The sequence below is a fragment of the Spinacia oleracea genome, chromosome 6 (assembly GCF_020520425.1).
Source record: "Spinacia oleracea cultivar Varoflay chromosome 6, BTI_SOV_V1, whole genome shotgun sequence".
NCBI lineage: Eukaryota > Viridiplantae > Streptophyta > Magnoliopsida > Caryophyllales > Amaranthaceae > Spinacia > Spinacia oleracea.
This window is the reverse complement of record NC_079492.1, coordinates 149,699,584-149,840,883: the sequence shown is the minus strand read 5'-3', so window position 1 is coordinate 149,840,883 and position 141,300 is coordinate 149,699,584. Positions and strand designations below refer to the sequence as shown.

Below are 141,300 nucleotides of genomic sequence, written 5' to 3'. Positions count from 1 at the left end.
TATAAAATTATAAAAAAGGAAATAAGACATTTTATAATTTAATAAATATTTTTTATTTAAAAAAAAGGAGTAAAAAGAGAGAATCCCAAGTTGCTTGCCATCTGCTGGGGTGTCTCCTGGATTAGGCTCATCTAATTATGGTTAGACTTTAATTACTGCTATTCTGGTCACACTTTAATGAAGGAATTAAATAACTATTAAGATTTTTTATGCTTATTAGGGAATATTAAATTGCTAATTTAGATAACTTTTTTCAAATAAAGGTTAGAGAAATATTTTCACTTCCATAAAAATAAGAGTGTGACACCACTGATTAGCAATTGATTTTACTGCTAATTTGATAAAGTTATGCCAGCTCTTGGCTAGCCATTTTCTTAGGTGTACACGGAAATTTTACTTTTTTTTTTTTTTTAAATGAGTCACTAGGGTAATATATAAATTATAAATGGGGACGAGAAGATTTGAATCTGAGACCTATTGTACATAGACCCTCAGCCTTAATCACTAGGCCAAAACATTATTGGTAAATTTTACGGAGTACTACTTTATCAATACATACAATACTTTTCTTTTGGGGTTTTTCTACATTGTACCCCGTAATTCATTGATTTTTACGTTGTACCTAAACGTTTTAAATTTTACAGATTGTACCCTTGTATTTGCAAAAGTTATTCATTTTTATCCTTACCACCAACCCAATGTTAAAAAGTATTTTTCAAAATAAGATTTTTCTACATTAGCGTTGGTTTAACAACAATCATAAGGTTGGCTATAATATAGAAAAACCTTAGTTTGTTCAAAAAGTCAAGGAATTTTTAACATTGGATCAACAGCAATGATAAGGTTGACTATAGTTTACAAGTACATGGGTACAATGTGGAAGATTTTAAATACATGTGTACAACGTAGAAATCAAATAAATACAAGGATATATACAACGTAAAAAAAGCCCCTTTCTTTTGGAAAAATTTATTCTAAAAATACAACTTTTAAGCGATCTGCTTAAAAATGGCTGACTTTTCGTTTAACTAAGAATAATACAACCTTTTATACCTGTCTTACTTTAAAGGGCTCCCCTCATAAAATGACTTGCTATAATAGGTAATATGAAACCAACCTCTCACAAATTAAACATTTTTTCTTTATATAATTAACAAGAAGATTAAAAAATATTGTAGCATATTACCTATTTTAGCAAGTTATTATATAGGGAAGCCTTTTAAAAGAAAATAGGTCCAAGAGGTTGAGTTATTCTTAGATAAAAATACAGTCGGTCATTTTTAAGCAGATCACTTAAAGGTTATATTTTTAGAATCAATTTTTCCTTTTTTTTTATCGCTTCTAAATATTTACAATTTTAGTGATTTTCATTGATTAAAATTTGATACTTACATCTGAAATTGATATTCCGTACTCATTTATTCCTTGAATTGATTTCAGTAATTGTTGAAGAAATAGTTCGTATTAGTTAAAGGTTGAAACTCAATTAGAAATTAAAAAATTGATAGTTTATGTGTAGTATTAGGACAAAAGTGTAATAAACCAATAATGTTATCCCTTTGGATCAAATTAATTTAATTGGTGTGTTGGTTATCCATTTGTCTCATTCTCTTGCAATTGGCATGGCATGTCAAGAATCCATGTTTACAAAATGTTATCCTTTCCTATCTACTCTCTCTTGAATTCGAGTACTAGATACATTATTTACCTATTTTGTATGTGAGGGCCATTATTTATGTCAGTTTCTCATTGTATACAAGTTTAAATTTTGAATCCTAATATGTTTTGCCACTTATAAGGTCATATTATATTAATTAGATACATTCGGATACAGTATTGAGATAAAACTATCATAATTTATGTCTACTCGACTAAGGTTATGTTATGTTCAATTTATTTTGACTTATTTCAGACAAAATAAGTTCAGATAAGTTCATATAAGTTCAGATAATATAAGTTCAGCAAAACACAAGTCCAATAGAACGGAGCATATGATAGTTAATGAATATTGTCAAATATAAAACGAGTTTTGTGTTTTAGCATCTCAAAACGTTTACGCAAATACACTACTCTGATATTAGGTGTTATTTGAAGCCTTGAACACAAAAAAAAAAAAAAATTATTCCGATAAATATTTGGTGTGTCAAAATCATTCCCCTTCGACTAGGTATATACTTCATCAAAGAATCTAGTTTATCGACAATAACTAAACAGAGAAGAATCATATGATACAAAATTACAAATTTCTAAAAATTAAAAAGAATTCTATAAGAAGGTTTAGATTCCACACTTGTGACTTTATTTCGTATTCATACATAAAAACGAAATTAGAATAAATGATAATAATGTTACCGACACTTTCACAATCACACTGTAAATTTAAAGCCTCACTTTATTCCTTGCTTTGGCTCTGTCCTGAATCATCATTTACATTTACAGTTATAAAAAGAGCTTAACTTTTAGCATAATTAACAAGATTCTTGTTAATTTTCTAATTACTACTGTATTTTGATCAATGTACTCCACCAGATCCTTTTTATACCGAGTACTCGTATAATATAAAGATAAATGGCCTTGTTTGCGCTTCGATGAGTATTTTAATAATATTATTGTACACTTTTATAATTTTAGTACTTTGATCTGTATATAATAGTTAAGGATGAGTAAAAAGTCAAGGTATCCTGATTCGAAACTAAAACATGTTGGTGTTCCGGTTCCGGATAATTGAAAACTTGTTGCAACATGTTCTGGTCGGTTCGGTTCACATCTTTTTGGAACGTGTATGTTGTTGGGGACCTTGTACACACCAGTTCTTATACAAGTACCCAAAATCAGGGACCCGTACTACATAAAAATATTCTATGTGCCCAAAATATAAAACAATCTAAGCTAATTTTTTGAAAATATAAATACAGAATTACAATTTAAGCTTAAACTATATAAAAAGGCAAAGCCCAAACCATAAATTTGTTTTTTAAAAAAAATAAATTAGCAATAATTTATTTAAAATTTTAAAATGACATGATATCCTTTGCAACAAGTTTCGGTTCTGGTTTTGGTTCTCATTTTCAGGAAACTGTTGAAACATGGTCTGGTTGCAGTTCCCATTTTCAAGAACCTGTTGCAACAAGTTATGGTTTCAGTTCCATTTTCAAGAACCTATTGCAACATGTTCCGATTTTTGAAATACCTTGTTGTGTTCACTCCTCGTATGTAGTAAGAAGCGTGGTACTTACTCCATTTCAATATAATGGTTACACTTTAACTTAAACAAGTCTGTCAACAATGTAAGTGTTTGAATATCAATATATCTAAATTTGAATTAATAAAAAAATTTATAAAAAAAAGTTGATATTCAGAAAGTAAATATATCAAGACGGTTAAAACAAGATCTTACATGGAATTCTTCCGTCCTTACGCATATTCACAAATAATAGTCAAATTAAAACTTATAAATAACATCCAAAGTCAAAGCGTATCCATTAATATAAAAAGGGAAAAATGTATAACTAGAAATATTGCTACACAAAACATGTATTGGCAAAATATACAAAAATAAAATGGGAAGTATTTTTAGGATTCAACTGTATTAAAAAATTTAACTATCCCTTCGATATCACATTGATTGGAGTTCTGTAATGGTATTGATATTTTGTCAGTTGCAAGTGTGATCGAGGTGCCTACGAATGTGTGAACCCTTTCTAAATATTTATGAAAGTCATGATATGATATATACGTAGTAGTGTAGTACTTGTTTTATGAGTTTACATTTTTGCATATTATTTTTGTTGTAGGTTATCTTATCTGGTTGTTTCGAGATATTTCCCCGATATTAGCTGCGCAATTTAGAAGGTGGACCATGGTACACAGTGAGCATGGTACACCTTAAGAACACCAGTATATAATCAAAAGAACATCTGGATACGTGAAAAGAATATAAATATATTTTTTATTTATATTTTTAATAAATAGTGAAAATAATATAATATTCTTTATAACAAAAAAGTGAATTATTATAACGCATGTTCTTTTCATGTAATGTTATGTTTTTTTTCTTATACACATATGTTCTTTTGGTGCACCATGTTTAATGTGCACCAAGGTTCATAGTCCACGGATTAGGTTATGACCTATTTTCAATCGAATTTGGTCGATTTTGGCTCACAAAAACAATGAAGACCAAGCACGTAACCTTTTCGGGACCCTTATTCTCTTCACCTGATTTTTCTAGGTTATGATCTGGTTTGGATTGAATGTCTTATGAAAGTGTTTTTTATTTTTTCTGTTCTAATTTGATCAAATTTGATCAGCTGTGATCTAATAAGATATAAGAATAAGTTGAACTCAATAAAATCTAAATCGGTGATGATTTGAGGTCATTCTTAACGAATGCAGAAAACACGTACGTACATTAATTCATTCATACTACATTACTACGTATGGGTCAAGTGTTCTAAATGTTACCACCGACAACTCAAGTGACATTCCACCTCTTAAACCAATCGAATGTTATTCTTTGTATTTGGGGTTTGCTCTTCATGTGAGACAACATGGGTTAGCTTTTGGGAGAAAATATATTGAAAATTCTAGCCTTTTTAAAATTTAATAATTTATGAAAAACAATGGTCCCTAAATAGTAAAAGATTTTATTGATTTAATGTACCTTTTAAATTTAGTAAATCCGAGAGAAATTCCTCTTTTTAAAATTAAATTAAACTAAGGCTCTATTTAGGCTTCGTTATTCGTATGAACAAGGTGAACTTCTATTACGTCTAGTACTCTAATAACACTTTTTAATAACCTAGAAGTAGAATATAATAACACTCTTACAATACTTATACTAGCTAGTGAAGAGGTCATACTTTATATTATTTAATTTCGTAATCAAGGAAATAGTAGATAGTTGGTATTTTAATGATATTATTTCTGTTAAAGGTTCTTTTTTTTGACAGTTTCTATTAAAGGTTTAGGCTTTGTTCTATTCATCTGATTTGGTGTGATTTTTTTAGTTTTTAGTCTGGTATATATGAATGTTTTCTATTAATGTATTTTATTTTTCTGATACGTCTGCTATAATCTGGTCTTATTTTCTGTCTAATAAGCAATATGAGTAAAGTAAAGAGAATAAATTTTTACTTATGAGTTTCTTATGTAAAGGGAGAATTTTATCACAAATTTTAATGAGGGATGATAAAGTTCGCAAGTTGCAACAACTTTTAGTTGTAATAATCTTATGTGTCGAAGTTTAATTGGTACATATAGGCGCCACATATGCTATGCGTCATCAAAATACTTTTACTATTGATGTAATATTTTTACTATGAAAATATGTAAATAAGGTAGTCGATATAATAAATTAGAATATTAAGATTTTCTTACCTTTTTTGTAACATGTATAATAGGTTATATATTTTATTTTTCCAATTTAAACTATGACACATAAGCATGTCATGTCATCATTATGACACGACTTAAAAGTTGCATGTTGCGACCTTTATCATTTCCGAATTTTAAATTACAACGGGTGTTTAATAAAGAGCTATAAAAATTTAGGTAAAAAGTTACTACAATGTAAAATATAAATTGTGGAGCGCTAAAAGCCGCCCTACATTACTCAAAACCGCCCCAATATTTCTCACTTTTTCCCCTTAATACCCTTACTTAATCCAATTTACCAAATCTGATTTTTAATTTTCACCTCATCCATTTTGGAGAGAGAAAATCCAACCACCACCACAAACTTTCCTTCACTCAACGCCGACCACCAGATGGCGGGGTCGCAGCACTGTGGCCGGCGAAGGTGGTCGGAAAAACGACACAAGTTTATTGCCCCGCCGACCACCACCGTTTCTGTTGCATCTTCGTTCCCCTTTCCGGTTTCGCGCTGCCAACCACCACCGTCTCCCGCTGGAACCTCGTTCCCCTTTCCTGTTACCCTTTTTCTCGCAGGCTCGCAACAGCACAACAACCCAGCCACCTTGCTCGTTGAACAACCCGACCAACTTTCCCGTTGAACAACCTAGCCACCTTGCCCAGCGACGACGACGGGGCAAGAATCAGTACATTACGGCCGCCTCTCCTTTGGATCTAGCACCAACAGCACCGGTGGAATCACATGACGGTAGCCGAAATCATCCTGCGAAGGTAACAAAAGAATCGTCGGCGACGAGAGCCAAGCAACCGGCGGCGAAGGGAGTTAAAAAACCGGCGAGGAAAACGTTTTTTGTCAATTAGATGCCGCCAATTTTCTGGGTTTTTGAGTTCAATTAGATGTTAAAATGAAAGTTCATGTATTCCAATTTGCTAGATTTAATTTTCTGGTTTTTTTTGGTTTTCAATTTTCTATTAAATTTCCTGTTTTGGGATGATATTGTGATTTATTCGTTTGTTCAATTAGTTCGATTTTAATGACGAAGAGAAAATCAGATTGGGTTGAATTGTGTGGTTTATTTATTAAATTTGTTTGTTGAATTGTGTGGAAGTTCAATCAGAAATCGAATTTGAGTTTAGGAAACATAGACTCATGCGAATTGAGCCTAGTCCATGGTCTAGACTTATGCAAATTAAGCCTCATCCATGGTAGGATCTTTAAACTCAAAAGTCCCTTCCATGGATGGAGCCTAAAATGCATAAGTCTCTAAATTTTTTTTAACAAATTGAATAGACATGGACTTATGCAATTTAAGCTTTGTCCATGGTTTAGACTTATGCAGATTAAGCTCGAGCCATGGAACGAGCTTAAAATTTATAAGTCTCTTCCATGGATGGAGCCTAAAATGCATAAGTCTCTAACTTTTTTTTAACAAATTAAATAGACATGGACTTATGCGATTTACGCTTCGTCCACGGTTTAGACTTATGCATATTAAGCTCGAGCCATGGAACAAGCTTAAAATTCATAAGTCTATTCCATGGATGGAGCCTAAAATGCATAAGTCAACAACTTTTTTTAAAAAATAAAATCGACATAGACTTATTAGTTGTAGGCTATTTTTTATGAAAGAAAAACCCAACTTTTTTTCCATGTTTATTAATTATAATTATTATGTTTATTAATTATAATTATTACGTTTTAAATTTGTATTGTTAAGTAATTATAAACATAATTTTTAAAGATGACTATATATATTAAATAAAATTACTAAAGAATTTATTTAAATGAAACAAAATTGAAAAAGCTACCGAATAGTAGAAAAAATGTATTCAATTTTTTTCATAACTATAAGCACGCTCGTACCATGAAAAAACTAGCTTAAATAGTAGAAAAAATGTTAAGAAATAATCATATTAATAAATACCTAAGTTTGAGTTTACTAAATATTAGGCATTTGTTATGAGTAGTGAAATAATATTCAAAATTGATAGTGTTATTACGCTCCATTGATGCTAATAAAAATTACTTGTTATGAGACTAAAAAAAAATATACTCATAGTTATAAATTATTTTGATGGTAATTAATTATTGATTTTCAAATATATAGCAAAAAGTTGGGGAATCTTCCTCCGTGTATCTCACTAGCGATGTTGACTCTGGTGCTCGACATACTCGAGATCGATGTATTGATGCTTCAGTTAGGAGAGAGAAGCAGGTTGCACGAGTGATTCAACCGGTGCATGAAAGTCAGTCTTCTCGTCCGTTTGATGATGAGGATGGGGGTGATGGCTTTGAGCAGGAGCTGGAGGCCGAGTTGGCTTTGGAGGATGAGGATGTTAATGTGCATAGGGATGATGTGGCTAGGGATGATGTGGCTAAGGACGATGATTCTGAACCCGATGTTGTTTCGATTGTGAAGGGTGAAGGAGGGAAGTTTGTTAGATCTGAGTCGAGCACTGCGAGGATGAGTAAACGACAGAAGCAATTGGCAAACGAGTCTTGGATAGTTAGGTCTCATATCTCGGGTGGCCCGGTTGATTGTAGCGTCATTCCTAGTTTTGGGGGGCATGTCGCCCGACAGATTTGGGATGGGGAAGAGCGAAAAGTGTTGTTGTGCCAGAATAGAAGTCATGTTGTTGTGCCAAATTTCTTCCTTTGCCTCTATTTCTTTCACCGCGGTTACATCTCAAGTACAATTCTCCTCGTTTCCATGAGGACTTCACAAGCTTAAAACCATTGCTAATAGCAATGTTTCTAGCCCACTCAACAGCAGCATCATCACTCGAAAATATTTCAGAAGTTACGAATTTTGGATTATAATTAATACCATCGCTTCCAAAATCTAGCAACGGAACCTGCCCATTTTATATAAAAAAAAATTATTTAAACAAAGTAATTTTTATAATCAATATATAAGAAAAATACTAATTTTATTTTTATGACACAAACTTATGCAGTTTAAGCTCAAACCATGGTAGGGACTTATGCATTTTAAGCTCACACCATGGTGTAGACTTATGCAGTTTAAGCTCCTGCCATGGTATGAGCTTAAAACACATAAGTCTGTCCCATGGTACAAACTTAAAATTCATAAGTCTGTACCATGGTGTAGACTTATGAATTGTAAGCCCCTGCCATGGTACGAGCTTAAAATTCATAAGTCTGTACCATGGTACAAACTTAAAATGCATAAGTCACTAATGTTTTTTTCGGAAAAATTTAACCAAATTAAACAACAAATAAAAAACTTAGAATTTAACGGACATATGAATTTCTAGTTCCATCCATGGTATAGACTTATGAAGTTTTAGCTCAGTCCATGGTTGGAGCTAGAATTGCATAAGTCTGTACCATAGTTGGAGCTAGAATTGCATAAGTCTGTACCATGGTACAGACTTAAAACTCATAAGTCTGTACCATGGTCGGAGCTAGAATTGCATAAGTCCATTAAATTTTTTTCCGGAAAAAAAAAATACCTCTTGTGAATTTGAAGTTCCTCCGGTAGTCTCGGCCATGTAAAAGTGGTTGGCATTGTGGTGGTCGGCGTGGTGTTGGAAGTGGGTTCCGGCGGCGGTGCTCCGGGCTGCAGTCACCGGCGGTGGTGCTCCGGCGGCGGCGGTGGTGCTCCGGTGGCGGCGCTCCGGCAGCGGTGCTCCGGCGGTGGTGCTCCGGCAGTGATGTGGGAAGAAGCGGTAAAAAAAGAAATGGTAATGATAAATGTTAAAAATAAAGGGGTAAATAAAGAGGGTTATATAGGTAAAATATTAGGGCGGTTTTGAGTAATGTGGGGCGGTAAATAGTAAGCCCCTATAAATTTGTTGTATAATACCAAATATGTGGAAGACTTATTGAAATTTTATTGGGGTTGTTGAAAAACATCAGTAGCTTTGGACTAAAGAACTGCGAGTGCTAATTGTTCCAACCGCACATATTTTCCCTACACGTACAAAATAGGGTAGCCGGGAAATTCTGATTGTTTTTGACCAAAAAAACAGTCAATAAAACAGAATAATTAAATATGGGTTTTGACCTAAAATTACTCCTATGAAAAAGACATTGTTGCTTACCAATGCAAGTTACCTTGCCACTACGTAAAGTTTAAGCACTTAATTCTCATTTCCCAACCATAATTAACACTTAAAACATCAATTAATTACCGCATCAATTCTAACGTTGTACTATGTACGCAGTATCAATGTGGTCTTCATCAAGTGTTTTAAAAACTTAGACCGGAAGGTTTGTGTGTACGATAAGTTGCATGTTCGAATTTCACTTAACCATTTTTGTATCTCATTCACACAAAAACAAAAAATAATAATGTGTAGTATTACGTATTTTATCATTTTTTTTTGAAAGGGTAAGATGAAGGATGACCCTACCGGGGAAGTGATTAATCCAAGGAAAATTGTACCTCTTCCAAGGAAATCCACATTTTTTTAAAGTTGATTTCTTTGGAAGAAATGAAATTCTTCCTTGGATTTATCAGTTGCAATCTACCAAGCTGAAACCTCTGTTGGGTAACCCAATCCAAGTTAGCGAGATAAAGTCTTTGAGAGGAGGGGGAGAAACCGAGGAAATATAAGTGAAATCCTTCTCCAAAGCGCCCTTATGAAGGATTAAACCCCAACTTTTCGATTAAAAAGTGAAATTATTTTCACTGCACCAAGCTTTGTAACTACGTACTCCGTACTTGATTACTTTCGTTGTATGCGGTTGTTATAAAATATATGATGATCATTATTTTTTTATTTTTTGGTGTTACTACCCGGTTCATCCTTAGAGATAATCCGAATTCGGGGTTAGTTTTGAGTGGATAGGTTTCAGTCCCTTCTCAATTGTAGTTGTGAACGATCGAACACGCGATCCTCCTTACCAAGTTCAGCCCCAATCACCACTTAATCAACATATCTATAATTATACGTCTTGTATGTTGACACTTGGACTTCCTTTTTCTTTCTATAATTAAGAGTTGGTTTTGTTTTTGTGAATACTACATACAGACGTATCACCAAACATTTCGTGCACCAAGTCACCAACACACATTGACACAATAATGTTTCTCTAATATTAATTATGGTGGTAGTATTATACTCATAATACTCCGTAGATCCTTTCCCAATATTTAAAATATAGATTGAAGCTAATTAATCAAGATGACTTAATCCTTAAGAGTCCTATGATTACCACTTTATATATTAATTAGTGGTAGTGAATATCCTTAATTATTTACACATTTTAGAGTACTTCCTTTATCCATATATAAAATATTGTTGTCCAAATTGACATTAGTATTTCACAAAATTATTAAGTCACACAATATATAGATGGAACAAGGGAGCATAAGACTAGCGGCTTTGACTAATTAGGAGTTGGAAGATCGAGTTAGATTCGGTTGATTCTTAATTTTATCATTCATGCACCATTTATTATTTACACTATTCAAACTACGATTTTGGCCATATTTTGTGAGGAAAATGTTTTGTTGACCCTAAGGGTTGGCAACCCCTAAGATACATATAACATAAAATAATACATAAACATAATTAATTAGAGAGAGAAAGTGTTGTATGTAAAGTTTCAATGCATTTGTAACCAATCAAAACTCAATATTGAAAGGGTTACCAACCCTTAGGGTTACTCTATCATTCTCCATTTTGTGATTCGTACGTAAGAAAATTTTAGTCGTGTGGAGTCATGTTAGATTCGCATGGATATATATATTTTCTAAATATTATTTTTTTTATAATTTTTACCTGCACATGATTTGAGATATTAACAGTCAAAATAACGGTTAGAGAAGTAAAAGTCAACAATGGTGCGATATTTCCGGAACGGAGAAAATATATACTTTTATCTTTGACTCATTTACTTTTGAATAGCCAGTTATCTATCATACATCCGAGTGTACTTATCTTAAAGTAAACCCTAAACACGTCTCCTAAATGAGTAACAACTAACAACAATGTTCATCTTACAAGAGAAATGGGTTTGTATATCAATCATTTGTTTTTGTTATTATAAAAAAAAAAAAGTCAACTTTGGCAGCTCACAATTTCTCGAGGCTAGTATGTTTGAATTCATAAGATTAATCGATTCACCATAAAATAACAAAGCACATGGAAATCCCATACCCTTTTGGTTTTGGTAGGGTGGAAAGGACCCGCTACATGTGACTTAATTCCATTAATCAAATAGGTCCGTTCCATATAAATCAAATGGATTCACTAATCACTTTCTATAATTAATTAAGACATAGACTATATGTCTATGGTCTAAAATATCGAGAGATCCACCAATGATAACAATTGTACTAGCTAGACTCCTAGGGACTTGTTCTCTTCATTTTGTCTGTCTGGTTTTTCTATTTTTTGTTTGGTCTGATTTAATTCTTCCTGATATGATTTGAATGTTTTCTGTTAGTGTTTTTTGATTTTTCTAGCCTGTTATGATTTTTCTGACGTGTTCTGATAACCAATAAAAATAAGTCGAAGAAAGCAGAGATTAGAGTATAGATAATTGCATCGGAAATCTTATAATCAAATAGGGGTGATGATAGCAAGTTGCAACAACATTTAGTTGTCGCAATCTTACGTGTCAGAGTTTAATTGGTACACATAGGCGTCACGTATGCTATGCGTCATCAGAATATTTTTACTATCAATGCAATATTTTTACTATGAAAATATGTAAATAAGGTAATCGATACAAAGAATGAAACAAATTAGAATTTTAAGATTTTCCTACATTTTTTTTGAAACATGTATAATAGGTTATATAAGTCAAATATTTTATTTTCCAATTTAAATCATGACACGTAAGCATGCCACATCATCATTGCAACACGGCTTAAAAGTCGCATGTTACGACCTTTATAATTTTCGATCAAGTAGACAATTGAGATAAAACAATTTGAACACCGGGCACATACTCACTACTCAGGCCACCATTGTACTCGTCCTTAATGAACAAGTATACGTACAATCCAAAAATAATAACGGATGTATCCCATCAAAATAAAAATAATAAAATAATAATAATAACGGATGTATCATGTATGTATAGATTAAGGACATAGATGTCGATAAGTTCTGATTCTATTTATATTTTACTCTCTACTATATTATTTTACTCTTTACTATATTAAGCTAGTTGATATCCATATCGCAGGTGGAGTACTATTTATCAATCATTTCCCATCCACGATGAAAAAAAATATATTGCCTTTAAATTTTACATTTTTTATTATTCACGCGATTCAACGACTAATCATTTGGATAAAGATTCATGCATTTTTGTTTTATTTAAACAATATAAATTACGTTAATTAATAGTACTACGTAAATTTTTTACATTTATCTGAAATTTAACATTAAATAAGTGTGAGATTTAATATCCAATGGGAAATGTGTGAGATTTAATGTTCCAATGAATATGATAGATAAAAATAATCAACAAACATGGTTTTTGAAAGATTTTTTTTTTTTTTTGAAGGAATATTAAGGACATTTATGTTAAAATATACAAGGTAAAAGTAAATATTCCAACATAAAGATAAAAAATAAACTCCCAGAACGAAATACGTATAAAAAGGGAAAGATGGTCGTGGCCCGGCTAGGGTCCCCACGTCAAATCCGTCTCTAACGTGACGGGGCTGAAATTTTCGAAAATGTGACCCAGGCACGACCTGACCTCTTATGTCGGTTTATCATACCTAAGCCTAATTTTGTACTTTGTCGTGCTAGCCCGGGTTTTGCCGTGCCTTATTGTGCATTTTCCAAAAAATGTTTCTCATGCACGGCTCACAACTTTGTGCCTACATCGGGTCGATCTTTTTTCATACCAGCCCAGCCCAGCCCGACCCTCCACGACCATCTTTACTTCTTTAGAGAGTGTAGGAGGAAAGAGAAAACGACAAATGCATGGCGTTGCCGTCATAGTAGAGGCGTAGTTGTAAAGAAAGTGATGTTTAATTACGGAGTATTTATATAAAATAAAATAAATAAATAAATGGTGTCGGTGTTTTCAAATTGATTAACCAAACAAGTGGGGATAGGAAAGGGAATCCACATGACTTTTATCGTACTATAGTAACTATACCAATAAAACAGCCAAAACAATCCATGTTCATTTGTGACTCAAAAACTAAAGATTGGATTTTGGACAAATAATTTAATCAATTTATTGTATTAATTTTCCCGTCAATTTTGGAGCATTATTTTTGCCGACGCCTTTGATGTTTTTTGTTTGCTACAACCAATATAATGTCCCCCTACATTTTTAGTTTTGTGTAGTTGAGTGGATTGTCTATCGAGAAAGACCTCAATTAGACGCAATCACACAATACATTAAATAAGTGTGTATATGTAATTAATAAATATAATAATAATAATAATAAAGTGTTAGGCGAAAATCTTATACTCTATAGAGTGCATTCGAGATTATCCAGAATAATGCTTTTAAGATGGAAACTCGCGTAATTTGTAGAACATGGAGGATGTCATGCTTGAAGACGGCTATAATAGGTACTCTTAGATATATGTGATAATTCGTAAAGCAAAGTTTATGTAGCTTTAAACATTTGAGTGTTTATGACAAGAACATAACAGTTTTAGTGATTCGAACTAAATCAGAAGAAACCTTTTTTCGATCACGAAATGTATTAAATCTCGCAAAAAATGTTTAATTTGGTCGTAAGATAAGTACTCCCTCCATTCTTAAATATTAGTCATTTTTTGATTTTTCAACTCAATATTTAAGCGTAAATATCTCCAAATACGTATGTTAAAAAAATAAAAATTTGATATTGTTAAACTACACATTAAGACGAACAAAATAAAATCTCACATGAATATGTTTTGAAGTACGTATTGAAAACAAATTATAAGATTATTTTCAATTGTGAACAGTGTCAAGATTATAAATGAGACTAATATTCGAGAACAAAGAAAGTACAACTTTAACGAGAAGATTATAAGCTTTTATACACTACTACACTAGTATCCTCTCCTTTGTTTTAAGTTCAATGGTTTAATTTTTGTGTAAGATTAACGTAGTCACTCTTAGGATCGTTGTAAGAAGATAGCTTATGCAAAATGGCCCAGTTGGTTCACAATGAGCAATGGGCCAATGGTGGGATACTGCCTACTGGGCTACTGGGCTGGTTAGGATGCACTTTAACAAAAAGTAATTGGCCCATGATGAGACCAGCCCAGTCCATGAGTCAATCGAAAATGAGAGATGGGTCAGTATATGTGTTACAGTTTTGTCATTCTTTTAGTTGCAATTGAGTTATAACTTATAAGGGCAATATAAATTATAAATGAGGGTTGGAGAATTCGAACCTGAGACCTATCGTACACATGTCATCGGTTTTAACCATTAAGCCACGACCCTATTGGTATTTTTTGTTAGATATAACTAGTTGTTTACCTCGTATGAGTAGTATGTTGCCCATGTACCGGCATATCGCATAGAAGATAACTTCTATCGGAATTCCCCCAATAAACTAAATGTACGTTAAAACAAAATAAATATCGAGATACAATAAACCATTTTCCCTTTTTTTTTCCGCCATTATTAAGTTCTTTTTCAAAAGTAAAAACTTTTCCTCGTGGCAGCGTGTTGGAATGATTTTACTCTTATAAAGTGCTTATCTTGACCAATACATTTTTTGAGTCGAATTCGTGTCGGATTAGCAGGGTAGATGTTTTCGGGGTGGCGAAGAGCGATGGATAAGGAATCCGACGATTCTCAGCCTTAAAGTCCTCACAATAGGAATCAAATCAACAAAAGGAAGAATTCGTAGTAAAATAAGAGTTATAACCGAATAGGAAATGAAATTGAATTTTCGTTAGACTTTTATAACCGAATGTTCTAATTTTCCCTAGACGTCTAGACCCATCTTTATTTTTTCAGATTGTGACACTTCTAATTTCCCATTTTGCATCACAAAATTTCTTTGGACCTTAAAATTTCCAATTTTTTTAGCCAAAATTTATCCTTCACCAAAATCAGTACTCCCTCCGTCCCTTAATACTTGCACCGCTTTCCTTTTCGAGTCGTCCCTTAATACTTGCACCGCTTTTATAAATGGAAATTTATCCCAATATTATATTATTTCTCACACTTACTTACTAACCCCACCTACACCCATATTCCCTACAAAAAAATCATTTAAAAATTCACAATCCCACTCACCACTCTCCACATATTACCCATTTCCCACTAACTATATTAAAAAAATCAAAAGGTCTTGTGCGCACAAGGTGTACAATAAATTTATTGTACACCAAGATAACTTTAACAATTTTTTTGTAACTTTAACCTAGTTTTGATTACCTTTTATATTAGTAAAAAAAAAATTAATAGATAAATATTTTAAAGGGTTAAATGATTAATTTTATACATTATTAGTTATTTTGAAGAAATAAGTTTTACTAAAATGAAAAAATTTATAACTGAAAAATGGATAACTTTCACTCATATATGCTTAACTTTTAAGCATTTTGAGTTAACTTTTACTCCGATGTACAATATTTATTGTACACCCATTGTAAATAAGAATTTGTGTAAAAAAATACTCCACTATCAACTAACACCCATTAAATTAATAAGTCAATTTAAATGTCTTAATCTCCATACCGGTCAAACCGGTGCGAGTATTAAGGGAAGGAGGGAGTATTATTTACCGAAAAAGTAGGGAAGATCAAAAAATTCTGCGTGGCTCAGTTTTTTGTGCTCTCCACACGTCCCCCTCTCTACTGTTGTTTCTTCATCTTCCTCGATTCTTCTGTAAGATATTCTCTCCTTTTATTTCGCCTGGAATTTCTTTGTTTTGTTTTCTATTTCGATCTTTTATTTTCCCTCTATTGATTATTATTTAGCGTTTCCATAATTCCATGTAATTTATTGTGTTTATGAGAATTGGTTGCTGATTACTTTCATAATTGATTTGAGATCATAATTAGCTGTAATTTCTCAGTTTCTCTGCGAAATTTATGATTTTTTGGGGTAATTTCAAATGGGGTTCTGCCAAATTTTCTGAGAATTTTGGAATTTTATGTTTTTAATACCCTAGGCACATTGCTTATGTTGGGTTTTGGAACATTGCTTGAACACAACGATCATGAAAAAGTATAATCTTAAAATGAAGATTAAAGAAGGGTTTTAGTACTCAAAAAGCTCACATTTCATAATCCCAGAGTCCCGTTTATGAGACGAACATTCAAATTTAAAATTGCTTTTCCAATATACTCCGTATTAGTTATATACATCTATATACTTTAAGGTTTTTGCAAAGAATCTTACTAAGTTGATGGCTAATAAGAAAATACATTTGCACAATCTTCTGCTTGCCTGTCTTTTCTAAAGAAATTTTAGCATGAATAAAGCGTTATTTATAGGTGAAACTTTGTCTCCAATGCTTCTTTCTACTGCTGATAGCAATTATGTTATCTGATTCCTTGTATTTATACTGATAGATTTTTTAGTGTTATTTGGTTTCCTGGTAAGAAAAGTACTCATAATTGAGACACTTATGAGTACTTTTCTTACCAGGAAGGGAGTTGAAGCATCCATCATAATTGAGACACTTAACATCCTTAATGGAAGAAATTTTGATCTCTTGATGAAGTGTGCTATTTATCATTTACTTGCAGAAAATATTCATCGCTTGATAAAATTTCCTAGTGTAGGAATATGAAGTTGTGTCGATTCCATCTTGGTCTACGACTCTACGGAGATTTAAGTGGAGTAGTTAGAACTTATGGACTGATTTTTACAATAAACCACTGATAATTCAAAGGATTTGTGTTTGTGTTTCTGCAAACTCTTATCCAGAGTCCTGCTAGATGTCCTATATTTTGACTGATAATTTGATACGTTCACTGTACTAAATTACTAATGCAGTGCAAATGACATGGCCTTTCCGTTGTTTCATAAACTTTTTGTTGTTTGGTGGCTTCTTCAGACTTGTTTCCTTTTGTTGCTGCAAATATATGATATTCAACTTAGCTACTCCATATCTATTTACTGAAATTCCTGACCGTTTTTTAGCAGGACAGTTAAACCGCCTTAAACCTAAACTTGAACAATAATAATCACATACAATTATCTCTCTTCTCGCAGGCTAAAGCCACAAAAGGTTTTGATGGACTTCTTCCTTAACAAAATGAAGGCATCCACATCTGAATGCCCCTTTGATGAACAAGATATTCAGCAATGTCCATTCTTGAGGAACATAAGCAAACCCACAAACTTGTCATTCTCACCCGCGAGTCTTCCAGTTCCAGTGAGTGCCTTCTTCTAGTCTATCTTATATTCTTTTCTATGGGTTACTGGTCTGGAACTTTTAACAGGTCCTTCTTACAATTCTAAGTGCTTGTTTGGTTCACTTGGGTAGTAACTTTCCATGGAATTTGGTTGATCGTGGGAAGTAGAACTTCCTAGGAAGAAGTTTTTCCCACGTATAAGTATTTCCTAGGAAGTGGGTGATATTGTTTGGTTAAACATGGGAAGTAAATTCCCATGGGAAGTTCCACTTACCTAGGGGAACCTAGGTAAGCAACTTCATCCATTTTGTAGGAAGTAGAGCTTCCTAGGAAGTGTGACTTCCCATGTTTTTGTCAACCAAACAACACTCTAATCTTCCACTTCCTAGGAACTCATACTTCCTATGGTTTTTCATGTCAACCAAACATCACCTAATAGGAAGTTAATTCCCTTGTTAATTTCCTAGGAAATAGTTTGATTATGTTTGATTGAACTTGAGAATTCATAATTGATGGGAATTGACATGGGAAGTATGACTTACCAAGGGGAGGGTAGGTAAGCCACTTCCCATGTTCAAAGGAATTTCAAGTTCCGAAGGAAGTTCTAATTTCCCCGTTACTCCCATTTGATGTCAACCAAACAAGTAGCTAGGTATACACTTCCTAGGAACTCACACTTCCCCCTCTATTTACATGCAACCAAACATCCCCTAAGTACTGCTTGGTGTTATTAGTCTGCTTATTTTTTATAGCCATGTCAATTCACTTCATTGGTCCAGGAAATTATAACGGCTCATCTACTACACTGTAGGTTGCTGGATTCAAAGGTCCAATCTTTGAAGATGGTCCAAACTTCGATTTGGCTTTTAACCTTTTCCATGGAAAGGATGGGGTTGTCCCACTTTCCAGGAAGTCAAGTTTTCAAGCTGATGATGATCATTTGGAACCCCAATCTGCTCCGATGTTTAACCCGTTAGCTGCAAAAGCAGCTACAATTAGTTTGTCAGCATTTGGACTCGGGGGGCCATTTGGTTTCAATTTCTTTGCTGATAAGTGGAAGAAGCAGAAGCAAAAGCAGAAGTCAGAGTCATCCGGGAAAAAGGATAATTTTGCTAAGGTATGTTATCATGATATTCTTGAAATATTAAGTTGTGGTGTAATATGAGTTCCATGAGAACTTTTTGGTGTGCTATAGTGTGCTCTATTCACCTGGTTTTCACTTATTTTTCCTAAACTTATCTTATCTGAACTTATTTTAGTGATAAATTGTACTTGGCCAACCCTTATTTTTCCTGAACTTATCTTATCTGACTTAACTGAACGTATCTGAACTTATTTTTCCTTAAATAAGTGGAAATAAGGTGAACAGAATAGAGCCTTTACCTTTCAGGAAAACCATGAAAAACTAAATATGTGACAATCATTTGTCACTTCTTTTGAATTTTGATGTATACTTCGTACATGATAATCCTAGAAAACCCAATTTACATATGGTTTTCTCATGTTCAGGAAGGAAATCCATCAGGACATGAGGCTCTCAGCAACGAGTGGCTTCAAACCGGAAACTGCCCAATCGCAAAGTCTTATCGGGCTGTAAATCATGTGCTTCCCTTAGTTGCCAAACATCTTCAACCGCCATCGGGTGTCAAACTCCATTGCCCGCCTGCTATAGTGGCTGCCAGGGCGGCTCTTGCTCGAACCGCCTTTGTGAAAAACCTCCGCCCTCAACCTCTACCAGCAAAAATGCTTTGCATTGCTGCATTAGGCATGGCATCTAACATACCTCTGGGTATATGGAGAGAACACACTCAGAAATTCTCATTATCATGGTTCATTGCAGTTCATGCTGCTGTACCCTTTATAGCCATGCTTAGAAAAGCTGTTTTAATGCCCAAAACTGCCATGGCATTAACAGTTGGTGCATCTATATTAGGTCAGGTAATTGGGTCAAGAGCAGAGCGGATTCGGCTGAAAAAAGCTACTGAAAAGCAATTTGTAGCTCCAGAAAAAGCTGTTTATCATCCAGAAAAAGCTGTTTACCATGATTTTGCAGGCTATAGTTCAGAATCAGATCATGTTGAGGGTATTACTAACTCTTGTTGTGGAAACCATAAAATGATGTTAGAGACACTTCACAGCAAGGGTGATAATGCAGGATCATCTGGAACTAGTGTTTGTTTCTGAAACTGGGTGAGCATATTGATTTGGAAATAAGGCAATAGTGAACTAATTGTGTTAGTAATCTGATTAGGGTTTGCTGTATAGGTGATGTTGGTAATAATCTGTGAGGTAATTTGTATGTTTATGCCAACATATTCTTGAAACAACAATGTGACTAAGCATGTGAAAATTCAGGGATATTATCGCGTTTTTATTGATTTTTTTTTTGTCTGTCTATTGATCAAATACAATAAAATCCATTAATGTTGCTGCTAATTCAGGAACCTACGGAAATCTTCTTGGGAGAGATGGGCAAGGACTCTTTTCCTTCCCACAAAACCGAGATATTGTTCTGAAAAATCTATACTAATATATTAAAAAGCATTTCTAATAAATCTAACACTAGACTTGTCACTAATATTTTACATGTTACACAACACAGTATGATATTCAAAGTAGTAACTCCGGGCATCGCCCGGGCCAAAAATTAGTTAATAATTCATGGTCATCGATGAAATTTCAAGAAAAATATGGATGTCAAGTGAAAAGTGCACCAATGAAAATTTCCCTAATATATAAAGTATAAACGACCAAATCTAACAAGGGAAAGTTACATACATAGTACACAGAAAAAGTAGAAACTACTAACTTACATAAACTAAAATCCATTGATAAATCAAGCCAAACTAATTAATGAAAGAAAAAAAAAACCCTCTTACTTATGCTACAAAAGGGTAGAACATTGACAACACACGTCCACGCCATAGCAAACACCAGTGCATGGTGCCGATAATCTCCTTAAGCGCGGATGGCAAAGTGTCGGGTTTATTAAGATCACAAAATCCGGCGCCAAACTTATGTACAAACTTCTTCCAATTCCTTAAAATTTAGAAACCTCCAACGTGTTGTCTTTGACCGCCACCAAATCTACCAGGACCTAAATTACTACTACCATAAGCTGGAGGAACAGCACTTAATCCAGGACAATCCCTTGCAAAATGCCCTAACTTTTGGCATTTGTAACACTGTACCTGTCCAGAATTAGTGTTACCAGCATTTACTGTTTGATTATTTCCAAAGTTTCCTTGACTGTTAATAATACTAGGACAATTTCCTGCATTATGACCAACACCACCACAACTACTACAGGTCATAAGTGTTCCAGAAGCAGTAACACCACCACCATAGCCACCACCACCACCACCACCATAGCCGCCACCACCACTATACTGGTTTCCTGATTGGCTTATGTTGTTGTTAGTATAACTCACACCAGAAACAGTATTAGTAGTGACATTCTCAGATTTGACAGCAGCATCACCTAATTTGATTTTCTCCATTAATCCCAAAAGATACCTGCATTCAGCAGCAAAGTCAACCCGTTCTGCCTTCACCACAGTTGACTTAACTCGTTGCTCGTCACTGAAAGTCTCCTCCTTTACTTTCAACTTAAATATGTATTTATTGAAAACAGCTGCGCGGGTAATTTCTGTAAACTTATCATCATCTTGTTCCTCGTTTTTCAAATAGTACAAGTTTTTAGCAGAGATTCCCATAATCTCTTCACCAATTTCCTGAAATGCTGTTGCCCAAGTTAGGCTAGTATGATCCTGTATTTGAAGCTGGAGAACATACCTATACTCACATTCATCAACAGATTGATCACATCTATCACACCGCCATTTCCCATCTCCGTTATTTGTTACCTTTTTGCTACATTGACGTTCCCCAATCAGGATCGGACATGCTGTATAGCAGAAATTGTCTGTTTTAACAAATGATACGGTACCGTGGACTGTAATCCAATCAGGTTTTTCGGAGGTCCCCAACTTCTCATCCTTAATTTGTGACAAAGTTTTGCGTGCATCCGTCTTACCCAAACTTGCAGTCACTCTTGAAATGGAAATAGAAGGCGTGTTCCTTCCTTCCCTATCAAACCATTCCCTCAGTTTCTGAGCCTCTGGGAAATCTGGTTCTATAAAAAACTGACTAGAGGAAAGAGTTCCAACACACTTCCCATTGAACTCGGATACTCTAGCTGTTTTGACAGCTACAACAGGGTTATTTCCGGAATCACACATATTTTGCAAGGTCTGACCTTCTGCATTAACAAAATTACCCCACAAGGTCAATTCAACACTTTTTCCAGACATATCCTTCAATTGAAGACTCCTTTTCAGAGTTTCAGTTCCATTCTTCCTCATTATTGAGGATGATGGACTGATTGAAGAAACAACACCGATCAAGTCAACAATACCATTGCTCTCTATTCCCTCGATGTCACTGATGGGCCGGAAATGGAACTGCTGCCTAGGAATTTTATTGTCATCTTCAACACAAAGTTGAACTTGAGATGTGATGTCTAAAGAGATCTCATAATCATTTTTAAGATGATTGAAATTCTTCTGAGCAGGTTTCAACGTCCCTTTTGATATCAAGTATACTTTGCCTTCCTCAATTAGGTTATGGAACTGATCAACCACATTATTAAAGCAAGTAACCCGAATTTCTCCACCTTCAGAATCTAAAAGATCAAAGGAAAATACTTTCCCATCTCCACGCGTATTGTTATAGTGCCGAAGTTCACCCTTTGATGTTACTCTTGCCTTGATTGTCCATCGACCTTGGTAGGGATTTAAGGCAGCAATTGGAACCACTCTAGGGATCACCTCATTCCTTGTAACAGGACCCCTATTCATGTACACTGAAGAGGCCTGCTGCTGCTGCTGCTGAAAGGCAGGTTGCTGATTGCGTGCATAAGCAGCATTTGGAGGAGCACGTGAGAACTCTGTTTTGGCTCCATATGTACCAGAAATGGCAGTGTTTGTAGAATTTCCAGCAGCAAATACTGGTTTAGGGTTCAAAGAAGATCCATTATTTGTAGAATAAGAACTGCTAACAGGGCCGCCATAAGACTGCATTTGAGCTGTCCGTGGTTCCAGCTTCGGCTGCTGTACAACACCATCCCCTGCTCCATTAGGTCTAGCAGTGGAGCTATTGACTGATGGATGAAGATTTGAATGCTGAACATTCCCGGGAATCATCCCAGTTTGACCACCCACAGGAGAGGGCACTTGTGCAGTGGGTCTAGCACCACCACTCACATAATGAGTTGGTTCTCCAATTGCCGGGCACACTACTTGTATCACTTCAAGCTCAATGATAATTATAATTCTGCATGAAAAATTACCGTTTAAGAGCCAAGTCAGCATACCAACCAAGACTTACTTTTTAACATTCTTCAAGAAAACAAGGATAGGTAAACTCAAGCAAGTAGAAAAGAGCATTAAACACAACAAACATCCAAGAATGCTACTTCCTCCGTTCTTATTTACATGACACGATGGATTTTGGCACAGATATTGAGGAGAGTTAAAAGAGAAAGATAAAGGACAAAAGTGCACTTAACAACAACAACCAACCATCACTTTCACCTCTTTAAAAGTGAAGGCAAAGATGACAATTCACCACTTAAAACTTTCCCACAATACAATTGTGTCAACTAAAAAGAAATTTCCCTAAAAGGACATTGTGTCATGTAAATAAAGAACGGAAGGAAGTATATGCTAACAACCAACAAACTAAAATAAACAAGGTGCCAAGACTGAAAAAGATGTGTAACACATGGAGTTCAAATGACTAACAACATAGTTACTATTTCCTGTTTCCTTAAAATACTAGACTCTCCCTTCAGATCACATATCACAAATTGCATGAACCATACCACTACAGCAAGTCTGGACTTGAAGATTAAATACATTCCATCTGACAATCTAGAATATCAGAAGTATATATAAGTAGTTGGCTAGTTGTATAGATGTTTGAAGACATGGCCTCTTTGCTTCCACAGGTTTCAATAACAGGAAAGAAACAGCCACTCACTCTAAATAGTATGTGTGTATACATTGCATACACATTTATAGTAATCACTGGCTCACTGCGAATGAGAAAGTCAATTAAAACTATCATATAGAACTACGGAGTATAATTTGTACTCATGAAGTGATTAAGCGAGTTTCATGCCTCTGAAGGCGCTAGCTTTTTACAAGGGGAACAACCAGTCCTAAATCCTAAGCACTTTGCCAGTTTAGAAGTAGAACTATCGACAATTCTGTTTATTGCTTATTATAAACATATCCTCTTGCAATTCCACCTAACTAAAACTCTTATCTTCTTCAATATAAAAAAATGATCATCAAACACACCAAAAAAACATCTTTCAACCATGAGCAACAAACTAAAGACCCAAAGCTAAGCAAAAAGAAGAAAGATCCGTCAAAACAAGAAAAGAAAAAAAAACCAATGGTCTCATGGAAAACAGCACAAATCAGATGAACAAATAAATTAACAATATTAATCCCCTGCATAAACAAAACCCCAATTCGAAGAACTCCTCCTATTACTCACAATCCCAATTTGATATAAAGACAATACACCCTAAAATTTATAAAACCTCAAAACTTCACCTTAATTTTTAATACCCACAACCCCAATCTACACTTACTATACGAACCACAGATACTCACTGAACCCATCCAATTGAATCTGCTAAAACCAAAATTAAAGCATCAATAAAATAGAAATTAAAATCATTATATAACCCCATGCACTCAAGCTATAATCTTTCGCCCATTAAAACCTGTCTTAAACCCTAATCAACCATCAATCTTCCAAAACCAATTTTCTTTAAAAAGCATCAAAATTCGAGCAGCAATCGACATCAATTGTAAATCAAGAACCAGAAAAAAAAGAAAGCTGAAATACTAACGTCCGATTCTGAATGACATTACAAACGGCTTGCATAAGCCGAATAACCGAACCCTTCTGCAACGCCCCAGTTTTAACGAGTTCATTCCGCTGCGTAGCGAGCATCCCTTGCTGCAAATGCACACCATCGGACAACAAAAGCCGGTACCGCTCTGTAGCACTGTTCTGGTTTTGAGTATTTACGAGACGAATATCGGCGACTTGTAGCAGGGGTTTAATTTCAGTGTCGCCATTACACATCGCTTCGATTGCGCCTTCGGTAAGATTAACCGCCATTGGGAAGTGGGATCTGAAACCCTAGGAGAGAGAAAATTGGGGAAATTTGTAAGAGCTTTTGAGGAAGAAGCCCTAATTTTTGGGGGATTTTTAAGTTGAAATGGAGAAATGCGCCATATAAGAGACGATGAGCGCCAAAGTGAATTTTGTTAAGAGGTTTTTTGTTTTTTTTTTTTGCTTAGAGGGGTCTGTGATTTGAGGTATTTACGAAAATGGGGCTTTATGAAGTGATGAGTATTAAGCTTACAGGGCACGCTTTAAGAGGAGGAGAAACGGCGCAAAGCCAAACCGTCATCTTTCCGTTTTGGCTTTAAATTTCACACGTGTGCAAGGGACCAAGGTAATGGAGTGCAACTTTGTGTTGTCGGACGGACCATAAGTTGTGTTGTTGTCAAAATAAACCCGATTAAAAGACGGGTCGAGTCGAGTTGGACCGGACCAATATCTACAAGAGTCGGGCTGGGTCACCTTTGGGACGATTTTGTGTGCCCAAAATCCGCTATTTCGCTAAAAAATATAGGGATTTTCGATATGTTTAGGCTAACCCAATCTTGTAACTATAATTGTAGTTTTAGTTGCTCGAAACCCACCCAAAAAATTGAAATCGGGTCGGATTAGACTGGCCCCGAAAAAGAGCCTAAACATTCGGCCCAAAACCTGCTATTTTTCGGGTCGTGTTCAAGTTGATCAGGTTTAGGTCGAAATTTTAGGCTTGGTAATAGGCCGTCTTAGTATCGGAGTAATTGTGTTTTGATATTAGTTGTGTTAATGTCAGCCCAACTATGTTTTGGGCTTGGTACTAGGTCGTGTTAGTATCGAGCTAATTCTGTTTTAGACTGGATAAAGACTACTAATGATCTAGTGATGTCTTGTTCTATTGATTAACACTTAACACTAACGACTTGTGTCAATAAGTATTAGGTTCGAAATCCTCTTCCCCTATCGAGGAATGAATAGGACCGATCTTCAATCATGATCAAATAACAATTCCATGATGATTGATGCATCCTCAACCTGTATACTTACACCACAATCTTAGTTCAAAAGGTCAAAACCATAGTATTAGTTAGTCATTAAGAAGCAATTAACAAATGTTGCAACTCTATATATCTTCACAAGTGTACAATAATTGTCTAGGAGTACTAGCTATGATTACCTCCCATAGATAATGTGATGATCCTAAATCATGAATCATGTACGTAGTATTTTTATATTTTCATTCGTTAATTAAAATTGGTCTCGGATTGGTAAGTTTGACCAGTAATAAATGTTGCAACTCTATATATCTTCACAAGTGTACAATTGTCTAGGATTACTTGAACTACCTCTTGTAGATAACGTGATGGTCCTAAATCATGTACGTACTTTTATACTTCGTTCGTTACTCAATTAAAATTGGTATCGGATTGGTAAGTTTGGCCAGTACACCAATCAACTGGTGCAACATTGTAAGCAACAACAACATTCCCATCTTCATTTTGGAGCTTGAAAGAGAGACATTGCCCTCCTAACTTGGAGAATGCTTGGAAAGAAGCTCCCCAATTCCGACTCATACTAATCCAATCAGTTTCAGTACCTTTTACCCACATTTCGGATACATCTCCGTTTCCGCCCACGTTCAACACAGATACCAATAACCAGTCTGGATTCCCTTCAAATTTAAATCTAATCCCTCCTGTCCTCGCACACGACACCCTGCACATATATATAGCAATTTTCAATCACATGACAGTCTATCATGATGCTTATTTATATATAGACGAGTTTCATTCTCATGAAAATTTAGTTTACGATTTTATATATAGACGAGTTTCATTCTCATGACAATGCAATTAACATTAGCATAACATGAAATCAAGGAGTGGGTGTTAACTAATCATGGAGGATGTGAATTTTTAAATAATTTTTGTAAAGAATAGGGGGTGTAGGTGGGGTAGTAGGTAAGTGTGAGAAATAATATAATATTGATAAAAAATTTCATTTATAGAAGCGCTACAAGTATTAAGCGACGGCCCGAAAAAGAAAGCCGTGCGAGTATTAAGGGACGGAGGGAGTATAAAAGAACTTCTAATACGAAATAAGTATAATTTTATATCCCACAATTGTTTACCACTTATTTTTATTGTTTAATGTTTGTAGCCACTTTTATTTTCATTATCAAAAATTCTTATTACCATCCAATAAAAAAGTGACATACATGAATTGTGGGACAGAAGATTCAGACTCCTAATTACATACCTTCTATAGTTGACGGGGACAATACCAGCCGTCCAATCAGCGATCTTCATGAATATGGGCTTAGACAAGTCAAAATGGGAGCGAGGCGGGTTGCACCACCCGCCTGCATCGGCGGACTGCTCCCAGTTCGGAGGGCAGAGGTTTGTGACAGTGATCTTAATAGAAGGCACATTATTATAACACCATTTTGAGTCGACACACATTATCTCATAACAACTACCACAAGCTTTCCCATTGTTAAACATCACCGTGCTAAGTGCTGTTGTTTCGAACCCATACCCACTATCGGACCCGTACCCACAAGCTCCCCCTGTTTTAATTGTTATAACGGAATCAAGAAAAATTATAAATAATAAAGAACACAGATATTTAACGCAATTCACTAACAATATATTAGCTACATCTACAGGCTAAGGAGAAGAAAGTTTTATTGATTTTGATTTTTGAGTAGTACAGATTACAAAATACAATTAGGAGATCTATCTCCGTGCTAGGGCGTTGTAGTAAAGAGCTTGACCGATTCAAGGCATATTCTAACATTAATTTATTGAATTTAATCAAGGTGAATATAACTCAATGTATAGTAGGTACAAAATGGCAAAGCAAATTTGAAGTTAAATGGTGAACATAATGTTGTAATGTTGTAACGACTCATTGATAATTTGAGATATTAGTGATTGGAATACTGCATTGAGAAGAAAGATGTTGTAACTTGTTTGTGACTTTTGTTCGATTGTTGTTATAGTTTACTTATAATGCTTCCCATTACTGGCGACATGAGTTATCAGACTAACCAGTAATGGGAAGCACTATAAATAATCTAAAACAACGATTGAGCAAAAGAGACCAACAAATTATAACACAACTAAATAAAAACGGAGGAAGCATATATAATATAACTAACCCATGGTCTCAGAGGCAGTTTCATCTCCGTAAAACGTAGCATGGGCTGATTGCCATGGTGACGAGGGCGTGTAGGAGGATGACGGCGTGTATGAACTTTGACCGTTGTAGTTGTCATAACCATCCACCACCGTCATCGTCGCTAATAACACCACCACCACCACCACCACCACGACGGGGTTGTAGCTTCCAAAATTTACTCTCATCATCGTTTGACGACTCATTCTTCTTTTCTGAAATTTAATACGTGCTAGCTTAGCTATATAAATAAGGTCCTGTAAGTAATTAATTTATTATTTATACATTGCATGTTTAACATCATGGACATACATATATGTAAAGAGCTTGCCAAGTCCTAAATGTCGACAGAGATTATATATACGTGAGCTTCACAACTTTGGAATTTAATTTTAATGTTCTTTCTAGCTAGTCATCACAAAGTTACACGTTGCAACTCTACATTGGCAAAGCTAGAAATGTATGATTCCAGCTTAAGGAGTTAAGAGCTGGAAAAATCTGACACGACATAATTAAACACGGAAATTAAAAAGTGGGTTAAATTTAAGGGTTTACGACACGTTTAATTTAACGGGTTAGTATTCCCGATACGACACGTTTAATTAAATTGATTGAGTTAGTGTTAATTTTTCCAACAAGAGCCTGTCACAACTTGACCCGACTAAAGAAAAACAATCATTAATTAAATGTAGTTGGTAATAAATTTTAGAATGGTACCAAATTTATTTTGAACAAATACGAGATGAACCATACATGAAAAAAATGGATTATAATTAGTGTCAAGGATTTTTGATACGTTTAATTAAATATTTAAATTGGTAAATAAGATACAACATGTTTAATTAAACAGGTTGGATTACTATTGAGATTTTCCAGCCAATTTATACGACTCGAACACACCATGTTTAATTAAACGGGTTGGGTACTTGGGTTAGTATTTAATTCGACCTTTTGTATTATTGCAATATGAAAATTTACGAATGGGCGTCTGAAATATATGTACTACTAGTATATTCTAGGGAAGTTTCAATCAACCGGCCGTTTGCCAATCTAATGAAGAGGCCAATGACCTCAACTTATTTCTACGTGCAGGGAGGTCATATTTAATTGTTAGAACTTGTATATGAATTTGTAGGTCAACTAATTAACTTAATATATTATTAATTAACTTTAATTAGTAACTTATACCAAATATTTATGGCTAATGAAGGTCCAATCTTAATGCAATGTTGGTCGAAATTGTAGATCGTAGCTAGGATTACTTCAAAGCACCCAAACACAAATGTAATTATGTAAAAAATGTTTTTGGATTTCTTACTAATATGATTAGTTACACTATTCATCCAATACTGTTGTTGTGCATCGACAAAGGTGAAAATCAAGTTGTTGTGATGCATAGACAAAGGTGAAAATCAAGTTGTTGAGCTGCATCGACAAACGTGAAAATCAGATTGTTGAGCTGCATCGACAAATTAACGTGAAAATCAAGTTGTGCTGCATCGACAAACGTGAAAGTCAAATTGTTGTACACTGACAAACATGAAAATCAAATTGTTACAAGGGAATTGAATAATTTGTATAATTAATAATGCAAAGATTTATGAATAAAAAGGGTTAAATTTCCATTGTTTGGATTCCATAAAAAAAGAATTATATTATGAGTAGCTTGCTTTTAACTACAAAGGGGAAAGAATGGGATAATCATGCATCTCCCAATTCATCATAATCATTCATCATGGTCAAAATCACAACTCCATGATGATTGATAACATCCTCCTCCTCTATACTTAAGTTACACGTACCATAACAAATTTCAGTTCAAAATTAAGGGCATGCAAAAACATAGTATTAATTAGTATAAGAACCAATTGACAAACAATTGTTACAACTCTATACGATCCTCACAAGTACGTGTACAATTGTCCAGGACTATCCCCGTAAATAACGTGACAGTCCTAAATCGCGCATTTTTTTTAGTATCTCATTTTAATGAATTAATAAAAATTGTTATCGGCCTGGTAAGTTTGACCGGTTGACCAATAAGCGGGTGCAACATTGTAAGATATAACAATCTTCCCATCTGGATTTTGGAGTTTGAAAGAGAGACATTGGCCTCCTAATTTTGCAAATGCTTGAAAAGAAGCACCCCAATTTCGACTCATGCTAAACCATTCATCAGTTTCAGTTCCTTTCACCCACATTGCGGCTAGATCTCCACTTCCTCCTACGTTCAAGACAGATACTAGTAGCCAGTATGGGTTCCCTTGGAATTGAAATCTAATCCCTCCTTGCCTTGCACACGGCACCCTGCGAAATTGTTAAAATGTACCGATTAGTATACAGTTATTTAGGATGAGCAAAAAGGTACCCTGAATCGGAACTGAAACTTATTAGAAATCTGTGGTTATGAAACTGGAACCTGATGTTCAGGTTCCGGTTTCATGTGTGACTCAATTTCAGGTCTTGGATCATCTCCAAATAGTGGCTTAAAAGGAGAAAAAATGTTATTAAAGAAGAGTCGTTATTGGACGAGTTAACAAAAACGGCAACAATTCTCATTTTTTGTCAAAGGGTTTTTTATCTTCTATAAAGAAAAGTTTGTGAAAAAAAAATTCTAAAAATATATTCCTTTGCTAATAAATGAAAATTAATTTTAAGAGATTTATCATTGGATGTTTGATTTTAAAAAGTAAGGACTCGCTAGTGGCTAAAGAAGCAACTATGAAATGTTTAGCAAGATGAACGGTAGTCTGAGCTATAGTTTTATTGAGTATTAATTTAAGACCTTCCATTTAAGTGGAAGAGTATGAAAAAAGTCCGAGTAAGAGTCTTGGAATTTCAAGACTCTACTTAAGACGTTTAAACAGTACATTCAATCTTAATTATTATTATTTTTTCTTTTTTATTTTATTATTTTCATAAGTTTGAGGAGTCTTGAATGAGTACGAGGGGTGAAGTGGAAAAATTAAGTAACTCTGAAAGGGTCTCAACAAAAATCTGATTAATTAAAAATAAATAAAAATTAATAAAAAGATGACGTGGAAGTCTTAGCTTATATAGTCTCAAATAAAGGATCACCTATAGTGATGCTCTTCTGTATTTACTAGACCGTCAAAAAAAAAAAAAAAAAAAAAAAAACGCGTCTGTAACTTAGTTGGTTGAAGTTTTGAGAGGCGCTAACTAACTTGTTAATCATTTAATTACACATATTAACATTTGAGCAAGTCAAATAGAAAAACTATTATATTATTATTATAGTAGAATGATGGAGGAATACTTACTTTCTGTAGCTGACGGGGACAATTCCGGCGGTCCATTCAGCAATCTTCATGAACATGGGCTTAGACAAATCGAAATGGCAGCGGGGCGGGTTGCACCACCCGCCCGCATCATTGGATTGGTACCAGTTAGGAGGGCAGAGGTTGGTAGCCGTGATCTTAATAGGAGGCGCGTCAGCAAAGCACCATTTTGACTCGACACATTTGATCTCGTAACACGACCCACAAGCATTCCCGTTGTTGAACATCACCGAGCTAAGTGCTGCTGTTTCGAACCCGTAGCCACTGTCGTGCAAGTTTCCGTACCCACACGCCCCTCCTGTTTATCATCGAGTAACAACCTTTTAATTTATGTTCATACAAATATATGCCTGTACATGTAAGGTGTATCTGGGTGTATCAAATATACGCCAAAATTCTTAAAATATAATTACTATTTTTTTTTTTTGACATAAGCTTAAAGGAACATAATTACTATCGGTGGTCGCTAATGCATCGTGCATTCTTAATTTATATCAATGTCTTTTTTACAAAATGATATCATGTTAAGCTATGTTTGACAACACTAAATGAAATTGAGATGTATCCTTGCACAGTTGCGCATTCACACAATCGTGCTTTATTATGTTTCTAGCATTTTAGTATGCGATATATATATGATATATTCTTGGTGAATATGATTGTAGAACTTTTAACAAATATTGCCATGCTAGTTATGAGGATTTGAAAAACCAATCCAAATATTACCTAGTAGAAAATGATAAGGCTAAATTGTTGATTAAGTAGTATATTATTTCCATTTCTAAATAGTTGTACCATAATTTTGTATCAATAAATCAAACCAAATTTTATTATGAAAAGTGTTATTGAGCTTGTCTCAATATGTATTTTCAATATGTTTTATAATTTTTAAGAATACATAATTATAATATATAAGCATCGACGGTCAAAAGTTATGCGTTAGCATTCGTGACATCAAAATGTTGTAACTATTTTGAAACAGACGAAGTGTGAAAGCTCGTGAAAATATAGAAACAAAACTAACCCATGGTCTCAGAGCCAGTTTCATCCCCATAAAACGTAGCATGGGCTGATTGCCATGGTAACGAATCTACCGTTGGCGTGTAGGAGGTTGTGGGCGTGTAGGAGGTTGACGGTGCGTACGCACCGTAACGTTTGAAATTACCATACTTGGCATCCACGACCGCCGATCTCACCATCATCGTCGCTAAGAACACTACCACGACAAGGTTGAAGCTTCCAATATTTACTCTCATCATCATTTCACGACCCATTTTTTTTTTTTTGGGTTTAATTTTCTTCTCTCAATTTAGTGTTATTCTTAGTTATACATGTTAAATATAATGGACTCACATATATATAAGGAACTTTTCGTCTCCAATTATTCGACGAGTTTATTATACCTTATACGTGAGCTTCACAACTATCTTTTTTGGTAGCTATAGTAAGACAAAATTACACGTTGCATTTCTTCATTGACTAATTAAGCTAGAAGTGAAATTAATTAATTTATCTTGCTTATAAATTACTTATTTCCGAACTTTAAAAGTCCCGGGACTCGTTCGATATCACTGCCCGGTAAACTTATATGGATGATGATAAAGGTCGCAAGTTGCGACAACATTTAGTTGTCACAATCTTACGTGTCGGAGTTTAATTGGTACATATAAGCGCCACGTAAACTATGAGTCATCATAATATTTTTACTATCAGTGCAAAAAATTTACTATGAAAATATGTAAATAAGGTAATCGATATAAAGAAAAAAACAAATTAGAATATTAAGATTTTCCTACCATTATTTTAAACATGTATAGTAGGATATATAAGTTTAATATTTTAGATTCCAATTTAAATCATGACACATAAGCATGCCATGTCATCATTGTGACACGGCTTAAAGGTCGCATGTTGCGACCTTTATCATTTTCGAACTTATATATCTTGTTCAAAAATTACCAAAACTATGGGGTAACCGGGTAATCATCTAAAAATATCTTAGGGCTCGTTCGATATCACTGCTAGTTTTTAATTTTTTATTTTTTTTATTTTGTAATTCTTATAATTTAAATTGAATCATAAACTTTTATAGGAATCATGTTGATTTTGAATACCGGTAACAAAAAACTGGGAACTGTTTTGTAGTATTTTCATATTTTAGTTTTATGAAAAAAGAAGAAAACGGAAAAAGGAAATGATTGGATTTTGTTGTTGTTGTTGTTGTTGTTGTAGTAGTTGTTACGAATGATCGAGTCCATTACAAACGGTTGAGGGAGGATCCGATTGCAGACCTATTGTACACATATACCCTCAGTTTTAACCACAAGGTCAAGACTTTGTTGATTGAAGTCTTGATTAAACAAACCGATTGTTGAAAACATATAAAAAGTTAATTATTTTTATAGTATTTTACATTATTAGGGTTGATTAGTGCCTTTATTAGGGTATTTTTTAATTATAATGGCAAAGTCGACAAAAATTTAATTACTCTATGAATATTTTTAGAGTATATTATTACTATATTTAGATACAATTAGATTCAATGAGTTTATGAGCACCCACTACAATTCTACCATTGATATTGTTGCATTTGAAAAAATAAAAATATTTTGGCCGTCTAAAATGCAGTGCATATATTGGAGGAGATTTTCAACCAAGCGGCTATTGCCCATCTAGACAACGACCACAACTAATGTCTACGTGCTAGGAGGTCATATATTTAAGTGTTTGAACTTGTATATACGAATGGCTATGTCAACTAATTAACTTAATATTTTATAGAAAATATTAATTTAATAACTTAATTGTACGAAGTATTACGTATGTAGTATGAACGACCGATGATCAATTGTTATACTGATGTGTTCTATTCACCTGATTTTCACTTATTTTTTCAAAACTTATCTTATCTGAATTTATGGGAACTTATGTGAACTTATGTGAACTTATCTGAACTTATTAAAGCTTATCAAAACTTATTTTAGTTATAAGTTGTACTTGGTCAACCTTTTTTTTTTCCTGAACTTATCTTATCTGAACTTAACTGAACTTATCTGAACTTATTTTTTCCGAAATAAGTGGAAATAAGGTGAGCAGAACATATTTAATTAGTTATTATATAATTGACTTATTGTATTACATACGAAGTATGAAAGATGATCAATTGTTATACTTCATATTTAGTTATTATAGAGATCTAATTCTACGAGATTTTTTATCAAAGGTAAAGGTCCTTAATAAAATTTCACTCGAGATTTGTAGATTTTATTTGGGATTGTATCTAATTAATTTTTTAATAAATTTAAGGTGGCTAGTGTAATTTCATTCATTGAGTTTAGTTCATGTTTAGTTCTCATTCAATTAATCATGTTAAAATTAAATATAAATCCACAATTGGGCGTGTAAGAAATAGTTATCCCACACTCCAACATTGAAGAAATAGAGTAAAATTTCCTAATATGTAAGATTTGCGAGCTACTCTACCTAGCTATTTCCTATTGATTTAAGGACGGGACATAGCTAAATTTAGTCCCGAATTTTTTGATTTAGAAGGAAAGAGAACTTTTTAAATTTACATATGTTGTCTTTGGTTCAATTCCTTTCGTCATTTCAGTTCTTTTCATTTTTCAAATTAGGAGAGACATCTTGAGAAACATGGTCATAGTATTTTGTACGTAGTATATGTAAACACAAATTAAAGTGCCTAATCATTTTTGAGGCAAAAATGTTGAATTATTAGCTATGTTCCTCATTCTCATTCATCATCAAGAATAAATTACAAACAAACGATGAATCTTCCTCCTATACAACCCTTAAAATTACATTTGAGTTTGATCGTTTATAATCGGAGGAAAGAAAACATGCAATCAACAACGTAACATGCATAATCCATAATTGGTACATTAATTAGTACAAATTGTTAATTAAGGATCATAGATGACGTGATGATCCCAAACCACGTTGGTCCGTGGTTAATAAAAATTAATCCTTCCCTGATAAGTTTGACCCGCGGACCAATAAAAAGGGGCAACATTGTAATCTACAAGGGTATGTCCAGCTCCATTCTTGACCTTGAAAGATAAAGCTTGACCACCCAATTCGGAGAATACTTGAAAGGAAGCTCCCCAGTTACGACTCATACTTATCCATACAGTACTTTTAGACCCTTTCACCCACATTTTTACTACATCTCCGCTTCCTCCCACGTTCATCACGTACACTAGTAACCAGTGTGGGTTTCCTTGGAACTGGAATCGGATTCCTCCTGTTCTTACACACGGGACCCTGTAAAATAGACGAGATTTGATTTCAGATTATAACTTTTGAGAAAGTCAATCAAAAAGAATAGTTAGTGTGAAAACCAGGAAATTAGTATACTTGCTACGTTTTCTTTTAGTTGTTCATCCCAATATTTGCAATGCAAGTAGATAAGTATGGAGTAGTAATGTACATTGATTCCCCCCATTTTCAGATATAATTATGTGAAGATGTGGGTTATTGAATATGAATGAGGGTAGTTTGGTAAAGTCAAATGGTTAAGTGGACAAAAATAGACATGTTGTAATCCTACTATTCCTGAATACGTACTTGCAACAGTTTGACTGATATATTTATCAATGCACTAGTTTGACCATAATTATGTGTAATTACATACTCCCTCCGTGTTTAAATATGAGATATACTTGGCCGGGAACGTGTATTAAGGAAGAATAGTTGAATGAAATAAAATAATAAAGCAAGTGGGTTGGAGTAAATATTTTAATTAATCAAGTAAATAAGTGGGAACCATAAATTTTGGAGGTATGTGGGGTGAGGGTTTATGAAATTAATTGTTTAATGTGGTAGTGGGTTATAGGGTAAATTAGAAGTATATTATTTAATTAGATGATGGAGTTGAAAAATTACTAAAAATGACAAGTGTGTCTCCTATTTAAGTACGGCCGGAAATGGTAAGTGTATTTCCTATTTAAATACAGATGGAGTATTACTTAATAAAAGCTTAAAAAAATGATATTTGAAAAATGCACACTAAGACAAATCCACAACATATTATATTACACACTAACATTTGACTTTATATATTAGTAAAAAAAATTGGTCAAATTTAATGTATGAATAGCGTAAAAGTTAACTGTAGCAAATATTTAGGAACCGAGGGAGTAAGTAAAAATAAATGCTTCAAAACAGAATATTGCAATTAAAAAAGAACGGAAGGAGAATACATATATAATCACGGTTGCTATACGCAACCTTCAATTACTTTGGCGCACCCCTGTAAAAAACCAGAAATACCCTTTTTAATTCTTTGGTTTCTGTATGAAATAGTTAACTATATTTTGTTCAATCTGTATGAAATAGTTAACTCAATTTTGTTCAATCTGTACGAAATAGTTAGTTCCACTATGTTCAATCTATACGAAATAGCTAATTCTGTTTTGTTCAATCTGTACAAAATGGAAGTGTATATTTCATATAAGTTACAAGAAGTGACTCGAAAAAAACAGAAAAAAACGGATATTACCTAAATTCCAAGGTTTTCCAAGTCAAAAAAAATCGTCTATGTCAATCCAAATGCGTATTCTAATTTTATCACGTACACGTTACACTAAAAAAATTCAAGTTTACGTGAACAAAAATAATAGGGGAAAAGGTTGAGAGAAAACAATAAAAGTGGGTGTTAGGTTTTTTTTTCAGAATGAAACAAATGAAAGAAAAAAGGGTTACGTCAAGTAAAATCATGCTGCATTTAGCAACCCCTATATAATACCTTCTATAGTTGACGGGTACAATGCCGGCCGTCCACACAGCAATTTTCATGAACATAAGCTTAGACAAGTCAAAATGGGCCCGGGGCGGGTTGCACCACCCGCCTGCATCGGCGGACTGGTACCAGTTCGGAGGGCAGTAGTTTGTGGCCGTGATCTTAATGGAGGGCGCGTAATTGTAGCACCATTTTGAGTAGACACACTTGATCTCGTAACAAGCTCCACAAGCTTCCCCATTGTTGAACAACACCGTGCTAAGCGCTGCTGTTGATATTCCATACCCGCTATCATACAAGTTCCCATACCCGCACGCTCCTCCTGTTAATTATTGATGATTAATTATCTTATTATTGTTTCGTTTCAAACTCCAAACTATCATATACTACAAAGTTAACCAGAGTACTAATGAGGTATTGGTCTAATGGGTAAGACTGAGGACACGTGTATGATAAGTTTCAGGTTCAAATTTCTCACCCCCGTAAGTAATTTATATTGCCCTTGTGACTCTTTCGCACCAAAAAAGACAAAGCTAACTAGAGTAACCACAATTTAAGCTAATAGCCTAATACCACCGTTTTTTCTAAGTATAATATTATTTTGGTGTGAGCTACACATAGGGTGAGATAACAAATGGTGTAGACAGGATCAATCATAGATTTTGGATATCACTCACTCAATACTTTACCAACTAAGCTAGTTGACATCCATTTAAATATAATATTATTATGAACCACAATATATAGTTCCTTTGTTACTTTATATTTTCCTTTAAAATCTTGAATTTCATGAACCTTTAACCATACATTCTTTAGGAATGTGGCCGTGGTGCTACTCTTTAGGTTCATCCACCGGGTACGCGCCTAATGTATCAAAATCTATTCACTTTTTTCCGGTGGAAATGAGTCACAAGGCCACAAGGGCAATAATAAATTACAAACGCGTAAAGAAATTTGAGTCTAACACATATCTTACACAAATCTTCGATCTTAACCATTAAACCAAGACTTCATTAAACTAATTAAATCAATAAGAATCAGATAGTTCTTGTATGTGTTTAATTAATTGAATGACAAGTTGAAGGGTTTATATATTCCTTAAGAATAAAGACTTAAATTGTGCATGACAATTGTTGTCAAAAACTATAAATAGAAGCAAAACTAACCCATGGTCTCAGAGACAGTTTCATCCCCGTAAAACGTAGCATGTGCAAAATTCCAAGCCGTCGATGGGTTGTAGATAGGTGCACCGGGCGGCGCGTTGTACGTGTTGTACCCGTAATAGCCATCCACGGCCGTTGATCTCATCACAACCACCGTCATCAACACCACCAAGAGGTTGAAGCTTCCAAAACTTGATAATCTCCATATTATTTCACGACCCATTTAATTATTTTTATCTTGTAGAGTTACTCACGCAAAGTAGTAAAATATTTTTTAAGTTTATGAACACAATTACGTACATCGGATATATATAAAGATCTTCTTAGCTCTAAAAAGTCAGCTGAAGTACAATACGTGAGCTTCACAACTTCGAATTACACTTTTTTTTTATTTTTTTTAATTAGTCAAAGACAACCAAAACAAATTAGGGTTTCATCCTAAAACGGAATGGTGATAGGTGGAATAGTCCAATAATCAGGAATCGAGAGCCTGACTGTAAGCTTGATAAGGTTCCATTCTAAAATCAATTGATGATATGTGGAGTAATAGCAGGCCAATAACAGAACGGAATTAATACTCCGAAAATGATAAAGGTCGCAACATGCGACCTTTAAGCCGTGTCACAATGATGACATGGCATGTTTATGTGTTATGATTTAAACTGGAAACTAAAATATTTAATTTATATATCCTATTTTAAATGTTTCAAAAAAAGCTAGAAAAATCTTAATATTCTAATTTGTTTCCTTATTTATACTGACTACCTTATTTACATATTTTCATAGTAAATATATTGCATTGATAGTAAAAATATTATGATGACTCTTAGCCTACGTGTCGCCTATATGTACCAATTAAACTGCAACACGAAAGATTGCGACAACTAAGTGTTGTCGCAACTTGCGACCTTTATCATCATCCTACTTAATACTCTATTAAAGCTTTGTTCTCTTTATCTTATTCTTATTGCTTATATATTGCTTTTAGTTATCTATTTTATTTATTAAATTATACTAAAACATACACCAAAAAATGACACACAGTTTTCCCGTCAAAGATAAATTTCCTAAAAAATTCTACTCCCTCAGTTCTCGAATATTAGTCCATGTTGGAATTTTGACACTATTCACAATTGAAAAGAATGTTCTATTTTCTTTCCAATACGTACTTCAAACATATTCATGTGAGATATTATTTTGTTCGTCTTAATGTGTAGCTTAACAATATAAATTTTTTATGTTTTTCAAACATACGTATTTGGAGATATTTACGTTTAAATATTAAGTTGAAACGAGTTGAAAAGTCAAAACAAGACTAATATTTAAGAAATGAGTGAGTACTTTATTTATTTTAATATTTTCTTTCCTTTTTAATTAAATGTTTATGTATGAAAAAAATATATTTGTTTATAGATTATGGAAATCATATATGTCAAATAATAATAATTTGATAAAAATAGTTTTTGATAATATTTTAGCCAAATTGTTACGTTAATAATGGAAAATATATTTACTCAATATTTTGTTCAAATCAGCATATTATAATTAGTATATCAAATATTTGAGTCAAACTAGCATATCAAGCATATAAAATATGTAATACGTAGTATAACGAGAATTGCATAATCCGTATTAGATAATTAAATGAGTATGTGAAAGATTGATTAATTATGCAGTAATTTTAGGAATAGAAACATTTCTGTCAAACATGTTACGGAGTATAATGTTTGTCAAATAATTTTAGAATATATGTGCATGCACGAGATCTAATCTAGTTTTTATACTAAAACAGACACCAGGAGCAAAAAATTCCTACCAAAAACTTTTTCTATAGAAATTTTAATTTATTTATTTTTTAATTGTCTATCCTTTTCTTATTAAATATTTACGTATGGGAAAAAAATCGTTTATAGAAATAATAGATGTCACATACATAGTACGTAATATTAATTTCTTATTTTTGGTGTTATTTTAGTTACATCAATATATTTATAATGAAAATTATATTTACTCAATATTTTGGTCAAATTAGCATATTAATATATTGCATATTTTGGTCAAATGAAAGTATTATATATTAGTAAGTCGGTTTTAATTTTATATTAGTACTTTAAAACACTTGAAACCTATTGCAATCATGTTTGTAATATATGTCATTTGTAATATTTCTCTATTAGAAAATTAATATTTTTTATATTTTTATTTTTAAATTAAGAATATGTTCTTCAATTATTTTTTTATTTGTTCAGTGTTTATTCAATAAATAGAAAGAAATCAACATAATAAACTATTTATCTAACATTAATAAAAAAAAACGAAGTATTTAATAAAATTATGCCAATATTCTTAATAGTTACTTTACGTATTAAAAATAACAACTCCAAAAAAACCAATTCAACCAGCTAGTCAAACTATCTAATACAAATAATAAATAGCATCTAGTGAAACCAACTAATATTTACTCCATAATAGCCAGGGGCGAATCTACATGGCTTTGTACGGCCATTGTTTTTCAAAACCTATTACAGAGTAAAAGTTTTGCGTGAGAGAACTAATAATGCATTAACGTGTGAAACGCAGTTGTTGTTGTAGCCCCCAATCTGAACATTCAAACAAAACACCAAAGCTAAACGGGACATTGAAGTCAAACAGTATTGTTTCTTAATCTGTGGTGTCTTTCTCATCTCCAGAATATACAGCATTTAACAAATTGTTATTGCTGCACATGTCTATAGGAAACAATACACAAGCTGCATGCTATTGTACCGAACTTTCCTCCTCTTCATCTTCCCCCAAAATGCTTATTCGCGGTAAAATAATTACCGGACAACGTAAAAACAAATACGACAATGATGTAAATTTTCATGTAATTCAAACTTTATGAATATACCTTTTTAGTCGTGTACTTGTGTGTATATGGTAAATACATTACTAAGATATTTACTTGACGTAAATTTAGATAATTTAAATTTATCATCATTGGTCTTCATTTAATCATTTATAGTTTTACTTCAGATTTCTAGTATTCATGTAATCATTTATTAGTTTTTATCTCGTATTTGGTTTCATTTAACAAAATATTTTTTAATTGTAAATAATTTTATGCAATCAACAATTTATTTTAGTATCCCGTAAATAATTTCATGTAACTTATTTCTTGTAAATTAATACTCTGTAAACAATTCATATAATATTTACCAATTTTAAAAAGGTTTAATGGATTATTTCTAAATTATTACTCTGTAAACGATCCATATGGTCTTTAAAAAAAAATAAGTTAAATGTTTATTTATTTATTTGGGGTTTGCTCAATTCCAAATAATTTTTACATGATATGTATGCTTTTTTTCTTTAACTGTTTTTGTTGGCTGTTTTTTGGTTTTTTTTTTTTTCTTTTTCTGGATAACATGAGTTTTTTTTAATGTGTGCTTTGTATTATTTGTTTTATTCATTTTTAGGCTCTTTTTGTCGTTTTGGCAGAGAAACAAGTGGAGATATTGCCTCCAATGATGGAAGTAGGGGACCTTAAGAGATCGACCTATGGAAATGTCATATTCCCTTTACTTCATTAGGTTAATCAATTACATAATTGAGTCAGGATAATATTTTAATTTGATGATACATCATGACTAATGAGGTGGTGGAACATAATTGTTTGTGTTATGAAAATCTTGAATTGTGGGCTTCAATTATTGACCCATCAATTCAAATTTTAAACTTTTCTATCCAAAATCATGTTTCAATATAATAGGTTGAATACAGATACTAGTTATCTTGTCTGACATTGCTTGGTGTTGTAATATTGTAGACAACACAATAGAATAAATACATCATTATAAAACAGGTTTATCTTACACCGGATTGCAGCTCATGTAACATATTCCTGTTAATGAGTTTACTACACTGATTGTAGGAGGCATGTGATTACCTATTGTTTACTTTGTTGCTCTCTTATTAGATGTGCCAACAAAGCAGCCGTGAGTATGTATACTTTATAGCTTCATTATAGTTAAGGTTAATATACAGAAGATAATCTTAAGTTTGTAATAGTACATTTATCTCTCCTAATATGATCCTCTCTCATACAATATGTATACATTTTTACAAGGTATCAAACCTATGATTACATATTATTAATCGGTAGCTTTGGCGGAATGTAGTGGTACGATTAAATTTGAAATATGAGCATATCAATTTTGAGTGTATGTTCGTCCAATACTTAAAGTTGTAGGAGTTCTTCAAGTTCTGTTTGATTAATGATCTTCTTGTTGTTGGTTGATTGTCTTGAGTTGAGTTCTTCATCATTTTCTGTGTTTTCTGTGTGATTTCTTCACTTTCAACCAGTTTCAATTTGTTTGCAAGTTTACAAATCATAAATTCTTGCTGCAAACTTGTTAAATTCCTCATCAGAAATTCCTCAGTCATCTTTTATACTTTGTTAACTTGTTAGATTCCTAATCAGAAATTTCTCAATCATCTTTTCTACTTTGTTATACTTAGAGATGGCTGATGAGACCAACACACGTCGTTAAATACTAAGACTTGATCACACAAGTAATACAATTTAGTCCACTTGACTCAATCATATAACACTACAACGAGTATAGTAGACAAGAGGTAAGTAAGGGCCGAAATCTCAGGAATCAAGCGTTTTCTACGCTAACAAAGCACATGTAATCACTAACACTCTTTACTTCAAACACAATCAATGAGTGGGTTGTTTGCACAACTTGTCATGAATTGCATAAACGGGGCAAACTATACTGAATGATAGGATTAGGGAAAAGAGATTTCACATGGTATAGTTATGGCAAGCCAAAGTATCTCTTACTTTACTCAAGCATGAACATATGTTGAATTACAAGTTAGTTTTGGGAGCATTGCGCACTACTACACATCATTTCCACCCGATGGTTACGATATGATGTAACTAAACATATACTCCCTCCGTCGTGGAATACTCGCAACGGTTTGACTGGACACGCTTGTCAATGCACAACTTAGACCATCAATATCTTCAATTATATATTATAAAAACTTGTAAAATATTACTCCCTCCGTCCCATAATATAGTGCCCGTTTGACCAAAATCACGGTTATTAAGGTAAAGGATACCATTGATTATCAAAACAATAATTATTTGTACTTTCAAGATAAAGTACATGTTAGTTGGCTTTTATGGAGAGAGAAATTAGAGATTAAAGATAGGTACATAATAATAGGCTTAAAAAAGACAAAAATCAAGCACATGGGTTGAATAAAAGTCATAAAGTATTTTCAAAGTAAAAATTCTGACTTTTTTAGGATAATATTGGAATTACAATTAGTACATGTCTACATGAGGGTATTATAGGTAAAAATTAATGGTTTAAAATAGAAATAGGTACATCATTTAGGGACTATATTATGGGACGGAGGGAGTAATATTTTGAAAATATATATTAAGATGAAGCCAACAATATATTATATGCTAACACTTATTTTCATATACTATAAATAAAATAGGATCAAAGTGAATTATGTTAATAGTGCAAAAAGTCAAAACGTTGCGAGTATTCCGGGACGGAGGGAGTAATTGATTAACTATGATATAATTAGTAACTAATTAGTCGAAATGTAAACTAAGATAGTAATTAACAACAATAACTATACACACGCATAGTAACTATTACTCCGTAATTGACATTTTCAAAAAAAAAAAAAAAAAAAAAAAAGACAAAAAAAAAAAAAAAACGCGCATTTTTTTTAACACCCGCACTTCCACACTAACGACTGACCAAACCGAAAAGAAAGTCGTCAGAAAACAAACCGACGGAAGAATCTCCGGTTGATGGATTCACCGTCACCATCGCCCTCATCCTCATCTTCATCCTCATCGCCACCATCACCGTCATCATCGCCACCACCATCACCACCATCATCACCACGGTCAACATCATCATCAAATGAATCGAGAGCAAAAGCGTCACATAAAATGGTGCTACTACGATGTTCGTTGGCGTTAGGGTTGACGTTCATATCCATATTATCTATCTCCTATGCATTCGGCTTCTTCGCTTTACTCTTCGCCACTTTCTCAATTCCGCCTCCTATTTCTGTCCCTTCTCAGTGCAAAATCGTATCCACCAGTATGTTTTTACTTTTCTCTCTCTTCTGTTTCTCTAATTTAGGGTTCTCGTTTATGTTTTTTTTAGTAATTTTAACTTCAGTTGGGTCAATAATGTGTGTAATTAGTGGCTTTGGGTTTGTTGTGAATTGCTGAATTTTGAAATTTCAGTGATTTTAGCTTTAAAATTGGGCAATTTTGTGCATTATTCATCCTCAATTTCGTAATTTTTGTGTTATAACTAGGTCAATGTGTACTAAGTAGAGCTTGGATTTCTAGTGAATTGATGAAATTAGGTTGACTATGTTATTTGAAATTGTGATTGGGTGGATTGTAGCTGTTGAAGAGGTTCAAAATGGTTGTTAAGGCCATATATTTTCACATTGCAATTGAAGTTTGATAAGTTGAGTTCAGGATTAATAAGTTGGATTAGTGTGAGATAATTAGTTCCTCAATTCAGCAGAAATTGACTCATTACCCTAGTTGTTTGAAGCATAAGCTTCATTTGGGTCAATAATGTGAAATTGAACTAGTAGTAACAAACTGACAAAGAGAGATGGAGCGAAAACTGAAAAGGAGTTTGTTATAACTTATACGAAGTATGAGTTGCGCAGGATAATAGCGCGAATGTTGTGTCTTTAGCTGTACATTTTGTTAACTATATTTATGAAACAATGTAGATGTGAAAAGTTAGGTGATAAAGTTGATAATGTGTTTAAATGTCTAAATCTGATGCACATAATATGTGTTTGCAATTGCTTTGAAAATGTCATTAGATTGATGCCTTAATTGTGTTTGCAGGTGTTGACTTGAGATCATCAAAGATATGTGAACTTGGGCTACTTAATTATAAGGCCAAGCGTGTTTTTTACCCATCTGAAAGAAGGAAATTTCGCTGTCGTTATGATTACTACTGGGCTTCTATTTTTAAGGTTGTATTACTTTCTGAACCCTTTTGTAAATTGCGGTTTCTAGAATTCTGAATTTTGGCATCTCATTCTTTTTGTGGCTGATATATTCTTCTTGAACCTTCTGTGCCTTTAACTTCATCCAAATTATTGTTCTACAAGTCATCAGTGATTTGTCTAAAGAAAATGAATTGTGAATGTTCCATGTTTTACCCATGTGGAACACATAGGTGTGATCCTGCCAAATTAGTAGAAAAATTTAGTAAAAACTACACATATCCGTGTTTGGGCGGAGCTCCGAGTCGGATACTTTTGGTGAATCCAACTAACATAACTTCCAGTGTGAGAATGAATAAGTTCTTGCATATTAACAAGGTATTTTATCACCATGTGGATATCAATTGTTAGGAGTAGTTTGAGGCATTCAAACTATCCAACCTTGACTTTTAAAACCACTGCTTGCTTGCTTTTTGCAGCAGTTCCAGAGTTGACTCTTCAAGTTTTGACATGAATCCTAAATCAACTGCTTGCTTGCCTTTCCTACTAATTCGTAAGGTGATTCTCCAAAGTTTGGTAGTTCTGCCAAAACTGCTCCGTGTTTATGCTTTATATGTGCTACTGTGCTGTGTGAGCTTTGACCACTCCAGTGCCACTGCTATTTGGAAGTGGGGACATAGTCGCATAGATGACTTCGAGTGGATCATCATTTTTTGCACTTTTTTCGGAATTGGGGAAGAATGACAGTTGATTGTAATCTTTGCGACTAAATCATGAAATTGGGATACAATCCTAGACATTCTAGTGGCTGAACACTCCCAAAACAAAGCTAAACAAAACAAATAACCTTCAGCACCATATTTACAGTCTTCTCTCTCACTGATCTCTCTTTATAGCATTTTTTAAGTCTACTGACTTACTTCTTCTCCAAGCTAATTCTAACAACTAAGTATGCATAGCCTCAGCTCCACTACCCCTCCCCCGTGGGCTAGCTCATTACAGAATTGAATCAGGATAACATTTAAAGTTGCTTATACATCATACGTTTGGTGTTACATAATTGTATGTGTTCTGAAATTCATTTTAACCGTAAGAAAAGCCACTCCTTTTGAATTGCGGGATATTTTTTTAGTGAAATTCACTTCAATTATTGACTAATAAGTAGTATTTCCGCAATTCAACTTTTGTACTTCTCTATCCATAATCCTGTTTCAATTTATAGGTGGAGTACAGAGACCAGTTCTCAGGTCACACATTGCTTGGTCTGGCAGAAGCTCCACGAGAAGCTCTTCCTAGCGATTGCCGGCCTAATTTTTCTACTGCGTGGTCGACTAAACATATGCTGAAGGTAATTGCTATTCTTCTCTGGTTCAGCCATGTTTTCTCTGGTTCAGCCATGTTTTTTATATGCCTATCTCTCCTCCAACTATTTTTTCGATGTTAGAACTTATGTTTCTGCCTATGTAATTCATATTTGGCTTACTGGAGACAGTCTTCTTTCATCTGGTTAGTTCGTCTCATAAAACAACAGTCGTTTTCTCTTATTGTTGACTAAAACTGTTGGAAAGAACATGATATTTGTTAGCAAATGATCACCTAGGTGGTAGGGACTAGGGAGGTGTTTTGGCCTTTTGGGTTTTCCACTATTTGCCTTATTGCACACATGAAGAGGATTATTATGATGTGTCATGTAACACTTCTAAAAGTTCTCCATAATGACTACTTCATTTTTTTTAAATCCATTTATATTACACATCGATCTTGTGATAAAATTCTATTCTTATGTGATGGATTAGGTGAATGAGACCTATGATTGCTGGTATACCTCTGGGCGATCAAAAGTTGAGATATTTCAAGACAGTTACTTTGGCTGCCAAGCAAAGGATCCATCTTTGTCTGAGATGATGAGAAGATACTCCATATTGTGAGTGTATTTCTTGATATCCTTAATCTAACTTTGTTAGTTTGTTTTAGACCTGATCAACGATCCTGCTTCTACTTTATATTTATCCTACGAGTTTCAGCAATGATTTTACTAGTTGACTAAAGTTTCATCAATGATTTTGACATGACGTTCGGATTTCATGAGCCCTTAATTTCATATTATTTTCTTACTGATCACTGACAAGAATATCACATAATTGTTTTGTTTGAACTTAGGTAACATTTGGTTGACCATAGGAAGTAAAAGTTTATAGGAAGAATATTTTCCCTTGTATTAACATTTCCTACGAGGTAGGAAATGTTGTTTGGTTGAACATGGAATGTAACTTCCCAGGAAGTTCCACTTACCTAAGGGGGCATAGGTAAGCAACTTCCTTCATTTTATGGGAAATAGAAGTTCCTAGGAAGTGTAACTTCCCATGTTTTTGCAACCAACCGAACAACACTAGAACCTTCCACTTCCTAGGAAGTTACAATTCCCATTGTTTTTCATGTCAACCAAACAACACCTTAGTTTTCAGTGAGAAACCGTGAATCACTGTCTCATCTGCCACGTCTCTCTTGTTACTGCAGGTTCACAAAGATGATGCAGTCTTGGCTATCTGGTCAACTAAAACCTCAGCGAATGAGATGGGAATGGATACTAGGTGTCATTGGTGGTATTCTCACCTCCATGATTTCCCTTACCATGTTAACAATCTGCTGTCAACTGTTAAAATCCATTCCTAAAGCTGCTGCTGCAATGGTAACCTCACTATTTCATCAGGTGATTTTTTCTCGGGTAATTTTCCTTGTAGCATACTTTTCGATTGTCATCTGGTTAGCAATTCAGTATGGTAAAAGGCTTGGCCTTTATGAACTCTTCATAGATTAATTACTACTCCCTCTGGCCCTTAAAGATTGCCCCATACCATATTTTTCACTTTAATAAGATAGAATGCAAAATGAAAGCACGTGAGTTGGTAGTTTTGTCATTTTGCTAATTTAAATAATAGAATGTGAGAGAAATATGTGAGAACCACATATTAGAAATGATATGGGGCAAACTCAAAGGGACTGACCAAAAAGGAAATCGGGGCGATCTTTTAGGGACGGAGGGAGTAACATTCAACAACGGATATTTGAAGTGATGTCTTCCTCGGGTGTAGAAATCAAAATTGCCGTCTAACAAGTGTATCTCGCAAGATCATGACAAAGTGTATATTATTAGCTTGTACTCCGTGATATTTCAAACAAGCCATCTAAGAAAGAGTAGAGTACAACTAGGGGCGGAGGGTATAGTGGTTGGCAGTGGTCATGGCCTCTCGAGTGATGTGGTTAAAAGTTAAATATGCATATAAATGCACATGTTTACCATACCTCGGGTGGTAATTTTTCCTAGAAAGTTAGGAGTTGTTGGGTGGTACATGGTTGTTTAGTATTGTTATAAAAAATTGTATGTTAAATTTTGGCCCCCAAATGTATAATTTCTGGTTTCGCCCCTGAGTACAGCGGGAAAGTGCATCTGGTGTTTATTTCTGTAACAAATGTACTTATATCCTCAGTCTGTTTATGACATGTATATTCTTGAGATTGTTTAATCTTCGGAAATAGTATATGATTAGATTTTGTTTCCGAAAAGTAAATCACAGTATTAGTTAGAGATTCAGGGTCATGACTTTGTTGTTATCACTTATCAGTGTAGATTTACACGATTTAATCAGCACGAATTCGACGCAATACTATGAGTCTATGACCGGATTGAGCTCGTATAATGCTGGACACGAATAGTGGCATATTTAAGATTTTTCGGGTGTTGTATCACCATCATCACAACGCACAACATATTAAAAAAAGTAAAAGTAAAGTTCGTCCCAAAAGTAATAAATATTCATATTGCAATAATAAAACCTACAACATTAACTAAAATTAACTCAATTTAAGAGACGAGGTGTTCAAATAACCGATCTTAGATTTTAAATTAAATTTTAAAGATGTGGGGGTCTCTTATTCAAAACGTTGACAGTTACCGGGTATACCAGGTCTCTTAGGTTGCGTTCTGTCCACCTGATTTTCACTTGTTTTTTCTGAACTTAGCTTATCTGAACTTAACTGAACTTCCTGGTCTAGCTTCACTAACTGTATTCACCAACTTTTCAAAACTTATTTTAGTTATAAATTGTATTTGGTCAACCCTTATTTTTCCTAAACTTAACTGACCTTATTTGAACTTATTTTTCCTGAAATAATGTGAACAGAACAAGATCCGATCGCAGACGCCACTGAACACGATACGTATTCAACTATTCATCCTTTCCGGTGAGTCCAATTGACAAATCCGTTTAGTATGAGATGGAGTGATATGAGTTAATCCCTTTTTAACAGGGTTTGCTAAAAAAAATCAAGCGTCAATGTCATTGGTTAGGACTTAGGAGGTAATAATGATAATTAGAAAACGATAATCTGTTAGTAATTTAGTTTCAACACTATTCTTGTTAGAATAAACTCCTAGCATTGTATGAAAGTCTAATACTTCCTTCGTTACTTAAACACTGCACCGTAGTTGACTTTACGCTTTCTAACGCGTATTTTGATCGGCCTCTTAATATCTCAAATGATGTATAAGTAAAAAATTTAAAAATTTATATTTAGAAAATATATATTGATACGAGAATCTAACTAGATCTCACATGCCTACAAATCACAAAAAAAATTAACAAAGGTCTAGTGCATGTGAATTGTGTACTCCCTCCGTCCCGGAATACTTGACCTGTTTTCCTTATCGGGCCGTCCCTTAATACTTGACCTGTTTCTAAAAATGGAAATATTCTAACAATATTATATTATTTCTCACTCCACCCCTATTAACCCATCTACCCCCTACTCCATACAAAAAATAATTAAAAATTCAACCCCTACTCTCCCCAACCCCACCCTTTACACATTTCTCACTAACTACATTAAAATAATACCCAACTATCAACTACTACCTATTAAATTAAATAAGTCAATTCAAGTCCCTTAAACTCTGTGCCGGTCAAACCGGGTCGAGTATTCCGGGACGGAGGGAGTAAAAAACAAGATGTGTAATATTTCATGGAACGAACAAATTACAAATATTAAAAAAAATCAGAAAACTCTAATATGTGTAGTGTAGTTAAGGTTTGCTACTAGAAGTCTTAAAAAACTTAAAACTCTTATTAATGCTACATGTACATGGTTGAACATGCAAATATTTTTTTTAATTTCTCAACAAAATCCAAAACAAAACAATATTGCCAGTAGAATGGTAGTTTTGAACCTGAGTCCGAATCCAGTTACCAAGATAATGATTAGGAATTAATCTTAGATAATTTAACAATAGCAAAACCATATTTATCATTCATACGATCATGAACAACTCCGTTAGGGTTTGACGGCATAATTGTCGGAATTCGAAAGCTCCAAACTTGAACTTTATCACCCTTCTCAAGAATACCTTTGCCATTCTTGGTCTTTACAAAATCAGAATACCAGTTTTTGTTAAAGACGTAAGAGTCATTGTACTTACCAAACATGACGTTAACTATGTCAAGGTTATTCTTATCATCTTGTTTAATGACCTTCACATTGACGCCTTTTCCCACACTGCTAAGGTCTACTTCGTTGCATTGTCTTATTGGCATTGACATACGGGACTGATCACGGCTCACGTCTGAATTAGTCAGAGGCTTTGCGATCACCAAACTCGTGTCGTATCCATTCATATATCGTATCTTCTGCACGTATTCATCTGGAAGAGGTTCTTCAAGTTGTGGGCCTCGTGGATGTGAAACTCGTGGTTGTGGGCTTTGTTGTTGAGGAACCCGTGGTTGTGGGACTTGTGGTTGTGGGCCTCGTGGTTGTGGAACTCGTGGTTGTGGGCCTTGTGGGCCTCGTGGTTGTGGACCTTGTGATTGGGGTTGATAAGAAAGGTGGTCGGCCGGGATACGATGGCGGTTGGTGGAGGTTTGAGATTGGTGAGGAACAAAAGGATGGGGTCGTTGTTGGCTCATAACCATGCTAGATGTGGTGTTAGTACATGGTTTATTTTTTTGCTCGTTTTCTAATTTTTCAGAGGCTTTCTCAACAGCTATACACAACCAATCTAGTGGATCCGCCTTCTCCAGTTTGCTTAAATCACGATCTTTAAAATCTTCTATCGTTAAATAACTGTTAGAGTCCTCCATCTTACTCTTTCTCTACAAAACTTAAAATCTCTAAATTTCAGAGGGTTTAATATGAAGATCGGTGAAGAAATTGAGAAGGAGAGATGAATATATAGAGTTCAACGAGTGGAAAACTAATTATAATTAGAGATACTAAAGTATGTAGAAGTACGGTAGGATTTGTAATTCACATAAAATAAGGATGGACTTTTTTGGGGGTAATAATTAGTTAAAAACATGATTTAGGAATAGTTTAATCTGAAGATCGATGAAGAAAGTGAGAAGGAGAGATGAATATATAGAGTTAATCAAATAGAAACCTAAACAAATTAAGACTAGAGATACTAAAGTACGTATAAGTGCCGTGGGATTTCTAATTCAAATAAAATAGGAAAAATTAATATTTATTAATCCTAACTATGAGTGATCTTCTAATATTAATCCCAACTAAATATTATTCCGAATTAATCTCAATTATGTATTTACTCTTCTTTAAACAGTCTCACTAATTTTAGAACCCATTACCACCGGTAACTTCAATAATTAGGGGGTCCACCCCTTTGTTCTTCTTCTTTCTTGTTACGTACTGTATTATAACAACGATAGCTTCTTCCTTCATTGAAGCTTCTCTCTTATTCTTCCTTTTTTATTTTTCTTCCCTTCTTCTTCCTTCTCCATTTTTGGAGTTAAGCTCTTTTAAATGTTCATCATATTCAAGGTTTTAGTTGGTGATGAAAATGGGTCAACTCTAATTTCGGATGAGGTTGAAGATTTTGACGATGGGACGATGTGACTGTGTGAGAGTTTCAGAGCACCAAATGGCAAACAAGGGCAGTGAAGTTTGATTCTAATGTTAAAACTGCGTGTTCTTTTATGAGGGTTAAGTTTAGTGTTGAATGTACGCATTTACTGAAGGATTAAGAAAGGAGGTAAAATTTGGTAACCGGTTTTAAAAGTTGCCGGTTAACCTAGACTGTTTAGGGAAGGGAAAGCACAAAGTTAGGATTAATCTGGAATAATGTCTAGTTGGGATTAATAACGTTAAATTTTCCAATAAAATATGGATAAACTTTTCTTTTGGGTAAATAATTAGTTAAAAGGATGATTTATATAGGAATTGTTTCCTAATTGTGTAGAGTTGTGATAGTATACTAAATTAATTAGTTTTACTATACTAGCTTAGTTGGAGTTCTATCGTAACTTGGTACTCAAGTTAAGAGAGTGTTTTTGTCCTTTCCTATTTGTAAGTGTTGTTAGTGAGGATAATTTAAAACCAATCGAACCGAACTGGAGTATATGCAATATTTATCTCCCTTAATTTTGACATGTAAAAATATCTCAACACAAAGAAAATAAAGAAATAAACGTGATTTAAAGAAAGCCCAACGATAATTATTGTCTCCTAAATTGGAATCCAAATCAGAAAAATAATAGATATCTTTTACGAAGTAAGAGTTTAAACTTGATTAGAGTTTATACGCTGAAAGAATTTGTGTTCATGTAAGAAACAAATAATAAGGATAGTAGTAATAGTACCACTCTCAAACGTTTTCATAGTTGGCAACTTAGCAAAGTATTGCAGTCCTACAACGTATCAAATACAAAATACCCCTCTTTGTCAAAAAAAAGAAAAAAACAAAGTACTCAACGGAAAATTATTTATCACGTAGTACTTCGTATTACAATAATACTCCATGTGTGATAACTCTGGGAAGGGTTTGGAGGAGAAGGAATTAAAGAAAAAAAAAATACTTTTAAGTTTTAACGACTGCTCCCGGACTTGCAATTAAACTATTAAAGATGATTGTGGGCCAAGCGACCCAACCCGGCCCAGCATGAAAAAATCCCGGCTAGGCATGGGCACGAAAAGGAACAACACGACTCAACCTGACATAACAAAACGCGCTAAATTTAGTAAAATTGGGTTTATACACAACATTCCAACCCGGCTTGGTACGAAGACACGTGGCTTGTGCTAAGCATGTGCCGTATTTTGAAGTTTTCAGGCCGACACGACACGGCCCTGGACTGGACCCATTTAGACATGGGCCATGGGCTCGTCCAAAACTTGGCCCGATCCGACCCACGACCATCTTTACTTACAACTTCTCGTGAACAATCTTTTGTTTCTTTACATCCTAAACGGTAGTGTGGTGTTGTAAACTTTTTTTTTTCTTTGAATCCAAACTGCAGTGTGTTGTAAACTGTATACTTCCTCCGTTCCAATATCGCACCATGGTTGACTTTTACTCCTCTAACCATTACTTTGACTCTTAATATCTCAAATCATGTGCAAACAAAAATTATAAAAAAAATAATATTTAGAAAATATATATTGATATGAATCTAACATTACCCCATATGGCTAAAATTTCCTTATGTATGAATCACAAAAAATCGCTAAAGTTGTTGTGCAAATAGTGTAAAAAACAAATAGTGCGATATTTCAGGAACGAACTATAATCAATTCATTACTCCTAGTATTATATAATCACGTAACTCAAACTGTCAAAGTTAATGCTTTAAAATAAAATTCATACTACATTACTACTATCAAAGAACCAGTTTGTCACATAAGTAGTCCTATTAAAAAACAAACGACTCATATCTGCATATGTGCCCTCGTGTTTGAATGCAAGGATTTCATTACTAATTTGAGCAACTTCGGTTTACTTATTAATAAGGTCATTAATAAACATATTCAACCTGAATATAACTTCAAAATAATCTGATTATATCCACACTTTATACTGTGACATCAAAATTAACTACAAAACCGAGCTTAATAATACTAATGAAGATCCTCTATAATATCCTAAAATAACTCTACCAAAATGCATAATACAAGGCATAATTAGCTTCACTAATACCAATCTAAATATGAAACTTCAAGCTTTATACCCCTTCTCTTCTGACTGCCTTTCTGAACATCTTTAAGTTTTATGCAAATGGTATAGCAAGAAGATGTGCCATCGAGCTTCACCGAAGAGCTCAATACTACTAAGCCTTTATCGAGTTTCTTTTTTCAATTTCGTAATCTCAAATGAGGATTAACGATTTGGATCATCTTCAAAATCATTCATCATCAGAATCAGCAAATGTTATCTTTGTAGATTTAGGAGCATCGGCTGTGATCTCTCTGAAATGAGCACCATAGAGCTTGGATTCCTACAAGATAGAGAACCAATATAAACTTGAGCAAGGGAAAAACAGTACAAATTCACCGACAAAAACCTATTTTTTAAGTTAAAAGGAAAAATTCATTCTAATAATCCAACCTTTGAGCGATTTTCTTTTAATAATCCAACATATCGATTATTATCTAATAATCCAACCTTTATACCTCATCCACTTTTATTGCACCCAACAGGAAAAACACATGTACCAGGTTATACGTCCACATGGCACACTGCTATTAGTCCATTATAATTATTTTAAAAAAAAATTCCTTCTAATTTTTACCTTTTTAAATTTGTTCTTTTAATTGTTGAATTTAGTCATGAAATTACAGGGGCTCAATAATTTTTTTCTTTTCTTAATCAAGGTGAGAGGGTGTGACCTTGTTAGCCGGTAATCGGTCATTCTGGTGCAATAAAAGCGAATGGGGTAAAGGTTGGATTATTGGATAATAATCGATAGTTTGGATTATTAAAAGTAAATGGCCCAAAGGTTGGATTATTAGAATTAATTTTTCCTAAGCTATTGACCAAATTTTCCAACTTAGAGATGATTACCTTCTTTTTAACATGAGTGCCGAATTTGACAAGATCAGGAGGTATAATCTGGTTAGCTTCTCGGAGAACATTCACCAGCTCCCCAGCAAGACCCTGTAGATCGGCGTAAACTTCAATGTAACGGTGAAATTTGAAAAGGAAAGCAGTAAAACAGTTAAAACTAGAAGCAAGTCTCACCTTGTTCTCTTTGGTAAAAAATGTGTGAGCAACACCCTTTTTACCAGCTCGTCCAGTTCTCCCTATCCTGTGGACATAATCTTCTGTAGTGAGGGGAAAACTGTAGTTGATGACTACTTCAACATCCGGAATATCCAATCCACGTGCAGCCACATCAGTTGCTATCTGTAAATTCCATTGTCCCAAATTTAACTCCAAAACAAATTTATCTGTATATTTTGAGTTGTCCTAAATATAAGTGAAGAGAAAATACTCGCTCCGTTTCTATAAATAACATACTTACTAATATTATATCATTTTTCTCACTAAACCCTGGACCCACTTATAGATCGTACTTTCTCTTAATACTCCCTCTGTCCCTTAATACTCGCCCCACTTTCCTTATAAAGCCGTCCCTTAATAGTTAGTACTCACTCCGTTTCTATAAATGACATACTTTTACTAATATTATACTTCGTATCATTTTTCTCACTTAAACATACTTTGTAGATATGTATGACATATTAAATTAAAAAATTAAAAAACGTACCAATAGTGGACATGTTCCAGTCTTGAACATGGCCAGAGATTTAGTCCGTGTAGATTGCGGTTTACCAGCATGTATAGCAACAACATTCAAGCCCCTAAAAGCACAAAACAATAGGAAACAACTTCATGCATGTCCAGAAGCAGGACAGAACCAATACTGGAAGAAAACTATGGGCTTAAAGCTAATCACCTTCCTTGCAGCATCCTCTCCACCCGATCTCCTTCTTTCTGATACAAGACAAATACTATTACTCTATTCCTGCACAAGGAATTATAAAAAGCTTGTCAGAAGATGCATCACCACCAAAAGAAAACCGGCCACAAATTTAAACATCACAAAAAAAATAAAAAATGAAGGCACCTATACCATACATACGATCAGGGAAGAAAGCAGATAGACAGAGTGCTACCTAAACGGTTTAAAAAACAAACACTAGTAGATGTTTTCCCAGACGCAGAGTCCTCAACTCACACACCCCATACCATCTTAGGAACTTTTCGAGATTTTTGGATCCCTATTTTAGAAGGCTTTGATTTTTATTAATTTTGTCAATCTAAACTCAAAACATGTCATATTTCCTAAAAATAGCCTACTTTTCCCTTCCCATTTTCAACCAAGAAGAAAAGGATCCGGAGCTCCCGAACAGGCAAGTTTTAAACTATGGATTACAATGGGCTACTAACGTCTAGTTAATCTGTCCCCTTTGCCGGAATGAGATCTAGGCATCTACCCCATCATCTTCCATGCTTTTCAGAGCCTTGTTTGAGGTTTCAGGGTCAAGTTACATTTGTGTGCTTCTCTCATCAACTATTTGGTACCATTCTATTCCATTAATTAAATTTTCATTTCATTTTTAATTAGCATCAGCGATTTAAAAGCTAAGCACAAAAGATATTAACTGAGAGACAAACTGTTAAATCCTAAGACAAAGAAAATACCTCTGTGCTTCATGGTATTTATCCAGGAGGGCCACAAGGCGTCTATCACGTGTATTCTCTTCCAAGACCTATAACCAAGAAAAATTAAGAGCCGACTGCAATAGAGCGTTTTTTTAAATCTAACAGAACCAGAAGCCAAACCTCTACTATCTGCATGACATCGTGATTGGCAGCCAAATCCTCTGAACCGACCACTACCTGAAAAGCAGCAAACAAATTAGAAATACAAACATAATACCCATTAAACAACAATATTATCGATACGTTCTTAGACTTCTTACCTTGATAGGGTTTGGATCCATAAATTCGTTTGCCAGTTGATGAACCTCCATAGGCCAAGTAGCACTGAACATCACCATTTGCCGATCTGAATTCAATATAATGGCACAAAGAAAGCAAGATGATCACAATTCAATTTCTATCAACAAGATCATCTTTGATTGGGAAAAAAAAAGTAGCTTAAACTATGACAAAAAGATGGAAGGACAAACTAGACTTCAAGAAGGTTGGATAACAATTCTTTCACAAAGGCAGCTATGAAAATGCTAAAGCCCATTAGAGAGCATATACATTTCAGGGGTTGCAAATATACCAAAAGATAGAATGAAGAGATAATGAGAAAAGGCCAGCCAATATTGCACGATTCAGATGGTCACCGATGGGTTTGAAGATCCTTCCTTACATAGAAGGAAAAAGGACCAAATTTAGACCATATCAAAGAAGTAAATTACCAAGGAAGCTAACTATGTTGCAGGGAGGGGGTGGAAGCCGGAAAGGCCATCTCAAGCAAATTATTACAGGAGTGCCGGCAATCAGTCATCAATAGATGCCCCTGGATGATTCTAACCATAATCATTGATCTTCTTACCCTGCACTCTCCCGAACCAAACTTGGGAATTCAATGGGCAAAAAGAACGAAGAGAGATTGAACAGAAAAGAAGATAGACAGTTATCTAGACACGTAAAGCTGAAAGATACATCCAAATTTTGGAAATGTAAGAAAATCGTTTTCGCCATAAGATTTTGGTATGGGTAAAAACAATGCTTATATACTTCTCCTTTCTTTCCATTTCTTTAATTCTTTTACCTCTGTTTTACAGGGTTCTAGCAAATTAATAGACGTGTCAACAAGAAGCTAAAATTCAAGGAAGAGATGAAACCAAAATCAAATCATAACATACCAGAGTTTGTTTGGCTCAATATAGAACGGACATCTTGTTCAAATCCCATGTCAAGCATACGGTCTGCTTCATCCAACACCTACAGAGAAGACATAATTCATATGGAAAACTAAGATAAGAACTTCAAGAATTTACGACCACAGGCATGCAATGGAGGTGTAATTAATTAAAACTGTCAGCCAGGAGTAAACATAGGAAACATGTACCAATTGGACCTAATTAAGGATACAGTGTAAGAGCTGAATGTAAGAAGTGAAAGATGCAGTATAAATCACATACTAAACTGGTATTGGAATCAACACATTGTCTAATAGGAGAAAATTGAGCATGATTCTAATAAGAGAAAATTAACGAGGAAATTGAGCATGATTCTAACAGGAGATAATTGTAAGATAATAATATGTCTGCCTTTAAATAATGATGACTACCTGCAACCCTCTAACCAAGAAAAATACATGAACAAAATTTGAAGGGCCTTTACTAATTGGGGGGGGGGGGGGGGGGGGGGGGGGGGTCCGTACTTAACAAGAAATTATTAGTACATTATGTCATGCTTACCACAAAGGATACATCTTGCAGATGGCATTTACCCATTTCAATCAAATCCTTCAAACGCCCTGGGGTCGCAATGACTAAATCCTGAAGTTACAAGAAATGGATAAACTATATATAAGGAGGTTCAGTCAAAAGAAAAGAAATGTTATAATTTTAAAGTCTTAATAGATGATGAGAACAACATAAACAAATAAACACAGCCATACAGCAAGAGAAAAGACATCATGTAAGAAAAGATGTAAAACGACAACTAAAAGTATCTGAATCATTATATATGGTTCTCTCACATAAGTAAAATATGTGTGGTAAACTAGTAAACCAAACCGTCTAAGATACTTAAGTCTACATCTTAAACAGAAACCGCTCCACGAATAAAAAAACAAATATTAAAGTTAAGGAACAGAAAGAAAGAGGAGACATCCCGATAATCACAAATCAAGTTCAAGCTTTCCAGAAAATTGTGCTTTCCTGACCATTTTTCAGTCCCTTGTGTTTATAATTTGTACTATTGGGAGGAGGTTCAGCAATGAGTAATAAACTTACAATACCAGACCTCAAAGCAGACAATTGAGGTCCTTTCGAGGTTCCTCCATAAAAGCAAGCAGATTTTACGCCACAAGACTTCCCGGCATCACAAAGGACATCTGCAATCTACAAACACGAGACACATTTTAGTACATAAACCCACGATGACATAGTTCCTTTCTCGCAAACATAATGCACTCAGCCAAATTAAGAATACATACTTGTTGTGCAAGCTCCCTTGTAGGTGACAAGAAAAGGCAAATTGGGTTCACTCTTCTAGAATTATCACCTTTCCTTTTGCCCAAAACATGCATTATTGCAGGAATTCCAAACGCTAAAGTCTTACCTGATCACATCATTAACACTATAATCAAGTACAAATCGAAATGATTCTTTGATTGAGATCATACCACACTAGCTTACACTAATCCACCATAAAAAAAAATTATGACTATAATCAAGTACAAAAAAATTAACACTATAATCAAGTACAAATCGTCACATCATTAACACTAATCAAGTGCAAATCGAAACGAGTCATCGAGTATTCGAGTGAGATCATATCATACTAGCTTACACTAATCCACCATAAAAAATTAAGACACCGAACAACCTAAAGAATCAAATGCACCAATTCAACAACCAATAGAGTAACATATACCTGATCACATCATTAAACACTATAATCAAATACAAATTGAAATGATTGTTCGAGTGAGATCATATCACACTAGCTTACACTAATTAACCATAAAAATAATAAAAATTAAGACACCAAACTACCTACAGAATCAAATAAACCAATTCAAAAACCAATAGAGTAACATATACCTGACCCAGTTTGAGCAATCCCTATAAAATCGCGGTTATCCAAAAGGAAAGGCCAGGCATGAGCTTGAATAGGAGAAGGCTTGTCAAACCCTTTGCAGCATTCAAGAACATTATCAGGAAGCTTAGAATCAGCAAATGAATTCAAAGGCGCATACTTTGAATCGCCGGAATTCTTCCCAGAAACCACCACACCGCCATAACTCTTCTTCTCTTCTCCACCCTTATCACCATCGCTCTCCTTCTTCTTCTTCTTCTTCTCCTCGCCAACCCCTTCACTCAATTCAGCCCCATTTTTCAATTCTTGCTCAGAACCCAACTGGGTAGCACCCTCTTCCTTCCCATTTTTCTTGTCCTTCTTTTTCTTCTTCTTTTCTAACTTTTTAGAAGCTGAAACATCTGGGGTTTCTTCCACTTCGCCATTGATTTGAGCTTCTTCTTCTTCAAGCTTTCTCTTACGCTTGATTTTTCGATCTTCCTCGCCGCCTGAGCTCGTTACATCCTTGATTTTACGACCCATGATCAATTGAATTGAATATTAGGAATGAAACTACAAGGAATTTAGGCGAAGTTGAAAGAGAAGAAAGGCGGAGTTTAGGGTTTAAGGAGGGGATATCGTATTTGGGGGCGACTACACTTTCGGTTTTCGTCCAAACCTTTCTGTTAGGTTTTCGGCGGTTAAATGCTTCCCGATATTTTCCACGAGTATTATTCTTTTTTTTTTTCCTTGGAAGAAAAATTGGCAATATTTAGATACTCGATTTTTACTTTACAAGTTACAAATTTACGATCGAGGTTTTTGTTACTTTCTATTTGGTCAAATGGAAGATTCAAATAAGAAAATGAGTAAAGAAAATAATTTTAAAGGTAAACTTATAAGGTACAACCGGTTGTACATAGAAAATTGGCATAATCACATAGTGATTTCATTGTTTAGATGTTGATATAGTGGAGAACAAATACACTTTTTTTTATATTTCTCTTATGGACAAGTCAAGGTGGGATATTTAAACAGGGTGTTACAAAAATATCATACAAAGAAGATTCGAGTGTAATCCTCAAACGTCATAAGCTAACCTTTTACGGTTTTACCTATTTTTTACTCAATTAAAACTATCTTAATGATAAAAAAATCATTTTAATTTAATAAAGATTCGATAAAGAGAACGTAAGCCCTTTTGCATATGTATTCAAATACTCCTTATTGAGCACATTCCAATATTTAATGTTAACAGTGAATTTTGATCAAATGAATTATAATTTATCACTTGGACAAATGGTTAGATACAGATAATATTGAGTTAATTTCCATCTCACATGAGAATGAGAATGGACATTCCATAAGCAAAAATATTTGAGGATTTTGTTAAATGTCTATTATCGTATAGCGGTTTTTTAAGTGCAATTGTTAAAAGGTTTAAGTCATTTTCATGCAATGCAATGTGTGAGTCCGTAACAATAGTTATGTGAGTTCTCCTTTTCACCAAAATCAAATTTTACCAAAGACGAGTAGTAAGGTTTTTATCTTATGTCTTGGAGGTCATGGATTAGAAGTTCCCCGAAGGCACATTAGAGGTAAAAATGGATGTTGATCGAGTTGGATTTTCGGCTGAGCACACAGGCCGTGGGCAATGAGCACGGTCCATGCCAATCCCACTCTGCATCGGGTCGTGTCAGGTCAGACCAAAATTTTCAAAATAGGGCATAGGCCCACTTGTAGGGTCTGGTCAGGTTGTTGTGCCAAGCCTAATTTTCCTAAATTTAGTATGCTTTGTCATGCTAGGTCAAATAATGTCGTACCTTTTCATGCTTTTTTCAAAAGAATGTGGCTCATGTGTGGCCTACAACTTCGTGCTTGAGCCAAGCCAGTCTGGCCAGCCTGGCCCACAACCATCTTTCATTAGGGGTAGAGATTTCATTACAGCCTTACCCATCATCATGCTCCCAACTTCCCCAAGAGGCATGTTCCACCGACGGGTTAAGTCCTGCTCCGTCTTAGTCCAAAGAGGATAAAAAGAAAAGCATACATGAGTTGCTCTATCAAATTGGTCGCCTGTAACTATTTTTGTCCATACTTTTCAGTTTCCACAGTTTGCTACTACTGTACTTAATCACAGGAGAAAATGTTAGTAACAATACCATAAAGTAAAGTATGAACCTGTAAACACAATACCATAAAGTTAAGTATGAACCTGTAAACACAATACCATAAAGTAAAGTATGAACCTGTAAACACAATGCATTTGGGGTAACCCAGAAATATGGACACAGGAATTCTAAAAGGTTGTTACAACTCTCATGTTGAACCTCATTTCTCATCCAGCTCAGTAATATGCTATCAAGAAGAAGCCCTCGCAGAGTAAAAGAAACTACAATAGCTGTCAGTTAAAAATCTCATTTAAATCATAGCACTTGCAAACATCTAGTGCACAAACCAAAACAACGGGAAGAATATTCATATTCGATTTTACAGACTAAGCAACTTTAAGGACGAGTTTATAAAATGAATCAAGGGGTATGGACAGCCCTTAACATTTTTACATGGTATGCACAAACTACAACTAGGTTTGTCTATTTGAATAGCACACACGCCCAAGAAAAAAAATTCGAACTCTCTTTGCAGGGCTGGAAGGGTACGGAAGGTTATAATACAAACCAAATGAAGCTCTTGTATACTAGGAGAAATCTATTTGTGCCCCCTGAAATACATGTAAATTTTCTGCAAAATAGCAAATACAATAGATTAGAAAAAAATTGAATCAAAAAAATAGATTAGAAAAAAGCTGATGCATATACACTATGTTACCCGGACTCGGATACCCATGTCAGACACGGGTATGTGTCCAAGTGTCCAACAAGGCTATTTTGTGAAAAGTTGCATGATTTTGATCCAAATTGAGGTGTCCAAGTGTCCATACCCATGTCCGGGAATTGAGGACCAGACACGGGTATTTTAGATAAATGAACAGTCCGGGTAACAGAGCACATCCTAATAAAGACGCAACAGTAACTAATAGTCTAATACAGAGTCCGTATATCTAAAAGTTAAATATAATATGACCAGAAACGTACGAGACCTTAGAGAGTGTCAGTCAGTGGCAGATAAGCGGGGCAATCTAGGATAGGCTTTCGTTACGTGAGATCTCAACTATTGGATACTCAAACTTAGCGGCCCATTACACTTTTTATCGACCTCGCAAACGGAGTAAGAATAAAAGTTCCATTAGAACAACTTTTAGTAGCATTTCATACCATCATCCAATGCCTCTAACAGCTCGTTTAGTAGCCAGCCATAAGTGGTGTCAATGGGAATGAATTTGTACGTAAATTTGTAACGAAAATAAATATCCATTCCCATGATAATGCTACTTCACCCAAAATTATCTCTATTTCTTCACCAATTTCCATTACAACTCATTACCATTACCACTCATGCAAATTTATGAAGAAAAACACCAAGTTTGAGAATAACTTTCATTACCATAGACATTATGATGTTATTTTTCTTGCCAAATAACACTTAGGGGGCGTTTGGTTGGGGGTATTCAGTAAAGGGAAAGGGAATGAACAAGAATGAATCCCTTTGTTATTGTTTGTTGTGCCATTTCTATCATTCCCTTTACCTCCCTCATTACCCCAAAATCCTCTATGTTGATACCCTACCCCCCCATGGTATTTCCATTCCCTTTCCCCCCATCACCAACACATAACCAGACCCACCAACTCCTCGTCAGCACCGCCTATACGACTACCCTACTAGCACCACCAACGTTTTCGGAACCTCCACCACGACCACCCAACCAACACCTACATCGCTGCCTTACCACCACCACCCCCACCCACGAAACCATATCTTGCCCACTTGAACCCATCCCCAGCCACCAGCGACACCAGCCCCAAAAACGACCTCCATCACCAAAAACCTAACCTGGCCATTCGAAACCCCAACGAAACCCACCAGAAAAAGACAGTCACGAAATTCCGGCCACACACCATTCGAAAACCACCTCCATAAACCCTCAAATCCCAGAATTTTGAAAGTATTTTACCTTGGAAATACATCTCTTGTCATGATTATGATTTTAGATGGTCAAATTCGAACATGAAAACTCTAGATCTAGAGTTTTCAAGGTCGAATTTGACCTTTAAAACCTTAAACTTGAATTTAATGGTGGTGGTGAGACCTAGAGAAGAAGAGTGAGAACAGAGATGGCCGGCAGCGAAAAGGGGGGTGGGTGGATTTGCGGCGGAGAAATTAAGGTGTAGCGGCGGCGAAGGCGGAGAAATTACGATGGAGCGGTGGCGGAATCAGGGGTAGCGGCGGGGAAATCAGGGGGAGCAGCGGCGGAATCATGGGGAACGGCGGAGGAGGTCCATGGATGGCAGAGTGTGGTGTAGTTAAGGAGAGAGAAGGAAGAAATAAAAATCACAATTTTACCCAAACAACAAACTTTATCAAAGGGATATCCATTCTTTTCCACCTCATTCCCTTTGTTGATTCCATTCCCTTTACCCCATTCGAACCAAACACCCCCTTAGATTTATTCCATTCCCATCATTTTATTACCGGCTACCAAACAAGCCGTAAGTCTCTATCAGGGTTCTCGAGTAGGAGTGGGGTGGAGGGTGTCCGTTGTATGCAGTTTCCGTTCCAGTACACAATGCAAAGAGGTTATTTTAGCCAAGCCCCACAATTCTAAAGAGGGGGTTTCCCTATAACCCCTAGATTTGTACAAAAAGAAGCATATTACATAAAGCCATGTCCCATTGTAGCCAGAATTGAAAAAATTTCCGGCTAGTGTTTTTCATTTTAATCTTTTCTTTGGGTAACTGAAGTATAAATTGTAGTCTCTAACTAATAGGCCACGTTTCCATTTTGAATTATCCCAAATTAATAGTCCGCTTTAAAAACTCAGTAAATTATACTTTCAGCTTGTCCATGTTAGTCATATTACCCTTTAACCATAACTACAAGGAAAAACTACATTGTAGCATGGTAAAGATGTACAAGTTTACAGAAAATAAGACAATTGAAGTATTTCATCCCTAACTTCAAATATGAACTCTAATTAAATGTGGCCTATTATTTAGGGACAGAGGGAGTACATATAAGAATCATAAAGCGTATGAAGCTACAACTGAAGTCACAGAAATGGGGGATGGAGATAGTAACTAGTAAGGCAGAAACTATAGGATATTGAGAGTGACCCTTCCTAGAGTTGGCACATAATACTGAAGGACAAACAAATGCAAGCAGTATCATTCTCACCTGAAGAACCCACAAGCTCAGGAGTGATTCCAAACAAAAGAACCCGAATCCAATCAGGAAAAAAATCTGCACACGCAATAAAATCAAATAAAACCAATTGAAGTCCAACACTTCAAAGATAGAAGGACTAACACTGGAAAAAACAAAAAACAAATACATGTTTATACCAGCCCAAGCTGGAAATGAAGATAATAAACTTTCATGATTTGCACAATTTAAAATTGCATCACTTACTGTGCTAGACCAGAGAAATTAACTGAATTCCCGAGGTCCATAAAGATTAGATTTACTTATCGATTCCATCTTATAAAACAGAAATGAAAACATTAAGGATATTGAAAGTCGATAACTGGAAGACAGAATGTGATACTCCGTAATTTTAGGAAAAAAACATATTTTGCATAACATCTAAGACCAACATGACATTTCAGATCAAATACACCAAGGGATCACATGATTAGAACTTTAAGAAATCTCTTCTAAATGATGTGATGTACTGTGTTACTTGTTGACTTAAGAAATACTGAAAAACTAATTTCCTGAAATTACCTAAACTTGGCCCATAAAAGATATAAATATGTAAGCAAACTTACCCCAACAAGAACACTTTGAGGAAATACATCAATTGCTGCAAGGATTCCCCTGGAAATTCAAATATAAAGATGTAAATTAGATTTAAATACACAAAATAAAACCACCACAAAAGGAGTGTTCCACAAAAATAATTATCAGAAATGGCATCTATACTATCTTTTAAAAGACATGGTGTTTTACGAACTCCTCCACCTCGGTAATAACGTATCATTTACAGGCACCTAATCATGACTTTGGCACGAGTAGTCCCATAATGGAAAGGAGTGACGTCAACCAAAACTAACAAGACAGCAAATCTGACAACAATATGATGTCATAGCAGATGAAGACGCTGGATGATACATGACCTTGTTAACTTTTATGATTTACTATGCATGAAGAATGAGTTAAAATGTTGACCAAGAATAAACTTCATGTTTTGTGATGCATCACCAGTGAGCCAAGCCCAAGCCCAACAACAGATATCCCTAACAAACCTTACCCCGCACATTCCTCCAAGCTTCTCACCCTCTCCCCAGCCGCCCCGGGGAGGGGGGGGGGGGGTATAAAAATTTAAACAATTGAAAAGGGGGTGAAAATAAGAAATAACTCAAAATACATGACAACATAGCAGAAAGCAAGAAACCTTGACAACTTAGCAAGTAGCATTACCTTCCTACAGGCCACAGCGGCAAACCACAAATCCCATAAGTTAGTTGCCCAAATTTTCATTTCATTTAGTTTTGCGGATTTGGCAAACAGTTACTCATAAATTACTATTTTTCCTACTTAATGCTGTAATTAACCTACTGTTACATAAGGTATACAGTGTCCTCTGAAGCCACAAAGACGCTTAGTTACATCTCTAAAATAACATCCTTGCATCAATAGAGTAACAGTTCATATATTATAAGACCTTTTAAATATATTGGTATAAACCGTATAATCACAATTCACAAAGCCACAACACTACAACAGTCATCACGGTTATAATGGGACGGCATTAATATTTCCTCTCTCTCTCTATCTCTCTCTCTCTGAAATTTTCTGGCGAGCCTCTCTATGAAATTGCGCCAAGATGACACACAACATAGTATTCAATGTCAAACAGGAACGAGGAACTTACGTGAGAGACCGCCCATGAAACACAATTGGAGGAGCAATTGCAGCAAAGACACAAAAAAGGATATGGATCTGCATGAGAATAATAATATTAAATCAGGACCCCAAACGAGGAAGGAGGGGGGTGAATTGCAGACATATTGGGTGTAAGCTCACCATGTAGAGCAAGAAAAACCAGCCAAACTTGAGGGCACTATCTGTCCTGGAAGAGAAAACAAGGGCAATTAACATCAATTTGAAATAGCTCCTCCAGCTCACATCATAAAGTTCCCAAAAGCAGTTAAGTTTGACCACTTTTACCATCCAAGAGGGAAGCAGCACTACCAAACAAGACAATATCAAAATCTATTGGAAGCCTAAATCAATTCTGGCAGTCAGCAAACAATCATGATATCAAGAATACTGCTTCAGGAGAGAAAAGTACCCTAATACAAAAGATACAGAAGCAACAGAAAGAAGTGCCACAGATATCAAGAATACTGCTTCAGAAGAGAAAGGTACCCATTCCAGAGATGGTTACCTGACACCTGAAATTAGCAAAAATAATACCTGTACCAGCGGTATCAGAAAGTTTCATGTATGGATACCCGTAAGTTTAGTGGCCGCACTTTAAATATTAGTTTTTTCAATATGTATATCTAAGTTATGTTTTGATCTTTTCCATGACAACTGCTGCAAACATTAAAGAAATGTTTCTAGAGTTTGAGATTTTAGAGGAAATATGGAAACATGTTTACTTCTGTCATTTGGTAATTCTCTATCTCAACAGAATTAGTTGCAAGTGTTTACGAAAAAGAGAATCCAATTGAATGTAATAAGAAGATCTAATTGTTTCAGATTAGGATAACCAAACTTTAAAAACTTATGCCGGAAATATGTTTATGGCTCTTTCATTTGAAAATTCTTCATCTTAATAGCATTTAGTTGGACTATTTACGAAAAACATAAATGATCCAATTGCATTTAAAAAGAAAATCTAGTTTGAGACAAGGCATATTCAACTACCTCATTGCACGATAAAGTGGTCGATACCACAGTACATATGACAGCGGAACACCAAGTAAAGCATATATTGACGCAAGGAAGAAAATTTTGACACCTGGAATACAAAACTTCGTCAGATTTTTGAATGAAACAACATAGCATAAGACCGTTGATTCTTACAATGGAACAAGTTAAGTCCTTACCTCCTCCCTTAATCCAACAGACGATTACAGCAATTATATTGAATACAAGACAAAGAATGAGACCTGTAGAGATAAAACAAAGTTGACAATTAGACCAAGATAGAGGACATTTTTTTCAATCAACAAAATGCAACCTAAACAGGGTCAACGGAAAAAAGACGGCATGTGTGTGACACCTGAAAGAAAGAAAAATGAGGCAAGGCCTAAAAGAGAGAATATTATGGACTCAACCTTTTTCATTCCCCATAAAAAATGACATGAACTACCAAACCAAATATTACGGCAAGTTTTGGATCGAATAATGAACACAAATCTGGACAAACTTTGAACAAATTTAACTACGTTGAAAGAGACATAATGTAATTGTAACCCCTGATGAATTGTTAGTGCACCATGCCAATAAAAGAGAGTTCTTGGTGATGCTTATTCATGTCATCTTGGATTATCTCTATAGAATTGACTTACACCAGGTAGATGATGTTTCAAATGTCATACTTGCCATACTTTCACTCTATGTGCCATATTTACACAGTCAAACTATTAGACTTAATTGCTAATAGAAAAAATTAAATACAGTGACTTCTATCCCTTTAGATAGATGGATAGAGAGAGAGAGAGAAGCAAGCGGTAACATCCAAGGAATTAAAGGAGAAAACACATACCTAGCCAACTTGCAAATGCCATATACTGCAACTTCTGAGCATGAACAGGTATCTCATTGGCTATGTCATGGTGTATCATTGGGAAGAAAGGTGGCCAATTTCTATCATCTACAACGACAGCAACTGCATTGAAATGCTGATTAGTTAGCAATGGAGTGGGGGAAAAAATTGAAGAAACAATTGACTAGACGCTTCAAGCATAACTGAGGATAGTGATGATGATCGTCAAATTATAAAAAAGGAAGAAACAAAAACATTCAAGATTACGCTCTCATTCGACAAACCTCCAGAAACAGCATCTTCTCTACGCTTTATGTCCTGCGACAGGAAAATTGCAAATGATTCAATCAAAGACCAAAATGAGAAGATCAATATTTTGCCTCATCGCGATAAAATCATAGTAGTATGAACTAAAATAGTTTGAGAAAGAAATATGGATCACTTCATCTCCACTTAAAGAATGGTAAAACTAACCAACTCTTTTCTTCTGAGATCTGCCTCCCAATCAGCAAGTTCTCTCTCTTTGTTAGGATCCTGCACCAATTCAAAGAAGAATGCCTGTGACAACCTCCCAAACATAATGCAAAAGCAATCAGTTAAGCCTTAAAAAGTTTCCGTACATTCCTGGTCTCCAATGGTACATCATCAGTGGCATCATGTTTCTGACCGAACCCAAAGTTAGGGAGGCGGAACTTTGAACCAGCAGCACCTGAACCGTTCTGTGAAAAATGACACAACAATTACCAATGAGGAAAAAAGGAATTTCTCAATAACAAATAACTTTAAGTCAAAAGAACTCAAATTCAGACACGCATAAACCAGGAAAAACTAATTGAAATCATCTTTGCGTCTATGTTCTACCACTTTGAAATCTAAACTAGGTTCATTATGTTTAAAACAACGTTCAGTGTGTCTCACACTCTCATCTTTAAACTTGACAATTTTAACCAGAACACCAGTTAACAACTACACAGTATATCCTAAAACAAAGATTATTCAAAACTAAGTAAAAAATGTCCAAACAAAATCATCAAACATTAACACATTATGCATAGATATTTAGGGGTTTTTCTTCAATCTATATTACTATGAAGTTCAATTCTTCTCGAAGAAAAGTCTTTACACAATAACTCCAAACCTGAGTACTCTGAATTTAATACCAAATGTGAGCATCTAAAGGGCATTCATGGAAATTGACTAACATAAAATCAAATGAAATATTCTTTTATCAATCAACAGAAAATATATCCCTATAACGGAAAAGATAGCTCACACTGCATACAATGCCTAAGTACCCTAACCGAAGGAATCGCTTATACAATAATTTGTTTCACCCGGTCACCCTTGAGTTTGAAATTAGAATGATACCTCTTAATCTATAAAATAACACCACTAGACCAAAGAAAGTGCGTCCAAATCTCAAAATTCTATTAGCATATGGTGATCAAAGAAATTGATTAAAAAATCAAGACGGCCACTCCACTCCCATGAACTATGAGTCAATTGAGCAAAAACAATAGTCAACATTTCCAAAAACATCAGCTTTATTATAGTGAAACATATTTGATGGTCTCTGACCGAAAGAGTTTTGATGCATAATGCTTAATGTTATGAGCGGCTATCAATTCAGAAAACTTGACAGAACATCCCATCTGAAAGACTTCTGGTTTCATCATAGTTTACAATAAAAAAATAAAAGCATTTTCACAATCTTCCTAGAACACCCTGTGTAATAAACGTTCCCTCAATATCAACAATATACTCCTGCGTCACTTTGAGACATTCCTACAACAATGTCATTTTTGTCTAAATAGAATAAATACATTTGTGATATTCCCACGCTATTAGTTGATCCCATTTTCCTACGCCAAGCAACCAGTACTTTTGAGTCGATGACACACACTTACTCAAGCAAAGAACAACGGAAATTTTGATACTCCCATAGATCAAAGTAGGTCATTCTTGATTTTTAGTGATCAAACCTTGCCAACATGGATCATTAATTAATAATTTCTTTCATTATCATGTAAAAAAATAGAAACTAGTAATTTTCCAAAAACATTTCTTAAGACGAAGTGACTAACATAAAAATTTAATTCACGTCAAAACTCCAAATCAAATTTTGACAAATCTATAGCTCAACGTAGTGTTCTATGACAACTGAACTCGTATTTGGAATATGATTCTCAGACAAAGGTAGTATGACTTATGTATTTCCTTTAATCACGAAATTACTATAGTTGTGTTCGTTTTAGGAAGATTATCATCTTTTTCCTAAATATTAGCTTGTTGTTGGTTGCGAGATTCGGAAATTAATAACTATAAATCAAAATTGACGCTTAACAAGCTCTAACATATTCCAATATTTAGCTCCAGAATTCGCACAAAACTAAGAGTTAGGGTTTCAGATCCAGATCAAGCAATTACAACCAAAATCAAACACGGTTACCAAAAAAACATGATTAAATTAAAATCTACATTGTTCGTACAATTTATAACAAGAAAAGGATGAAACTAGAGGCGGAAAAAAAGGAGGAATAGATCTAAATATAGAAATTAAGCAATATTTAAGCAAAATTTTAAAAAAGAGTATACGAGAGAAATTAGGGAGAAATTTACAGCGAATGGATTGACGTTATCCGGCTGAGAACTCATTGTTTGCTTGGCGATTTCGATTGAATTCGAAGCGAAAAGACTGCGAAGAAATTGGGAGCTTGAAAATGAAAAATGCAGACGATTTTGAGTGAGAGTGAAGACAGAGTGACGGAGTGTGAAGAGAGAGAAGGAGCGAAATCCGGAAATAGAAAAATGTATAGATGTCTTTCACGGAGATACGCGGGATGTCGAATTAGCATGAAACGGTGCTGTGCTTTGGCTTAGATGGGATCAAAATTCGGGTCGGGTTAAGTCGGGCTTCACAAAAAAACATGAATCCCATAAATTTGATGCGGGCTTTTCGGGTCGAAACGGATTTTTTGGGCCGGGTTCGGATTTTGGTCTAAACATGCGTATTTGAGGTTGCTTGAACTCGTACTTTTTCGGGTCGGGATATAGATGATCAGGTTTACTTTGACCTTACAATTCCTCGTAACTACTCGTCTGTCATTCAGCGTAGCCCTGGACCGTGGTTGTTGCTATATCGAACGGGTTGAGTTGGTTCAGATCGGTGCGAGTCAATATGTGGTTTGTGGTCGAGCCAATAGCGGATTAACCTTGTTAATGAGCAAGTGTGGTATGGATGATGTGGATATTTCGGATCGGCAAAAGCAAACAAGGGAAAGACGTATAAAATGAGGACATATAGATGATTACTAGACGGGATAATGACCTCTGTTAAACAAGCTTGCTTGGTAGAGTTGGTGGGAACTCACCTTGTGATTTGTAGGTGACAAATTTGAGTCTCAATACAGATTGTAGGCAATCCATAGGAAAATTATTGCAGGTTAATTCAAAGTTAATTTTCGTATAAAACACGAGATTTTGACATCCAATTACTCATAAATCAAACTTATTAGATAATATGTGGAGTATCTAACTAGCTTTGCGCTTTTGAGTTATGTATAAGGGTGTTAACGAGCCAAAAGGAGGTCAACCCTTTAATGATGAGCTTTGGTCGGGTCGAGATTTGATCAAGCTCAACTTGAAGTTCCAACTGCAACACAACTTATCGATTAAGTATCAATTCTATATATTTTTAAAACTATCTTCTTTACTATATTAACTAGAATTTATCTTAAAAAGCTTAGCTCGAGGTTGTTTTAACAATATCTTCTTTCCATTTTTTCAGGGCTACTTACAAGATTTGAGCCGAGATAAGTACGATGTATAGCTCGTTATAGCCTAGTTAAAATCACGAGCCATATTCAACCTCATATTGAATCCATTTAAGTATTTACGAGCAAAATCAGCTCGTTAATTAACACATTGGGTCCATCTCAGCGTGTTCAAGAGTAAATACATAGAGATTTATTGGGGACAATGATTAAGGAACTAGCCCCACGACGTGATGAACAACAAAATTGCCATCCTTCGAACATGAGGCCAACTCATTGACTTAAAATAAATACACAAAGACAAAATATCACCTAACACAGAGTCAAGATCGGTGAGAAGATAGAACCCTTCGATACGTGGTTTGTGAATAATTGAGTAAGATTCTACATTTGCTTCTTCCACGTTAGCTTTGTTGCCATAGCTAATGCCTTAGCTTCAACACATTTTTAGGTTTTGCGCTTTAGTTCAACAAGCGTGGAAGGGTGGGTCCCTAGATATCCACTCAGAAATCAATGAAACTACGTCCTTTAAGGATCGGTTTCTTTTTTATATCCTACAATTTCACAGCCAATATGGAAATAATAGTATTAGGATGATCTACTTCTCCGGTACAATACATGCCCCCTAGATAGCCAAGAATAATATAATTTTTAGGAATGAGACGACTAACATTTCTACGGTTATGGCTATTATTAAGGAATGTCTGGATCAACATTCCATTCACATTACATCTACTCATTATTTGACTTTTCTTCATCCTCAAGAGTTACAACCGTCATATCCGCCAGGTTTCTGCAGGGTAAATCTTGCGACGAGGAAACAAAAGGTTCAATGACAACGATCCTAGTTGATGGTTATTGGGATGTTGTAACTCGCAATTATTGATGGTATGGTATTGGGAGGAACAACAACAATCAAGTAATAAGCTTTAAGGGAGAGCGTCTTCAGGATCGACTATCTCAACGTTACATTCATAATTTTACCCTGCCTTTACGGGCTTCGTTGGGCCAAGCAGACAAGATTTGATAAAGTTACTATCTTCACAGATTCACAAACGTCAATTGAAATGATATGATGGCCAAGCAAACAAAATTTGATAAGGTTACTATCTTCAAAGATTCACAAACGTCAATTGAAATGATAGGATGGCCAAGCAGACAAGATTTGATAAGGTCGTTATCTTCACAGATTCACAAACGTTAATTAAAAAACCGAAGATCCGCAACTCGATTGAGGTACACTTAATCTGCACTGCTGGATAATTTCAAAGATTACAAGTCTCGGAGGAATGTTCAAGTGAGCATACACAAGGTTGACCGTAGAGAGTGCAACAATCACATGACCTTGCTATTTGCTAAGGGTGCAACAACTAATTTACTTTCCTTTTCTAGCCTCCATTAGTTTGTTTGTTTAAGCTCATGTTAAAAAAAAAAATTAAAAAAAAAATTGTACACGGAAAAGTAAAAATTAAAGAATCAACCCACTTCTCAATTAACTCAGGGCACACAGCCGCAAAAACCCCTTCGACCCTAAAACCCTCACTCCCTTCTTCGTTCCTGCAATCCCCAAATCACTCCATTTTCTGCTCTCAGTGCTAACAATATGTCTCCATCTTAACCCCTAATCAAAACCCTTTTACACAAAACCCCCATTTTTTGTTATTGATCTTGTTGAGTGAGGTTTCACCACCATGTCTGCCGCATCTAGAGGTCTCATTTCACGGCTTAAATCGGTGTTAATCCCACAAAGAACATCAACCCAGTTCATCAGACCTTTCAGTTCTGAGATTCTAACTCCTGAATATGAAGTTTTACACCCCAGAATCATTGAAGCAAAACCTGGTGTTATGACCAAACAATCTAAAAGAACTGGGGCAATTGCTATAAAATGTGGGATGACTGCGCTTTGGGACAAATGGGGTGCTCGAGTTCCGATTTCTATTCTTTGGTTTGATGATAATATTGTTTCCCAAGTTAAAACTGTTGAGAAAGAGGGCATATTTTCTCTACAGGTACTGTTTCATGCTTACTACATTTGTAGCTTTTTTGATTTTTTGTTTTCATTGTACATTTTTCATGTCTAGATCTCATGTTTTGGTGCTTATTTGAATTGGGTATCTTTGGTTTTCTTGTGGTTGTGCTTTTATTTGATTGGTTGTTGTATAGTGAATTACCTGAAGATGCAAATTTGAGATGGTTTGGTGGGATTTTGAGAATGCTGAAATGTTAAGATGCTTAAAGGGTTTAATTGTTTGGGGATGATTTGGCTGTGGTGTAAATTAGGTTAGTTAAGGTTGTGCATTTATGATTGAGCTCGATATCAATGATTCAAATTGCATACATAATTGCTCCTTTCTTTTCATTGTCTTGAGTTATGGTTAGTAGGGATTTGTAAAAGTTGCAAAGTTTATGATGTAGGAAGATTTTCATTGCTTGAAATGTTAATTGTTTGGGGATGTCGTTGGATGTGGTGTTAGTTAGGTTGGTTGCTCGCATAAGAAGGAGAAACATTTGACAAAACCTGAGGTGGGACACTTTAGAGCACAAGGGGTTCCTATGAAGAGGAAGTTGAAGGAGTTTCCGGTGACAGAAGATGCGCTTCTTCCTGTCGGTACATCAATCAATGTACGACATTTCGTTCCTGGACAATACGTGGATGTGACTGGGATCACAAAAGGGAAGGGATTCCAGGTGAATTTCTAATCTTGAGCTGTTACATTCATGCAAAGTTTTGATACATACTCCGTATATGTTTGTAGTTTAATTGCACAAATCAAGTAGTTAGGTTGCTCTGTCTAAATCTACTTGTGCCTGTAGCCATGAAGGGTGGTTTTTATTGCTCATAGATTAGGACTCTGAGTTCTAACATCGATGTTCTGAAGTTAGACATGAAGTGTATTGCTTGGATTCTCATAATTATTTTTGTTATTGTTGTTATTGTTGTTGTTGTTGTTGTGGTGGTGGTGATTTACTTGTCTCTTCTTGAATTTATTACATTGGTCTTTCATTAATTATGCCCCCCTCCCCTCCTAAAAAATGAAGCAAGCTACAATGAGGTAAATAACTAACATTGTATGCGACTGCCTCTGCTGAAGGAAGTTCAAATATGAGGTAGACTTCATAACAAAAACTGTTCTGTAAGAAAATATCATAATTTTGGAAGCAGTGCGGCTCTGTTATAAGATGTGAATACGCTGATCTTACCTGTATTCCTAATGTGCAAGGGTTCACACTAGATGACTTTTCATGTTTATTAGTCTATGTCTAATGGACTAAGTTGTATCAACCAGATTTTTTTGACTCTTTACAGCTGTTTTATACTTCCTAAGAGTTCCAACCTCTATTAATTATGTATCTTAGTTGCTATTTCAGATTAGAATTTGTAACTGATATACTTGTTAGCTTACATAATAGTTTATCAAATAATCATGAAAATTGAAGTAGTTGCGAATTAGATTTCACCTACTATTGTCTGAGTTTTTTGTACCTTTGATTCAAGTTAAAAGGTTCAATAGGTCCACAAATGAAGCACACAGAAAGAAATTCACATATTGTCCAGACCTGCCTCGTGGCTGTCAGACCCAAGCAGCCCGTTTTAAAATTGCAGCAGCTTTCGTGACTGTGAGCTTGTACAGCTCTTTCAGCTCACCTTAAAATGGCCATAACTTCTTCAATATTTGTCTGTTTTTGTGCTAATAACCACGTGTTTTAAAACACTTGAATTCTAATTTCATCTCAGGTGGTTTCATTTTCAAATTATTTGTAAATGAGAACCCTTGGCCTAATTTTCACTTCTTATAGTCTTATGTGCCTTAGGCAATCCTCATGCCTCCGATTGTCCTCAAAATCATAACCTAGCCCTGAAATGCATCATGGACTTTCCAAGGCCTTTATAATCTCAACTAAAGCAACTAGAATGCATCGCTAATCATTAGCGATCACTATCATTAGCAATCACCCAAATAACTTGGCTGGAACCTGGACCATCGTTAAATTGAATTTAAGAGATTCTTTACACCCCATCCATTCTTTTAAGTTTTAAGTAATGATAATCTTGTGTTATGGAGTCATTATGCTGTTATCTACTTGAAACTTCCCAAGGGATGAAATGTATGTATCTTATTGAAGAGACGCTTAAACTTATATGCACATGGGTGCGGAAATATGCCAGGGGTTATGTCAAAGGCTGTCACGTGTTTAATAGATGCCAAAACAACTTCATTTGTTGACCAACTTACTTCCTGTGTACAGGGTGTAATGAAAAGGCATCATTTTCCGGGGTTGCCAGCGTCACATGGTGTGTCAAAAGCCCATCGGAGTGGTGGTTCTACAGGTCAAAGGGATGCTCCTGGAAAAGTAAGTTCATGTGCAAAGTGATGATTATATGCCATTGTGTTCTGAAAGTAATGTTGAATATCATGTTTTTTTGCTTGTCCCTGGAATTGTCAGTGTTTATGTGTCATGTAGATTGTCACCTTCTTATGAAGTTTGATATTACTGTATGACTATGCCTTGTGAGAGTTGTGACATTTTAAGCGGTAAGTTTTGAAGTATGATTATGATGGTACTTTAATCATCATTACTTGTTTGTTACAGTAATGTTCTTAGTTATTTTAATGATCAAATCTTTTATCTGATGATAATGGAGAAGATCTGAAATTTGAGATAAAAATGTCAGTGTAGAAGATGTGCCCGCCAATTCAAGATGCTTTTGTGAAAAATTACTTTCTGATCAATTACTTGGAGTCAACAAGCAAGGGATGAAGGGAGACAACTATCTTCCCTAAAGACCCCATTTGCCTTTGTTTTCTCATGCGGGAGTTTAGTTAGGTTTTTAGCGTCTTGTTCATGTGTTGGCTATTATTTGAAATGTTTTCTTTCTTCCAATTCTTCAGTTCCAAGCTCCTATCCCACTTGGTTATTATCTCCTCTTCTGAAACATAATTTGGCCCGATTCCCCTGAGTGTTATCACTTTTATGTGCTGAACCAGACTAGTAATTACTCCATTTAATTGCTGTTTTCATTCCCCTCTCGTTCATTGTATACGAAAAATGTCAACCCAGAAGTATTTCTTATAAAGTTCCAGCAGTTCCCTTTGCAAGACGGTAAGGGTGTCTTGTGAAGAAAAGGAGCGCATCAAGCGTGTTCCAAGTCCCTTATTCATCTTTTGTAATTTTTCTTGTTCCATTTTGATATTCAATGTTCAAATGTCTAGCTATAAACTGTCCAATGTCCTCCCCCATCCTCCCTGCTAAATCTGTGCATTCTGTGCATTGTTATAGAACTGTTCTGCATTCTTCTGAAGCCATTGGAACTCTCAGTTGCATATGCATGGTTGAAATGCTGTTAGTGGGTCAGCCAGATGCTTATACTCAAGCTCACTATAAAGTGATTCAGTTTACGTGTCTCTTTTGATGACTTCATCATTCTGATACTGTATCTGGTATTTTGTAAGCTACGGTTTATGATCTCCTTTCCTTTATTATTCTTTAATTAGGTTTTTTGGATTTTTGGAGTTAGACTAAGCCTTTACCTACTTACTTAGTCACGATGTCAGAATAATGTCTGTCACATTCCTAATGAAGTAATGGCTTTATGATTAGATTTCCCGATATGCCACTACTAAAATTAAGTAATAGGGAAAGGATTAAAATTGGTTGAATTTGTTATAAAAGATCTTTTTGTAACAAAGTCATGTCCTTAATCACGAGGGTTTGGGACAATGTGACAACTAATATCGGATAGAGGGAAAATACGTAATATCCAATGGTACCATGAAATTTGAACTATTCATTCTCGCTGGGAACTCTTGCAAAGAAATTAGCAAAACCTCTGATTTCAGTCAACAGCAATATGACTTCTGAATGCCTGAATGGATAGCCAAATAGTGCCTGTGTTATTCAAATTTCAAAATCCATTGTTTTTTTTTGTTATGCTTTAACGTTATTCATTACATGGCTGAATATAGCTAGAAATTTCTCTATACCTTTTATGTCCTTCTAAGTTGTGATGGTGTTGTATGTTTTTGTCTCCTGGTAGGTTTTCAAAGGCAGAAAGATGGCTGGGCGCATGGGTGGCAAACAGCGGACAGTGAAAAATGTTTGGGTTTATAAAATAGATCCAAGAAGGAACTTAATGTGGGTTAGAGGCCAAGTATGTTCCTTTGCATATCCCTTTTCTCTATCTCTTTAACCCCTTTTCAACTGCCATTCTTTATGCATACATCATTTGTTAAGATACGCTGAAATTTAAAGAAACTTGGACACGGGGATATCCAGAACTCTAATCTATACTATAAATTAAAGGGTGTTTTTAAGAAAGTTTATATGACATGTGGCGCTTTGCTTACAGAGTGTGTCATTCACTCCATGTAATCTTCACATATATAAAAAAATGTCAAATATGGTTTGTATAAGGTTTGAACCTTCAATCTTGAGTTTAAACCATAAAACCTTTACCACTAAGACATGACATGTTTTCTGTTATCATTGGGAAAAAAAAAAGTAAATACAAATGTTATTAATGTAGTAACCCGGTGCATCGCCCGGGCCTAAAAACTAGTTTTTCTTTCTATAACTTGACCGTGTCTTAACCCATTTGCTATGATTTTAGGTCCCTGGTGCTGAAGGAAACTTTGTGTTTGTAAAAGACGCATTTTATGAAAAACCTGACATCTCAACACTTCCTTTCCCGACTTACTTTTCACCAGAAGACGAGGATGAAGAATCATTAGAACCGTTAACTGTGGATCTTGGGGAGTTAGATCCATTTATGGCAGCCGATTAATTGGCGTGCTAATTCAGAACTATCTGTTAAACTCTGGTCTTTCTACCGCGAATTGTTTGTTCTTGAATATAGAGGGATATGGTTAGGTATGTTTCGAGGTTAGGGCTACGTTTATATTGTTTTTGGTGCTTCAGAAATTATGGTGTAGCCCTTTATTGATTTTGGCAGAGTTTGAGACCAGAATTTTGACAAGAGTTAAACTATGTTTTTTTTGTGTAAACTCTCTGTTCAAATAAATGGTTGAAGTACTGAATTTTTGTAACTCAAACTTTTAGAGTTATAATGCTTTACAGGTTAAAACTGATATTGATGAAATCTACCTTAGGGTTTACTCTCAAGTCCAAGTAATATTTGTAATTTTTTTTTTGAAAGGTTAGGAGAATAATATATTAAGAACTCCTCCGCTCGAGAATCACTCCTAAGGGGTCGCCTGAATTGGGTGTAAAGGAGGAGAATGAATAAGGGAGTAAAAGTTACAGGCCATTTTTAGAAGCTTGGATTGAGGGAGATTGACCCTGGAGTAATGTTTTCCCCTCAAATAAGGGGTAAAACATTACTCTAGCCCCCCCCCCCCCCCCCCCCCCGGTAATTATCTCTCCCATAACAATAATTACTCATCTCTCCCGGCTTGTACTTTTACAGCCATTATCACCACCAGTATGGCGTCGTGGCGTTGCCGGAAAACCTCTCTCCTTCACTGGGCGTTTCATTTCTTGGATCTCATTTACTCAAATTTCGTAACCTCGATTTACCATTGCCATCAATTCTCTCTGACCACTAATTTGTCTGATTATTTTTTTTCCCTCCTCCACTCAATTTTTATTTTGAAGATCTATAAAATTGGGTGAAGAAATTGGCATAAGGGCTGGCTTCTTTGATCTTGGCCTTCAATTTCGTTCATGTTGATGACATCAACCAAGCTTTCACCGATGGCGTGGTAGCGGCTAGACACCACCGTCGCCATGAATGGTGGTGCTACATAGCAATGGCTTTAAATAGAAAAAATGAGATAGAGATGAGATTTTGAAATTCTTTAAGAAGTAATTTTTACTCTTGTTCCAAACCTTAAAAAGGAAAAGGTATGCCCCTTGATAACTTCACCTGTAATACTTCCCCCAGTACAGGCGACCCCTAAGTAATCACTACAGAGAATAGAAGTAATATTACTGATTAAGTGACCAACATTAGCTATCCAGTATGCTGCTCTATTGATATCATTGATTATGATAGTATGTACCCTACAACTGTAATGCGCGAACGGTGTATAGTTCTTTAAGAAGAATCTCCCTTATTACTCGTAACTCTCGAATGACATCTTCGATTCTCATTCGATCTTGTGGTGACTCCCTTGAACATTTGACACCGATTTCAATGACAGACCTCATGCACTTCATTTTCCTGTCATTTTCTGCCAGGATTTCGTTTTCATTTCTATCATCATCATCATCATCATCATCATCATCTTCATCTAAGAGTTTTGGGTCAATGATTCTTATCAACTGATCAGAAATTGCTGCAGATTTTGCATAATTATGAAGGTTTAAACCTCCTTCAAACATTGTGTCAGTTGGTTTTTTTGAAGTAATCATCTCTATCAGCACAATACCGTAACTGTAAATGTCACCCTCTTTAGACACCATGCTTCCCAGTCCGTACTCTGTCAGAAAACAGAATTTTTTCAAACTAGAGATTGAAAAAGTAATACACCAACAAGCACATAAATCTTCTATTACTATATAATAAAAGAGACACCAGGAATGACACATGTCAATTCCTGGTGAATAACACCTGTCAATTCCTGGTGCGATTTTTTCCCGCCAAAAATTACTTTTCCAAAAAAGTGTATCCAGTTTTATTTTATTTTTATTCTCTCCCGTTTTTTATATATTTTTTATGTATGGAAACAAAATTTAGTTTATACATTATAGCAATAATAGATACGACGTAATAATTATTATTCTAAATTGGTAATATTTTAGTAAAATCATTGTATTAATAATGGAATATATATCACTCAAAATTTTGGTCAAATTGCTATATTAGTATTTTAAATATGCACATTAGATGAATAAATTTAAACGAGTATGTTAAAAATGTTAGAACTATGTAGTAGTTTAGGAGATATTCAGTTTAATATTTTGTGAAAAATATTATAAAAATCCGTGCGTGCACGGGATCTAATCTAGTGTACTATATTTAAAAGGTGAAGGGTCATCTATGGGAATGTGGAGTCCCTGTTCTTTTTGTTAAAAGTGAAAAACAATATAAAAAAAAATGTACATATATTGATCCCGCAACATATGAAATATTAAGGGAAGGTTGTACCATTAATCCACAAATAAATTAACTACTCCTTTCGTCTCTTTTTGTTCTTTACGTTTGGTATTTTGCACGTTTATTAACGATTAATTAATGTGCATTGAGATTGCTTTATTTTTTTTATTTAAACAAGGAAAATTACTTTTATTTATAACGTTTTCACTTTTATCAAAATTGTGTTATTAGGATTATGAGAAAAATTTAATGTCCTAATAGAAAGGTGTGAGAAATTAAATAACCCAATGAATTTAATTGGTTAAAATAATCATTTGACACAAATTTTGATAGAATATTAAAGCATTTATGTGATGATATAAAAAGAAATGTAAAGAACATTTTAAAACACCCAAAAAGGAAAACGTAAAAAACAAAATAAGACGAAGGGAGTATCTTCTATTTGCACGATTTACTATATAACTAATAATTGGACCATGTCAGTTACCACTATCTTTTTTGGACCCCCAAAAATTTGGTTATAGACGACCCCTAAAAAGGAAGTTTATGTGATATGTGACCCTCTGCTTATGAGTCCATGTGATGTTCACATCAATGGAAAAACATTGAGTTTAAACCATAAATTTTGTAGTACTAAGATATGACATGTTTTCATGTTATCACTAGTTTTTGGGCCCGGACGATGCACCGGGTTACTACATTAATGACAATCATATTTACTTATATTTTTTTTTTTGCAATGATAACATGAACACATGTAATAGCTTAGTAGCTTAGTGGTAAAGGCTTAATTGTTTAAACTCAAGGTCATAGTTTCAAACCTTATGAAACCATGTTTGATAAATTTTTTAATGTGTATGAAGATTACATTGAGCAAACCACCCATAAGAAAAGCGCCACGTGTGTCAAATAATTAATTACTCCCTTCGTCCCGGAATACTTGACCTGTTTTCCTTATCGGGCCGTCCCTTAATATTTGACATGTTTCTAAAAATGGAAATATTCTAACAATATTATATTATTTCTCACTCCACCTCTATTAACCCACTTACCCCCTACTCCATACAAAAAATAATTAAAAATTCAACTCCTACTCTCCCCCAACCCCACCTCAACCCACCTCCCACTAACTACATTAAAATAATACCCCACTATCAACTACTACCTATTAAATTAAATAAGTCAATTCAAGTTCCTTAAACTCTGTGCCGGTCAAACCGGGTCGAGTATTCCGGGACGGAGGGAGTACTCTGTAAGTAAAAGAACATATACTTCAAATTCAAATAACAAATACGGAGTAGCATGTTCCACTTATATACGGAGTAAAGTGAAATCTTTCTTTATGTTCATTTGCATGTTTATCAACGATTACAGTTTAGGGGACTTCTCCCTCTTTCACACCAAAAAAAAGAACAACTATGAAATTTTACATGGATAATCAATTACAATTCGCACCAAACACAAATATCATATAAATAAGAATCACGGTTAATTCAAAAACGTTTAAGTGTATAAAATACAAAGTACTACGGAGTATTTTATTAAAAATATGCTTGAAATCTTTCTTTATGAAGCATATTCTTCACGTAAATAAAAGGATATCATGAAATTCATCACTACCATATCCATCTTTATAAAACCATGGAATTTATGGCTCTAATCATTCTTAGCAAAAACAAGAACACAAAGCTACAAAGAAAAAGACTTGAAATGAATGACACACATTTAACCCCTCTTCCACTCCACACCCTTAAACCCTCATCCTCAATCAACCACTTTCTAAACGCCACGTGGCATTGCAAATATCCAAATTACAATAGATGATCTCCATGCAACCTTCTCTACCTTTAATTTGTGCATCACATACACCTTACACAACCTCATCAACAAAATCCCCACCTTTTTTTTATTTTCTTAAAATAAAATAAAATTACCATATCAATAATATATTAAAAAACATCAAAAAAAAGACTATTACAACCTCATCCCACATTTTATTAACCTTACAACAACTAACACATTGTATCGAAATAAGGGGCAATTATGAGAATTCATAAATAAAAACCGGGATTTTTTTCCACCTATGATCGAAACTAAATAATTTCTCTTTTGCCATAAAACAAAACCTTTTTCTTCCAAATTATCCAAAATTCTGGTCCAAATTGAATTCTTTTTTCCACCCAAAAAAAAAAAACTTAGCAAAACCCATTTCAAGACATAACTTTTCTAAACCAACTAATCAAAAATCCCAAACACCCACTTCATATTTCTTCTATATCACTCACATTCTCTCTCTCCTTTTTTTTTAAGAGAGAGAAAATAGTAAAAAAAAAACAGAAAAAATGGCAGTGTGTACAGTATACACAATCCCAACAACAACCCATTTAGGATCATCATTCAACCAAAACAACAAACAAGTTTTTTTCAACTACAAAAGATCATCATCATCAAACAACACTTTATTTACAACAAGACCATCCTATGTAATAACATGTTCACAACAACAAACAATTGTGATTGGTTTAGCAGCAGATTCAGGTTGTGGTAAGAGTACATTCATGAGGAGGTTAACAAGTGTTTTCGGTGGCGCGGCCGAGCCACCAAAGGGTGGTAACCCAGATTCAAACACATTGATTAGTGACACTACTACTGTTATCTGTTTGGATGATTTTCATTCCCTTGATAGAAATGGCAGGAAAGTGGAAAAAGTTACTGCTTTAGACCCAAAAGCTAATGATTTTGATCTTATGTATGAACAAGTTAAGGCTTTGAAAGAAGGTAAAGCTGTTGATAAACCTATTTATAATCATGTTTCTGGTTTGTTGGACCCTCCTGAGCTTATTCAACCTCCTAAGATCTTGGTCATTGAAGGGTTACACCCCATGTAAGTCTGTCTGTCTCTCTTTCGCTGCCTTTCTGAACTGTAAATTCATGCGTTGCACGAGTTCTAAACTAGTTAATGTGAGTATTAATTACTCGTAGTGGTATTTTCTCTTAGGGACTTTTTTTTTAACTAAAGACTAAGTTGTTATTACTAGCTAGCTAGTGAGTGTCTTATTGTTAATTAATCAATTAATTAATTAATCTTGTGCTATATAGGTATAATGATATTTTTTTTATTTACATTCCGGGTTATAATTTCATGTATTGCACGGCTTCTAAACTAGTTAATGTAAGTATTACTTACTCGTAGAGGTATTTTTTCATAGTGACTTATTTTTGAACCCGAGACTAATTAAGTTGTTATTAATTACTAGCTAGCTAGTGAGTGTGTTATTGTTAATTAATCAATAAAATAATTAATTTCATGCATTACACGGGTTTTAAACTAATTAAAGTAAGTAAATACTAAACCTTTTTTTTAAGCTTGAGACTGAGTTGTTATTACTAGCTAGCTAGTGAGTGTGTAATTGTTAATTAATCAATTAAATAATTAATCTTGTGCAAGATATAATGATACTTTTTTTTAATCTATATTGATAGATAAAACTCATTCATTTTGGGATTAAGGCTATGATATTAAGAGTAGTCGATTTTTATATCACATGTATGCATATATTTCTAGTTAATTATATATGGTTGGTTGTGGCATTCCTAAGTGTAGATAAGGAGATAAATGTCGTAAAAATGGTTGGTTGAGCTTATGTCAATGTCTTTATCATATAATTTTTTTCCCTTTATTTTTCTCTTGAATAAAAAAAATAAAAATCTTTCTCATAGCAAATTTACCTGTTTTAGGTGGGGCCATATCTAAATTTGTTTGGTATGTTTTCAAATTCTGTATGGTATATTATTTTCCATGAGAAAAATAAGTTGGGACATATGAGAAAAATGCGTCTGCCGGGAGTCGAACCCGGGTCTATTGCTTGGAAGGCAATTATCCTAACCGTTGGACTACAGACGCTTTTGATGCCAATTGATTTTAGTTTTTATTAATGTCAACTCTTTGATAATTTTAGTTGATAACATATACTTGAAATCCTAATTTTAATTTTATCTTACAAAAGAATTCTATATGAATCTCTAATACGGAGTATATTTTTGATTAATTAGTTTTTATCCTGTTCGTTGACGGGTTTTTTAATTTGAAAAATTCAGTTATATTGGTTATGTAATATACGGGATAATACAAATTAAATGTTGAAATAATAAAATACGATTTAATTTATTTGGAGTATAATTGAAATTAGAATGTAAATTTGACCAAAATGAATTTTGAGGGGAAATAACATCTAAATATAATAAAAAATAACAGCTAAATATAATTGAGGTGGAGAAGTGAAAAAGATGAATATAAATGATGATTTTAGAATAAAATAAATTAAAAAGTGACATGTGGCATAACGGTATGCAGAATATTATGTTTTAAAATATTAGTATAGATTCTTTTGCATTTATAATGTGCATCGTACGGGTTAAAAACTACTAGTAAGTAGTATAAATAGCAAAAAAAAAAAATTAGTTTAGGACATACAGGAAAAAAAAAATGCGTCTGCCGGGAGTCGAACCCGGGTCTATTGCTTGGAAGGCAATTATCCTAACCGTTGGACTACAGACGCTTATGATGTCAACTAATTTTCTAAATTATATATGTAAATTTATAAATAAATTATGTTAACTTATTTTCTAAATTGTTTTATTAAGGTATGACGCACGTGTGAGGGAATTGCTAGACTTCAGCATCTACTTGGACATTAGCAATGAAGTTAAATTTGCCTGGAAAATTCAGGTAAAGAAAACATGCCAACAAAAATTCATTTGCAATTTTATTTATTTATTATTATTATGATAATATGTGAATGATGTTGCTAATTAAATTATAATTGTAAATGGCATATCAGAGAGACATGAAAGAAAGAGGACACAGTCTTGAAAGCATCAAAGCCAGTATTGAATCCAGAAAGCCAGATTTTGATGCTTACATTGGTAATTTTCTAACTTTCTTTCGAAGGTTCGGTAACTCTCAGAGTCAATTAAACATTATTCAAAGTTTTATTTTTACGTCACTAATTATGTGTTTGGTTTTGTGTAAAATGTTTCAGTGGAAAATGATTTCCCCATTTTCAATCATTTATTGTTGTTTTGTACGGTAATATGTTTTAAACAATTTTCCAATAACTCTCTCAATGGTCGAAAACATTATCCATTTGAAATCTTCACCTATCTACTATATTTTCTCTTTTTCCAGTGAAAGTTTTGCAAGGAAGGAAACTGGTTTAGAATTGTGTTCTCCATTGGAAAATATTTTTCGTGGAAAATCATTCTTCACTCAAACGTCTTCTACCAAACCAAACGAAGCCTAATTAGTTTCAAGCCCCAAGGGCGTAAAATTGACTATGAGATCTATTTTTCACTGAAAACGTTTTAAATCAAACCAAACAGAACCTAACTTTCTCAATGGTGGAAAACATTTTCCACTTGAAAAGAAAGGAAACCACTTTTCCCAGTTTTCTTCCTTACCTCCTCTCTTCCCATCAATCTTCACCCATCTATTCTTTTTTTTCTTTTTTTTTCTACGAATTTTTTTGTAAGGAACCAAATAAAGGAAAACTAATTTAGAATGTGTTTTTCACTGAAAACCTTTCCCGCTGGAGCCTAATAAAACTGGGAAACCACTTTTCCCAATTTTCTTCCTTACCTCATCTCTTTCCATCAATCTTCACCCATCTACTTTTTTTTTTTTTTTTTTTCTTTTTTCTACGAATTTTTTTGTAAGGAACTAAACAAAGAAAAACTAGTTTACAATTGTGCTTTTCACTGAAAACCTTTTCCGCTAAACCAAACGGAGCCTAATAAAACTGACACTGATCGAGCTCTATTTCGAATGCAGACCCACAAAAGCAGCATGCTGATGTAGTGATTGAAGTATTGCCAACTGAACTCATTCCTGATGATGATGAAGGCAAAGTGTTGAGAGTAAGGATGATTCAGAAAGAAGGAGTCAAGTTTTTCAACCCAGTTTACTTGTTTGATGAAGGATCTACCATTTCATGGATTCCATGTGGTAGAAAATTAACATGTTCTTACCCTGGTATCAAATTTTCCTATGGCCCAGACACCTTCTATGGCAACGAGGTATAATCCCCTTCAATCTCTCATTTAGTTTTTGTTTATGCGCCTGTTTGGCAATTGGTTGTTTCGGCTTTTTATGTTAGTTGTTTGAGACTTTGAGTGTTGATTTTCTAAAAATGTGTGGGTTGGCTACTAGCTGTTTCATACAAAATGTAACTACCAAAATGAAAAGCTAATAGTAATATCCAATGTAAAAAGCTATTCTTACTAGCTTTTGAGTTTGGCGGAAAAACCGGCTTTTTAGCTAAGGAAAACACCCTTTACCAAAAAACATGTATCACTTGCTCTTTGACCACATACAAAAGCCAAAAGCCAATACCTAAAGTAAAATGCTACTTGCTAGCTTTTTGAGTTTTGGCGGAAAAATCGACTTTTACATGTATTATTGGTTGTTTGACCACATAAAAAAGCCAAAAGTCAATAGGCAATACCCAATGTAAAAAGTTAGTCTTACTAGCTTTTGAGTTTTGGCGGAAAATCTGCCTTTTTAGCCAAGGAAAAAACGATTTATGTATTATTCTTTGTTTGACCACATAAAAAGCCAAAAGCCAACAAAAAAGCAATCATCAAACAGACCCTCATAATATTCAGTGAAAATAATACGTCTCTTGCAACATTATGACTATATATCAGAGGTGATCAAAATCCGGGCCGGGCCAAGCCGGGCTTTAACATAAAAAAAAAAATCATGCCCAACCCCATAAATTTTGTGTGTGTTGTACTAGCCAAAACGGGCTTTTTCAGGCCGAGCTTGAGTTTTAATCTAAAAACACATATTTTAGGCTACCCAAACCCATACTTTTCCGGGCCGAGCTATAATTAATCAGGTCTACTTTATATATTGTTTCGCAGGTGACAGTAGTAGAGATGGATGGAATGTTTGACAGATTAGACGAACTAATCTACGTCGAAAGCCATTTGAGCAATCTATCAACCAAGTTTTATGGTGAAGTCACTCAACAAATGTTGAAGCACCAAAATTTCCCAGGAAGCAACAATGGAACTGGTTTCTTCCAAACCATAATTGGATTGAAGATCAGAGACTTGTTCGAGCAGCTCGTTGCTAGCAGGTCTACAGCAACTGCAACAGCTGCTAAAGCCTAGAAAAAGCTCGAATTTTACAACATATGATAAGATATGGAATATGTCAATCTAAATTAAATCTACTTCATTTGTAATTTCCACTACCTATATTATTATTCTTCTTGTATAAGTTTGTTTTTGTAGGGATACTCTGATATTTTCTGCTGTTAATAGACATGCAAGAGATGGAAAATGCAGTTCAAAAGATATTCATAGCATCAAAATTCCCTTACATAGTTACATGTCTCTTTATTAATCTTAATAACGTCGTACAAGTGTGCAACTATGTTGCTCAGGCACGGATTTAAGTGTCATGCCTGACACCAGTGTCCAATAGAAATTTTGGAGACAGGGCAACACGGTCAAAAGAATGTCTTGACTAGTTCTTAGGACACGACTACCATAGAAAATGCTGGAAAAATTCCCACCCCTAAATTATTTTAATACTTCATATAAAAATGTAAAAGAAAAAGAAGAGGAGGGCACCAAGTTAACCTAAGTTTTTAGTTTTTTTGAGCTTTTTGATTCGGGTAACAACCGGTAAGACTGATTTATTCGCTGATAGATGCTTTTATCTTCATCTTGGATACCAAAAATTTAACTTTTTATTTCTTTTTTTTCTCCTCTCCTCCGATCACGACACTTGATTTCGGATCCTTTTCCGAAACACGGGTGTCGACACTTATTCTAACACCTCTAGAGTGTCATGTCGTGTCGACACCCGACACCTCGGTCAACCAGGTTGTCGAAGTAACATAGTCGTACAACCTCTGACGGAGGAAGAACAGGAGATGAAGTCCAATACTTTGCAAAAGTAATCATGAATTGAGTTCAGTAAACTGACATCTAAAGAAAGAGAAAAGAACTTCCATTTGAGATTTCCTGCTCAAAGAACAAGCTTTCCAACAGAAGCACTTCAAAATCCAGGATTAAACTCCTATGCTGTGTTAAATTTTACAATTAAGAACAGAAGCTAGTTCATGCATCAATACTTAACTAAAGAACCTTTGGTTTATGTTCTACACAACATAGAAGATGCAAGAAGAAATGACGAAAATATAATGGCTTTCATTCCCTTTCAAGAGAAAACAAGGAAAATTGGAGTGCACAAGCCAATTTTCATAAAATATTTCCATTACACTAAAAAAAACAAAGTAAAAACTTCAAAAAACACCTAAAAACACCCGTATAAACCTCGAAAACTGCTTAAATGCAGACATTAAGATCATGCCTTACTTGAAAAATGATGCAGATAAAATAGAAGCACCTCTGTTTAGTAGTAACAAGCTCATTACTCATTTCATCACTTAATCGTCACGAACTTGTTAGTACCATGTTTGGCCCAATGATCTTTGAGATCAATTGGAAATTCCAGATCATACCCTTCAGCAGAAAGTCTTTGAAGAAGTTTATCATAAGCTCCATGGCTCATTTTCCTTCCAGCAGTTCGCGCACCAGCCCTCGTTGCACTCATAGGGAGCGGATACTCTGATATGTTTGTGGTGCAACAAGATGATTGCCAACCACCCGAACCCCACCTGTAGCACTGCCGTGCAGCACCTGTACACGAGCAAATCGGTGCTGGGATTCCGGAAGCTTCTGTGCTTGAGTCATTGTTATGGAAATTCGGGTTTTTGTTTTTCCTAGCACCACCACCTTTGGCCTTTGAAGATCTCCCCTTTTTGATTTTCGGTTTAGGTTCTTTTAGTGCAGCATCAATGGGGTTCCTTTTTGGGTTCTTGATAGGTATAGAAGGGGGTTCAGTGATCTGAGTTTGAGCATCGGCAACAACGTTTGTTGGTTCGTTTATAGGCATGCATCGAATTGGGACAGCCGGGAGTCCTCCATCTGGGTTGTTTTGAGTTCCTTGAAATGGGCTGAATCCGTTTCTTGTTGTTGCGGATAGGTAACTTCCGGGGTGAAACCATGAGAAGTGAGGGACGGATCTGGTTCGGTTTCCCTCGGGTATGATCGGGTAGTTCGAGCGAAATGTCCCCATATATCCTCAAATCTTACAAATCCCACCACTTAATGAGAGGTAAATAGCTTAAAGTAGAATCTTGAAAGAATGTGATGTTAGATGTTGTGGGATCTTACACATCAATCATCAATATTCCAGAAATCATTCAACCTAGCAACAGGGCAATCAAAAAGCAAGAATCACTCAACCTTCAAATCAGAAATCAAACTCAATAATATCACAAGAATCTTGCCATGAAACCATCAAGAACCATTACATTTCCTTCCAAACAACTTCATCTAAGTAGAATCCTTGAAAGAAGGATTTCAATGGGAGGTTTACAACACCAAATTGCTTGACAATCAAACACAATATATCACCAGAATCTTTTCATGAAACAATCAAGAAACCATTACATTTCCTTCCAAACAACTTTATCTAAGTAGAATCCTTGAAAGAAGGATTTCAATGGGAGGTTAACAACACCAAATTACTTGAAGATGGAGTAAGATACAGAGACCGACGGCGCGGAAATAACTTGAACTATACTATTTCCTCCTTCCATAGATGAGTTTCAAATTTCAAGCAACCATGGACTTTTCCTAACACAAGCCCTAACCATAAACTTTTTCTAAAGGCATCAACAACAAATAAGACCAACTAACATCCAATTATCAAAAAATCTACTCAGTATGGAATCATTCATGTTACATAGCAACAAACAAATAAGAAACCCTAATTGAAGCAATTTATACTAATTGAAAAAGGGGGGGAAATATACATGCAATGAAGAATTTGCAAACAACCCTTAATCTAACGTATACATATTTGAAATCTGAATTAGAAAAAAACAATATAAAAGCATGAATTAGTTTCTTAAAAACACTAAATCAGTGAACTATTCAAAACCCCTAAAAACGAACAAACCCATACAAACTAAGATTTTTGAAAAAAGCCCCAAAAATTGTAACCACCAAATTCCCACATTTCCAAATTTGAAATCAAACGAAACAAATCAAATTAAACTAGAAAGACAACAAATTCAAAGTACCCAGATGCTAAAAACTGGATAAAAGAAGATATAAGTAAAGGGATGATGAGAGATACCGAGACCACGAAGTTGAAACTGAAGCTTCTTAAATTCAAAATCTGGGAGCTGCAACAAGCTATTTTCTGTGCAAAAATGGTGGGGAAAAGGGTAAGATAAGGAAGAAGAAGAAGAGTATATCAGAGATTAGAGAAAGGTTAGGCTGAGAATAGGGAGATTGGGCGAATCTAAAGAGCAAAAAGGATGGAGGAGTAAACAATTTGGGGGGAGCGAAGAGAAGAAGAGTAGTGGGTGTTGCTGCTGCCTGACATCTTTTGACGGATGGTAAGGACCCCACTTTTGAAGAAAATTGATTTGTCGTTGATTAGGGTGATTTTTTTTTTTGAAAAAAAAACATTATTTTTTCAACCATTTTTTGTTCTTTAATTAAAGTTTTGTTTTGTTTTGTTCAAGTTATGTTAGCTTATTTTAGACAAAGTAAGATCTTATTATCGTAATGTTTTATTCACGGATTATTCTTGCGTAGACCTGGTCTTTAATAATAAAGTGTAGACCCAAAATTAATAGTTTTCGCTAGCAATTTTTTTACACTCATATGGACCTTGATTGTTCATATAGTAACTATAAATTAAACACCAAAATTCTTGGACATAGTAACCGTTTTTTAAAACATAGTAACCCTATGTTTTTAAAAAGCGAATTATGACCTTAAAATCACATTATTCAAGCATAACATGTATCAACAACACTAATTTGATATTATTTTTTTTCATAATAATCATAACAAATATCAAAATAAATTAGGAATAAGGTTGAGAAGATTAACCCACATGTGAGTTTAATTGTCCCACATGGAAGAAATAGAGGGAGATTGACTAACATATAAAGTTGGTGGGGGTACTCCACCTATCACCGGTTGGTTTTAGGATGGAACCTCATCAAGCTTATATGTGGTCGATCTCTTATCTAGTCCGGGCTCGTGTTAGGCCCGACGAGTTTATCAAATAAGTTGTTGCCACACAATTCCATAATTCACGAAGGCCCGACGGATATTTCATGAAATGCCCTCGAGTTTTTCCATAATTCACCAAACGCCCATCAAGTTTCAATAATTCATAAAATACCCCTCACAATTCGTACAAATACCCAACATACCCTTACTAATAACGGACCGTTAGTCTGCCGTTAGCCAAGTTTTCAATTCACCCAAATGCCCCTATTCTGAAACTTATTTCACCAAATGCCCCTATTGTGAAACTTATTTCACCAAATGCCCCAAACTTAACTATAGTTATTTTGATGTTTCAGCGACTAGTTTTTGTGTTTGACAGGTAGCTGTTGGTCACGGTTGACTATAAAAGCCCCTTTGCTGAATGGTTCTTGTAAGTTAGATGTTATTTTGATTTGCTTTGCTAATTTCATAAGATTTTTGTCATGAGTTTTCTTTCAAAATCATCATCTACACCCAATGAGTCCACATATATTAGAGTACCTACCAAATTTTGTTATTGTGCTAGGAAATTTGTCATTCGAAGCTCTGATACAACACTCAATCCACAAAGGTTGTACTACAAGTGTGATCCTTGAAACAATCTGAGATGGTGAAAGGGAGTAGTTGAGCAAAAAAACAAGGGGCAACAACACGAAGGACAATGCGGGGGAAGCTTAGACGAAGGAGAAAGTATTGAAAACAGGCGAAACAGTAAGATGCAAGAAGAATTGAAGCAAATGAAGAAGAAGCTAAAACAACAACAAAAAGTAGTCAAAGTTGTAATACAAATGGGGATATTGATGTTTGTAATTTTACTGTTTGTAATCATGAAGTAAACACAAGTAATGAGAAACAAATTCACATTTCATAAATAATTGATGTTGCATAATCTGCACAAAATACCAAACTGGGAAGCATTTCTGTTTTTAGCTTCACTTACAAAACATCTTTGCACCAACTACATTTAATGTTATTTTGTACTCAATGAATATGTGCAAGATCAAAACAGATGTGCAAAAAACTACCCCAAAAAGCATTAGCAGCTATCCAGAAGAGCTTGTGGAACACCACTTCAACCTCCATTCCTACCACAATAACAAAATTTGTTAGGTACCCTAATATATGTGGACTCATTGGGTGTGGAAGATGATTTTGAAAGAAAACTCATGACACAAATCTTATGAAATTAGCAAAGTAAAGTAAAATAACATCTAAAATACAAGAACCATTCAGCAAAGGGGTTTTTATAGCCAACCATGACCAAGAACCACTTTTCAAACACAAAAACTAGCCGCCGGAACATCAGAATAGCTATATTTAAGTTTGTGGCATTTGGTGAAATAAGTTTCCTAATAGGGGCATTTGGTGAAATAAGTTTCAGAATAGGGGCATTTGGGTGAATTGGAAACTTGGCTAACGGCGGACTAACGGCCCGTTATTAGTAAGGGTATGTTGGGTATTTGTACGAATTGTGAGGGGTATTTTATGAATTATTGAAACTTGATGGGCGTTTGGTGAATTATGGCAAAACTCGAGGGCATTTCATGAAATTTCCGTAAATTTAATGTGGATCAAGTCCATTTAAGAATTGGTGTTTATTCACTTTTTAAATTTAGTTAGTTTATTTCAGATAAGATAAGTTTAGAATAGACAGTGATTTCTTAGATACTTCCTACGTATTTTATTCAATGATACAGTTTGACCGTTATGGGGGTGACATTGACTTCTTATATACTTCTTATTAAGTGATACAGTTTGATCGTCACGGGGGTGTTAGGAGGATGAGTTGATTTTATTAAAATTAGATGGAAATGGGGTAGATAGTAGGTGTTTTATTTATTATGGAAAAAGATGATGTGAGTAAGTATCGTGACCATAAGAGAAAGAGAAAGATGAATATAACTGAAACTAGGAAACTGTATCACTTATTAAAGTACGATTGAATAATGAAACTGTATCACTTAATAAAATAGGAGGGGGGGATGGTTAACTTATAACTAAAATAAGTTCAGTTAAGTTTTTTAGGGGAAAAAAGAACTTAAACTGAAATTATTTTACTTTCAGATAAAATAAGTTCAGATATGTGATAATAAGATATCATTGGTTTTTTTTTTTTAATACAAAACTATAAGACAAACTTCTTACCAAATAGTAGTATTTTCTCATCCAATAGTTATGTTCGATAATTACTATCAATCAAATATTATGGATTTCAACAAGTTTAGTTGATAAAGTCTTGAGGGGTGATACCAAGACCGTCCACGAGATCATATCCCTTCTACACTATTTATCGTCTTACCCCTTTGTGGCTTTGTGTACAAACGAATCAAATTAATATTTATACTTTCTAAACAAATAGTTACATTTTTTGATGTTGACATCAGTAGTCTTATGCGTATGACAATCTCTTATAAGACATGTTATTTTTTTAAACAGAATCTCACACAAGTAAGTTTATTTCAAATAAGATAAGTCCATATAGTTTCAACAATAAGTTCAGACAAAATAAGTCTAATATATTGGAGCTTAATCCAATTATATATTATGTGAGCCATATTTTGATTGACTCAAAATCAAATACAGAGTAACCAACATAGCTAAAATTGATTTCTTTCCAAATATGATACAATACGTGTCAATAGACTCGAAAGTTACGTGGATTTTATTAACCTGAACTGCATTTGAATTAAAGAGTTCACACCTAAGTTATGAGTAAGTAAAAATCCCATGCTGTGATGTATCACCAAAAACATAACACCAACAAAGAGATAAAATAGAGAAAAAACAAAACTGCTTGCTGTCATATTTTTTTGGACCGATTATGGATCGAACAAATGATGTAATGGTACAAAAAATGAAATGAAATGGTATTTTTTAAGTAAGAATGGCATTTTGTAAAAAATAAATGGTGTTTTGTTAAAAAATAGTACTTGTTTTTTAAAGAATGGTACATTTTAAAAGAAAATGGTACTTGTTTTTAAAAGAATGGTACATTGTAAAAGAGAAATGGTACTTCATATCACTTTCTCTCTCCTCTTTTTCTGTCATTCTCTTATCTTTTATTTATTAATTTTGTCATTTTCCTATTGTCCTACTCATTTTGTCATATTCCTAATTTGTTTGATATTTGTGTAAATTTACGAAAATACCCCTGTGAGGTATTATGAAATACCTCACAGGCTGCCGCTACGCCAACCTCCCTAAGTTATACCCTAGTCAACTTTAACGGAGCGAATCCATCCAAAACTGGACGGCCTAGTTATTACCTCTATTGGTTATTTTTTCTTCTTCTAAGGATTGCTACCTCCATTTATAACATACAAATTCAAGTGAGAAAACGAAAAACATATGTACTCTCTTCAACTTTCTTTTAGTTGGTTACACTTTGTTTTTCACGGTATCTAATGCACACGTTGAACCATTTATATATGATTTTTTTTTTGAAAGAAATTGATAATTTGAAAATATATATTGATAATAATCTAACAATATCCCAAACATAATATTTTGATATTTGTAATAGTAGATTTACGGTCAAAATTTTCAATTTTTGAACACAAAATTAGAAATGTAACCAAAAATAAAAACAGAGTGATTATGAGAGATACATATCTTATTTTAAATAAATACTCCATAAAGTACTCCGTCCAATTGTTATACAATTTTTTTTATTAACAACTAGATTAGTACCCGTACCCGCAATGATTTTCTTTTAAGTTAGCCTCTATTTTGCTTTTTTTATTTATTTTAAATACGTGTACAATGTTTATTCGAAAAAAATTGTGCAGAACCTGATATCATGCTGTTGTATAATTCGTATAGTGGAGAATCAAACTTTCTGAGGAAGATGTTTTATTAATCCTTTACAATCTAGTTTTATCCAAAGCAGAACTAAAGACGTAAATATTATCAATATCAAAGAAGTTTCACATCATTTTAATAAAGCTTCAAAAGGCCAAAAAAATATGGCTCTAAAAATAAATCTTTATATGGTATTTAGTTATTTACCTCTTGAGGTTGAAATATCTTTCTATTGTATTACCTCTTGAAGGTTGAAAGCTTTCTGATATTTGTCCATTCCAAAGAAAAAAAAAAAAAGGTGTAGTATTGTCTCCGTTGTTAAATGTTACAAGTAGTCCACTTTTCTTATTCACTTGTTTTTTTTATTAGTCCATTTTGAAATTTTTTCTTATTTATCTAACATATCCACGTTAAGATGGACTTCGTCGGACTCTAGCACGAAAGATAATTGTGAGCCAGGCCGGACTTCAGGCCAAGCCTACAGGTCAAGCCCATGCCAAACCCATTTTGCATCGGGTCGTGCCGAAACTTCAAAATAAGGCCCAATCCAGGCCCAAACCCATGTCATATCAAAAATAAAAATACGGCCGTTTTTAGAAACTGCAACTCGTATAATAATACGACCGCTTTTAGAAAGTGTAACTCAAATTATAATACGGCTGCGTTTAGAAAAATGTACTCCGTAATACATATTATAATACGGCCGCTTTTGTAAAGTGTAACTCATATTAAAATACGGAGGGAGTATCAACGTTGAGGATTTATCAGCACTATAGCACATTGAAATTCTGATCTATTCCACCAATTGCTTGTTGGTTTAGTGGTGATTGGGGCTGAACTTGGTAGGGAGTTTCCGTGTTCAATCCTCCGCAACAACAATTGGGAGGGAACTGGAACCTAACCACCCAGAACTCGTCCCGAATTCGGATTAGCCCCTAAGGGTGAACCGGGTGCTAACACCGAAAAAAAATTCTGATCTATTCCAAAAAAACAGTTGTTATTATGTTGATAACTTGATATGAATCATAAGATGGCATTGGCATTGATATTCTTCCAAAACTTTCACAAATGACTCAAAACAAAAATAACCACAAAACAAGATTTGCAATCACAAACCCACTCACAGTTTCCACAAATTAACAACTTTGGGATGTACTGTAATGATTATATACACAGTAACCTGGATTTTATACAAAAAACACAGTTCACAAAACACATATAAAACTCAGATTTCATCTATCAGACAACCATGGCGCAGGAACAAGCTCTTCTCATGTTCAGTTGCAACAAATCCACATGGTGGCACTATCTTCCTCAATGAAGGCCTTGAAAACACCATCCAAGCAACAATGTCACGACTCATATCGCGACACCAGTTCAAGTTAATCTCCTTCAACCTTGTACAATGGTGAACTACTTCTTTCACCCCTTTCGAGGTTATACCTGAACAACCCATGACATCCAAGTACAAGAGTGCAGGACACTTCTTTGCAATCATCATCAACCCATCATCGTTAAGGCCCGACCCGGACGCTCTCAGAACCTGTAATTTACGAAGCTTTGCATCCATTCCTAGACTTTTGATCATACCACACCCATTCATCTGTAAGTGCCTCAAACCAGTGCAGTTTCGAATAATTTCACCAATTCCTTTCCTTGTAATGGAAGAACAATCACTCACATCTAGAAGTTCTAGGTTTGGGCAGGAGAATGCGATTTTTTCTAGGCATTCGTTGCTTAAGTTCTTGTTCGAATTCAAGATAAGAGCTCGAGTTTGTGGGTTGTAGGCATTGTTTACAGCGAATTCTTGCTTTCCCATGTCTGTTTTCTCCATTTCTAGAATGTCTAAAGAAGGGCAATTCTTAAGCAAGGTGAGAAACCCAGAACTAGTGAGTCTTGAACAGAAGTTGAGCTTTACAGTGGTGACTTTACGAAGGAACTTTGACATGTCGATGATGGTTCGATCAGTAATCCAGTAAACACCTTCTAGAGCTAAGTATTGAAGGGAATTGTAAGTTCGTAAAAGGGATAAAACCCCAGAAAACGTGAAATCTTTGCAATGGTATAGAGTGAATTTCTTCAAAGGAATTGAAGCTTTGACAATGGAGAACAACAATGGATCGGAAACACTCATGTAAGAGAAATCAAGCACAGATAAGTTTCTAGCAGAAGATAAAGATTGATTCATCTCAGGTGAAACAACCAAATCCATCCCTAGAACAGATACAGAATTCAAATTCTGGCAATTTTGTAAAGCAAAAGCAACACCAGTTTGAGTCACGAAATTGCAACTTTTTACTATAATCTCCTCCAAATTCAAGCATTTCTCAGAAAGATTAATAAGAGATTTATCAGAAATGAATAAATTACCAGACAAATTAACCTTTCTGAGATGAGGTAGCTTCGAAGCAAGCAAATCAACGCCATCATCAGTGATTCCTATAGCAGCACCACCAGAAATATCAGTAACGCAGCAATCCTCCTTTGGATCACTAACATCCAACTCCTCCAAATTAGTGATGAACTGGGAAATAACCCCCAAATCGGAATCAGTAAAAATCGAAAGATTATGCAACTTGAGCGATTTAATCGACTTGAGAGACGAATTGGGGAATTGTTGAATCGAATCAGAAGGGAAATCGTCGCGATTAGAGAGGTCAAGGGATTCAAGTGGGAAATTGGAAAGTGAAATGAATTGAAGAATCGAAGTGAGTTCGCCATGGAAATCGGAAAGGGAGATGTGTTTGAGGTTAGGGAATCGAAGGAAGAGTTTGGGGATGAAATTGGAAGTTGGGTTTGAGATAATTAGGGTTTGTTTGAGACGATTAGTGATTGAAAGAAAGGTTTTAGAAACGAGGGATAAGGGTTCTAAGTGAAGATCATGATCATCTAGGATTAGGAGAGAGATTATTTGTTCCCAGATTTCTTCTGGAACATCCATAACCAATCTAGATTCCTGCATTTTTAAGGGAATCTTACTGGGATTTTTTGAGGTTTTTAGAGAGAGAAGATGAACATGAATATGAATCTATAATCTATTTCCTGCTTGCCAGGTGACTTAATATTGAATACAATTTTCCTTTTATATTTCAGGTCCCTTCCTAAATCTGCCACTTGGTTAACTCATAACGGTATCTCTGGTTCATTCATGCTAATTGGAATATCAATGGATCTAAAAACTAGATATTCCTTTAAAAAAAAAAAAAAAAATTATGGCAATTTTTGCACAATGGTTTACAATCTAGTGTGAAGAGCGGAGAGACGGCATACTGTGATGTGTGAGCAAATACATCACAGGGATATTTTCATAAATTTGCACCAACAACAAACAAATTAGGAATAAGACAAAATAAATAGGACAACCGGATAAAGACAAAATTAATAAATAAGAGAGAAGGGAATGACAAGAAAAAAAAAGGAGAGAGAAAGTGACATGAATTACCATTTCTCTTTTACAAAGAGTCATTTTCTTAAAAATAACAGTAACATTTTCTTTTAAAATGTACTATTTCTTTAAAAACAAGTACCATTTTTTTTTAAAAAAAACACCATTTTTATTTACAAAATACCATTCTTATTTTAAAAATACTATTTTATTTCATTTTTTGTACCATTACATCATTTGTTCATATTTATAATCAGTCCAAAAAAATATGACAGCAAGCAATTTTGTCTTTTCTCTATTTTGTCTCTTTGTTGCTGTTATGTTTTTGGTGGTACATCACATCATGGGATTTTGACTTCCTCACCTAGTGTAACGTTGATATTCTTTTACTCCGTAGTTACCTAGACCAATACAAGATCAGGGTACCTGGGGTATGTGTATCATCTCCCACAATGAAATCCAAGATTATCTCTTTATATATTGTCATTTCACAAAAGAATTTTGGGACTGTGCTACAACAATTTTTTGGTTAGGTACTCGCCTTCAAGAAAAATCAATTTTGTCTTTGTTTCGTAATATGCGAACTAATGTCGGCCTCCCAGTTAAGAAATAATAACTTCCTTGTGGAGCATATGAAAAATGAGAAATGCAGTTATTTTTAATCACGCCTCATTATCTCCTAGTGGTCTCTACACTAGAGCTTTAAATTTGTCTAGTGAATGAAACATTCATACTCATTTTAATCAGATTATTTCGCATTAGATTTGATTGTCATTGATAAAAAAAATACTCCGTATTCAATTATTATTATTACCATGTAACAATATTGCTTACAAAATAATAACAACAATAAAGGTTAAATTTAAATTTATTATAAATTTGAGTTGTTCTTCGGTTTGGACTGATTTCAGGTCTTCGGTTTGGATCGATTTCGGGTTTACTCAAATCTACGGTTATTTTCGGTTCGGGTTTCTTCCATTTCGAGTGAAGATCGGTTCTTGCTATTTCAGGATCAAATCAAATCCGAGCCAATTTCGGTTTCGGTTGTATCAGTTTGGATTTCAGGACGTCTTTTCAGGTCAAAATCGGGTCGATCGGATCGTTTCGGATCTGGACCACTTTTGCCACGTCTCAATATTGTCCTTAACTATTTTGCCTTGACGGCTTTCTATTTTTTGTTAGGATGACTTTTTCAAGGGTTGTAAAATTGTGTGTATCACCAAAAAAAGCCAATCCCATATCTGACCATTTACCATCAATCAAGCAAACAATTCCATTTTATCTCTAAGTACTAAAGAAACCCATCAAAAAGATTGAACATTTGAAGACAATCCAAAATAGACAATGTGTGAAGAATAGATTTTTTTTTTTTTTTACGCAACAACGAAGAACTTATATTAATATGGCATTAGCCTAATATAGATACAAAAGGAGCGGGCAAACACCAAAAACTTACAACCCGAACAGCAAAAGATAAGCCACCCCTAGCTAGACCTGGTTATTGGACAGGGTAGTCCAATGGATTAATAGGGCTTTTATTAGGCAGGGCTCTTATTGGACAGGGCCTTTATTGGACAGGGTCATTATAGGGTCAAACTTATACTACAATTATTTTGAAAATTAAAATAGTAATGATACAAAAAATTACGTGTATAGCTTCGTATTTACTTGTACTTGCACATGGCTCTTTTGTTTTTCATTTTTCATTCCTCGTTTATTGACCCGCCCACTAATGACCCGCTATTGACCCACGACCCGCTTTTGACCCGCCCATTATCGACCCGCTAAAAATGACCCTTTCAATACCCGACCCTCTTTTGACCCGCACCGACCCTGACCCGCCCCGCCCGATAACCAGGTCTACCCCTAGCCCACCATCCAAAAGCCCAAAATATATTCCCCCCTCTAACATCTAAAAACATGCCTATGAAGCTCATATAAACTTGGCAGAGGAGAATAAGTCCATAGACCCCTACTTCCTATTGCTTTCATCTCCCTTCCGGTTTCCCATAACTGAACCACTAGCCTTATTCTTGATGACAGCAGAAGTAGTGACTTTTGTTGCTATAGTTCCAAAGAGAATTTCCGTTGTAACCACCCCTGCACTGAATGGGACTTGGTACTGATAAGTGATAACTGCTCCGGAAGACTCACCTTCCTCTCTAAGCTTGTTTTGGACTTGATCCAACTCACCCTCGTAGATTAGCGAAGTGAATGGTGGTGGGTTAAGAAACATCTTATGGCCAACTGCCATGTCAATTACATAGTGTGCCAACGCATGAGCAAGTTTGTTATGCATACGTGTGAAGAATAGATTGAACCTCAGATTATCTACAAAGGGAAAGAATTTACGTAGTATTTCGCCAAAACTCGTCAGTATGTACAATGTGTCAATGTACATAGGAAGATTATGTAACTTTGAATTTCAGAAAACAATTTACAACACAAGAAGCAAGAAATAATAATCAACCGACCACAGCGAGAAGACTTTCGCGGACAACAGGAATCGAGCATAGAATGGAACCAAAGATGCCGGTGAGAGCATAGGCAATTGCACAGAATGGGAGTGCCTCTGGTTCTTTTGCTGATAGTGCTGCTGTTCCTAATCCATGAGCACTACATTGAACACAAAATAAAGAAGTTTTAGGATTAGTGAAAATGAGCAATACCATTGAAGGAGCAAGTCGTCTAATGAGCTAATTAAACGGCCTAAACTGGTGAAAATTATTAGGTGCACCTGGGTGCATGTAATATGTTCTAACTAAACTAGAGATATCAAAGCAATACTTAATACACTCAAATTAAGAAGGTTTGTAAAACTGAAGATGTGTTAAGATCTGACCCACGAAACATCACATTCACATTGTGAGTGTCGCACATTGATAAAAGATGAGAGAGTTAATCACTTAATAAGGCTAAAAGAAGATGTAAAGCTATTGAGGCGCTTTGGGGGCATGCAATACTCCCTTGGAATTTCACACTATGGGCTCGTTATGTATCACTGTAAGTTTTTTGTTTTTGTATTTTGAAAGCCACATGATATCGATTGAATTATGAATCTAAAAATAGTCAATACTTATAGTAATCAACTAATCACGTTGATTTTGAAAACTGGAAACTACTTTATGTGGTTTTTATATTTTGGTTTTTAGTTTTACAGAAAACTGGAAACAAAAAACGATACCGAACGGGCCCTAAGATTGGTAATGTATTGTAAATTAGCATTTTACATGGTAATGGTTTTATTATTGTGTGACGACGTTTTAATATTGCATTCGTGTAGAAACGGCTAATATTTTGGATCAAAAGGACAGTTCAAAATACTTGTGTTATGGATCAAAGGGATCAGAGTATGACTATGTAATGTTTCTCACCTAGATGCTGTGGCTATTCCTCGAGCAATGGGATCGCGGAACTGCAACTTATCAAGCACAAATTGCACAAAGTTTGCCCCAACAAGACCAGTTAGCACCACCACAGCAGCCGTTAAGGATGGATTTGTACCTAAACACGCAATTGTTTATCAGGCTTTCCTCTTCCAGCATATCAGTTGAAGAGTGCATGAGAAGAAAAAAAAAATTCTGATTTCGTAACATAGAGCTTTTACCTTCGAACAAGGAGACAATGCTGAGGGCTAAAGCCACAGTAATACACCGTGGTAAAATTGAAATAGTCAAAGACCGTTCAAGCCCAACAACACGCCCTAAGAAAGCAGTTGAATATAAAGAGAACAGTGTTGCAACGATGATAGATGTAAAGATCTCAGCTGCATGTCTCTTCACAAGCTGAAAAGTATCGATCACCGAAGTTTACAGGTCAAGATATTAAGATTTAAACCTTAATTTTCAACTGCAATGGTGATATTAAGATTTAGACATTGATTTCAGTACCTTTCTCTGTTTGAACATGGAAAAGGCAAAGGAAATAATAACAGATCCCAAGAACCCCATTAAAATGTCACCGGCTCCGGGGTTTGTTGACACCTTGGTAAGATAATATCCTTCAGAGACACACACAGTCATAGTGTTAGCTTATCCGTGGACTATGGACCATGGTGTACAGTGAGCATGATGCACCAAAAAAACATATGTGCATAAACAAAAGAATATGACACTACGATAAAAAAACATGCGATATAATATTCCACTTTTTTGTTATAAAAAACAATACTTCCCCCGTTCCTTGGATATTGCATCAAGGTTGACTTTTCGTTTTCCAAGAAATCTAATAGATACTCCCTCCGTTCCTAAATAAGTGTCTCATTTGGTGAAAAACACGGGTATAAGAAATCTGAAAAGTGTGTAAGAAAAAAATCAATGATTATGAGTGTTTTTATGGGAAAGGTGATAAAGTAGATGATTGTTTATTGATAAAGTAGAAATAAAAGTGGATGCGGGGATGGAAAAGTGAGAAAAGTGTAGAATGGGTAAGCAAAAACAATCATGATTATATGGAAAAGTGTATTTCCAAGAATAGAAACATGACAAGTAAAGGGGGAACACCCAATTTGGAAAATAGTACACTTATTTAGGAACGTAGGGAAGTATCTATTAGATTTCCTTGTACTCGAATGATCTTGTGTATACGAAATAGACTTGTGAGGAAAGACAAGAAACAAAGACGATGATTCTATTTAAAGGGAAGAAGAAGATTAGAGTTTGAAGATCCTAAATTGAAAAACCATACAAAATAAACCCTGTCACAAGATACACTCCGATTTCAGGCTTTTGGCTTCACCTGCCATGATTAAGAGTCTAAAGACAAAGCAATATATCACAATAGATTCAAAGCAAAGTTGTTCACAAACCTAAAACAGGTTCAATTCCAGATTTTGATATATACCCAAAGGCAAAGGCTGCCAAATCTGCTGAAAGTGCACAACATATAATGGGATGAAACAGCATCTTCAAGGCAGAAGGTAACCTAAATGCAAAAGAAAAGAAGTTTTTCCCAGATGAACAAATTTTCTTGGCAAATTTCCATCAGAAAATTCAAAACCGTGAAAGTAGAAGTCATACCCGGTGCCAACCATGTAGCCTAGTACTGTTGCTGAAAGCAAGAAAGGGAGGCAGGTGCGGGCAGCAGTTCCCAGGATGGTTGGATATAAGTATGCACCAACAAATGATGCTAGGAAAATACCACTCCAAGCCCACACTTCGGTAGTAGAAAAGGGAGATGGTTTTGACATAGGCTCAGCAGGTATCATTTCCGTCTTGACGAGGTTCCTCACGGCTATAGCTGCATAACCAGCTACACAAAGCGAAGCTAGCCACCCACCAACTACATGGAACTCAAGATAGAAACGGACAATGAGAATCTGTTCACCGTATTTCCATTTATTTCAGGAAAAATAAGCTCAGATAATATAAGTTCAAGAAAGGTTGACCAAGTAAAATTTATAGCTAAAGTAAATTTTGATAAGTTCAGAAAAAATAAGTGAAAATTAGGTGAATAGAACGCACCCTAAATGTTTGAACCATTATAAGGCTCAGAGCGGTCAGAGACCTATGCTAACATGCTAAAGGAAAAGGAATGATGTCCACTGTGTAGTGAAGAAGACACACCACACAATCTACACTGATTTGATCAATTAGATAGCTGGATAGTAGTCATAAACATGGAACTCGCACACAAAAAACCATGTTATGATTTTTATAGAGGCGACGTCTGTATTTCACCATGTACTGGTTTCTAAGTCCATTGTGTTGGAACCGGTTTTATCAGTGACACAAACTATGTCACATGGTATTCAATGTCGTACTCCATTCTATGAGACCTTTGTAGCAAAATTGTTCAATGCACTCAGAAACTGAAATAATATTAAGGCCTGTTAAATGGACTCATAATCATTTTGAAACACCTTCATAGCAATGTTGTTCAATGCACTCAGAAACTTTCAGAGTGATACAGAACATGCTTTAAAGAGTTTGAATGAGCAATACACAAGATCCACATGCACTAAGTCAAAACCATTTGTAGTTTCATCCAAAATCAGATAAAATGAAAGCAGACAACTTAACATACAACCAAAAATACAAGCAAAGGTGGAAAAGGATTACAATTGTTATAACAAGATTTGCATCTAAAAGGAGCAGATAAACAAAGCATGATTTTAAGGGGGTGATAAATGCAAATACCTAAAATGCCAACAATTTTCAATCCAGAAGCTGCAGGTATATCTCTAACAGCAAGAGGCAAGATTACCAGTGAAGGAACATAAAACAATGGAAGCCACCTTTGAATAAACAGAAGAGCTGGCTCAAAAAAGTTCATCAAACTTGCTGCAGCAGCCGGAACGATAGCATCAAGGATTGTCAGAACAGAAAATGTACAAAACATTCCAAATAATGCACTTGGGAATTGAATTGATGCAGTTACAAAAGCCTGCTTCAGAAAATTATCCATTGCCAGAATAATCCCTAGTGAAACAACCAAATGCAGTACACCCACCACCTGATTTTATCAATAAAACACCAAGCCACCATCATATTCTAAGCCAAACCAACAATTGATATTCAATCAATCTACATATTACATCAACATTGCTATCCTAATTTAAACAATTAGATGAACAATACTCAGTACCTGACTAAATCAATAAACACAAAATGGCAATCAAAATTTTGAGTTGACAAGCCAAAGTAACAATAACCCACCTCAATTGTAATCAAGTTCACACAAATATTACAGTTCTGAAGTACAAAATAAACACGTTGTATAATACACGGCGAAACAAGCAATAATTCACCCAGAAGTTAACAGTGCCTCAATGCAAACATGACATTATGTATAAACTGGAAAAAGAAAGCCAGATTACTCACAGTTTGAGAGATTGAGGAAGTAACACCATCTTTAGAACCAAGTGATTTTGCCAAAGTTGTTCGATTTGAATGAGTTTTTTGAGGACCCACTTGCAAGAATCGATACCCAGTTCCAACAATTTTAATGGGTGCCCCTGATTTTTCAGAATTCGATTGACATTTGATGGGTTTAATGCCAACATTTAGAGAAAGCTGGGGTTTTCCCCTAACAAAATTTGTGTTCATTCTGCGATTGATTAAAGGGCTAAATTGCAAATTAGTTGCAACTGCCATGGCAGTAGCCATGGTAGCACAGGATGATGGTAGTGAGAGTTGCTGTGTTAAGTTGAGGGTAACGAATTTTGTGATTTTGGTGGGGATTTTTTGGCATTTTTTTTGGTTGGAATTCTGAAAAGTGAGTGGGACCTTTGAACTGTTTGTATGGATACAAAATGGCCGTAGGTATTGAAGAGATATAGCAGGAATTAGCAAGAGCCAAGAAGGGTAATCTCCCTGGAAATTTCAGAATGTGTGATTGATGTGAAGATCTGTTGTCAAACAAAAACAAACAAAAAACACATTGAAGACGTTATCTCATTTGGGTGTTGGCTAAAACAAGAACGTCCAGAGTCATTGTGAACGCAAATAACTTGTATTGGTATAAACTTATGTTGCTGGTATAAATTTGTACGTTATTGATCTACCAATACACCGTTGATCACTTTCAATTAACTTTTTTACTTTATTAGTACTGACATAATCTTTATTGAGACTAATCAGTACCAAGAACGAACTAATCAGTATTTCGAATATTGTTTGCGTCCATTTTGAATAAAAGTATAAAATGTTTATACTTTTTGTTGTGCTTCATTAGCACTTTCGGAGGTCTTCATAGTTGTCTTCCACGAGCTAAAGAAGGTTTGCAATTGACTATTCCAATAGTATAATGTTCTCCATCGAAGATAGGAAGTGTTTTTCATTAAAGAAGGAAGTGTTGGTTGAGAATATGAGAAAGTTGGGGTTGAATTGCTTGTAGCCATTTTTTGGCTATGATGCAAAATTTGTTGGTGACAACGAAAGTATAATGCGTATCACGATTGAAAATACGAGATATGTATACTCCGTAGAAAATAATATGCGTGAAATAAGCATAGTTGCATCACCTACGTTATATAATGAATTTTAATAGAGAATGATACTTCATCAGTTCTTGAATGTTAGTCCTCTTTAGAATCTTGATACTATTTACAATTGAAGCGAATCTTCTAAATTATTTCCAATATATATTTCAAAACTTCATGTTGGATATTGTTTCACGAGTCTCGATTTATAGTTTTACAATATCAAATTTTATAATTTGTCAACAACCGTAGTTAATTGGAGATATTAAAGTTCAAATATATTCAGTTGAAACTCTGGAATAGGCAAACTAGGACTACCATTTAAGAACGGGATAGTATGTGTATATTGTTATTATGTAAATAGATATACATCATACATCATACATCATTACTGTTCCGGGGTTGAAACGATAGTAGGAGCGTCCTTGATATCTTGAGTTCCGGTTACGTACGGTGCCTGCAAGATGAACTCCAAGCCAAAGGGGGGTCCCCGAGGCGGAGCCTCCGACGCTCAAGTCAGTACAATTGATGTATAAAATGAGGTGTTTAGGGGAGAGAGAATAGGGTGGCTTCTCTAGGGTTAGAGAATGACCCCTTTTACCTTGCCCTTTGAGGGGTATATATAGTGCCTTGTTGGGCCTTTTGAGGCCTTGTTGGTGGTATTGGGCTTGAGTGGGTTTTATTGGCTTTTGGGTTAAAATGGTGGGCCCATTTTAACACCCCAACAATTACAGTATATTCATATAATCCATGCCAAAACAAATAAGAGAGATAGGAAATTTAGTGTGGTTTTTTCTTTTCTTTTTTTCTTTTTTTTGAGGGAAAGGAAATTTAGTTGATCCTAGGCCTTAAACATTATTTTGTTTTTACTATTTATATTATTAGTGTTTGCTTAACTTTCTCTTATCCTAAGATTATTACATTGCAAAATTAACCACTCAGAACAACTAAAATCATGCTATAAGAGTAGACAACATTAACAACTTACACTTGTATTAATTTCCAAAACTAAAATTTCATAATTTAAATAACGTACTTGAAATTATGTGCATTCATCAAGAAAATGGTGATACTAATAATGCTTTGCAATTTATTGAGGATGTTACGAGCAGATGTAACGAAGTGCAATCCCGAGTTTTGGCCGAGATCTTAAGCCAAAACTCGGAAGTAGAGTACCTGAAACGATATGGTTTACCTAAAGGGTGTGTCGATAGAGAGACGTTCAAGTCTAAGGTGCCAGTCGCCATGTATGAAGACTTGAAGCCAGATATCCAACGCGTTGTTAATGGTGATTTCTCTCCTATATTATGTGCTCGCCCTTTTTCTCAACTCTTTAGTAGGTAATTAAATTTTTATTTTTAATTTTTTAATATTTTTTTTTATAATCGCAACATATCCCCTTGACATACAACGCAACGCACTCATTCGTGTAGTTCGGGAACTTCGGGAGGAGAGCCAAATCTGATACCAGCAACTGACCAGGAAATACCAAGGAGACATCAACAATACAAAGTTCTTTTGCCTCTTGTTAGCCAGTGAGATTTTCGAATTTATGACTACTACTTTTTACTTCAAGATCTTATTACTTACTAATTATGGCAAATCAGTTCAGATCTATATGAGAAAAAAAAGTTCACATCATACCATGTCATATCATATGATACTAATCCAAATTAAAATAGAATAGTCTAGATCATATTCAACAAATCTAGATTAAACCAAATTAGTTCAGATCAGATTATATATACCTTGATATGTTCATATAAATATGTCAAAAACTCCAGATCAAACTAATTCACATCTGATTAAACTAGTCCAAACAACATTTCCAGATCATACCAGATTAGAAAAAATTAGAAAAAATAAAGTTCTTAACAAATTGGATTAGGACGGAATGTGCGTACCTAGAACATGCAATAAAGAACATATGGAGTATAACGGACGTCAACACTAATATTAATACAATATTTCTGAAATTGATATAATGATACGTTTCATTTATGAAATTGACCCCTTAAATTTCCTAATAGCGATTGAACCTCTAACCTTGAGTAAGCGAGGTTAGAAAAGTGTTCTCTCTTACTCCTTAACTGATTGAATTGCTACTAGTACGTAGTTAAATTATTAGAATATGCTTTGAATTAGTTAATTAATTCCCCTACAAAACGACGTAACCCAACACGAGGGTCTCAATGTGGATGTAGTAGACCTGATCAAAATGCGGGCTGGGCTGGGCTAGGTTGCGACCTCAAAATCGGCCTATTATATCAGGTCGGGCCAAGCTTTGGGCCAAACGTAGCACGTTTGACCTGGCCAAATTTATAAGTAAAAGTAAATTGGGCCCGACCAAAAAACATGCCTAAAAATCAGCCCAAACCCGCTGATTTTCAGGCTAAGCTCAAGTTGACCAGGTTAACACTTGTTACTATATTAGTGAATCACGTGAAATCTTTGTGTGTATTATTTGCATTCTTAATCAATCTTTTTACCTATCATGCACTAAGAAGTTAATATTTTTATGTGTGTATGTATTTATACAGATGTTTTCAAGGCTTAGAGAACGGAAAGGTATTGAGTTTCTTATTTATAAGAGATGAAACCAAGACACAAGGAGGACTTATGGCCGTTGGATGTTTAACTAGTTACAACAAAAGTCTTTATGATCTTGGAAACACACCTTGTGACCCTTACAACAACTTTACTGGTCCAAAAGAAGCCATACTTTGCCTAGACAATTTTCAATCAATCTATACACAACTCTTATGTGGCTTCTACCAACGCAACGAGGTCGTTCGTGTTGATGCACACTTTGCCTCGACTTTAGTCGTGGTCATCCACTTCCTCCGCGACCACTACTCTGAACTTTGCGACGATATCTCCTCCGGTACGTTGAGTACGAAGATCTCGGACACGGGCCTACGTGCTCATATGGTCGAGCACGTAGTGAAACGGCCCGAACCCGAGTTGGCTAAGTTGGTTTACAATGCTTGCAAAGGAGAGAATTGGGAGGGGATTTTGAAAAAGATTTGGCCTAATATTAAGTACTTGGATGTTATTGTCACGGGTTCCATGGCCCAATATATACCCGTTTTGAACCATTATAGTGGCGGTGTACCTATTGTGAGTCTTAAGTACACTTGTTCAGAAGGTGCTTTTGGTATCAATTTGAACCCTTTGTGTGACCCTTATGAGGTCTCTTACACCTTGATTCCAAATATGGCCTATTTTGAGTTCCTCCCCCTCAACACCTCGTCGTCGGACAATGAGCAGTCGTTGGACAATGAGCAGTCGTCCGATCAGCTCGTTGACTTGGCAGATGTCAAGGTCGGACACGAGTACGAGCTCGTGGTTACAACCTATGATGGTTTGTACAGGTACGTGTCACGTGTTACTTTACTAGTTACGTATATACTTCCTCTAGTGAAATTAGACCTGGTCAAAATGGGGGTCTGAATGGGTTCGGGCCAGGCCATGACCAATAGATTATGCCATTTTGTCGGGCCTGGTCAAACTTTGGGCCGATTTCATGCCCGGAACCCACTATTTTCGGCCAAAATATATATTGGGCCTTTTGGGTCAATTTTATAACTAAAATTCTAATTTTGAGTTGCCCAAAATCCGTCGAATTTTTATAATCGAGCCAGGCTCCAAAATTTTGGTTTAAAAATATGCCCAAAATCCGCTACTTTCGTATTGAACCAGAGGACCGGGTTCAAGATGATCAGGCCTAGTTGAAATTAGTTGCATGTTACGTTCCGCTAAGTTTAATTTGGGACATGCAATTTAACAAAATATATATTTATTTTCAAGGTTACGAGTTGAGGATGTTCTTAGCCCAACAGGATTCTACAACTCGGCCCCACAATTCAAGTTCGTGAGGAGAAACAATGTGCTACTAAGCGTACATGCTGAAAAGACGACCGAGTCCGAGTTGCAAAATGCAATGGAGAAAGTGTATGATGTGCTACAAAACTTTGGCACAATAAGAGTGGTGGACTACACTAGTTATGCAGATGTCAAGACGATTCCAGGTCACTATGTCATCTACTGTGAGCTATCTACTACTACCAGTGACGCGACAACTAAATTAGGGTTGGACGACGTCATGGAGAAATGTTGCTTGACCATAGAGAACTCCATGAGTTACGTGTACCGTTATTACCGGGTTCATAACCCAGCCATTGGCCCGCTCGAGATCCGAGTGGTGAAGAAGGGGACCTTTGACAAGATGAGAGATTTTGCAATTTCAAGAGGGGCATCTTTAGGACAATATAAGGTGCCAAGGTGTGTGAAATTCATACCTTTGCTTGAGTTGCTTAACCATGGAGTTATCTCAACTCATTTTAGCCCTTCCTTGCCCCAATGTAGTTTATGATCAATACATTTATAATCTTCATCTCATTTTTTTGTGACAAAATCTTGTAATTTTGTGTGACATAAATGTTTACATGGATAATTTGTAATGTCTTGTAATAAATTATTGCATGTTTGCTTCATTAATTAAAGTGTTATTGGTGAGAGTTATTGATTCTTTTTAGATTATACTATAAGACATATTGTCTTATTTTCTTAGCAATCAGTGGGCTATTTGGGTATCAAGCTAGGAATCACAAAGTTTTTATTTATTGGTAGACAACTATGGTGAAATCAAAAGAAATGAATAATGAATATTGCTGTATTCTAAACTATTTTCTCCAATTGTTGTTATTTGAAAAGATATGATATTGGTATCTAATTTTAGCTATTTTTTATTAGTACTCGTACGTTAATTTTTGTGTTTAGCTACGTTAATATTCTTCCAACATTAAGTATATATTCTTTTTTGTTATTTTTTTTGGTGCGATAAGAATATAGTTTTTGAATATTAACTTTTGAATGATAAATATGTAATGTAAGAAACAAAAAAAAATATGAAAAGATACCTAAAGGATTAAAAAAAAAAAAGCAAGTAGCAAGCTAGGGCCAATGAGTAATAAGCTTCTCTTGTTTAATTAAAATATAAATAGTCATTGGCTCAAGGATGCCCATGATCATTGCAAACACCGTATGAGAGAGTGTTTGGTTCACAAACTTTTGGTATGAAGTACTTCGCATGAGTTTAGAATGAGTAAAATTTAGCAAGATTAGCGCTAGTCTGAATTAAGACTTCCGCATCAACTTTTTATTTATTTTCAACTTCTCGGGGATTGTTGTCGAGATCCTTTCAGACTTACTTAATTTTTTCACTTCACCCCTCGTACTCATTCAAGACTTCTCAAACTTGTGAAAATAATTATAAAATAATAATAATTAACAATTAACAAATAATTTACTGTTTAAACGTCTTAAGTAGAGTCTTGATATTCCAAGACTTTTGCTCAGGACTTTTGTTATACTCTGCCCCTTAATGGAAGGTCTTAGGTTAATACTCAATAAAACTATTGCTCAGACTGTCGCTCGTACTAGCGTTATTCTTGCTCTAACCTTGTGTTTGGTTAAAAAAAATACATTCCCGGATATAACCAAACACCTAATATTGGAATCAAGTTCTAACTTCACACCACCATGATAAAGAAATATATCCCTGTTATCTAAATCAAACAATGGTAAAGAATAGGGGATCAAAACTCGAAAGAGTCAAACCACATCTTATCATCTTATCTAACAAATATCATATGAATACTTGGAGCAACAGTAATTAATTATTACTCAACAACAATCATTCACATGTTATTGAACTATATATTGATGTTGATTTTAGCATTTTCAGCAAATTGTAATTAAATATCTCGTGCTATTGCAGCAAATTAGTTGTCCTTGTACATCAACCATTATGAATTCCAAGTTCAAGAATACCCCACTATTTTTCAATTTTTTTTAATTTTTTTTACGCGGATGAGCTATAAGGCTAATATAAATTACAAATGAGTTAAAGAATTCAAATCTGAGACCTATCATTCATTTATTCATGTCCTCGATCTTAACTACTACTTCCTCCGTTTCTTTTTGTTTGTTACGTTTTGACTTTTGCACGTTTATTAACGTATAACAAAGATATCTATTTTATTTTATTGTAAATGCTTTAGATTCCATCATTTATATTAAAAATATAAACCCAAGTAAAGCCTCAATCCACTAATCATTACAATAACTAATAAAATTGTTTTATTTATCAAAATGAACCAATATTGGAAAAGAACACAGATTGTTAACTTAACATACTTGAGAAATGTAAAGAAATTTAATGAGTTGGAAAAATTGGACCAATTAAAATTAAAAGCTGGCGTAAAAAATGACAGTATAATAAGTTTATAAAAGAAAAGATTATCTCATATAACAAACATTGTGAAACATCTTAAAAGAGATACGTAACAAACAAAAAGAAACAGAGGGAGTAAGTCAAAACCTCATTGTGTTGTTAAATTTGTTTGTCCAAACTCGAAAGTGCTCATTCAATGTTTCAAGGATAAGTCACCCTCTTGATATATTTTGTGGGGTTGTGACTGTTAGCAAATCAGTGACCTGCAAGAAATAATAAAATAGTCACTTTCCGAGGAGTGATACACCGTTGTTAGACAGTGGACAAGACACACGTAACCAGGGGTAAAATAGAATTCTAGCGTGAGATATTGAAAAGTCAAATAAAGATATTGAAAAGTCAAACAAAGTACTAAAATATCGGCAGCAATGACAGCATTTCAATACTACAATGACAATATTTATACAACAATGACATTATATACTCCTTCCGTCCCAGAATACTTGACCTGTTTTCCTTATCGGGTCGTCCCTTAATACTTGACCTGTTTCTAAAAATGGATATATTCTAACAATATTATATTATTTCTCACTCCACCCCTATTAACACACCTACCCCTTACTCCATACAAAAAATAATTAAAAATTCAACCCCTACTCTCCCCCAACCCCACCCCTTTACACATTTCCCACTAACTACATTAAAATAATACCCCACTATCAACTACTACATATTAAATTAAATAAGTAAATTCAAGTCCCTTAAACTCTGTGCCGGTCAAACCGAGTCGAGTATTCCGGGACGGAGGGAGTATACAAACGTTGACAGTATATATGGCAACATGTACTTTCACCTATTCAGTTAAGTATTCGCCTTACTCTTTCTATTTCATTTGATTTTTTTTTTGCGTGGGTATAACAAGTTTTAATGCAATATTGACCGTATTTATATAACAATAACAATATTTATACAAATGATGAAAGTATATATAGCAACACTTTCACCGTTTATTTAAGTACTCTCCTTACTTCTTTCGGTTTTATTTCATTTCCTGTTTTTGGGTGGGTATGGCACCGTTGAACAACGATTAATAAATCCTTCTCACTTTCCCAATCTTGATAAGAGCTAACTTGCACTTTCATTTTCTTGTTCGGCCGTTTCAGAATAAACGCAACACTTTTTTTTTTACAACTGTAACTAATATTCTACTCTTTTTATTTCCTTCCACTTATCTAATTTTTTTTATGGAGTATAAAAAACGTGGATGAAAAGCATGACAAAGAATATCCAAAACAAGCCTGCAAAATATTCCAATTAACAACAATAAAGAACAACTAAATTAATGCTATAAAAGACACCCTTAGCAACTTGTGTTATTTCAAAAACTAAAATTTCAATCATTTAAAACAAGTACTTGAGAATATGGGCATTCATCAAGAAAATGGTGATAGTAATAATGCTTTGAAGTTTATTGAGGATGTTACGAGTAGATGTGACGAAGTGCAATGCCAAGTTTTGGCCGAGATCTTAAGTCAAAACGCAGAGGTGGAGTACCTAAAACGATATGGTTTACCAAAGGGGTGCGTCGATAGAGAGAAGTTCAAGTCTAAGGTGCCGGTAGTCATGTATGAAGAGTTGAAGTCAGATATTCAACGAATTGCTAATGGTGATTTCTCTCCTATTTTATGTGCTCGCCCTTTTACTCAACTATTTAGTAGGTAATTAATTCTCATTTTTCATCTTCTTTCTTCCACTTCAATTCATCTATTTCTTATAGGAAAAATTCATTCTATTAATCCAATTTTTGAACGATATTTTTTTAATAATCCAACCTTTCTATTGTTATCTAATAATCTAACCTTTATACCCATCCTCTTGTATTGCACCCATCAAGTAAAATATCAGGTACAACATATCATATCCACGTGGCACGCTGCTATTAGTCCATTATTTTTTAAAAAAAATTCTTTAATTTTTTTTTTCTTTTTTTAAGTTTTTCTTTTAATTGTTGAATTTAGGCATGAAATTAAAGGGGCTCAATATTTTTTTTCTTTTTTTAATCAAGGTGAAAGGGTGTGACCTTGTTAGCCAGTAATAACAGGTCATTTGGATGCAATAAAAGCGAATAAAATATTAAGGTTGAATTATTAGATAATAATCGATAAGTTAGATTATTAAAAGTAAATGGCCCAAATATTGGATTATTAGAATTGATTTTTCCTATCTTATTTTATTTTAATTTATTTTAATTTATTTTTATAATCACAAAATACGCCCCTTGACCTGCAACGCAATGTTGCAACATACCCTTTTTGTAGCTCAGGAACTTCAGGAGGAGAGCCAAATCTAATACCAGCAACTGATCAGGAAATACCAAGGAGACACCAACAATACAAAGTTCTCCTGCCTCTTCTCAGCCAGTGAGATTTTCGAATTTATGACCTCTAATATGTTTTTTTGTACGGAAAGAGTAAGACTCTGTTTGGTAACACGTACTAGCTCAAGATGAGTAGAAACTGAAACTGGTAAGATAACTGAAACTGATAAGGTAGTACCTGAAAGTGATAAGGTGCTGAAATGATAAGACAATTTCATATTTGCATTAACTAGTCTAAGGGGGATTTGGTTGAACAAGTTTTTAAGTCTATGAAATTAGGGAGGATTTGTTCAAATGAAGAGCTTTCATGTATTTCCTTGTATCCAACCTAAAAGAAGAACATATATGTCCATATATCATTTGACTAATCTAGATCATACATGTCCAGATCTATAATAGACTAATCTAGATCATACCAGTCCATATAAGATTACAGTGTAGTTTATATTAGAATTGACTAGTCCAAATCATATCATCAGTTCATATCATATTAGACCAGTATGGACCAGTTTGTCAAGAGTTGATTTGTCCCAATCATACATCACATATACTATCTAATCTAAATTAAAATAGTATAGTCTAGATCAGACAGTCAAATCAATTATGACCTGATCACATCAGATTAGATACGTCATATAACAAATATTTTCATATCACATATGTCCAAAGGTCCATAACAGAAAATGTAAGCTCATATGAGATTAGTTCAGATCTGTTTCAATTAGTCCAAATCAGAAAAGACATGTCCAAATCAATACAGATCATTCTAAATCATACCAGATTAGAACAAATTAGAAAAAATAAGTTCTTAACAAATTGCATGAGAACGAAATGTGCATAGAACATGCATTAAAGAACATATGAAGTATAACAAACGCCAATCTTGATATATTAATACAATATTTCATGTTAATACGCTTTCATTTTGTGTCTATGCAGATGTTTTCCAGGCATGGAGAGTGGAAAGGTATTGAGTTTCTTATTTATAAGAGATGAAACCAAGACACAAGGGGGACTTATGGCAGTAGGATGTTTAACTAGTTACAACAAAAGTCTTTATGATCTTGGAAACACACCTTGTGACCCTTACAACAACTTTACAGGCCCTAAGTAGGGATGGCAATCACATCCGAATCCGAACCGAGTCCGACCCGATTCGAAGGAAAAAACCCGATCCGAATCCGAGAAAAAAAAGTCCGAATCCGAATCCGATTAAAAACATCCGAATCCGAATGGATATGGATCGGATATGGAGTCTGCAGAGACTCCGGCCCGACTCCGACCCGAGTCCGAATCCGAATCCAAATCCGACTCAAAATTATTTCAAAGTGTATTATTTTTCGTACATAACTGTTTTTTAAAGGAAGTTCCCAATTTAATCTAATATATTTAATTAAAGCGCATACATTTGTATTTATTAATTTATTAGAAACTCATTAGATTTTGGTAAATGAGAAATATGATTTCTAATTTATTTTAAAATTAAGAAATACAAGTTCTATGTAAGTAAAGTTAACGCATTATTCGGATTTGGATTTGGATATGGATTCGAATTTGGATATTATATGGATGCAATTTTGGAGTCCGAATTTTAAATGGATTTGGATATGGATATGGATATGGATATGGATATGGATGCAATTTTGGAGTCCGAATTTTAAATGGATATGGATATGGATGCAATTTTGGAGTCCGAATTTTAAATGGATATGGATATGGATGCAATTTTAGAGTCCGAATTTTAAATGGATCGGATTTGGAGTTTACTACATCCGACCCGAATCCGATCCATTGCCATCCCTAGCCCTAAGGAAGCCATACTTTGCCTAGACAACTTCCAATCTATTTATACACAGCTCTTATGTGGATTCTACCAACGCCACGAGGTCGTTCGTGTTGACTCACACTTTGCTTCTACTTTAGTCGTGGTCATCCACTTCCTCCGCGACCACTACTCTGAGCTCTGTGACGATATGTCCTCCGGTACGTTGAGTTCGAAGATCTCGGACATGGCCCTACGTGCTCATATGGCCGAGCACGTCGTGAAACAGCCCGAACCCGAGTTGGCTAAGTTGGTTTACAATGCATGCAAAGGAGAGAATTGGGAGGGGATTTTGAAAAAGATTTGGCCTAATATTAAGTACTTGGATATTATTATTACAGGTTCTATGGCCCAATATATACCTATTTTGAACTTTTATAGTGGTGGTGTACCTATTGTGAGTCTTAAGTACACTTGTTCAGAAGGTGCATTTGGTATCAATTTGAACCCTTTGTGTGACCCTTATGAGGTCTCTTACACCTTGATTCCAAATATGGCCTATTTTGAGTTCCTCCCCCTCAACACCTCGTCGTCGGACCGTGAGCAGTCGTCCGATCAGCTCGTTGACTTGGCAGATGTCAAGGTTGGACACGAGTACGAGCTCGTGGTTACAACCTACGATGGTTTGTATAGGTACGTGTAACGTGTTACTTTATTAGTTACGTATATACTTCCTTTGCTAAAATTAGACCTGATTAAAATGCGGGTTGGACTGGGTTCGGGCCAGACTACGACCAATAAATTATGCCATTTTGTCGGGCCTGGTCAAACTTTGGGCATGTTTCAGTTCTAATTTTGGTCAAATAGTGGGGCTTTCTGGTCAAATTTATAACAAAAGTTCTAATTTTGCAGTTGCTCAAAACCCGTCAAAGTTTTTTAATCGAGTCGGGCTTGAAAATTTTAGCCTACAAATCTGCCCAAAACCCTTTTTTTTGGACTGGATCAGTATGCCTAGCTGCTCAAGATGAAATTAGTTTTTACATTCTCCTAATTTAATTTGGACATGCAATTTAACAAATATATTTTATTTTCAAGGTTACGAGTTGAGGATGTTCTTAGCCCAACAGGATTCTACAACTCGACCCCACAATTCAAGTTCGTGAGGAGAAACAATGTGCTACTTAGCGTACATGCTGAAAAGACAACTGAGTCCGAGTTGCAAAATACAATGGAGAAAGTGTATGATGTGCTACAAAACTTTGGCACAATAAGAGTGGTGGACTACACTAGCTATGCCGATGTCAAGACGATTCCAGGTCACTATGTCATCTATTGTGAGCTATCTACTACTACCAGTGACGCGACAAATAAATTAGGGTTGGACGGCGTCATGGAGAAATGTTGCTTGACCATAGAGGACTCCATGAGTTACGTGTACCGTTATTACCGAGTTCATAATCCAGCCATTGGCCCGCTCGAGATTCGAGTGGTGAAGAAGGGGACCTTTGACAAGATGAGAGATTTTGCAATTTCAAGAGGGGCATCTTTAGGACAATATAAGGTGCCAAGGTGTGTGAAATTCATACCTTTGCTTGAGTTGCTTAACTCTGGAGTCATTTCAACCCATTTTAGCCCTTCCTTGCCTCATTGTAGTTTATGATCAATAGATTGATCAAAACCTGCATGTTCTTTGTTTAGGATTGACAAAATCTTGAAATTTTGTGTGAGATAAATGTTTACAAAATAAGGATAAGTTTAAGTTTTAATGTCTCCTAATAAATATTCACAAATTCTTATTTACAATGGGTGTACGATAAATATTGTACACCGAAGTTAAAGTTAACGTAAAATGCATAAAAGTTACCCCTATATACGTAAAAGTTATCTATTTTTTACTAATAAAATTTTTCATTTTAATTAAAAGTATTTCTTCAAAATCACTAATAATGTATAAAATTTATCATTTAGCCCTTTTAAATGATTATCTATCAACTTATTTTTTAATAGTATAAAAGTTAGAGAAAATTGGGTAAAAGTTATTAAAAACTGGGTAAAAGTTATGTTGGTGTACAATAAATTTATTGTACAACTTGTGCATACAAGACTTTTTGATAAATATTATTGCAACTTTGCTTCATTCAGGTGTTGTTGACTTGTTGGTAAGAGTTATTGATACTTTCTAGATTATAAATAGTTATTGGCTCAAGCGATGCCCATGATCATGATAAGGAGGTGTTTGGTTCACAAATTTTTGGTACGAGGTATGAGTTTAATTTTCTAAACACATACCTCAAACCTACAAGGTATGGGTTCAAAAACCCAAGAGGTAGGTATGACTCATACTAAACCTTTAGGTATCAAATAATAGAAAAGAATTGGCGGATAGGAGTATAACCAAACACCTTGTATTAGGAATCAACTCCATACCAGCATGGTTTCATTCCTGATTCCAAACTCATATCACTGCTATGCAAACCAAGCGCCCTCAAACAAGAATCACAACCTACTTTGTTCAAATCTAGTTTACAAAAATGCTAAAGCTTTGAAGGTAGTAAGTTTCTTAATTGCCTCCTCAGCACCTTCCCTGCTACTGACTTAGGTATGGAGGTCACAAACACCACCTTTCTCACTTTCTTGTGTGGAGCTACCTGCAATTCAACAAACAAAATTAACATGTTAACCGCGTTTAGGGTCTTCAACATACTTGTTAACCGCGTTTACAAGACTGTGGAAGCTAGCTTAGAATCTCTAATTAAGGTTGAGAACTAACCGCGTTTGCAACATATGTACAAACTTCATTTCTAGATAGCAAGCTTCCTGTTTTCTTGATAACAAATGCTACTGGTATTTCCCCAGCTTCTTCATCAGCAGCACTAGACAGTAGACACAATAAACGTTATATATATATATGAACATGAAATTCAGATATGATCAAGCTGTAAACAATAAAGTTATATATATGAACATGAAATTCAGATGATCAAGCTGTAAACAAACAGAAAGATTATTGTAACATTTGTTGTACACAAAATGATGATATATCTTCTCATACTCAAAGTTTAAGAATGACTTGAAGCTATGTTGTTATTCAAATATAAGTATGCACGTTTGACACATCATATTGACCAAAATATGCACAACTCTTATGAAATAGCGAGCCTGATGCCTGGACATGTCCCTATGCTAGGCTCTAGCAGGCAGCTCTCTGAACTGAACTTATAGGACCTGAACTTATCTGAACTTATCTACACAGATGCAATCTAATTCTTAAACATGTGAAAAATAACATTAGTTAAGTGTTCAGGAAATATATACCCAGTTACTGCAACATCGAGTATTTCAGGGTGAGACATCAGTATAACTTCTAGATCAGCCGGGGCAATCTGCAAGTAGAAATTTGTATGATATCAGAAACTTCTGTCAGACTATATTTTGACAGCAGAATACTAGTAATGTTTGGAGTTTACAGTACATACCTGGAATCCTTTATACTTGATTATATCCTTCAACCGATCAATAATGTAAAGGTAACCATCATAGTCAAAATATACTATGTCCCCAGTATGTAGCCAACCATCCTCTTCAATTGTTAGCTCTGTAGCTATTCTGTTATTGAGATATCCTGCCAATTACAGCAGTTTAAGTTAATGGACTTGATCCTGCATGATCAGTATTTCAGAACCTATGATACTCTGACTCAGGTACTCGTTTCAGACATGAGTATATTCGTTTCAGTGACTTTCAGACATGAGTATATATCTGAGTACTTGTTTCAGACATGAGTATTGGACTTAGGTTATGTTATGTTCGACTTATTTTGACTTATTTCAGACAATATAAGTTCAGATAAGTTCATTTAAGTTCAGATAATATGAGTTCAGAAAAAATAAGTTTTTTCAGACATTTTAACACAAAAATAAGTTTATTTCAGTTAAAATAAGTTTATTTCAGATAAAATAAGTTCAGTTAAGTTCAGACAAAATAAGCCGAATAGAACGGAGCCTAAAATGAAGTATCAATTATCCACAGCAATGTTGAAGTACCGAGGATATTACAAGGGATACTTGTGGGGAAATGAAGAGTTTGAGTAACATGGATAGGATAAGTACTAATCATGCTACACCATACTAATAAAGATGAAACGCAAGAAATTAGTGAGCTATTTTTCTTAGTCATAACAACTAATGTTGTATTAACAGTTCATAATTGATTGAAATTGTTCTAAAAATTCTAAATAACAGGTTAATGATGATGGGAGTTTCACCTTTCATAACACCAGGTCCGCGCAGCAGCAATTCTCCGGCTTTCCCAGGTTTCATGCATGAACCAGTACTGCAATTTACCACTTTTGCTTCCATATTTGGAGCTAAAAGACCTACTGATGTATACTTGTAAGTCTTTCCTGCTACATTGAATCCGCGAGTTCCTACTGCTGTTGATTCAGTCATACCATAACCCTGCAAATGTTTTTTCACCAGATTTTGTAAGTTAACTGACAAGTTTACTACACTAGTATTTGAAAAACATATCCAATTACCCAGGAATAACTTTCATGAATTCAACCAAGATTCGGCTTTCAAGAATTCAACCAAAAAGGCAATAACTTTCATGAATCCAACCAAGATTCAACTTTCATGGATTCAACCAAGATTCAGCTTTCATGAATTCAACCAAAAAGGTAATAATTTTCATGAATTCAACCAAGATTCAGCTTTCAATCTTTCATTACACAATTTTTCATGTATGACTACTTACAAGATTCAGCTGTCAAATGAACTATATGTTACTGTAACAGAAGTGAAAGTATGGAGTAAAAGAATAAGTAGACCTGTCAAACAAGCCGGTATGATAAACTCGGGTTCATAATGGATCAATTTCAGATCAACTTTCAATCAAATCTTTACAAAGTACTCATTATACTTAAAGGCACCTTCTGAATTTTTAGTATAAAAATCTTGTTCAATTAGAGGGAGTTTGAGTCAAGTTAATTTCTAACATAGTTAACAATATCTACAATATCCCAAATAAGAACACCTTCGTCAATCTGCTCATCTTAGAGATAAACAAAATCATCCACCATAGTTAATAAGTCACAAAAGCCAAACTTCCCCCACATATGTCAAAAAAGTAATACATTAAAAAAATGGCACTCAGATAAGATTCTTTTCACCCGTCTCTAAGATAGGATTTATATACTTACCAAAAACGAAAACAAAAAACAACTAAAGAACTAAAGGGAGAGCGTATGGAAAATGGAGAAACTGATTTTGGCACACCACTTTGTTGATTTTGGCAGATCTATACGTGAGTAGAGCATAGAAAATCGAGCTCTTACACTGATTGTGTAAAAATCAATGTTTGGTGTGCCCAAATCACTTCCCGGAAGGTACCTGGATAAAATCAACACCAGGACTACCAAATAGAAAAGGCAACTAAATATTTAGGATTTAAATATTCACCAAATAGAAACAACAACTAAATATTTAGGATTTAAATATTCACCAAATAGAAAAGGCAACTAAAGAACTATAGGATGAGCGTATGGAAAATGGAGAAAATGATTTTGGCACACCACTCTGTTAATTTTGGCACATCTGTACATGAGTAGAGCATAGAAAAGCGTGCTCTTATGACGAGTGCGCCAAAATCAATATTTGATGTGCCGAAATCACTTCCCGTAAAATAGGGGTTACCTGAATAAAATCAACACCAGGGAAAGTGTGCAAGAAATCAACAATAAGTTGAGTAGTTAAAGGAGCAGCACCACAAGAAACCTGCTTCAAACTGCCCAATCCACTCACACTAAAACCACCAATTAAGCTCTTTGCTTTTGTTGTCAATGCTGCCAAAATTGGAGGAACAACAGGAAAATGTGTAACCTTAAACTTGTCAATCACTTTCACAACCTCATTTATATCAAACTTTCTCATAACAACTACACTTGTACCCAATGAAATCAGACCAAACCCAAAAAGAGCAAGTCCATAAATATGGAACATTGGCAAAACACCCAAATATACACTTTCTTCATTTTTCATCATTTCTTTGTATTGTGAAGCTTCAAATCTTACAAATAATTCCACCATTGATATGAGATTTCTGTGTGTAAGAACAACACCTTTGCTAGCACCACTTGTACCTGAGGAATACATTATTGCTGCAGTATCATCTTGGTTGATTTTAGCCCTAGGAAATGTAAAATTCCCACCATTATTGATATTACCAGAAACGAGATGAAAAAATTCAGGAAATTCCTGGGTTTTCTGGGTTTGTTCACCAATTATAACATTTTCAGGGACTTGGATGATTTTAAGCCCTAAAGATGACAACTTTCGAGTGTTTTCAGCAAGAGTGAAGGCTAATTTAGCATGACAGCAAAGTGTTTGTTGTTTTGCCTCAGAGAAAGAAGACAGAGGATTCATGGGAGTAACAATGGCGCCTAAATAAACAACACCCAGAATGATGATTGGCAAGTAAACTGAATTGGGTAAAAGGATCAAAACCACATCACCTTTTGAAATCCCCATTTGGTGGAGCCCACAAGCCATGGATTTAACAAGAGGGAAGAGTTCAGAGTAAGGGATTGAATACCCAGATGATGAATCAACAAGAACAGAGTTTCCGCCGCCATTGTTGTTGAGGAGAGAGAAAATGTGAGTGACAACATCAAGAAATGGGTTTTCTGGGAGATGGATTTTAGGGTGTTTACTGCTGTAAATCCCTGTTTCTGGGGAATACCAAGAATAATCGAAATCTGGGTTTTTGAGAATGTTACTTGTTGTTGTTATGGTTTCTGCCATTTTTTATGTCAGGAAACAAAAATTATGTTGGGAGGAATGTGGGATTTTTTTTTTTTGGAGGGATTCAAAAAAAGTTGATTCAAATCATATTTTATAGACTCAAACTCACAATTATTGTATTTTTTTAATTATGGGATGTTGAAGAATGTGTGAGTTTAAAAGTGGAAGTCTTGAATGACAAGGTTGCGGGGAATTCACCCTTGCTGTTGTTTATGTGACAAGGTTGTGTACTTTTATTGTTTGAGAAATTTTTGGTAACAAATCAATGAAATAATCAAAGTCATGTTTAACATAATTAATGTTATAAATATTGGTTCCCTCAAAAAAATGTTATAATTATTGGTGGTATATGTTCGTGTATTTCCTCCGGTATCGAAGTTAAACATTGATAAGCGTGAAAGTCAAGTTGTTACGTATACAAATTAGAAACAATGGTGTACATAATCGTGTTTACTGCATTTATTCTCATGCATATGAGTTATTGTAGATTTCTTTCCGAATACATTGATTTAAGATTTTGTTCAAGTCGGGTTGCAGTTGGGTTTGGATCTATTTGATTATGTTCATAGTACGTAACGAAACAATGTCTTTAATTCTGCTTGAGTCATATTAGGTACGAAACATTAACACCTTAGTACCTTACGCACTTTCGTGCATTTTTTTTCACTTATTCAGAAGGATAAACAAATTCACAATTCTTGGTAACAAACTCTATCAATCTAAAACCAAAGGTTCAATACGATCTCAATAAAAATGTTTAACAATAGTCGTTTACTTCTCTCAGTTTAATCATCTTTACATAATTTTATTAGACGATATCGGCTTCGCAATATTTTCAAAGGGTGATAAATTTCAATGTACTAGCACATGACTGTACGCTTAGCGAGTTATCGTATTCTTTTAACTATTATTAATTCGGAACGTATGATATCTTAAACAAAATCAAAGAAGAAGAATGATCAATTAGGTTTAGGATCTAACTATCTAAACATGATTAATGAAGTAGCTAGTTGGAGACATAAACATGAAACAGTATACTTGAAGCATCTTCAAATCTTTTGGTTGGGGGTTTGACGGAAACTTAAAGCAATGAAGGATTTCTGTACATATTGAAGCTGTCATTGCAGCATGTAAATTATGAGGTCAGAATGTGGATGTCATCATATGTTGACTTTTAATAGGTCAAAATAAATGCATTTTCAATTTAATTTATTTTTTTCATTTTTGCTTTTCGAACACGAAACATTAACCATTTAACCCCATAATCAAGGGTCTAATGTCACACAAAGGTCTCTCTTTAAATCTGTATTGTCGTTTTTGCTTTTCGAACACGAAGCATTAACCATTTAACCCCATAATCAAGGATCTAACGTCACGCAAAGGTCTCTCTTTAAATCCGTAGTGTGATTAGAAGTTTTAAAGGTAGATAATGAGAAAACGTATGACTATGTATTAGATTAGAATCATACATAAGTCAATTTGTCTCGAATTAACAAGCAACACCTTTTGAGATTGGGTGAACCGGTTATTGAACATTGTAGCCTGTCGGATAAAGGGTTAAGGTCAATGTAAAATGACTTTTATTGAACGGACCTGCATCTATCTGAGCATCTTTGGCCCTTTTAAAAGCAACCCTTTAATAACTCAACTTGTTAATGATCCGCACCTCCAATCACCATGTCAACCTGTGATGGGCATATAATCCTTTTCACAATTCCACGTACTAGACCATGTACTACAGAGTATTTAGTGCTTGTTTGATTGACATCTAGGAATCAGAAGATGAAATTTTTAGGTTAACAAATTCATGGGACGTTGCACTTCCTGAAAATTTACACTTCTCGCTAAGTGTAATAATAAGTTGTTTACCTAAGTCCCCCTGTAAACATGGAACATCCCGTAAAAAATCTTGACACTAATCTACATGGAAAAAACTATTTCCTTGACATTTTAATTTCCAACGTTCAACCAAACGAGCACTGCGTTAATAGTAAGTGGGCCCAAAGTCAATGTTGTGCTCCCAGACCGTCAAAATTTCTACCAATTCATAGCCAAGTTGATCAATTAGCTAGTCAGACCCACATTCCTTTCCCCTAAACTCAAATTTGCACCAAACATTACTTAATTTACTGTTACATTCTCAGGAATATAGCATGGAGAGGGAAATTCAGAATCCTCCAAAACATCTACATTCTACATAGTATTACTGGTTGAAGTTATACATCGTCCGCCTTAGGTAAGGACTACAACTAATCATTTACACTAATCAGATGATAACTACATTGGAATCTAATTAAACAGGGAGTGAGGAGGGTGAAATTACATCAATGAAGCCTTAGTTTCACAAAACTAAGAACTTAATTAATAATCCAATGGTTAATTAGGTTGCTCTTTTAATTGTTAACCATATTTTTAAGAAATCAACCTTGATAATGATGCTCATACTGTGAAGATTGCACTTCATGATGATGGTAATAGTTATAAGAATGGAAATCTTGATCGTAACTGTAATATTGAGGTGGCTGTGGCGGAGGAGAAGCAACGGATATTTCTTCTACTCGAGCTTCGGGGATTGAGGCGTGTGCGTGGTGCTTGTCAACTCGAACTGCATCGACTTTAACCTCTTCGATCAACTCAACTTCCTCGAAAGAGTGGAATATTGGGTGTAAATATGCATCGGCGAGGTAGGGTTTTAGGTTTTCTTCAGCTCCCTCGGTTTGCTCTTGCTCGTCCTTTTCGGTTGCTTCCTGTATAAGATATTAAAAGAAATACATTAGACCCTGTTATTTCCACTTGTTTCAAGAAAAATAAGTTCATATAAGATAAGTTCATTAAAAATAAGGGTTGGCAAAGTACAGTTTATAACTAAAATAAGTTTACGATAAGTTCTAATAAGTTCATATAAGTTCATATAAGATAAGTTCTGAAAAAATAAGTGAAAATAATGTGAATAGAGCGCACCCTTAGCATCCAATAGTACAACAAACTAGAGAGTAGAGGCGTAGACCACGCAATCAAGTAGAGTGAATAATAGCCTCTTATTAAAGGAGAGTAGTTGATATTTGAAGCTGGTAATTAAACTAAAACAGGTCATTAATGAATAAACCCACAAGTAAGGACAGTACTGAGTACTCCATAGATAAATTAATAGCCTCTTTCATTGAAGGAGTGATGTTGGTATTTGGTGCTTGGCAAGGAGAGTTTCATTAACACCAACTTAACTCAATTAATCATTATATTAACAAAATCAATATATATTTAGAATTTCTCAATCTTTTTAACAACATTAAACAAGAAATTCTCGTCAATTTGGTTTAGGTTTGTTGACTTATATTGACTTACTTCAAACAAAAAAAGTTTCATATAAGTTAATATAAGATAAGTTCATAAAAATAAGTTTTTTCAAACATTTTCACACGCAATTAAGTTTATTTTGGACAAAATAAGTTTTTTTTTCTAGATAAATAAGTTCATATAAGATAAGATAATATCTATTCACACAAAATAAGTCGAGATTTATATACATGGATCCATGGTTGAGATTCCTGTCAAACATGAAGGATATATACTGCTACTTTAACACCTAAAGATTATACGAACACTCGAACAGTAAATCAATTCGAAAATAGCTAACAAACTATTTTGCATTTTATCAGCAATGCAGTAGTAACCTTACCTCAAGAGGGTACTTGTTGAATGCAGGCTCAAATCGACTCTTGCAGTATTTGTGGAAAGCGAAGGTAAGTATTGGCAGAATGATAAGAAATGGAGTAGACTTAGCAGCCTTCTTTGTGCTGAGAAGCCCCATTAAAAGCAACTGTGATATCAGAAGACTAGCAATGATGCGACTGTGAACATGTGGCCAAAACGCAGCTGCGCTTTCATAACGTTGATTATACACATTGATTATCTGGACAATGAAATAAACATAAGATATTAGATGTATATATTATCCCCTCAAAAAAAGATATTAGATGTATATTACATGAGCGCAAGTCATAATAATTAGAAAAAATAGACACGAGAAAATGATAAATTAAATCCCACAACTAATGGAAAAAATTAGACCCGATCATCATGAGTCCGGCACGAAAAATGAGTTTTGGGCAGAATTTTTAGGCCTTAGGGCCCGGCCTGATTTTTGAATTTTTTGGGCGGGTTTAGGGCAACTCAAAATTGCAATTTTAGTTATGAATTTGGACCGGCCCGAAATGGCCCCAAAAGCCCGCTAATTTGGCCCTGGATTAGGGGTTTTAGGCCGAAAATTTCAGGCCGAAGGTTGGCCCACCCTGGCCCGACCTAATGGACAAAATTTTTAAGACGTGGCCCAGCCGGCCCGCAATTTGATCAGGTCTAGACAAAATAAACACCCGAGAGAATTATAAATGGCCCAAAAAGCCTGCTACTTTGGGCCTGGATTAGCGAGTTATGGACAGAAAATTTCGGGCCAGGATTGGCCCGGTTCGGCCTAATGGGCAGAATTTTTAAGACGTGGCCCGTCCCGACCCGCAATTTGATCAGGCTAGACAAAATAAACATCCAAGAGAATTATAACAATAAAAAGAGGAAAGTATGATTAATTACCTGATGACGGTAAACGAGGAAAGCAAAGAGAAAGAACACGATTATGAAAGGCAGGAGTATTGGAGTAATCACGGCATAGACAACCCCAAGAAGGAAATAAAGTTGCAGGCTCGGAAGAGTCTCTGGAAAATCAACACTTCCAGGATCCATCGCCCTATCTCTATCGCGATCAGTTTTAACTATAAACATGTTTTTCAAATGAAAAATGACAAGCGGCTTCAACCGGAGAATCTCACTCGCAATGCCAGCCCAACCATCCACCATTATATATGTAATGAAAAAGGTAGCCTTCATTGGTATTGATACACCAATATTTCTCGGAATCCTGAAGAATGAGATAACAAATGGTGTAAATTGCCAAAGTTCAAACATTTGGTATAAGTAAGACTTGGATATATGGAGAAAATCCTAAATAATCTTCAAGATTAACAAAATATGCATATCCGGTGGCATTTTCGTAAATATGCTGAAAATAATATACGATCTAAAATATATAATTGCTATTTTAAAATAAATAAAACTAAAAGAAACTAATTTTTATCATAAAAGAAATTGTATATTTAGACTGTATATTTTTACAATTTATTTACAAAAATGCCACCCAATATGCTTTGCTCGTTAATCTTGAAGAATAACTGGGCAGCCCTCTAGATAAATGTCCTCAATTTTTGTCATGTCGCTAAAGATTGAGAGGTAGAGGTGAACGTGAGTAGTAAACTTATACTCCGTATATACTTCTTCTGTTCTCTCTTTTAGTTGCAACTTTCTATTTTTGGCAACTTTATCACTTGACTTTACCAAACTACCCTCATCCATATTCAATAACCCACACTTTCCCCTAATTATATCTAAAAATGGGGGCATTAATGAAATTTACTATCTATCCACTTGCATTGCAAAAATTGGGGTGAATAGTACACAGGAAGTATATGACTTAAACAAAAGAAATAAACCGAGGGAAGTAAAAGAAGGAATATTACTGGCCAGGTGGTTGATGGATGAAAGCATCAAGTTGACCCAAAGCTGTTCCGGTTACTATGCTTCCCAAAAATACATTCACCAACATAAAATAATAGTATTTTGCTGCAGCTCTACGCTCAAGTTTAGAGTAAGCCACGTGTCCTTCAATCTTTGACATGAGCATCAAAAGAGCTGGAAGAACGTACAAGAAGATTTTAAGTGCTAGACCGGGAAGGAAACCTTGTAGAAAAGACTTGATGATTGGCCTGCATTTAATAAAAGATAATTAAGGTTTTAAACAACAAATATTCAGTAACCTGTTAGTAAACTAGGTGTTCAAAACTCAAAAAGGGTAGGGACGTAAATCACTCTCGGAGGACATCGAAGAAGAGATGATGAATGTCAATAATCTTGTCAAGAAACAGAAATACATCACAAATTAGAAGGTGCACCCGGTTGTATAAGTAGCTCTACATGCAACCGGGTTAAAGGCACATTTTTACTATTAAAAAAAATCAATTTAAAAACAAAATTTTGCGGTTTAAAAGCTTAATTTTACAATTTAAAAGCACATTTTACAGTTTAAAACCACAACATTTTTCAAGAAAATTTCTTTTTATTTTAGTGGTTGTATTGTATTCAACAATGTGTTCTTTTAAAGAGGATGTGTTCTCCTGTCGGTAAAAATGTGCCTTTAAATAGATAAATATGTGTTTTTAAACAATAAAAATGTGCTTTTTGAAGCGTTAAAAGTACAAAACGACGATGTACCTTCTACCAATTGCCAACTTGGTCTGTAAAATAAGAAGCAAATGAAAAAGTTTAAAACATCAAGAACCTTGGGAATCATGTACTTACATTTCAATGACAGGCCTCAGGAAAGGAACAACTCTTTCCAAAGCTTCAAGATTTGCAAGAGATTGCACAAAAGCAATGGGTATCATGTAGAAAAAAACCAGGGCGAAAACAGTTACTCCAATCACAAATTTCCGGATAGTGAGAGAAACAAATGGTATGGCTAGGTTGCGCCAATAAACATCTCGAGGTTCAGGTGCCCAGCTTGTCAACCACGATGTAGGGTTTTTACTTTGTTCTGTCTGCGCGCATACAGCTGCACCCCACCGTGAATTGAAAGAAACAAAAGCAACCGGCAGAACGGACTTTTGGTGTTCAAGAATTCTCTCACGCTCCATTGTCATCTAAAGATTATTTGAACAAAATGTTAATATATTACAAGCATTTCATAACCACTTAGATTCGTCAAAAGAAAAACATTTTGGCTTCGTTCTATTGGACTTATTTTATTACTGAACTTATCTAAACTTAAATTAACTTATCTGAACTTAATTGGACTTATCTTACCTTAGTTTATCCGAAAGAAACTTATTTGTGTGTGAAAATGTCTATATGAACTTAACTGAACTTATTTTGTCTGAAATAAGTCAAAATAAGTCAAACAAAACAGAGGCTTAGATCAATTTTACAAAATTAACATATACATAAACCAGCTTCATATTAAGACAGATTTTTCATAAGAAATACTTGTATTATATGTATAACAAATCAAGAACTGAGAAAGTAAATTTTATAGGACTTTGTAGACTTGTAGTAATCCACATATATGCATGCAGAAAGAATCAAGTAAATCAAAATGACAGTTAGTAATGACTCACTTTTTTCTCTAACTGCTTCAAGTGCTCTTTGTAGTAGTCAATGGAATCAACTTTTTCGCCCCAAAGACCTAGAAATCCTGTCTGAATGTATAGGCAACATCAACTACGGAGTATATAAGTTTAAAGGAATTATATCAACACAGTTCTACAAATTGATTATGTTCTCTCCAATTGATATTACATAACAGCTTTTTACCTTTGTTTTCGGCCTTTTCTCTGGCTTTCTTTCAAACTTAAGTTGGTTGTAGTCCAACCAATTTTTGAGTTTATCCCTTTGCCTCACAAGTTTGGCAAACTTGTTCGCATTGTATACAGCCTAAAAACAAAGGAATTACCAAATTAAAGCGCATTGCAGCAACCAGAAGTTCTATTTCACATTCTTCACAAATAAACAAAAAACTACAGTCAACTGCCGTGTAGTAAGGAAAAGGTTTGTTTCTCATTGAGTAACATCTAGTGATTAAGGCAACAAGATTTCACCTGGTGGCATAGGTAGGTATCACGATGATTTTTCTTGAAAAATATATCAACAGAATCTGAGATTGTGCGGCCTGAGACACGTGGCACATTTCTGACTAACACCTGCACAAATCATAATAAGTCAATGCAAATAACTTCACTGATTAAATATATGATACACCCATAACAACACTAATTCAAATTATGCTTTCTGAAAAATGGTTCATGAGAAATGGTCTCTGAGAAACAAGTCCATCATACAAGATCTGTTTGGTATACAGGGTTTTGTAAGAAATATATAATTAACATAGGAAAGTGAAAAATACCACGTAAATGAAACATAGGGTAATATATAAACCATAGTTTAGAGGAAATTTCTAACATACAACTTTAACAAACATGGGAGTATTGCAACCTCAACAAAGAACTAAGGTCGGGGCCAACTTATGGAAAAAAAAACCAAAATGAGATTAAGCAATTGGCGGTTTTACTCTTTACATGCAAGAAGATGAAGTCTGAAAAGGTCACAGACTACATAGATTTGTAGCAACTACCTACATCAACTCATAACCAATCATTTTTGTCCCTCGGAAATCTGTTTGGTAACTACATGAAGAGAGAGCCATGAACAATTGAACACGCAGCTTCTCTATTTGGCATTATGTGAAATTTAGGTAAAGAATTCAACTTTACAGAGGGGAAGAGCGATATGCTCATCTTGGGGGAGTGAAATGTTGGGATTACCAGAAATTAAAAATTATGAATTCTGAGGAATATTTCATCTTTCATGGCAAGGAATTCCGAGATACGAAGTATATCACAAGAAAAGCATAAAACTTCAAATTGCAGATATAACCAATAAGAGAGATTTTGAAAAGTGGCATTTGGTGGATACATTAAACAAGAATGGAAAAGGGATGAAATCTCACTGTATATTGTTCAGCACGCCTTTGCTGGGAAGCCAAAAATCGTAATCTCATTGATGCAACTGTATCATACTCCTTGTAGAGCATGAAACAAGTCCAAAATGTAAACAGATATTGCATTCCAATATGCACAAAAAACCTGTAATTTAGGAAATTACAGTTCTTGTCATTTTCAGTGTGTCCAATCACTCTTCAAAAAGATGAATGCAGCTTAAAGAATATACACAATAACTGTGAACCTTCGAGGATCCAATTCAATAATCAGTATTTTTTACTTTTGTTTGAGGGAAATTCAATAATAATCAGTATATTGGTGTAATACTGTAATGTCAAACAACAGTGAGACTCAACTTATTCAATGACCGAATTGCTATACCAAAAGAAATGCTGCAATCAACTCATCAAACAAGAGCAGCAGAACTCAAGCATTTTTAACTCCATTAAAGTTGCTATTGTGATATTTAAATGTAGATAATTGTCACACCAAGTCACCAAGGAACAAGAAAGTTAACATTATTGAAAACTCACAGTTATTCACCTATATGATTTAGGAGGGACGTTTGATATAGAAAGCTTGTCAATATCGCTTGTAACGAGCTCTTTCCGCAGAAAAAACAATGTTCCTCCAGATACATTTACCGGTACAAGTACCACGAGTGCTAAAATCATCATAGGCAGGAAAATTTTCAAGCTGCAGAGGAAAAAATTAGAATAAATTAGCTGCAGAGGAAAAATTTCATGATAAAAAATACACACATTGTTAATCCCAATTTTACATTCCCAATATAACCAAACATTTGAGTGCAATTACCAGTATCACCACTGTAAAGAAGGATAAAAGAGGGGTATTCATCACTAACTACAACAAAGTTCATAATTTAAGAAATTTCAACAGCTCAAATGCCAAAAACCCCCCAAAATTCATCAACCAAACAGAAATTGAAGCTATATGCAAAGTTAAACTCGAAATTTGAAGTACCGGGATAATTGTCTGAAATCAAGTCACTCTTAGTTCTCAAATTACATCAAGAACATCAAAACAAGCATCCCAGAAGATGTTCATCACTGAAGTCATGTACTCATGTATACTCAACACTCTGTAAGAACAATTTTTTTATTGAATTTATAATTTTTAAAAAAAATATAGGAGAAAGAATAATTCATAGCCATTTCAGCAAAATTTACAAACCCTTCCTCAAAATCAACCCCACCCAAAAATAATTAAAAAATAATTACACCCCACCAAAAAACACAAACTTAATTAAGCAGAAAAGTCAAAACTGCAAATACTAAAACCAATCCCACTACTGAAAGTTAATCAAAAACCCTGAAACAAGCATCAATTTGGGGGAAATTAAACACCCAGCAATCCCTAGAACCAAGTCCAAATTTCTAGAGCAAAATTAAACCAAAACTCACTACTAAATTACATGAAAAGCACATAAATTAGTGAAATTGAGCAATTAAAGAAAAAAAGAGTACCCAAGTGTGTAAATCCGGAGAAAAACAGCAGAATCAAGGCCAGCATGTTCAATAAGCTTAGTTTCAGACATTTTGAGAGCTTCAGGCATCCAATTGAGAAAGGTAAAATAAGTTTTGACATCAAGATTAACAAATTTCCCCACAAAATTTCTAAAAGCTGGGTCTTTTCTTTGGCCTTTGAAGTACCATTTGGGGAAGTAAACTCTGTCATTTATGGGTTGAAGTCTGAGGAGTGCAAATGCAAGCAAGAATGCCAAAGCAGTGATTATGTTTATGAATGCTGATACTGATATGTCTGAAATTGTAGCCATTGTTTTAGCTTTGAGGAGAGAGAAAGAGAGTTCTAGAGAGATAGAGAAGAAGAAAAGGGTGGTGTGAAAAGAAGCTTTTCTGGGTGTGTGCCTTTTTTGGTTTTGAGTTGCAGGAATTTGGAAGGATGTAGACAACCTGGTGTGGAAGTATAACAGATTTAGAAGGGAAAGAATATGGGGTTTTTTTTGCCTTTTATTTTAGCTCAATTTTTATTTTATTTTTTTATTTAAGTCGTCATTATTACTCACTCCATTAACAAAAAAAAACATGTCATTACTGAAATCCGTGAACTATCCGTAATTCTTCTGTGAGAAATGGTTGTTGAAGATGTAACTTTCTGGTGCTATTCCAGTTGGACCATGTTACTTTTACATTATTCTTATTGCTTATTAGAACAGACTAAATTAAATTAGATAGACTAGGATTTCGTTCTCTTCTCTTTATTTTTATTGTTTATTTGATCAGTTAGAAAACCCAGATCAGATCAGATCAGACCACACTAGAAAAAGCAAAAGTACTCACGGAAAATATTAAGGTCGGATCAGATCAGACCATAAACTAGAAAAATTAGGCCAGATTAGGTGAAAAGAACAAGGTCTAGATCCCAATAAGCAAAAAGCACTCATGCAAAACATGCAGATGAGATCAGATAAAACTAGAAAAATCAAACCAAAGCATATGAAGAAAACAAAGCCTATAATAGGAGATAATTGTGACATTTTGTAAGTTTTATGATATAACGACATTGTGTTACTCACTTTCATTTTAAGTAATTCTATACCAATTTTATTCAATTTCAAAGTTCAATTGTTCAATAATAGGAGATAATTGTGACGTTTTGTACGTTTTATGATATGACATTGTTTTAGTCACTTTCATTTTAAGTAATTCTATACCAATTTTAGTCAATTTCAAAGTTAAAAGGTTCATTAATTGGAGTCATGCATGGATGTAATTTTCATTTCCATGTATTGTTAACATAAAATGTTCAATAAACATGTGAAGGTACACCTAATTCTAGATATATCCAAATTAAAATAGAGATTCTCAAATATCTTATTATGGAAGGAAAACAACAACACACATAAAAAGCAACAAAATTAATAAATTATGGGCAGAAGCAAGAAGGAATACAATCCAATTGTATAATTACACCCCTATCCTTTTGTTAGTTGGTTAGCTAGTGCCTAGTGCACTCTTTCTTTCCAAGTCCTTTTTGGCTTTTCTTTCATCATTGGGGTGCACAAGAATTCCATTGGGAAGGAATAAACAACTCCTCATCACATGCTATGAGCTTATGATTGCCCTGCTTTTTTGGCTTGATTGCAGGTTCAATACTTATTTGACAGTTTAATTCAGTTCAGAAGCATTTGTTTCAGTTTAGTTAAGTTTATGAGCATTCAGTTCGGTTAAATTCTGTTCAGAAGCATTCGTTTCAGTTTAGTTATGTTCATAAGCATTCAGTTTAGTTTATTTCAGCTCTAAAGAACAAAGCCTAAGGGGGTGTTTGGTTAGGAGAGGTTTGAGGGAAAAAGAGCTTTTTGGGGTGAATTAAGGTTTGACCTTTAGAAAAAGATAATTGGAGTGTTTGCTTAGGAGAGGATTGGAAGAGAATGTTGGGGTGAAAAAGCTAATTTTAAAAAAGCTCAATATAGGAGCTTTTTGCAATTAGAGGTTTGAGAAAGTGAATGAAAATGACTATTTTGTCTTACTATTGCCTATTATTACAACCACTATCAACCTTGGTACCCTACACATTTTTCTCCTAAAAACATTACTCACACTTTCTTTTTCATTTCACCATATTTACTAGATTCGTTTTTTGTTGTAATAAATTTTATATTAGTACTTTGAAGCAATTGAAGTATATTGCAATCATGCTTAAAATTTCATTAGTAATATTTATCTATTTGAAAAATATATATTATTAAAAAAAAATTATTTTATTTAGTCAATGTTTATTAGAAAAATATAGAGAACAAAAATTAACACAATAAAATATTTGTCTAATATTAATACTACGTAAGACACAAAGTATGTCAATGTCCTTAATGGTCATTTTACATATTAAAATGCTAACATATATCAGCTAATTTACCAAACACTTTTACACAAACCGCTAATGCAACCAGCTAGTCAAATCAGTTAATACAAACAGCTAACCGCTAACAGCTAGTCAAATCAGCTATCAGCTAACAACTCCTAACCAAACAGGGCCTAATGTTTATGCGAGTGTAACCCAACCGATACAAAAAGAATAAGAAATTGATATTTAAAAAAAAAAAAAAAAAGTGAATAGAGAAGTACCTACCCAAGAAAATAAATCCGGAGAAAAACAACAGAATCAAGACCAGCATGGTCAATTAGGTCAACCTCGGACATTTTTAAGACTTCAGGCATCCAATTGAGAAAGCTAAGATAATAAGTCTTGAAATCAAGATTAACAAATTTAGCAACAGAATTTGAATTGGTAGAAGAAACAGAATCATGGGGTTTTCTTTGGCCTTTAATGTACCACTTTGGGAAGTAAACTCTGTCATTTATGGGTTGTATTCTTAGAATTGCAAATGCTACCAACACTCCTAAGGCTGTCCCTATGTTTATGAATGCCGATACGGCGATGTCCGTATGCACCCATGATCTTCGGAAAAACGAAAAATACGTCCTAGGACGTGACACCACTAAAATATAATATATAACGTGTTAAACTCGTGTCACATTGACGAATGATACTTTATCGGTTGGTTCAGTGGTGATTGAGGCTGAAATTTGGTAATTGGTTCAGTGGTGATTGAGGTTGAAATTTGGTAAGGAGGACAGCGTGTTTGATCCCCGCAACAACAATTGAGAGGGGACTGAAACCTATCTAGTCAGAATCGAGTTCGGATTAACGCTAAGGGTAAACCGGGTGGTAACACACAAAAAATGATACTTTGTATTAGCTATTCACTCTCACATGTGTTTCTATAGCTAAAAAGGTTAAACTAATAATAGTTCTATTAAATCTTATTTATGAACCCTAATATAATTCAACTTTAAATTTCCTAAGGAAGTCCTACTAGAATAAGGAAACAAGATGTTTTATTATAGGATTAATTTTAAGAGAAATCAATAAATCAACCCTACACAATTTATTGTTTCCAAACTACGGTTTTAGAAAAGTAGGAATAAACCTAAAAGTTGCAATTAAAAGAAGTTTACGAATGTTGTGGTTGTTAAGGATCTTAAAGATCCATTTTACCAATAATGTAACTCTTTAAGTCTTAAGTCTTAAGATAATAATATATTAAAGAAATAAAGAATAATACTTTGTGAAAATTTAGATCCTAGAAAGATGAAGTTTTGATTTCGTCCTATGAATCCAATCAATCCATGATCATTAACATGATAACCTAAACTCCTATAATTTATTTTGGTGATGGATTTGTTACATCGTTAGGCCTTGTTGTCTTCACCTTGTTTGGTTTGATTTATCTAGTTTCTGGTATGGTATGATCTGATTGCTTTTGGTGAGCGTTTTTTTCATTTTCTAGTATGATATGGTCTGATTTTTCTAATCTGATCTAAACAATAAAAATAAGTTGAAGAGAACATAATTCCCTTTCCGAGGCACTTTAAGCCCGAGGATTTCATGTCTCTACCCCCTCTTAAATGCCCTAGCATGCTACTTAGACCTGACAAAATTGATACGAATCTGATATTGATCAGATACCCAACACGAAATAACGACTCGAAGTTAACCCAAATCTGAAAATGATCTGAAACGAAATCGAAATACACCTGAAATTGACTTGTGTGAAACTGTATAAAACAAAGTAACTGAATCGACCCGAATCAAAATAATCGAATCGAATTGACCCGAATCGGCTGGCCCCAAATATTAGCTAGTTTACTACATCATGACCTAACCTAAAAAACGAACTAACCCAAAAAACCGATTTGATTTTAGCTGACTAGATAGTATCAAACCGATATTGACCTGAATTCTTGGCATAGACCAAACCCAATCCGACCATGCGTAAACTGAACTATACCCGATATCCGAATGAACTCGACGCAAACCCATACTCGATCCAAAATGGGAATGACTCGAAATGACACGAACCGAACCGATCCTATCCAAAACAAACCCAAACGTTTCATTTACTAGGTCTAACGATAACCCATGCTGTAAGTTGACCTGTGCGTGATTCCAATCCGACAAGACGGTAAATAAATAATAAAGTATAGAGTAGTAGCATCCAAGAAGGATAAGGCACGCGTAATTAGGGGAAGGGCTGCAAATAAGGGATTATCTCGGATTCCAATTTCAATTTCTTATTAAATTTCCATGTTTACCCTTGTTGTATTTTATCATCATTGACGTGCACTTGCAAACAAATCGATTGGTTAACAGAAAAAACAAATGTTCTTCACATGCAATACAGCGATTAGAGATCCTGTTTTACTCATTGATAATCAACATACATACTTTAATGTTATTTTAAACTAGGGATTGCAGCATGATCAATTCATTTGAGACTTAAGAGTCTATGGAGAGAGAGTGAGTCAATTAAAAAAAATGTCAAAAAAAAAAATAAAAAATATTTGATACGATGTACGAAGTACAACACTGTGTTAGAAATAGAAAACGTTTTATGAAATTTCCAATTAGGAAAATAAGAATATCATTTAGAAACAGAGGGTGTATAACAATATCATACTATGAAGTATAAGAAGTCTCTTGTAAACTTTGCAAATATGCCTTTTTATGCTTCTCCGTCTCTAGCCTCGGTCAGCCTAACACCACCACAGCACCACCACCACCAGGCCACCATACTTGTGGTGTTGTGGCCATGTGATATGTAAGTAAGGGGGCAACTTTTTTTTTCTTGACAAAAAGGTACAATTAACGGGGAAAAAAAATTCACAACCTAGGTGGAATACTAAAAGAAACTTCGCTATAACAAGATAACACAATAAGAAGGTAACACAATAAGAAGAAACCACCTCTAAAACAACAACAACAACAACAACAACAACAACAACAACAACAACAAAGCACTCATGACGGCATGAGCAATTGCCTTGAATTGAAGCAAAACCTTAACGCAAAGCTTTTGGTTAGTACTTTGAAAAATATTTGGGCAACCCTAAGAGTTGGCGTTTGACAACCTTTAAGATATATATACATATATAACATAAAATAATATATAAATATAATTAATTGAAGAGAAAAAGGGTTATAAGATAAAATTTTAAAACATTTGTAACCAATCAAATTCAAAATTGAAGGGGTTATCGACCTTTACGGTTACTCTAACATTGTCCTAATACTTTTACTTTAGAGTTTAGACCTTTTAGTAGATCTTGCAATTTGCAAAGTTGCAAACTACATTTGGGGCCTTTTTTTTGTTTGTAAAAGTAAGAATTGGATTGGTAGTGGTGGGGGGGTGATGATGTGGTCCACCAATTACACCAAAGCCCATTTTCGCTTTCACCTTTTTGAAAAATGTCAAAAAGTGCAGCTCATCCTCGCCAATAATGGCGTAAATTCACTCATCTATGTCTATCCTTTTTCCATCAAAAATACTTCCAACTTATGTTCTGTTATACTCACTCCGTTACTTAATACTCGCATTGTTTTGACTGAATTCGCTTATTCTATACACAACTTTGACCACCAATATGGCAATATCTTTAACTACATATTATAAAAACTTATAAAAACATTAATATTTTAAAAATATACACTAAAATGAAACCAACAATATATTATATACTAACATTACTAGAAATAATAGGGTCAAAGTGAATTATGTGAAAAATGCAAAAAGTCAAAACGGTGCGAGTATTAAGGGACGGAGGGAGTACTTGGCATTTAATTTAGGTTGTAGTCTCTTCACTTTATTTGTATTGCTTATTAGACCAGAACAGACCAGATCGAAAAAGACAAAAAAAAAAACACTCACAGAAATCATATACTCCCTCCGTCCTGAAATACTCGACCCGGTTTGACCGGCA

At 34.7% G+C, this 141,300-nt stretch overlaps 18 protein-coding genes and 2 non-coding genes across 21 annotated transcripts; 6 read left to right on the top strand and 14 right to left on the bottom strand.

The window, feature by feature from the left end:
• Positions 1–16,032: 16,032 nt before the first annotated feature.
• Positions 16,033–20,021, top strand: LOC110791134 (uncharacterized). The gene is made up of 4 exons (XM_021995893.2): positions 16,033–16,165; positions 17,501–17,663; positions 18,455–18,760; positions 19,153–20,021. The coding sequence occupies exons 2-4, from the start codon at positions 17,523–17,525 to the stop codon at positions 19,825–19,827; spliced, it is 1,122 nt and encodes a 373-aa protein (XP_021851585.1). The 5' UTR covers positions 16,033–16,165; positions 17,501–17,522; the 3' UTR covers positions 19,828–20,021.
• Positions 20,022–20,345: 324 nt separating this feature from the next.
• On the bottom strand, positions 20,346–25,007 carry LOC110791143 (replication protein A 70 kDa DNA-binding subunit E). Its single transcript, XM_021995901.2, has 2 exons — positions 24,572–25,007; positions 20,346–22,977 (listed from the first exon to the last, which is right to left on the bottom strand). The coding sequence occupies exons 1-2, from the start codon at positions 24,844–24,846 to the stop codon at positions 20,691–20,693; spliced, it is 2,562 nt and encodes an 853-aa protein (XP_021851593.1). The 5' UTR covers positions 24,847–25,007; the 3' UTR covers positions 20,346–20,690.
• A 938-nt stretch (positions 25,008–25,945) lies between these two features.
• On the bottom strand, positions 25,946–28,267 carry LOC110790573 (expansin-A18-like). The gene is made up of 3 exons (XM_021995357.2): positions 27,989–28,267; positions 27,085–27,394; positions 25,946–26,541 (listed from the first exon to the last, which is right to left on the bottom strand). The coding sequence occupies exons 1-3, from the start codon at positions 28,209–28,211 to the stop codon at positions 26,232–26,234; spliced, it is 843 nt and encodes a 280-aa protein (XP_021851049.2). The 5' UTR covers positions 28,212–28,267; the 3' UTR covers positions 25,946–26,231.
• A 1,355-nt stretch (positions 28,268–29,622) lies between these two features.
• On the bottom strand, positions 29,623–32,618 carry LOC110790738 (expansin-A7-like). Its single transcript, XM_021995513.2, has 3 exons — positions 32,329–32,618; positions 31,287–31,602; positions 29,623–30,312 (listed from the first exon to the last, which is right to left on the bottom strand). The coding sequence occupies exons 1-3, from the start codon at positions 32,576–32,578 to the stop codon at positions 30,000–30,002; spliced, it is 879 nt and encodes a 292-aa protein (XP_021851205.1). The 5' UTR covers positions 32,579–32,618; the 3' UTR covers positions 29,623–29,999.
• Positions 32,619–35,037: 2,419 nt separating this feature from the next.
• On the bottom strand, positions 35,038–38,491 carry LOC110791166 (expansin-A7-like). The gene is made up of 3 exons (XM_021995917.2): positions 38,232–38,491; positions 37,072–37,387; positions 35,038–35,588 (listed from the first exon to the last, which is right to left on the bottom strand). The coding sequence occupies exons 1-3, from the start codon at positions 38,449–38,451 to the stop codon at positions 35,276–35,278; spliced, it is 849 nt and encodes a 282-aa protein (XP_021851609.1). The 5' UTR covers positions 38,452–38,491; the 3' UTR covers positions 35,038–35,275.
• Positions 38,492–43,969: 5,478 nt separating this feature from the next.
• LOC110791153 (uncharacterized) lies at positions 43,970–49,756 on the top strand. Of its 2 annotated transcripts, XM_021995911.2 has the most exons (6): positions 43,970–44,356; positions 45,136–45,266; positions 46,462–46,587; positions 47,036–47,163; positions 47,757–47,949; positions 49,421–49,756. In XM_021995911.2, the coding sequence occupies exons 1-6, from the start codon at positions 44,059–44,061 to the stop codon at positions 49,493–49,495; spliced, it is 951 nt and encodes a 316-aa protein (XP_021851603.1). In that variant the 5' UTR covers positions 43,970–44,058; the 3' UTR covers positions 49,496–49,756. The 2 variants fall into 2 exon arrangements, with proteins under 2 accessions (XP_021851603.1, XP_021851600.1); XM_021995908.2 differs by lacking the exon at positions 49,421–49,756 and having other exon boundaries at positions 43,974–44,356; positions 47,757–48,763.
• Positions 49,757–50,494: 738 nt separating this feature from the next.
• Positions 50,495–51,370, bottom strand: LOC110790581 (gamma-gliadin B). The gene has a single exon (XM_021995368.2). The coding sequence runs from the start codon at positions 51,368–51,370 to the stop codon at positions 50,495–50,497; it is 876 nt and encodes a 291-aa protein (XP_021851060.1).
• A 2,671-nt stretch (positions 51,371–54,041) lies between these two features.
• Positions 54,042–60,491, bottom strand: LOC110791175 (DEAD-box ATP-dependent RNA helicase 5). The gene is made up of 13 exons (XM_021995926.2): positions 59,820–60,491; positions 59,210–59,334; positions 59,007–59,114; positions 58,467–58,547; positions 57,909–57,987; positions 57,009–57,094; positions 56,869–56,925; positions 56,728–56,795; positions 55,979–56,047; positions 55,790–55,883; positions 55,261–55,425; positions 55,084–55,176; positions 54,042–54,517 (listed from the first exon to the last, which is right to left on the bottom strand). Exons 1-13 carry the CDS (start codon positions 60,334–60,336, stop codon positions 54,425–54,427), a joined length of 1,635 nt encoding a protein of 544 aa, XP_021851618.1. The 5' UTR covers positions 60,337–60,491; the 3' UTR covers positions 54,042–54,424.
• A 1,704-nt stretch (positions 60,492–62,195) lies between these two features.
• Positions 62,196–71,462, bottom strand: LOC110791185 (secretory carrier-associated membrane protein 4). Its single transcript, XM_021995937.2, has 12 exons — positions 71,249–71,462; positions 69,250–69,348; positions 69,104–69,163; positions 68,914–68,947; positions 68,630–68,752; positions 67,968–68,030; positions 67,786–67,879; positions 66,937–66,982; positions 66,785–66,852; positions 65,679–65,727; positions 65,086–65,151; positions 62,196–62,535 (listed from the first exon to the last, which is right to left on the bottom strand). The coding sequence occupies exons 1-12, from the start codon at positions 71,282–71,284 to the stop codon at positions 62,503–62,505; spliced, it is 771 nt and encodes a 256-aa protein (XP_021851629.1). The 5' UTR covers positions 71,285–71,462; the 3' UTR covers positions 62,196–62,502.
• Positions 71,463–73,885: 2,423 nt separating this feature from the next.
• LOC110791195 (50S ribosomal protein L3-2, mitochondrial) lies at positions 73,886–79,493 on the top strand. The gene is made up of 5 exons (XM_021995945.2): positions 73,886–74,414; positions 74,884–75,093; positions 76,654–76,758; positions 78,443–78,556; positions 79,016–79,493. Exons 1-5 carry the CDS (start codon positions 74,094–74,096, stop codon positions 79,187–79,189), a joined length of 924 nt encoding a protein of 307 aa, XP_021851637.1. The 5' UTR covers positions 73,886–74,093; the 3' UTR covers positions 79,190–79,493.
• A 4,168-nt stretch (positions 79,494–83,661) lies between these two features.
• On the top strand, positions 83,662–88,850 carry LOC110791203 (phosphoribulokinase, chloroplastic-like). The gene is made up of 5 exons (NM_001426416.1): positions 83,662–84,347; positions 86,108–86,192; positions 86,305–86,389; positions 87,294–87,538; positions 88,388–88,850. Exons 1-5 carry the CDS (start codon positions 83,806–83,808, stop codon positions 88,637–88,639), a joined length of 1,209 nt encoding a protein of 402 aa, NP_001413345.1. The 5' UTR covers positions 83,662–83,805; the 3' UTR covers positions 88,640–88,850.
• On the bottom strand, positions 85,296–85,367 carry TRNAG-UCC (transfer RNA glycine (anticodon UCC)). The gene has a single exon. It is a non-coding gene; the product is annotated as a tRNA-Gly (tRNA).
• TRNAG-UCC (transfer RNA glycine (anticodon UCC)) lies at positions 85,951–86,022 on the bottom strand. Its single transcript has one exon. It is a non-coding gene; the product is annotated as a tRNA-Gly (tRNA).
• An 816-nt stretch (positions 88,851–89,666) lies between the features above and the next one.
• On the bottom strand, positions 89,667–91,944 carry LOC110791213 (protein BASIC PENTACYSTEINE7). The gene is made up of 2 exons (XM_021995962.2): positions 91,686–91,944; positions 89,667–90,749 (listed from the first exon to the last, which is right to left on the bottom strand). The coding sequence occupies exon 2, from the start codon at positions 90,615–90,617 to the stop codon at positions 89,922–89,924; it is 696 nt and encodes a 231-aa protein (XP_021851654.1). The 5' UTR covers positions 90,618–90,749; positions 91,686–91,944; the 3' UTR covers positions 89,667–89,921.
• A 5,699-nt stretch (positions 91,945–97,643) lies between these two features.
• LOC110791219 (F-box protein At3g58530) lies at positions 97,644–99,380 on the bottom strand. Its single transcript, XM_021995968.2, has one exon. The coding sequence runs from the start codon at positions 99,378–99,380 to the stop codon at positions 97,644–97,646; it is 1,737 nt and encodes a 578-aa protein (XP_021851660.1).
• Positions 99,381–102,130: 2,750 nt separating this feature from the next.
• On the bottom strand, positions 102,131–107,065 carry LOC110791227 (plastidal glycolate/glycerate translocator 1, chloroplastic). The gene is made up of 8 exons (XM_021995977.2): positions 106,625–107,065; positions 105,941–106,256; positions 104,822–105,083; positions 104,611–104,726; positions 103,694–103,803; positions 103,411–103,588; positions 103,178–103,307; positions 102,131–102,419 (listed from the first exon to the last, which is right to left on the bottom strand). The coding sequence occupies exons 1-8, from the start codon at positions 106,907–106,909 to the stop codon at positions 102,269–102,271; spliced, it is 1,548 nt and encodes a 515-aa protein (XP_021851669.1). The 5' UTR covers positions 106,910–107,065; the 3' UTR covers positions 102,131–102,268.
• A 1,656-nt stretch (positions 107,066–108,721) lies between these two features.
• Positions 108,722–112,248, top strand: LOC110790586 (indole-3-acetic acid-amido synthetase GH3.3). The gene is made up of 4 exons (XM_056833705.1): positions 108,722–109,064; positions 109,158–109,259; positions 110,265–111,098; positions 111,535–112,248. Exons 1-4 carry the CDS (start codon positions 108,769–108,771, stop codon positions 112,097–112,099), a joined length of 1,797 nt encoding a protein of 598 aa, XP_056689683.1. The 5' UTR covers positions 108,722–108,768; the 3' UTR covers positions 112,100–112,248.
• Positions 112,249–115,247: 2,999 nt separating this feature from the next.
• On the top strand, positions 115,248–119,860 carry LOC110780077 (indole-3-acetic acid-amido synthetase GH3.3-like). The gene is made up of 5 exons (XM_056833529.1): positions 115,248–115,680; positions 116,281–116,382; positions 117,279–117,449; positions 118,144–118,794; positions 119,197–119,860. The coding sequence occupies exons 1-5, from the start codon at positions 115,385–115,387 to the stop codon at positions 119,759–119,761; spliced, it is 1,785 nt and encodes a 594-aa protein (XP_056689507.1). The 5' UTR covers positions 115,248–115,384; the 3' UTR covers positions 119,762–119,860.
• A 574-nt stretch (positions 119,861–120,434) lies between these two features.
• On the bottom strand, positions 120,435–125,126 carry LOC110791236 (4-coumarate--CoA ligase-like 6). Its single transcript, XM_021995987.2, has 6 exons — positions 123,795–125,126; positions 122,366–122,558; positions 121,578–121,723; positions 121,417–121,484; positions 120,872–120,974; positions 120,435–120,749 (listed from the first exon to the last, which is right to left on the bottom strand). Exons 1-6 carry the CDS (start codon positions 124,899–124,901, stop codon positions 120,636–120,638), a joined length of 1,731 nt encoding a protein of 576 aa, XP_021851679.1. The 5' UTR covers positions 124,902–125,126; the 3' UTR covers positions 120,435–120,635.
• Positions 125,127–127,074: 1,948 nt separating this feature from the next.
• LOC110791242 (CSC1-like protein At1g32090) lies at positions 127,075–135,460 on the bottom strand. The gene is made up of 11 exons (XM_021995992.2): positions 134,986–135,460; positions 134,042–134,194; positions 133,507–133,642; positions 132,599–132,700; positions 132,315–132,434; positions 132,119–132,199; positions 131,304–131,644; positions 130,466–130,711; positions 129,486–129,810; positions 128,578–128,811; positions 127,075–127,648 (listed from the first exon to the last, which is right to left on the bottom strand). The coding sequence occupies exons 1-11, from the start codon at positions 135,294–135,296 to the stop codon at positions 127,322–127,324; spliced, it is 2,376 nt and encodes a 791-aa protein (XP_021851684.1). The 5' UTR covers positions 135,297–135,460; the 3' UTR covers positions 127,075–127,321.
• Between the last annotated feature and the right edge of the window lie 5,840 nt (positions 135,461–141,300).

Bases quoted from the DNA above. Each gene is read 5' to 3' on its own strand.
- LOC110791134 (XM_021995893.2), top strand. From the start codon at position 17,523: ATGGACTTCTTCCTTAACAAAATGAAGGCATCCACATCTGAATGCCCC. The intron at 17,664-18,454 runs GTGAGTGCCTTC...ACTACACTGTAG, and splicing joins CCGCGAGTCTTCCAGTTCCA to GTTGCTGGATTCAAAGGTCC. The intron at 18,761-19,152 runs GTATGTTATCAT...TCTCATGTTCAG, and splicing joins AAAAGGATAATTTTGCTAAG to GAAGGAAATCCATCAGGACA.
- LOC110791143 (XM_021995901.2), bottom strand. From the start codon at position 24,846: ATGGCGGTTAATCTTACCGAAGGCGCAATCGAAGCGATGTGTAATGGC. The intron at 22,978-24,571 runs GTTAGTATTTCA...TTTTTCATGCAG, and splicing joins AATGTCATTCAGAATCGGAC to AATTATAATTATCATTGAGC.
- LOC110790573 (XM_021995357.2), bottom strand. From the start codon at position 28,211: ATGAGTCGTCAAACGATGATGAGAGTAAATTTTGGAAGCTACAACCCC. The intron at 27,395-27,988 runs GTTAGTTATATT...CAATTAAAACAG, and splicing joins AACTGCCTCTGAGACCATGG to GGGGAGCTTGTGGGTACGGG. The intron at 26,542-27,084 runs GTATGTAATTAG...ATATATGTGCAG, and splicing joins GTCCCCGTCAACTATAGAAG to GGTGTCGTGTGCGAGGACAG.
- LOC110790738 (XM_021995513.2), bottom strand. From the start codon at position 32,578: ATGGGTCGTGAAATGATGATGAGAGTAAATATTGGAAGCTTCAACCTT. The intron at 31,603-32,328 runs GTTAGTTTTGTT...GATGATAAACAG, and splicing joins AACTGGCTCTGAGACCATGG to GAGGGGCGTGTGGGTACGGA. The intron at 30,313-31,286 runs GTAAGTATTCCT...ACAATTTCGCAG, and splicing joins GTCCCCGTCAGCTACAGAAA to GGTGCCGTGTGCAAGGCAAG.
- LOC110791166 (XM_021995917.2), bottom strand. From the start codon at position 38,451: ATGGGTCGTGAAATAATATGGAGATTATCAAGTTTTGGAAGCTTCAAC. The intron at 37,388-38,231 runs GTTAGTTTTGCT...AATAATTAACAG, and splicing joins AACTGTCTCTGAGACCATGG to GAGGAGCGTGCGGGTATGGG. The intron at 35,589-37,071 runs GTATTATATAGG...TCTATTTTACAG, and splicing joins GTACCCGTCAACTATAGAAG to GGTCCCGTGTGTAAGAACAG.
- LOC110791153 (XM_021995908.2), top strand. From the start codon at position 44,059: ATGGATTCACCGTCACCATCGCCCTCATCCTCATCTTCATCCTCATCG. The intron at 45,267-46,461 runs GTTGTATTACTT...TTCAATTTATAG, and splicing joins ACTGGGCTTCTATTTTTAAG to GTGGAGTACAGAGACCAGTT. The intron at 46,588-47,035 runs GTAATTGCTATT...GTGATGGATTAG, and splicing joins CGACTAAACATATGCTGAAG to GTGAATGAGACCTATGATTG.
- LOC110790581 (XM_021995368.2), bottom strand. From the start codon at position 51,370: ATGGAGGACTCTAACAGTTATTTAACGATAGAAGATTTTAAAGATCGT.
- LOC110791175 (XM_021995926.2), bottom strand. From the start codon at position 60,336: ATGGGTCGTAAAATCAAGGATGTAACGAGCTCAGGCGGCGAGGAAGAT. The intron at 57,095-57,908 runs GTATGTTATGAT...TATTGAATTCAG, and splicing joins ATTGAGCCAAACAAACTCTG to ATCGGCAAATGGTGATGTTC. The intron at 54,518-55,083 runs GTAATCATCTCT...TCTATCTTGTAG, and splicing joins GCACTCATGTTAAAAAGAAG to GAATCCAAGCTCTATGGTGC.
- LOC110791185 (XM_021995937.2), bottom strand. From the start codon at position 71,284: ATGAGTTCTCAGCCGGATAACGTCAATCCATTCGCT. The intron at 69,164-69,249 runs GTACGGAAACTT...GAATTGGTGCAG, and splicing joins TACCATTGGAGACCAGGAAT to GATCCTAACAAAGAGAGAGA. The intron at 62,536-65,085 runs GTGAGAATGATA...GCTATTTTGCAG, and splicing joins TGAGCTTGTGGGTTCTTCAG to AAAATTTACATGTATTTCAG.
- LOC110791195 (XM_021995945.2), top strand. From the start codon at position 74,094: ATGTCTGCCGCATCTAGAGGTCTCATTTCACGGCTTAAATCGGTGTTA. The intron at 74,415-74,883 runs GTACTGTTTCAT...GGTGTTAGTTAG, and splicing joins AGGGCATATTTTCTCTACAG to GTTGGTTGCTCGCATAAGAA. The intron at 75,094-76,653 runs GTGAATTTCTAA...TCCTGTGTACAG, and splicing joins CAAAAGGGAAGGGATTCCAG to GGTGTAATGAAAAGGCATCA.
- LOC110791203 (NM_001426416.1), top strand. From the start codon at position 83,806: ATGGCAGTGTGTACAGTATACACAATCCCAACAACAACCCATTTAGGA. The intron at 84,348-86,107 runs GTAAGTCTGTCT...TGTTTTATTAAG, and splicing joins ATTGAAGGGTTACACCCCAT to GTATGACGCACGTGTGAGGG. The intron at 87,539-88,387 runs GTATAATCCCCT...ATTGTTTCGCAG, and splicing joins ACACCTTCTATGGCAACGAG to GTGACAGTAGTAGAGATGGA.
- LOC110791213 (XM_021995962.2), bottom strand. From the start codon at position 90,617: ATGGGGACATTTCGCTCGAACTACCCGATCATACCCGAGGGAAACCGA.
- LOC110791219 (XM_021995968.2), bottom strand. From the start codon at position 99,380: ATGCAGGAATCTAGATTGGTTATGGATGTTCCAGAAGAAATCTGGGAA.
- LOC110791227 (XM_021995977.2), bottom strand. From the start codon at position 106,909: ATGGCTACTGCCATGGCAGTTGCAACTAATTTGCAATTTAGCCCTTTA. The intron at 105,084-105,940 runs GTATTTGCATTT...AGTTCCATGTAG, and splicing joins GAAAATTGTTGGCATTTTAG to TTGGTGGGTGGCTAGCTTCG. The intron at 103,804-104,610 runs GTTTGTGAACAA...GTGTCTCTGAAG, and splicing joins TGGAATTGAACCTGTTTTAG to GATATTATCTTACCAAGGTG.
- LOC110790586 (XM_056833705.1), top strand. From the start codon at position 108,769: ATGTGCATTCATCAAGAAAATGGTGATACTAATAATGCTTTGCAATTT. The intron at 109,065-109,157 runs GTAATTAAATTT...TCATTCGTGTAG, and splicing joins TTTTCTCAACTCTTTAGTAG to TTCGGGAACTTCGGGAGGAG. The intron at 109,260-110,264 runs GTGAGATTTTCG...GTATTTATACAG, and splicing joins CTTTTGCCTCTTGTTAGCCA to ATGTTTTCAAGGCTTAGAGA.
- LOC110780077 (XM_056833529.1), top strand. From the start codon at position 115,385: ATGGGCATTCATCAAGAAAATGGTGATAGTAATAATGCTTTGAAGTTT. The intron at 116,383-117,278 runs GTGAGATTTTCG...GTGTCTATGCAG, and splicing joins CTCCTGCCTCTTCTCAGCCA to ATGTTTTCCAGGCATGGAGA. The intron at 118,795-119,196 runs GTACGTGTAACG...TTTATTTTCAAG, and splicing joins ACCTACGATGGTTTGTATAG to GTTACGAGTTGAGGATGTTC.
- LOC110791236 (XM_021995987.2), bottom strand. From the start codon at position 124,901: ATGGCAGAAACCATAACAACAACAAGTAACATTCTCAAAAACCCAGAT. The intron at 122,559-123,794 runs GTAACCCCTATT...AAACATTTGCAG, and splicing joins CTGGTGTTGATTTTATTCAG to GGTTATGGTATGACTGAATC. The intron at 121,485-121,577 runs GTATGTACTGTA...TTCTACTTGCAG, and splicing joins TCAAGTATAAAGGATTCCAG to ATTGCCCCGGCTGATCTAGA.
- LOC110791242 (XM_021995992.2), bottom strand. From the start codon at position 135,296: ATGGCTACAATTTCAGACATATCAGTATCAGCATTCATAAACATAATC. The intron at 134,195-134,985 runs GTACTCTTTTTT...TTTCCTCTGCAG, and splicing joins CTCCGGATTTACACACTTGG to CTTGAAAATTTTCCTGCCTA. The intron at 132,435-132,598 runs GTGAAATCTTGT...CTTTGTTTTTAG, and splicing joins ATACCTACCTATGCCACCAG to GCTGTATACAATGCGAACAA.